The 142,867-nt window shown below is 33.0% G+C and overlaps 5 protein-coding genes and 3 long non-coding RNA genes across 10 annotated transcripts; 2 read left to right on the top strand and 6 right to left on the bottom strand.

The window, feature by feature from the left end:
- Window positions 1-13,028: 13,028 nt before the first annotated feature.
- Window positions 13,029-19,299, top strand: LOC143076319 (DNA oxidative demethylase ALKBH2-like). Its single transcript, XM_076252042.1, has 3 exons — window positions 13,029-13,388; window positions 18,121-18,263; window positions 18,747-19,299. Exons 1-3 carry the CDS (start codon window positions 13,125-13,127, stop codon window positions 19,066-19,068), a joined length of 729 nt encoding a protein of 242 aa, XP_076108157.1. The 5' UTR covers window positions 13,029-13,124; the 3' UTR covers window positions 19,069-19,299.
- Window positions 19,300-26,058: 6,759 nt separating this feature from the next.
- LOC143076308 (uncharacterized) lies at window positions 26,059-30,338 on the bottom strand. 2 transcript variants are annotated; one of them, XR_012978612.1, is made up of 3 exons: window positions 30,218-30,338; window positions 27,840-27,990; window positions 26,059-26,238 (listed from the first exon to the last, which is right to left on the bottom strand). It is a non-coding gene; the product is annotated as an uncharacterized LOC143076308 (long non-coding RNA). The 2 variants fall into 2 exon arrangements; XR_012978609.1 differs by having other exon boundaries at window positions 26,059-26,475; window positions 30,218-30,335.
- Window positions 30,339-33,841: 3,503 nt separating this feature from the next.
- LOC143076296 (uncharacterized) lies at window positions 33,842-38,129 on the bottom strand. The gene has a single exon (XM_076252028.1). It carries the CDS (start codon window positions 37,143-37,145, stop codon window positions 34,809-34,811), a length of 2,337 nt encoding a protein of 778 aa, XP_076108143.1. The 5' UTR covers window positions 37,146-38,129; the 3' UTR covers window positions 33,842-34,808.
- An 8,746-nt stretch (window positions 38,130-46,875) lies between these two features.
- On the bottom strand, window positions 46,876-54,028 carry LOC143076286 (uncharacterized). The gene is made up of 3 exons (XM_076252020.1): window positions 53,734-54,028; window positions 52,369-52,590; window positions 46,876-51,432 (listed from the first exon to the last, which is right to left on the bottom strand). The coding sequence occupies exons 1-3, from the start codon at window positions 53,998-54,000 to the stop codon at window positions 50,791-50,793; spliced, it is 1,131 nt and encodes a 376-aa protein (XP_076108135.1). The 5' UTR covers window positions 54,001-54,028; the 3' UTR covers window positions 46,876-50,790.
- Window positions 54,029-62,957: 8,929 nt separating this feature from the next.
- On the bottom strand, window positions 62,958-96,044 carry LOC143076249 (phosphatidylinositol-3,5-bisphosphate 3-phosphatase MTMR14-like). Of its 2 annotated transcripts, XM_076251984.1 has the most exons (18): window positions 95,833-96,043; window positions 86,941-86,997; window positions 85,783-85,889; window positions 84,676-84,784; window positions 83,770-83,845; window positions 79,404-79,569; window positions 78,057-78,130; window positions 76,302-76,372; window positions 73,944-74,021; window positions 73,107-73,170; window positions 72,410-72,572; window positions 71,534-71,570; window positions 68,707-68,774; window positions 68,180-68,250; window positions 67,748-67,880; window positions 66,380-66,553; window positions 64,199-64,309; window positions 62,958-63,225 (listed from the first exon to the last, which is right to left on the bottom strand). In XM_076251984.1, the coding sequence occupies exons 1-18, from the start codon at window positions 95,944-95,946 to the stop codon at window positions 63,039-63,041; spliced, it is 1,860 nt and encodes a 619-aa protein (XP_076108099.1). In that variant the 5' UTR covers window positions 95,947-96,043; the 3' UTR covers window positions 62,958-63,038. The 2 variants fall into 2 exon arrangements, with proteins under 2 accessions (XP_076108099.1, XP_076108106.1); XM_076251991.1 differs by lacking the exon at window positions 66,380-66,553 and having other exon boundaries at window positions 95,833-96,044.
- Window positions 87,410-87,785, bottom strand: LOC143076277 (uncharacterized). Its single transcript, XR_012978596.1, has 2 exons — window positions 87,695-87,785; window positions 87,410-87,476 (listed from the first exon to the last, which is right to left on the bottom strand). It is a non-coding gene; the product is annotated as an uncharacterized LOC143076277 (long non-coding RNA).
- LOC143076273 (uncharacterized) lies at window positions 94,718-95,093 on the bottom strand. Its single transcript, XR_012978589.1, has 2 exons — window positions 95,003-95,093; window positions 94,718-94,784 (listed from the first exon to the last, which is right to left on the bottom strand). It is a non-coding gene; the product is annotated as an uncharacterized LOC143076273 (long non-coding RNA).
- Window positions 96,045-96,123: 79 nt separating the features above from the next.
- On the top strand, window positions 96,124-110,321 carry LOC143076262 (mitochondrial tRNA-specific 2-thiouridylase 1-like). Its single transcript, XM_076251999.1, has 8 exons — window positions 96,124-96,290; window positions 101,592-101,757; window positions 105,093-105,277; window positions 106,842-107,014; window positions 108,239-108,292; window positions 108,837-108,903; window positions 109,368-109,468; window positions 109,968-110,321. The coding sequence occupies exons 1-8, from the start codon at window positions 96,206-96,208 to the stop codon at window positions 110,310-110,312; spliced, it is 1,176 nt and encodes a 391-aa protein (XP_076108114.1). The 5' UTR covers window positions 96,124-96,205; the 3' UTR covers window positions 110,313-110,321.
- The last annotated feature ends 32,546 nt before the right edge of the window (window positions 110,322-142,867 follow it).

The raw sequence follows: 142,867 nt of genomic DNA, 5'->3' as shown, positions 1-142,867 counted from the left end.
ATCATCATACTTTCAGTATTAAATCTCATGTTAAGTGCAATACACAATAAAAATTGAAGATAGAATTTACTACAATTACTCAAACGTTATGCCAGAGAGTAGACATATAATAATATATGTCTCTCTGGTTATGCTCAAACACGTTTTTCTCAATCGAAAAAATAATCTAAATATTAAACAATGTTAAATTTCATACCACTCGTCATTACCTAATCCCAATCCCTGCTAACTGAAACGACGCAGGCTATCGCATTTAAAACATAATAATTGTAAAATAACAAAAAATATTTTAAAAAACTTCAGGAGAAGAAGAAGAAGAAAAAAAAACAGAAATAAAACCCACACCTTTAGTTTCTTAAATTTATAGTTCCACAACCAAATATGAACGCTGGATACACAATAGCATGAGTTCGCATCCAGTCGCGGGAAGAACAAAACTTTGATTCCGCAAATTTGCAGATTTAAATATTGTTGTGCTGTTATTTAAAGTAATTATTAAAAAAATATGTGTTTTCAGTAGTGTATCACCTTCACTGGTCAAATGGATCGATTGATCTGTCGTAGAGGCTAGAGCTGTACCTTGTTTAAAGTAACGTATTAATCGCAATACATATATTGTAACTATTTCTGTGACTGCATCTTACGATCCTTTGCAATAGATAATTTAGCTGATGTGCATTAGATTCCATCTTTATGCCTTATAACTCGATGTACTGTGTTACAACTCTAGATTGTTCTGACGAGAAAGGTATCAATGGGCCACCAACAGATCAATTTTAAGTTCAGTCTAGGTGTCCGAGTGGTCTTAAGCGCTGTGAACAGTGCAGACGATGTCGTCTCGGTCGATATACCAATAGCACGAGTTCGAATCCCGGCGAGGGGAGAACAACATTTTGTTTTCACAAATTTGCAGAATTAACATTGTTATACTGTAATTTAGAGTATATATGCTCTATCTGTGTTTTTTAACAATGCCCTTTGTGGAAACTGTGCTTAATTTTCTTATCCAAAATTCTTCTCGAGCAAGTCTTTCGGCCCTTGACCAACCCTCGTTGTGGTCTATGATAGTGATGGTAAGGTTTTTGAGATCACCATTGGCGTGCCCAAATGTTTTTGAATGACGACTAACAGATAGGCCGGGCTTGCATTACCATTGATGCATTTGTTGAATGGTTGTCCTGTCTCGTCAACAAACTGCATTCCACATCGACACTGAAGAAGGTAAATCACGTTCTCAGTTTTGCAAGTTAAATTGCAATACAGTGAAACCTGTTTAAACCGAACCTCTTCAGGACTTAAAATATTGTTCGGTTTTGGACAATGTTCGGTTTTATCAGGTTTACAACGCATACAATTTGATATGACGGTGCTTAAGAACATGTTTGGTTTATACAGATTTTCGGTTTAGACAGGTTTCACTGTATATGGTATAAACAGACCAAGTGGAGTGGTAAGTAAATATTTGAGTATTCAGTATTTGTTGGCAAGTCAGACATCATCTGTTACCACACAACTTGCACCATCCTGCAGTTGGGGAACTTTTGTTAGAGGAAACATCAGCACTCAGAAATAAGTCTTTTAGACTTGCTGGTCTCCGAAAAGCTAGAACAGTCAGGGAAAGATCTTGGATAATTTTGGGTGTTTGACAATAATCTGCCAATTGGCCCGGATCAAACGGGAAAGGTTAGTAAAGGCAAGATTGTATGTTAAAACTATGTTTAATCTAATTCCCAAGCAGGCATGTACATTAAATAAAAGCAACAGTAGCATACCACTTTTCAAAAGTCATAAATCGATAGCCAAATCAACTATCATCAGTCTTGATCTCAGTTTGATCTCGACCAGACCCGATCGACCTGATAGTATATTGGTCTTATTTAAAGTCGAGCATTGGTCGGCTATGTACAATTTTAGTATAATTATAAGAAAACGTCAGTGTTATATACCCTTGTCTGTCCGTACATGCATACGTCCCAACAACGTTTGAAAAGTACTATGAATTGTTTTAAAATACAAACAAATCATATCATTACTCTTATAGTTAAATAAGAGATGGCACTTTTAAATAATGAATATTTCAGATAATCGTTTAAAAGATTTCTTTAATTCTTTTGAAGGGTTTGAGAAGAGTTTACTCGACTTGTAAGGCAAGTGATCGTTCAAATTAACTGTCTAGTGCGCTTACGCAGAACAGTTACGTAAAAAGTTTTACCCGAGCAATCCGATTTAATCAAATCGAAGTCGACCCGGAGGGTTCTGCTCGTGTGATCCATGAATGTTTATCAACATCAGAAATAACTGCATATACTCTAACTTTTCCTTAACAGTAAATTTAGACTCCCACCCCTGTTTCAATTTTTTAAGAATTTGAAAACAAGACTTAAATTATTGTCAGCTTACTCTATGTGCATGTTTTCTGAAACGTTTTAAATATATGCAATTCATATAAATGTTTGAATATATATTTAGACAGCCATATAGTCATTAACATTTTAGCTTGTTTTTAAAACAGAAAAAAGAGTTTATAAGTGTAACACGCGGTATTTTGGGACAAGAAATCAATTGTTTTCTTATCCCTTTTTTTTTTTAAATTCAAATGAGGTAACAAATTATGTAGGAGAAATCAATATTGTTGACTTAGCAATAAAAATCTGTTTCACAGAATAGTATATATGTAATTGGTTGACTCAATAGTTGTATAAACATATTTTATTTGCAAAAGTAGCAACAGGGATTGGACACACGTTACAGTAACACTAGAGACGTACTCTTCCGATAGTGGTGCATTTCTTTCTAGTGGGTCTCAATCAACATATACAGAAGTTTTGGTAAGAATTTAGTCTTAGATGCATGATTTATTTATTAGTTGTTAGTGGCTTTGAACCAGCTATCAGTACTCTCAGATCTATACTTAGTGCCTTTTGTTGTTAGGATGTACAAGTATGCGGCCACGTCCACTCTGTGTTCTTGTTAGATATGTTTCTTTTTGTATTCATCTGATGAGTTCAGCCTTTTCAACTGATTTGTATAGTTTGTTCTTATGTTCTACTGCTACACTATTGTTCCATATTATGTGAGGGTTGGGATCCTATCTAACATTTTTAACCCCGGCACATTCTTTATGTATGTGCATGTCCCAAGTCAGGAGCCTTTAATTCAGTGGTTGTTAATTGTCGTTTGTTGATGTGTTACATATTTGTTTTTCGTTCATTTTTTTACATAAATTAGGCCTTTATTTTTCTCGTTTGAATTGTTTTATATTTGTCATTTCGGGACTTTTTAAGGCTGACTATGTGGTATGGGATTTTCTCATTGTTGAAGGCCGTAAGGTGACCTATAGTAGTTAATGTCTGTGTCATTTGGTCTGATGTGGAGAGATGACTCATTGGCAACCATACCACATCTTTATTTATATACCAGTAGTTTTAATCAAATAAAGTTTTTTCAGAAAAGCATTTCCCCAAAGATTCACACAGCAATTTCTTGAAATTTCTTGAAATTTCCACTTTTTTATGTCAGAGACAACAAGCTGACCAAAGATCAGAAAAATATGTTAAATCCCGCGGTATTTTTGCGACTGTCCCAAGTCAGGAGCCTCTGACCTTTGTTAGTCTTGTATGTTTTTAATTTTCATTCATTTATATGTTTCGGAGTTTGAACTAGTTAATATTTTGTTTAGGGGCCAGCTAAAGACCGCCTCCAGGTGCGGAATTTTCTCGCTGTGTTGAAGACGAAGTTGAACGGTAGTATTTCAAGTCCATGTAAGCTAAACTTTGACATAGGTTAGGTATTTTTAAATCAGATTTTCTATGAGTTTTAATAATCATTCCTTCCAATTCCATTATATAATTCCTGCAATAAGTTGTCCGTGAATATGACAATACTAAATGTTGCAGACACATATTGTTTTCAAAATATACATGTTTCTTCCTTGAATGAACAAAATATACTTACTTACTTACTTAGTCCTTGCTATGCCTTATGGCACATAAGGCAAGGACAAGCTTCCTCCGCTCTTCTCTGTTGTTTACTTTCCTTTCCACTGTGCCCCAGGTATATCCTCTTTCCTTTAGCTCATTTTCTATGCTGCGTCTTCATGTTGTTTTAGGTCGGCCTCCTTTTCTTTTCCCCTCTGGTGTCCATCCATGGATACCTTGGTCATGTCATCAGATGGTTTGCTTATAACATGACCAAACCACCTCTATCTTTTTTTTTATCAGCAAGTCTCCATGTCCTTGGTGCTGGTCATCTCATGTATGTCTTTGTTGGAGATTTTGTTTGGCCAGAATATTTTCATTATCTTCCTCAGACATGTGTTATGGAAGCTGGATAGTCTGTTGATATCTTTCTCGGTCATTCTCCAGCACTCTGAGCCATATAGGAGTACAGAAAGTACACAGCTGTTATAGAGTCTGAACTTGGACTTTTTTGAAAGGCTGTTGTTTTCCAGATGTTGCCTTATCTAATGAATGCGGATCTAGCTTTTCCTATTCTGATCTTAATATCCCTTTCAGTACCACCTTCTGTTGTTATACAACTGCCTAAATAATTAAATGGTATACTCTTTCCAGTTGTTTCCCTTCTATAAATATGACAGAATGTCTCTCTGTATTGAGGTACATTAACTTTGTCGTTTTGGCATTGATTTTAAGTCCAATCATTTTAGCTGTTTCTTCCAGTTTTTTGGTCTTCTCCTGTATATATATGGTTTTCGGTATGGGATAAAAGTGCTAAATCCTCAGCATAGTCTGTGGTCCATCTCAGTCCGGTGTTACTTTCTGCTAGGGTTGTTTTCATTACCCAATCAATAGCAATTATGATCAGTACATATGACATAACATATCCTTGTCTTACTCCTGATTTTACATGGAGACTAATGATAGCTTCAGATTTGATGGTACATGAGAAATTTGCATAGAACTGCTTGATGAGTTGCACTATCTTACTTGGTATTCCCTAGTTTCTCAGAATTTCCCAAAGACTTTATCGGTGTAAGATGTCAAACGCTTTTTCGAAGTCCACAAAATGTACTAGAAGTTTTCTCTGCCACTCATGACACTGTTCTAAGATGTTACGTAGGAAAAATATGTTGGTCTATGCAGCCTCTACCTTTTCTGAAACCAGCTTGTTCTTGTCTTAGTTTCCTTCCTACAGCCTGTATAATTCTTGATATAAAATTATGCAGAAGACCTTACTTGGAATAGATAGTAAGAAGATTCCTTTCCAGTTGTTGCAGTTAGTTAAGTCTAGTTAAGATCATTCAAACAAAATGTTATTTTTGTCTCTTGTGGAGAGTTGTCTCATTGACAATCAATAAATCAATCATAAAAATGAACAATCCTGTATTCGTTATTAACTACATGGCTATTTACCCACAACTATCTATTGCAATTCAAAATTATAATTTCTTTTTGTATATTTTCAGACTATTATCATATCAACTAACATTTGAAGCCACAGGATTTCCGGGAAATACTGAAATCTGTCATGTTTACACTTTCAAAGGTGAAAAGTATCTGCATGGCAGGCCTTATCATTTATTCGTGTATCTAAATTTTGATTTCAATATTAACAAAACTACAACTTTCGTGATGCAAAAAAATCAAAGTCATAGCTACATGACCTGCCATGGAATATAAACAAAAGATACAGATTTAACTGTTTAAATATGAATGAAATACAGATATTAAAGTATAATGGAGGTAGAGGAGGTCGGTCAAAAAATGTCGACATTGGTACATTTGAAGGTCAAAAGGTGGTCATTCAAAGGTTGAGACCTATACCAAGATCAGGAGATCAACACGTTAGATTGGTCAAGTTTTTGAAAAATCTACTGATGAGTGATCAATTGGACCATCCTTCACTGGTTAAAATGTTAGGATACTGCTTTTGACATACTAAAGGTGAAGCCGGTTACGAACACACTCCCTATTTCGGAGATGTCTCTGTTGTTTACGAATATGGTGGTATTGGTCTAGACCTAAATGCATTGAATCGTACAATTGCAGAGAGGCTGAATCATGCTGCTGACCTTGCTAGTTTGTTGTCCTACCTGCATTATTCACCTTTAGGATCTTTGGCAGATTTTGACATCAAGCCCGCACATTTTAAAATGTTGAATGGTAAAATAAAACTGATAGATTTCGATCATATGAACAATGTTGAACCAACATGCTCTTTGACATTGTCTACCTCACATAAAAATTTCAAGCCGTGTCCTTTCAACATAAGTTGTCAAGAATTAACTGAAATTGAAATGCGGTATACCAAGTGTCAAACAGTGAAGTGTGATGTTGGGGTTTGTAGAGGTACAAATGTGAAACATAATCTACAAAAAATAAACAATTTCTTCTGCCAGGTTTTGTTAAATCCGATTTTTTTCCCAGATGCATTGAAATATTCGTTATCCAGGTTATTGACACAATTAAATAAGACTGATATTGGTGTTGATGATTTAGAAAAAGAAATTAGGAACATATAACACAACTATTTAATAGATCTTCCATGACAATAAATCGTACGATCTGTTGTGATCGGGGCTTTAATTATAAAAAATGACAGTAATGTCTATTCGAATTAACATTAATAAATGTGCTAGCTGTACACTTTTCAAAACTAGTATACAGTTATTCCTTGAATACACATAGCAATACGTTCACAGTGACACAAAACTCTTATATAGCTGTGCAGTAAATACCAAAAATAAAGCATTTAATAATCAAAATTATATTATTATGAAATGCGAATATATATCATATATATATTTGTGTCATCTAAATGATGATGTGCAATCTACCTTTTAAAGGTTTGTTCAACATTTTATTTTATATATGGTGATTTTTAAATAGGAAACTGAGAGTCAACTTTCTTAATTATTTGGAGTCCTACATTAAAAAGTCATAGAAGACAGTGGACTGTACTCCTTACTTTATCAAGTAATAATACATAACGTAACATGAGATTTCTACATAAGACAGTGGTGTTTTATAAAAACCACAGTAAGGCTTCTTCCTAAGTTGTTACATTACTTCGATTCTGATTAAGACAATTAAGGTTATTTCTATGTCCGATGTATAGGCTTTTCCATGAACCTCCCTTTTTTGTTTGTAAACAAGCAAACGACTGGCAATGTGATTTTTTAAGAAGGAGGAGTTTTTAACAGCCAGCATGAACGGTTATCGTATCTAGGTCAAATATGTCAATCTCCAATTGCAACACATTATGGTCATAATAAATGAATTAGTTACAAAATGTGCAACATTTAAGAGTTTGGAAGTGTTTTAAGTTGATGAAATATATTAAATGCATGCAAATTTAATAAAATTCATTATTCTGTAGTAGTCAATATACGCATGTGCAAACAATTTTATTGAATTTAGAGCATGGGTTTATTCTCTTTCCAAACTTTTACTCCCCCAGACCACAAAATAAATTCAATCCCCAAATAGTCAAATTATAGGAATAAATTTGCAAAAAATAGAAATGAATTCCACTGAGTCTAAAACTTATTCAAATCAGCTTTCATTTATTTGAATATTCTTAGATACATGATTTCTTTTTTTGGCAGAAACTACAAAAAATCGTTATTATCTGTTCTGACTTTAAAACAGAAAAAGGGATTTGGACAAAAGTTATAGTAACACTAGTGACGTCCTCTCCCAATAGTGGTGCAATTTTTTCTAGTGGGTCTCAATCAACACATAAAAAAGTCTTGGTAAGAATTTAGTATTAGATGCATGATGATCTTTTTATTAGTTGTTAGTAGCTTTGAATTAGCTGTTAGTACTGTCAGATCTAAACTTAGTGCCTTTTGTTCTTAGGATGTACCAGTATCCTACCACGTCCACTCTGTGTTTTTGTTAGATGTGTTTCTTTTTGTATTCATCTGATGAGTTAAGCCTTTTTCAACTGATTTGTATTGTTCGTTCTAATGTTCTAATGTTACAATACTGTTCCTGTTTAGGGGAGGGCTGGGATCCCATCTAACATGTTGAATACCGCCACATACTTTATGTATGTGCCTGTCCTAAGTCAGGAGCCTGTAATTCAGTGGTTGTACGTTAATTGTCGTTTTTTGATGTGTACATATTTGTTTTTCGTTTATTTTTTTTAACATAAATTAGACCTTTATTTTTCTCGTTTAAATTGTGTTACATTTGTCATTTCGGGACCTGTTATAGCTGAATATGCGGTATGGGCTTTGCTCATTGCTGAAGGCTGTACGGTGACCTATAATAGTTAATTTCTGTGTCATTTGGTTTCTTGTGGAGAGTTGTCTCATTGCCAATCATACTTAATCTTCTTTATATATACCAGTAGTGGTTTATATTTACTCGTTTTATATTAATCAAATAAAGTATTTTCAGAAAAGCATTTCCCCAAAGATTCACACAACAATTTCTTGAAATTTCTTGAAATTTCCACTTTTTTTTTTTTTATGTCAGAGACAACAAGCCGACCATATAGCAGATAAAGATGTTAAATCCCGCAGTATTTTTGCAGCTGTCAGGAGCCTCTTGCCTTTGTTAGTTTTGTATGTTTTTAATTCTAGTTCATTTATATGTTTCGGAGTTTGAACTAGTTCACATTTTGTTTACGAGCCAACTAAAGACCGCCTCCAGGTGCGGAATTTTCTCGCTGTGTTGAAGACGAAGTTGAACGGTAGTATTTCAAGTCCATGTAAGCTAAACTTTGACACAGGTTAGGTATTTTTTTATCAGATTTTCTATGAGTTTAAATAATTATTTCGTATAATTCCATTACATAATTCCTGCAATAAGTTGTCCGCGAATATCACTATACTGAATGTTACAGACATATTGTTTTTGAAATAAACATACTTCTTCCTTGAACAAAAATATGTTTACTAGTTTCTTCATTGGCCTATACTTTTTTTTTTTTTTTTATTAAAAATCATCAAGTAATTGAATGGTATCATCCAAACAAAATGTGCAAGTAATATTGAGTGCGCTGAATAGGCAGTTGCAAGCTGTGTTTTTATTCTGCCTGAAGTATTAAAACGCTGTCAGTTAAAATATTAAATTTCCTCTCACTAGCATCCTAACACAGGATTACTTGTTTATTATATATTTATTACTGATGAGTGATCAATTGGACCATCCCTCGCTAGTTAAAGTGTTAGGAAACTGCTTTCGACATACTAAAGGTGAAGCCGGTTACAAACAATCTTCCTATTTTGGAGATGTCTCTATTGTTTACGAATATGGAATGGGTCTTATCCTAAATGCATTGAATCTTACAATTGCAGAGAGGCTGCTGACCCTGCTAGTTTGTTGTCCTACCTGCATTATTCACCCTTGGGATCTTTAGCAGATTTCGACATCAAGCCCGAACATTTTAAAATGGTGAATGGTAAAATAAAACTGATAGATTTGGATCATATGAACAATGTTGAACCAACATGCTCTTTGACATTGTCTACCTCACATAAATTTCAAGCCGTGTCCTTTCAACATTAGTTGTCAAGAACTAACTGAAATTGAAATGCGGTATACCAAGTGTCAAACAGTCAAGTGTGATGTAGGGGTTTGTAGAGGTACAAATGTAAAATATAATCTACAAAAATAAACAATATCTTCTTCCAGGTTTTGTTAAAACCGATTTTTTTTCCCAGATGCATTGAAATATTCGTTATCCAGGTTATTGACACAATTTAACAAGACTGATATTGGTGTTGATGATTTAGAAAAACAAATTAGGAACATAACACTCGCTTATACAAATTTGAAGACGTAGGAGAAGAGACTCTGTTGAATTCCGTAATCATAGATACCAGGACTAAATTTTGTATTTACGCCAGACGCGCGTTTCGTCTACAAAAGACTCATCAGTAAACTATATATAGCCTATGTTTCCTTATTGTTACGTTTGTAACCTCCGAAAACGATAACTGGCTTACGAAAGCACAAATATAAGGTTCGTGAATTTATTGTATATTCATATTATATTTGTAGGACTCAAATCTATGGCGGGTTCCAAATCTATGGCAGATTCCTAATCTATGTTAAATATGATGTTACAAACGTCAAACAAATCAAATCTATGGTAAATATGATGTTACAAACGTCAAACAAATCAAATCTATGGTAAATATGATGTTACAAACGTCAAACAAATCAAATCTATGGTAAATATGATGTTACAAACGTCAAACAAATCAAATCTATGGTAAATATGATGTTACAAACGTCAAACAAATCAAATCTATGGCAGATTTTTGTTTTCTCCAAATCTATGGCAGATTTTTGTTTTCTCCAAATCTATGGCAGATTTTTGTTTTCTCCAAATCTATGGCAGATTTAGGAAATACCTAATTTTTCCGGGAAAAAGAGTAGAATATAACGTCACAGTAATAATAATGCCATGTAAGTCGTCGCCGACTTCGGCAAAGTTGTTGGCTCTCTTGAACATTCCTGAAGTCCCGTGTTTACAATATTCAGAAAATCACTTTCCGTTTTCCCTCTGGAACCATTTGCTGATGGTTTTAAGGAAGGTGTGATCTTTTATCCATAGGAGGGGCAATAGTTATGTGATGTACCTTCCGAATCCCGCGATGTTTATAGTAGTTGATATTTTTGGAAAGGATTTGTAGTAAATATTTTAGATTCTACGACTAGCAAAGTATTCAAAGTGAGAAAATGAAATTACAGGATACTACCTTGAATGAAATCGTCACCCGTTAAAAAAGATTGATTAACGCTAAAATAAATATTATGTGAAAAGTCAAACTGTTTAATTTTTTTTTTATAAATAGCTGCTTTCTTGTTTGTTAATGGACTCCCATTTTTCTAGTTGTTTTAATACATTGATTAAACAGGTTCCATGCACAGGTATTAAGAAATGCTTTTTTACGGGAAAGGTCATTTTAATCCGGATTTCTGTATTACGGTATATCACTTCTACACTTCATATGATTGAAATCACAATTTGGTTGTCCATTGTAGAATTTTTATTTCACAAATGTTTATAGACATGCTCCCGTTGCCGTACATTTCAACTTATCTAAGACAAGTCATTCATTGTATATCTACCTTGTTCTACATTTGCAATAGATTTGGAAACAACAAAAATACGCAATAGATTAGGACATTACAAAACTTGCCATAGATAAAGGTTTAAAAAAAATCTGCCATATATTTGGGATGACATGACGTCATATTTACCATAGATTTGAATCCTACATATATAAATAAAAAATAATCACATTAATTTGCAACGCTGAATAGTTCAATATTTGTGGAAAAATAGAAACCGTTTTTTTCACAAGATAATACATAAGAATCACCATTGTCAAAGGTCAAAACATGAACATTTAAAAACAAAGTATTTAAGGTCAATGTCAAAAAATTATATTTATTTTTTGTTTAGCTCACCTGACACAAAGGGTCACATGAGCAATTCTGTTCAATTGGTGTCCGTCGTCTGTCGTCGTCGTTGTCGTCGTATGTCGTTCGTTCCCTTTTAAAAAAAATTCTTCTCCTCTGAAACTACTGGTCACATTGGAATTAAACTTGGCTACAATCATCATTTGGTTGCTTTAAAACGGCCATTCATAGATAAAATATGACAGGGGCACCCATTATGTTTGATCCTTATTCTGTATTAAAACTGTAACTTTTTATTTTCCAAAAGGAAAATCAACGGTCTAATCTATGTTAAAACGAAATAAGAGAAATTTTCATTTACAAATAGCATTTATCATTATCATTAATAAATGTGCTGCAAACTTTTCAATATACAGTTATTCCTTAGATATGCAATGCAATACGTCCACACAAAACTATGTTATAGCTGTGCAGTAAATAACAAAATATAAAGTAATAATAAACAAAATTATTAAAGGAATGACTGTAATATTTTTTTCTGTCTATTCGAAATAACATAAAAAATGTGGTGCACACTGAGTCTATTCGAAATAACATAAAAAATGTGGTACACACTGAATAACCCCCGTAGCGGGTTATTCAACAGTGTGCACCACATTTTATTTATGTTATTTCGAAAAGACAGAAAAAATATTACAGTTATTTCTTATAATTTAATTCTAAATTCCATTTTAAACCGGAGTAAACCATGAAAAACGTTGTTGACGTCACGGTCACATGACTAAATTATGTCTATGGGCTGATAAACAAAACAACGTCAGTCAATCACAAGACGCGTTGCATCCAAAATTAAATTGTAGTGAAATGCGAATATATATGAGTCGTATATATTTGTGTCATCTAAATGTTGATGTAAAATCTACCTTTTAAAGGTTTGTTCAACATTTTATTTAATATACAGTATTGGTGAATTTTTGAATAGGAAATTGAGAAACAATTTGCTTAATAATTTGGAGTCTTATATTAAAGAGGTTCGCTACTCAGTTTCAAAATAACAAGCTTTTCATAACACTTGTATATATTGATTGGGGATTTTCAAAGGAACCAAACAGAGCAAAAAAAATATAGGTAAATGTACTTGTTTTCGAGATATTAGCCATTGAAATTTTGGCAAGAAAATGTTCTCTCTTGATTTTTCTTGCTTTATCATTCACAAGTTTGAGTGCTCAAAGACTATTAAAAAATAATAAGGATTGTATAAGACTTTTACATATGGCGTATAATTATACACGTAAAATATTTATAAAAAAAAAAATGGGGGTCAATGGGCAAAATTTTTAAGGCATTCAAATGGATAAAACCAGGGAATTCCGAAAATCTGACAAAAATTTCGAAAAAATACAAGCAAACATCCAAGTTCTTAAAAGTCAATCATTAGAACTGAAGACCGTGTACTGCACTTCTTACTTTATCAAGTAATACTAATAATAAAACAACATAACGTAACATCAGAGTGTTACATAAGACAGCTGTGGTGTTCCATAAATACCACAGTGAAGACTTTTAAATTTGTTGCGAAAAAAATCTAGACTTAAAAGGCTAGAAACCTTCGAGACCTATACTTTCAAAATCAAATTTTCGCGCTAAGAAAACATTTAAAGGGAAACAACCGTGTTTCTACTTTCGATTTCCACCTTTTCATGCTTTTGTAGCTTATGACAGTTATGTAAGGTGTTTTTATCGTTTAAATATTGTTCATAAATTCCCAACTTTATATTTATGGATGCATTCGTTCTGCGGACAAAACGTAAGAGGGACGAAAGTGAAAGAGAAAGCGAAGATAAAAACAAACTCGCGAAACTAAACAAATTGAAGTGGCGAAAGCTTTCTGGTGAGAATTTGGATTGTGATTATATTGTATTGTATAGCAAGAAAGAGGCAGATGAACTTCTAATCAAATGTGCTGAACTATTAGAATACAACACAGGCCAGTTAGCAAAGGTGAAAGTGTTTGGTAAATGGCATGATATTCCGCGAAAACAGGTATGTCACTGATATGGGAGATAATTCAATAATAATTTCTTCACTCATTGTTCAAGTAGTAGTTTACTGGTATAATTCTTTAGTGTTGATTCACAGGCACTCGTCTCAGAATTTGTTTCCACTATATACCTTTATGTGTTATATAAAGGTATATAGGGGGGAAAAATCTGAGACGCCGGGCGTGCCTGTGTATTGATTCTAGATAGGCCTATTTTGTTTCTCCTTTTTTAGCTCACCTGACCTGAAAGGTCAAGTGAGCTTTTCTCATCACTTGGCGTCCGTCGTTGTCGTCCGTAAACTTTTACAAAAATCTTCTCCTCCGAAACTACTGGGCCAAATCATCCTTGGGGTATCTAGTTTAAAAAATGTGTCCGATGACCTGGCCATCCAATCAAGATGGCCGCCATGGCTAAAAATAGAACACAGGGGTAAAATGTATATTTTGGCTTATATCTTTGAAACCAAAGCATTTAGATCAAATCTGACATGGGGGTAAAATTGTTGATCAGGTCAAGATCCAGCTGCCCTGAAATTTTCAGACTAATCGGACAACCTATTGTTGGGTTGCTGCCCCTGCATTGCTTATTTTACCATGTTTACGGAAATTTTGCAGTTTTTGTTTATTATCTTGAATACTATTATAGATAGAGATAAACTGTAAACAGCAATAATGTTCAGCAAAGTAAGACCTACAAATAAGTCAACATGACCAAAATTGTCAGTCAACCCCTTAAGGAGTTATTGTCCTTTATAGTCAATTTTTAACAACTTTTCGTCATTTTTTGTAACTTGTACAACAATCTTCTTCTCTGAAACTACTCGGCCAAATTTAACCAAACTTGGCCACAATTATCATTGTGGTATATAGTTTAAAAAATGTGTCCGATGACCCCGCCTACACAAAAAAATTAGAACATAGTGGTAAAATGCAGTTTTTGCTTTATATCTTTGAAACTAAGACATTTAGGGCAAATCTTTCAAGATTTAAATGTCCATCAAAATAAGATCTATCCCCTCTCAAAATTTCAAATGAATCTGACAACCCGTTGTTGGGTTGCTGCCCTAAAATTGGTAATTTTTAGGAAGTTTTGCAGTTTTTGGTTATTATCTTGAATACTATTATAGATAGAGATAAACTGTAAACAGCAATAATGTTCAGCAAAGTAAGATCTACAAATCAGTCAACATGATCAAAATTATTAGAGGACCCCTTAAGGAGTTATTGTCCTTTATAGTCAATATTGAACAACTTTTGTCATTTTTATACGACCGCAAAATTTGAAAAAATTTTCGTCGTATATTGCTATCACGTTGGCGTCGTCGTCGTCGTCGTCGTCGTCGTCGTCTGCGTCGTCGTCCGGCGTCCGAATACTTTTAGTTTTCGCACTCTAACTTTAGTAAAAGTGAATGGAAATCTATGAAATTTTAACACAAGGTTTATGACCACAAAAGGAAGGTTGGTATTGATTTTGGGAGTTTTGGTCCCAACATTTTAGGAATTAGGGGCCAAAAAGGGCCCAAATAAGCATTTTCTTGGTTTTCGCACTATAACTTTAGTTTAAGTTAATAGAAATCTATGAAATTTTGACACAAGGTTTATGACCACAAAAGAACGGTTGGGATTGATTTTGGGAGTTTAGGTTTCAACAGTTTAGGAATTAGGGGCCAAAAAAGGGCCCAAATAAGCATTATTCTTGGTTTTCGCACAATAACTTTAGTTTAAGTAAATAGAAATCAATGAAATTTAAACACAATGTTAATGACTACAAAAGGAAGGTTGGTATTGATTTTGGGAGTTTAGGTCCCAACAGTTTAGGAATTAGGGGCCAAAAAGGGACCCAAATAAGCATTTTTCTTGGTTTTCGCACCATAACGTTAGTATAAGTAAATAGAAATCTATGAAATTTAAACACAAGGTTTATGACCATAAAAGGAAGGTTGGTATTGATTTTGGGAGTTTTGGTCCCAACAGAATAAGGGGCCCAAAGGGTCCAAAATTAAACTTTGTTTGATTTCATCAAAATTGAATAATTGGGGTTCTTTGATATGCCGAATCTAACTGTCATGACTGTGTATGTAGATTCTTAACTTTTGGTCCCGTTTTCAAATTGGTCTACATTAAGGTCCAAAGGGTCCAAAATTAAACTTAGTTTGATTTTGACAAAAAATGAATCAGTTAGGTTCTTTGATATGCTGAATCTAAAAATGTACTTAGATTCTTGATTATTGGCCCAGTTTTCAAGTTGGTCCAAATCGGGGTCCAAAATTAAACTTTGTTTGATTTCATCAAAAATTGAATAAATGGGGTTCTTTGATATACCAAATCTAACTGTGTATGTAGATTCTTCATTTTTGGTCCTGTTTTCAAATTGGTCTACACTAAAGTCCAAAGGGTCCAAAATTAAACTTAGTCTGATTTCAACAAAAATTGAAATCTTGGGGTTCTTTGATATGCTGAATCCAAAAATGTACTTAGATTTTTTTATTATGGGCCCAGTTTTCAAGTTGGTCCAAATCAGGATCTAAAATTATTATATTAAGTATTGTGCAATAGCAAGTCTTTTCAATTGCACAGTATTGTGCAATGGCAAGAAATATCTAATTGCACAATATTGTGAAATAGCAATTTTTTTTTTAATTAGAGTTATCTTTCTTTGTCCAGAATAGTAAGCAGGAAATATCTAATTGCAAAATATTGTGCAATAGCAAGATTTTTTTTAATTGGAGTTATCTTTCTTTGTCCAGAATCAACTTAAATCTTTGTTATATACAATATACAATGTATATTCACTTTTTACTACCAACTGATAAATTATGATAAATAACATTCAGTGATAACAAGCAGTTTTTTTTACATCTTAATATTTTATGATGTATTTAAATGAGTAGTTATTGTTGCAAACTCCATTAGAAATTTTAATTGAGATTAGTTTTGGAATAAGGGAAAGGGGGATGTGATTAAAAAAATTGGGTTCAATTTTTCTCATTTGAAATTTCATAAATAAAAAAGAAAATTTCTTCAAACATTTTTATGCCCCACCTACCATAGTAGAGGGGCATTATGTTTTCTGGTCTGTGCGTCCGTCCGTCCGTCTGTCCGTTCGTTCGTCCGTCCGTTCGTCCGTCCGTCTGTCCCGCTTCAGGTTAAAGTTTTTGGTCAAGGTAGTTTTTGATGAAGTTTAAGTCCAATCGACTTCAAACTTAGTACACATGTCCCCTATGATATGATCTTTCTAATTTTAATGCCAAATTAGAGTTTTTACCCCAATTTCACGGTCCACTGAACATGGAAAATGATAGTGCGAGTGGGGCATTCGTGTACTGAGGACACATTCTTGTTTTGAGAGGATTAATATTCAACAGCATAGTGAATTGCTCTAAGAGAAAACAAAAATTTTAAGTTCATTAGAACACATTCATTCTGTGTCAGAAACCTATGCTGTGTCAACTATTTATTGTAACTTGTACAAAAATCTTCTTTTCTATGACTATGGGCCAAATTTAACCAAACTTGGCCACAATCATTACTAGGGTATCTATTTAAAAAAAAGTGTCCAATGACCCCGCCTACCACCCAAGATGGCCGACATCAGTAAATACAGTAACAGGTGAGCGACACAGGCTCTTGAGAGCCGGCTCTTGAGAGCCTCTAGTTTTTATTGTTCTCTATCCTGTAAAATAAAACGGTGCATATAAGATAAAAAAAAATCACACAATATGTTCAATGCATTACTCTCTTAATTTCACTTGAACGAATGTGACTGTATATATACTGAACGCATAAAGAAACGAAACGTCTCATATGTAAGGCCACTATAGCCTTTTGCAAGCTGTGACCCCTTTCTAGTCAGTTCAGAAACTTCCAACATTAGTCCACTATCAGTCAAAATACAAACTCACAAACTTCTATTCAATTAACAACGGAAAATTATTATTACATTTTAATCCTGTATATATAGTGCATAAAAGGTCCATTATGGAAAACGTGTAAATTTTAACCTTTAAAATCTGAAAATGGAAAAAAATATTCTGAAAAAGTTATGTGTTCCATATTATTACGATTTGTCATCTTGCAAAGAAGACCCAACATTTTAGAAAAAGGGTGATGTTTCTTTATACATTGGTATTTATAAAGAGGTATGTTGTTTTTTAGAAATTCGAAATTTCGAAACGTTTAACATCCTAACGTCAGTTCTAATTCGAATTACAATGCGTGTCAAATTCGCTTAACTGTCCAAATGACGTTAACTTTTAATTCGTATTAACAAAAGCGTATAATTGCTAATGCGAATTGGATAATTCGAATTAGCCAATTCGAATCAATTCGAATTAAAAAAAAAAGAGTGTGTGAACGTGATTAGCGAATTCGATTCGCATTCGATTCGAATAACGTACGTGTGAACGAGGCATAAATTCAGATATCCCATGCCTTTGTTGTAGACAGAACTGATGATTCATCCACGATTTTGTTGGGTTCCTGTTGCTCTAAGTTTTTGTTTTCTGTGTAATGATTTGAAAACTGCAGCATTATTTCTTTCGATTTGATTTGTCTTTTTCTCCATGATGTTGGCTGGTTTTTTTTTCATTGTACTTATGTTTTATATGCCCTATTTGTATTTTCCTTTCTTTTCTTCACTTTAATTAGAAAAAAAATCTTTCACGATCGAAAAAATCTGTATTTAAATTTTTGATATGTTTTTTGTTGTTTTGTTTTTGTTTTATATAATTTAAGGTTGCTTATGGAGATGCTGGTTTATCGTACAAGTTTTCCAGCACAATTGTTCCTGCACGACCATGGATACCATTTCTAAAAGATATCCGAGATAAAATAAGTGAAGTAACAAAACATGAATTCAACTTCGTTCTCATCAACAGGTACATATTCCTAACATTGCTCTTAAGTTTAGCAAAGTGCCAAAGCGTACAGTATGCCGTTCCGCCCCGCACTATCAAAAAACGGCGCTATAAATTATCGTCGAATAAAAAAATAAAAATACAAACCGGAAAGTATACAGTAACCTTCGTAAGCGGGGCATAAAAATGGGAAATAAAACAAGCGAGCGTTTGGCTTAATCGATGAATAAATATAAATCCGATAGCAATTAAACAAGTGTTAAAAGATTAAAATAGATACATGATACGTATTTTAATCGCATGACACGTTTCTGAAATAATCAAATTCAAATAAATGTTCCCAGACATCAAACAGATCTAAACAGAAAAATACTTGATTAAGAGATCAACCTATGGTCGACTTTCTTGATTGAGTCAGTCAAATTTAGTTTTAATATTATTTAGGATATTTTCAAAACAAAGTTGAGTTTATTTCTAAAATATGTTTATTTTATTGAATCTCAGATACAAAGATGGTCATGATCATATGGGAGAACACAGGGACGATGAAGAGGACTTGGTACCAGGACATCCTATAGCCTCACTGTCACTCGGACAGCCACGTGACTTTGTTTTTAGACACGCAGACTCCAGGGGCAAACATGCAAAACGAAAAATTGATTCAATTTCAGTAGAGTTACAACACGGAAGTTTACTTATGATGAACAATCCTACCAATAAGTTTTGGTATCACTCATTACCACAAAGAAAAAGATTAATGAACGTTAGGATAAATATGACGTTTAGGAAAATGACACAACTAGCTAAACGGGACATTTCTTGCTAAGTTGATGATGAAAGACACTCTTCCGATACTCAAAAGTGAAAATTCAGTAGAGAATTCAATTACATTGGAATTTTTTCTAGTGAACCTTGTAATTTTACTAACATTTCTTAAATACATGTTTTTATTATTATTATATGGGCGCTTGAAGAAACCAATAAGGACTTCAAAACTTCACGATTTCGATGTGGTTGTTTTTTCCATTCAACACAATTTTATGAATTTATGTCTTTAGTTTTTGTTTAATGTTTGGCGTTTGGCGTTTGGGGTTGATTAATACTTTTGAAGTCTGAATCAGGGGACTTTTCAAAATTATAAGTCAAAACAATAACCGACAACACCATGACCAAAACGAAAGTCGAGAAAAAAGTCTTCTAACCATGATCCGGATGAGATATATTTTGCCTAAGAAAAGACGGCAAATTGTTTAACTAGGGTCTGACAATTATTCAATACTTTCCTTCCTTTTTTCATTAACAGAGTTGTGATGCATAGATTACTCCGATTAATTGGATATGTTGGACTACTTACAGCACAATACACATGATACAGTACTAAAGGATGAGTTCATTGTATTATTTCATTTTGATATATATTTGATTAACGTCAATATATTCTGATTCTAGATTGAAATTGCATGGGTTCTTGTTAACTTCAGGACTGGGTTGCTCAAAACGTTGGATAGTGTTAACCAGTGGTTAAACGTCTTATCCACAGGCTAACTTTTAACCAATGGATAACTTCTATTGCTTAAAAGTTATCCAGTGGCTAAAACGTTTTATCCGCTGGATAAATATAGCCGGTCCTTTTTGACTGGTTAAGTTTTAGCCATTGGATAAAAATGGCTTTGCGATTGATTTACAATGTTGGCAGACGACATGAAAAAGAGCGAGTGTATCGACATATGGAACCAGAATATGATGATAAAGAGTTTAAGGACAGATTTAGATTTTCTAAGAATAGTTTGCAGTTTATTACTGATTTAATTGAACCAAACTTATGCAGACCAACTTTGAGGTCACATGCTATACCAGCTTTCACTCAAGTACAACTAGCACTTCGATATTTTTCTAGTGGAAGCCCAATGAGGGTAATAGGGGACACAATGGGGTACCACATATCCAGTGTATCAAGAGCTGTAAGGGACGTATCCAGTGCATTATGTAATGTATCACAAGATTTCATTCAGTGGCCAGAAACGCAACAACAAAAGAACAAAATTAGAGATGGTTTCTACGATGTATCACACTTCCCCGGTGTTGTTGGGACAATTGACGGAACACATGTCAGGATACAGTCCCCTTCTGGAGATAATGAGTACGCGTTTGTGAATAGAAAAGGTTTCCACTCTATCAACGTGCAAGGAGTGTGCGATCACACAGGTAATTTAAGTATTCACATTATATACATGATATAGGGGGTGGGAATATATTATCAGGACAAACTATCAATACAAATCTTTAAAAACAAAATCCACTAAAACAGTAATTTTAATCTATTTTTTCATTATCATTCTTTATTTATCATGGAATTTTAATCTATCCTTTATATATTTTGATTCAATAATTTCTATATGTAAATATATTCTTTATATTTTAGCACCCATTATTTTCTTTTTTTTTCTTTTTTGGGTCCATCTGGTTCTCTTTTCTCTAAACCCTCAAATAATGTTTTATCCCAAACTTTACACCCAGCTTTTAGAATAATGGTCTTTTAAATTCAAATTACTGTCTCTGTTTTTTTCACAAGAAATCTACAGAATTTAAAAGTAGGAAAAAGGAACTGTAACCTGAAAAGAAATATTCTAATTAACGTCAGCTGGATATGGTATCGGAGTAACATGCAACTTGATATGTAAAAGCACAAATTAAGCAAAAATATATACGTGCACATGTTAATTGAACCCTGATTACAGGACAAACCAACATGTGAATAAGCCAGTTTTTAGTACAGCGTTAATTTATGTACGAATTTGGGTATATTTTCAAAATACCAGAGACCTCTGTATCTAAAAAAAGTTTCAGCGCCAACGGAGCAAGGAAAGAAACTAGTCCAGTTTGGATGTTCTTTAGTCTTCTTTATATTTTTTTAAGGAAGAACTATTTTAGCGGGATACATTGCAGTTTTTGATTCAGTCCCATGATAACTCTCAAATAATATCCGGAAATATATATATCCTTCCGTGTTAATTACTTACATAAGTGATCAACCCATCTTCACCCCTTCCCGACCCTTTAACTATAAATCTGCAATTGAGAAAAAGTTGTCTTCATCAAGTACTTATCATTAGTATTAGATTAAAACATAGCCATGACCATAATAATATATTGCTTTGGAACTTCAATACATTCCAATTGCTTTATTTATTGATATTTTCTTTTTGCATATACAGGAAAATTTCTAACGTTGTCGCCAACTGGCTAGGTTCTTGTCATGACAGTTTCATTTTCAAGACATCCAATCTTGGTAGATACATGGAAACAAGACATAGAGGTTACGATATGGATGGCGTTCTACTAGGTGACAGTGGTTACCCGTGCAAGAGATATATTGTAACACCTTACTTACGTCCAAATTCTGAGTAAGTAATTGTGTATATTTTATTTCCCCGAGGGTATCACAAGCCCAGTAGTCAGCACTTTTGTGCTGACATGAATTATCATTGATATGGTTATATTTATAAATTAACTGTTAACCAAATTTTTGGTTTTATTTTTTAATACTAAGGCTTTTCTACCTCAGGCATAGATTACCTTAGCTTATGGCAAAAGCAACAAAAAAATAGATTAAAGCATAAGCCCAATTTGGTAGTCCAAAGTCTTCCTCAATAGAATCTAACTGGTTTAATTGGTAAATTAAGTTATCCATTGGTATATTATCGATATTTTTTAGTTCTTTTGGCAGCTTTGTTAAATTGAATTTTGGAAACGTTTTATGAAATGGCTTCCATATCAATATGTTAGTAAAGTTATATGCCTTGATTAATTCTGCAAATTGATCTTGAACTTGAAACTTACTTTTCGAGTGAAGAAAAGGCAAAAGCGCCATATAATCATTATTAGCAGTACATGATTCATTTAATCGTAAAATATCTATAGGTGGAAAAATTTCTATACTAGAAGTTATTTTCTGATCCGCATATCTACAAGCTATTGCAAATTTTAAAGGAATCCTTGTAGTAATTAACCATGAACCGGATGAGATATACTTTGCCATAGGCAGAACGGCAAAAGGTTGAACTAAAGTCTAACAATCAACCAATACTTTCCTTCCCTTTTTCATAAACAAAGTTGTGATGCATAGATTACTGAGATTGATTGGGTATGTTGGACTACTGACAGCACAATACGGGACCAAAGGATGTGTGCATTGTATTACTTCATTTTGATCAAATAGAATATATTTTGATCTTTCAGCATTAACGGCAATATAATCTGATTCTAGATTTAACTTAGCAACCATATTAACATTTGTTTTGTTCGATTGCATAGGTATTGGTAAATTGAAGACTTTAAATACTTCAAATTTATTATTGTAGTCTAAAAGTGGGACAGAAATGACAACAAAAATCTTCCTCTCATAGATCAAAGTAGTACATGTTAAAAATTGATAATAAGCCCAAAGATCTTTAATTGGATCTTTTGGAAGTTTCAGGTATGCTGGTATAATTGAGACTGTATTTCTGTAAGAAGAAACCTAAACGATGTTGGATTGATGGTACTAGGCGACAGATGACCCAATGATAACATGTTCAACTGTGAATTTAGGTGAACAAAATAAAATGTCGCTCTCTGAACCATTAATTTCATTTCACTTGTAATAACATCTAATTTTGCGTATATGTCAACAAAAGTTTCTAAATCCGCTATTTCTTTTTTTAAAAGTGTGGTGATATTTCTTAACTTGAGATCAACATCATGTAAACCTGTTGTTAAACTATTAATGGTCTTCCGATTTTGTGCAACTTCAGCCCTCGTAACATTTACTATTGTGAGACTTTCACTTAAGACATGTGAAATGCGTTTTTGGTTGTTAGCTAAAACTCTTATATTGCTATTTATAGTACGCAAATCTTCATCCGAAACTGTTCCGAAAAGAAAGCTCATAATACGACCTACGAATGGAAGAACTGAACGTTTAGTTCGGTGTTGCAATTTATCGTATTCTTGAAGGCCACTTAGAATGGTTTCATACATTCCAGTAAGCCATCGGTATTCCTCTTTTAAATTATTTAAAGTTCTAAAATACATCTCATAACCTGGTTTGCTATAAAATAAAGTTGCCCTCTGAGCCAGTATAAAGGATTGTGCTATATCTTTCGATAATTGATTAACAAAATTCTCAAAAGGAGCAAGATCAATGACATTTAAGTAACTAACCAATTAGACCTCGTAGTAGTAATTTCATTAACTTTATGGAAAACAACTTTTCTTGAATGTAAGTAGAACCACTTAAACCAAAGAAGATAGTAACAAAGAGAATCATAGTCATTCTTTTCATTCTTGGCCTGCAAGGAAAGAAAATAATAACAGGGAATTTTCTTAGATTATTTTTCGATTGGTTAGTTATATATAATTTGATTTATTTTGTTATTATTTGTTTTTAGTAAACGAAACACAAACTACAGTTAGTAAATTTATTTATATATTGATATGATTCATAACAAGCAGTTAAAATGAAAAGTCAATGTCACAATTGGTAATGATGATCCGGTAAACCTGTTACTAAATGGTTTACAATTTTTTTTATTCGACTGGGCTTCAAGTTTGCAAGGCCGTAGTGCATGTTTATTTAAAGTGAGGCAAATCGCCGAGCGGAGCGAGGCTAAAAAATTTTGAGCCTTTTTTTCTAGGGGGTTCGGCTGCCTGAAACAGGAGAAGCTTATTTCAGCATTACTATTTATAATAATAAAACAAAAAAAATATAACAGAAATGTGTTTTTTTTATTAGCTAGCTAGCCTAGTAAGTAACAAAACAAGTTTCAATATAAAGTTAATCTCTATTGGTCATCCAAAACTTTCCTGTGACCTGTACTATCGAAAAGCTTTAACACACGTTCTTATGTACATATATATTTATTCATGTCCAACAGCAAGGTATAAGCTTCTAAAATACGAGAACATGTTATGAGCATCAATTAGGATATATTTATTATACATAATCATTAACCATAAGAATAGGTATAGAGAAGACTAGACCAACATTGTTACTTAACCGAATTTTCGACGTTCTAATGTCGCAAGTGATCACAAGTTATCTGTAAACATTCCGCTGGAAGACATGTCAACCTGCCTGGACACATTATTCTACCAATTTTTAAGTCATTGGTTTGACCTACCGGGGTTCGAACCCACGACCTACCGCACTAGAATCAATGGAACACGCTAGCATATATATATACAACCAGACAATGCTGATCATAATCAGAAAAAGAAACACGAAAAAAATATTTTCAAGCAATACCAAAAATATATTTCATACTTTTATCAAAGATAAATAAAAATCATGAATTGCCTAATACATTAAAGACTTCCATAGAAAAGGCGCTTCATGATTTTGTTTAAATTAATTAGGTCTTTCCACTTTTCTGTGGAAAGACCTATTGTTTTTCTTCTGATTATTTTTTTTTTTTTTTTTTCTTCCGCCAAATTTTGTTCTTGCGATAAACATTTGTTTCGCAATATGTCGCTTAGATATTTGGTATATGATATCGAACAGTTTATGCGCTTTTGAAATTTACCCTGCGTAACCGAATACTTTTCTTTGTAGGAGTTATCTCCCCAAACACTGTTTTCCTTGTGCTCACAACTCCTTCGCAACCGTAAAAGATTACGACAAATTTATTTTATAAAATTGCTCGTTATATCCTTCGCATGATTTGTTCAATTTCGACCGAAGCAATATGAACGCTCCATATGAGAGTTATTTCCCTTTTTGTATTTGAAATTTTAAAATGTATTTTAAACTGGAACACCATAAGTGATAGAGACCTAGGATCTTTTGATTTGAGGTCCTTGGTCCAAAAAAATGAAAATTAGGTCAAGGTCAAGGTCATATTCTAATTTTTGAATTTGTCTTATTTTCACTCATTTTCATTAACCTTATCGACATTAAGATATCGACAAATTATTTTGTATAAATTGTTAGTTGCGACATGTGGTAACTAAATAATTTTAGTTGAAAGGGTGCGTAAACAATGAATGGGAGTTTTAGCACCTATCATATCTAGAATTATGTGTAAAGTGATATAACTTATTAACCATACATATTAGAGACCTAGGGTCTTTTGATTTGAGCTCCTCAGTTTGTGACCTTGAAATTGAGGTCAAGGTCATAGGTCAATATGACGTTCTAGATTTTGACCTTTGCTTTAAATTCATATCTATACATCATAAAGCCATATGAACTGACATTTAGACTGATTTTTAATATTTCAATATCAAAATAGATATTAACTGGTGGAAAGACCTTCAATTGTTCTCTGAACAATTGGTTTTTAATTATAAATAATTATTATATTTTTGGTCAATGAATTATTTTATCGATTAGCATTTGTTGTTCAGTGAGTTGATAGTGTAAACATTGGTAACTATAGCGTTATCGATTCAATAATAAACCAAGGAAAGTAATAAGCCAGCATACTTATAGGGGGTGTTTATACTCATGAGTTACCTTTTTCATCTTTTTTCCTCTTTAAAGAACCCGTCGTCAACCAGTTTTGTAACGACATTTAGATTTGTTTCAATTTTTTTATTTTAATTTGTATTCGGAACACTTATTTTTTTTTTACCGTCAACGCTATGGGAAAAGTTGCAATCGCTGCTGCAGATTGGACACACTGTATGTAGTGTGCCGGTAGATAGTTTGAAACTCGAATATTGATAAGTTAAAATACATAATTAAAAAAAAAATGACACTTCTAAAGTTTGGTCGTCGTTTCAAAAGTGAGGCATTTGCCTCATTTGCCTCCATTACGCTACGGCCCTGGTTTGTATCGTGTCCTTGAAGATCCCAGTCATTGTTTATAGAAAATTTAATAATATCGGACGACTCCTCCTTCATGGCCAACTTGTCCACAATTCTTTCCATCCGGAAATCCGCAGGACCCCATCTTCTATGGATGGACATGAACCTAAACATGGCAGAGAGTATGTTGAGGAGTTGTATAACCATCTAAAAATAGATTAATCAAAAATAAAATTAAATTCTAAAAAGTTGTCTTGTCATATTTTTTTGTGATGCATCATTGTTGCATTCTTCGAACATGGTACTAAGTAGATGTTCGAACTTATTCATGGGTCGTTTTAGGTATGCCATTCGTTCTCGATGGTTCCTACGCACTATACGTCTCAATTCCCAAGGCAAGGAAGCAACAAATTCTAATCGAAGTTCAGCATTTAGGCAATCCATCTGAAGTGATATGATACAATTATTGATTACATAATTACAGGTTATACACTAATTTCCTATATACTTATATACATAATAATTAATATTACTCTTATGAAGCCTAGCTGTGACTATGTTTGTTAGTCGTGCATTTTATTAAGATAACAAGAAACGGTTGAGAGAAAACTTAAAATTAATTCGTCTTTCTTTTCAGACCTATTAACAGTTTGCTTATTGTCTTTTGGCATTATAACTTCATCAACAGACATTTTTTGACTGCGGTCTGAATTATACTCATCAGAACTATTATTATCCGACATTTCGCTTGAACCGGAAGTGACGGAAGATTTGTCTTCTTCGTTTTCACGTCGGTTTCTATTTGCTATTTTTTGTTTAAGTTCAGCGAGCGGAATATCATCTTTGTCGGTAACGATTTATGAGTCTTTCTCGAGGATTAGCGACCGGAAGTTCACTATCACTTTCGTCACTATCTTCGGGAGGTACAACATAATTTGTTTTCCTTAATTGCCTACCTTCTAGATTGGTTGGAATAACCCATTCATCAATCTTAGCTTTTTTAAGGTGTTCTAAATGGACTTTCTTAGCGACAGACCCATCTAATTGTTTTTTAAGGACAAATTAAGGTTACCGGAGAAGTTTTTTCAATTATTCGCTAATAAGGTTTCCACTTAGTGTCTAATTTACTTTTTCTTAAATGATTTTTGGAATAAACCGGATCCCCAATTTCTAAATTAATTTCTTGTCTATTTTTATCTGCGTTTTGTTTTTGTTTTTCTTTAGACTTTTTCAAATTTCTGTGAACCAAAATGAACGATTTGTGCTGTTGTTCTAACAAAATCTTGTGCAGATCTTCACCTACATATTTCCTTCTAGGTTTCAATAGGTTATCAATTGGAAGAACAAATTCTCCAAACATGGGAACTTTTTCGCCAATTTTTTGATTAACCTTGTTCAAAAGTTCAAATGCATATGATGCATCAGGAATATGCCCATAACGAAAATTCAATTGAGTTTTTAGATTATCCCAATTATTATTCACCTGATCAGTTTCTCTTAACCACCTAGCAATGAAATCGCTTACTGGCCCTACAGATGTTTGATAACATATCATTTTACAATCATTCGGACCTAAATTTGTTATCATTGCATATTTTTCTATAGATCGAATCCATTGAGAATATTTTTCTGAATTTGAACCGTCAAAGCCTTCAACTATCGAATTGACACCGTTTGCAGTTAATTTTTGAGTAAGACCTTGAACTTGTGTTGCTAAATTTTGAAAAACTAACCCTACATTAAATTCTTGTTCAGCCATTTTTTTGAGAATATAATAATTAAGATTATCAAATAAATATCACACGTACCTTAGTCTTTTTCAGACTTCACCCTGGTCACGGCACCAAAAAGAGAGAACTTATAACAAGATGGAATTTGCTATAATTGCTAGCTCAAACAGATGTTGATCCCTTCGATAAATTCGATTGGCACTGCAAGGATAGCTTCTGTGTCTTCCATCTGTAGTTAAAAGAAAAGAAAAAATAGAAATATGTAATAATTAGTTAATGTTAAAACTGTTCAACGATAGCAATTTTCTAACAAGTTCCTTTTATTCAGGATGTTGCCTACAGTATGCAAATTCACTGATTACACTTGTCCCAAATTCTATCAAAGCGGTAATATTGGAATGTTCTTCAACTTTACTTATGACTTTACTGGTATTCATCCAGCCATTAATTATCGACGGTTGAAGATTATTAATATGGCCAACTTCAGATGGAGACTTATGAAATTTACTTATAATGAATGGCAATAATTTATTTTGAATTTTTTTAACCATAAAATTATTTTTTGACTCTTCACATTTTACATAATCCACTTTCGCGGATTATTCAATGAAGAGTCAAATATTAATGTTATGGTTCAATAAATTCAAAATGAATAGCCATTCATTAAATGAAGCCTATGTCATGACTATGTTTATTAATCGTGCATTTTATTACATGTTGTGTCATGTGTTCTATTGTTTGTCTGTTTGTCTTCTTTTATTTTTAGCCAGGTGTTGTCAGATTATTTTCAATTTATTAGTCTGTCTGTCCCTCTGGTATCTTTCGTCCCTGTTAAAGTCAAATGAAACGAGTGACTGGTGAAAATGAATGTTTATCCAATTCTTAAACCAATGCAACACTTAGTCTGTGCACGATTTTTTCATTTCGTACTCAAAAATATCGTATAACCGTCAATTTGTTTTTAAATCTCTGTCTGTTATGATTTAACAAATATGGCAGCTCCTTAATTGCCGTGTTTTAAAGCCGTAGTTTACCGATTGTCACCTTATAGTAAACAATCAACAAAGAAGCATGGATATTGAGCACGTGTGTAACATGTACACTCAGAAAATAGGTTATTTAAATGACATATCCATGCGCATTGCGATCACCGGATTTTTACGAGAAGGGTCACGCTAAGTTCACTTGCATGCGGAAAATATTTCGGCGAATTGCTTCCTGGAAGCAGCAATTAAAAAAAAAGGAAAACTTCTTCTAAATGTGGACAAATTAAAGAATATTCTACAAAACAAAAGTATACGTTTCAGTAAATAATTTTTATAATGAAAACTATCCATTTAGTTATAAAAAAAAAAACTACATGCCTCATTTTTTTTGTTAATTTGGGTTTCATATGACTTTAATTAAAAAAAAACTGACAGGTATAATATGTTTATTTTTGGCAAGCCAAAACTTAATATCAATTTTTTTTTACAGCAGACACGCACTTGCCTATGTGAATTATGATTTTTGATGTATCCGTATTCAATCCGTATTTACTCTGTATTATTGGGAGGGGGGGTTGGTCTCACAATACATGTTTTGTGTTTGTTTCAAGTCCGGAGCCTCTGGTCTTTGTTAGTGATGTATGTTTTTTTTTTAAATTTTAGTTCATTTATATGATTTGGAGTTTAGTGTGACGTCCATTTTCACTGAACTAGTACATAATTTTATTTAGGGGCCGTCTGAGGACCACCTTCGGGTGCGTGATTTTCTCGCTGCGTTTAAGACACATTGCATGGTGGCATTCGGCTGTCGTCTGCTCTTTGGTCGGGTTGTTGTCTCTTTGACATATTTCCAATTTCCATTTTCATTTTTTTTTATAAATTTGTGACAAATAAATGAAAATATATGAATTAAAAAATAAAAAAAATATAACTTAATAAAATTCTCGAACTGAATTGTGACACTGAACTTATAGCATATATATACGATCGTACATGTCTGATTATATTAAAGCAAAATGATTCCCTTTAGTAATTTTACTAAATCAAATGTATTCCTATCTTTTAGTTACTGGTATTTCGATAGACCTATCCGCCAAAGTTTATATAAAGTGGACGTAAGCAACAGTACAGCTTTCAATCACGAGAAACCCCTATACAGTATAGTTGACCATTAACAGGTCTCGACATAAAATTGTGAAATAATTCAATTGAGAAAACGAACTCATTTAAATAATGATTTAAACGTTCCTTGATTTTAAGGAAATCGTTTACCATTTTATCATAGAGACGAACGTTACCCTAGCAAAAATGGTATCTAATACTCCAATTTATGAATTAGAAACCAATTTCAGTTGACAAATAAGGTATATAGCAATTCGTCCAACTCCTGCTTTCTGATGAATATAAAAAAGAGAAGAATCGAACAGAAAAAAAAAGAAAATCGTTAAAAGGTACTTTAAAAATACTTACATACTTGATATTCATGTAGCTTTATGGTGATGCATAAACTCACATAGTGGTGCTGCTCCAAACATCTCTGATCATACATGTACTTATGAATATTGTAAAGCCTTATATACATCAAGAATTATATCTTATTAAGACCAAACAATACTACAGTACGCTTTAAGACATACACGATTGTTCATTTTTTCTCTGGGCACAAGATAACAAGTGAAATATAGTTAATTACATTAATTATCACTAAGATACTACATATGAACCTACGGCAATATGTTCATTTTTAGACGTATCATTCAAGGGGGCATAGAAGCAATTATTCTCTACTCTTTAATCGGTATTGTCATAATTATATTCATTAATTACATATACTTATGACAATTAATAAAAAGATATGAATAAAAAGATAACTAGACCCGTGTCCTCGTGACACTTAAAGTAGAAATAATTGATTGTAGTAGTAAGATTTGAAAAATATAGGATTCTCTTAAGTTATATTATCAAAACTGAATATTTTAGTTATTTTGACAGTATAGCAGATAGTGTGTTACATCTTCTATGGTTTCACAGGTTAGGCACGGTCTTTGATTTAGAGATAAATGCTATACATTTTAGCATAAAAAGTAAGGTTGTCCGATATCTTCTACTACAATTGGATATTATTCAGCTGTCTCATGTAAGGTATACAAACTCGTCAGTCCAATATGAATGAAAGGGGGAAATGAGTAAGGTATACATGAATTTGACGCCACCCCCCCCCCCCACTCCCCCTCCCCCTCCCCCAAAACCACACAATGTTAAATCATAAAACATATCTATAAGGTCAATTCACGGTCCTGATTTCAGATACGTGCCATTAGATATCGCAGGTCTATCTTGAAATCAAACGTAGACAAGATGTCTTTTGGTTTTGAATAGCTGTATCAGATGATGAAAGAGTTATAACTAACACACAATCACTTTAGATTTGACAAAAACATTTAAAGCCTTGAGCATCACTGATGTGGCATTTATTGCCGAAATTCCAAAGGATGTTTAAAATTCATCATTCGGAGGAAACGCAATGATGAAGGTATGGCTAAATTCGAATAATTAAAAAGACAAAAATAAGTCTACAAAACACTAGATGCTGGGGGTCTCGTTCGCTGATTCAGATTTTTTTCTTTCTAAATTATATTTTGAAAATCCGTCGTGAGTATAATGAACATTAAACTACATGGATTTATATGTTAAATTCAATATAGGACAAACACTTTGCTATAATAACGAGTTCTTAGTTCTTCGTTAAAACCGTAAAAAATGAGGACCAGCTCCTGATATGGTACGTTGGGAACATATAATAAGTTTGATATGTTACATATATCAAAATGGAACCAGTATCTTTTTTAAATCAATTTTTGGAGTAATGTCATGATCTCCATGAAACGATGATTTGTAGTCATACTCTGAAGAACTAATGGCACCACGGATGTCAGAATGGGAACCAGAACTTATTGTATTGTTAGTTGTGCTTTTTTTTCTTTCTCAAACTTGTGTTTTTAGTCGTCAACTTCTTTCTTTTTTATGAGAGCCTGATGGGTTATTTTCGTTCTTCGTGATCGGCGCATATTCGCTATATTGATCCGTTTTTCTACATTTTTTTTTATTTTCGTGTTCCGTTTTTCTACATTTTTTTTTATATTTTCGTGATCCGTTTTTCTACAGATTTTTTTTTAATTATTGTGATCCGTGATCATGGAAATTTATTTTCTGTGAATCGTGATGAGAACCCCACCCCTCCCCATCAGGCCCCTCTTTTATAATATATGCGCAGAGTTGTCTCTTTGACAAAATGAAAACGTAGTAAAAACTAGAACATTTTTTTTCTTTCTATAACAAAACTGTGCTGACTATTTTGTTCTAGTCAAAATTTATTGGTGGGTATAAGAGGGCCAACAAAACGGAAACCAGTGATGACGTATAATAGACCAACACAAGACGCCTACTTGAATGTAACATTTTGATCGTTTTTGAAGAAGAAATACATCAGAAAACTATTTTATTTAAAATCTGTCTGTGCAATATGCTTTCTTTTTAAAATCTGTATTTGTATCATTTAACCAGAAAGGTGCGGAAAAGGGTGAACCCATACCTGTATATGTATGTGGAAAAAATATGCCAAAAATGGATTTCAGATAAAAAAAATTACAGAAAGATGAGTGGACGGCAAAAATAATCCTTATAAATTGTGTTTTATCAAATTTAAGTAATCATTAAAGTAAATGTGTGCAAGCACATAATCCTTACAAAAAACTCCTTAGATATCAAAGAAGTTGACAGTTCTTGCCATGAACACAATGAAATTCATAAAAAGTGTTATTTAATTGGTGATAATTGAAAGATAATTTCTATGCTTTATTTATGTGTTTTGTGTCGATTCAGTTTGAAACACTTGATATTCATGATTTTAATGGCCAATCTTGAGGAGGGCCGAAGAATCGTTAAACTCATCAGTCAAAGACAAGCTGCCGGATAACATCAAACAAAAACGACGAAAAGAAAAAACTACAGCCTACAACACACAACACAACAAACTAATGACTCAGCAACAAAAGACCTGGATGCTTCATACTTTGTATATAGATGCCTCATGTTACGAAGTTTCCGTCAGTCACATGTCCAATGTCCTTGACCTCATTTTCATGGTTCAGTGACCACTTGAAAAAAAGTTCAGATTTTTTGTAATGTTGAATTCTCTCTTATTATAAGTAATAAGATAATTATATTTGGTATGTGCGTACCTTGCAAGGTCCTCACTTGACCTCGACCTCATTTCATGGATCAGTGAACAAGGTTAAGTTTTGGTGGTCAGGTCCATATCTCAGATACTATAAGCAATAGGGCTGGTATATTCGGTGTATGGAAGGACTGTAAGGACTGGCAGGTGTCATCTGACCTTGACCCCATTTTCATGGTTCAGTGGTTATAGTTAAGTTTTTGTGTTTTGGTCTGTTTTTCTCATACTTTATGCAATAGATCTACTGTATTTGTTGTATGGAATGATTGTAAGGTGTACATGTCTAGCGGGCAGATGTCATCTGACCTTGACCTCATTTTCATGGTTCAGTGGTCAAAGTAAAGTTTTGAGTTTTGGTCTCTTTATCTAATACTATAAGCCATAGGTCAACTATATTTGGTGTATAGAAATATTTTATGATCTATATGTCAGAGGCGCAGGTTTTATTTGACCTTGACCTCCTTTTCACGGTTCATTGATCAGTGTTCAGTTTTTGTGTTTTGGTCTATTTTTCTTAAACTATAAGTAATAGGTCAACTATAATTGTTGTATGGAAGCATTGTTAGCTGTATATGTCTGCCTGGCATGGTTCATCTGACCTTGACCTCATTCTCATGGTTCATTGGTCTTTATTTAGTTATCTTGGTTAATGTTTAGTTTATGTGACAGTTGTAATAAAGCTTTATACTTAGGACTATCAACATAATATCAATGATTAATAAAGAAGGCGAGACAGTTCAGCGTGTGAACTCTTGTTTTATTCTTCATTGTTGCACATTATTCTCTATTCCCATCCATATCCCCCCTTTCCAGTTATTAGCATTACAGATGGCTAATATATTATAAGAAAAAAATGGTAAGCTACATAAATATTTATTACAAAATATAAGTACCTTTTAATGCAAAATATCATTCTCAGGTACAATAACTATGATCAAATTATATACGCTTAAAGCTATCGGTTAAATAAATATTTAGGGTTGACTGCAAAATTAAATATTGATAATTAGTCATCATAAAAAAACTTAAAATTAATTTTTTTTTTCAAATAAATTTGCCATTTCCATAAGTATTCGAAATCTTGTTAGTCACATATATAGTTATGATCATTCAAAATTTTAAACAAATATAACATTCTTTGAATCTTGAATCATTTAAGGCGTGATTTTTGTTTTGTTTGTATTTAAATGCTTGGTGTTATGCCAATTTAAGCCATAAAACCACAAAATATGTGTATGTATCAATTAAACACATTAGCACAGTAATAGGCAAGACTTTTAAAATCGTTAAAATAAATGGGGAAAAGTGTACTAGCCATAGATCATATCCAGAAAATGTATTGTGTATATCTACAGTAAACTGTTACATTAAGTACATTACATGATATTTCAAAGTATCATAAATAGGAACCAGTTTAGAGGCACTAGCATACAAATATTTGACAAATGATGTTTCTCATTTCGAGGCAACTTAACTTTATAAATGTTTTGTTTCTCTGAAAATGTAGATATATCATGCCTATATGAATAATAACATATACATGTACTAGTATTAATCTGAAATAATTTACGACTATAGGTGAAGAAGCATTTACCAACATTCATAAATTATGAGGCTTTTTGCGGTGAATCAATCCAAGTAGAAAAACTGGAGATCCTAACTTTTGAAAATATTTTGCAGTCTTGACAAACGATACAAACAACCACTGATGAAATGTTAACTATAAAATCTGATTAAAGATTAAAATTAGATAATATTATCCATTATAACTTCATTTGAACACATTGACTATAAGTTCTTAATATTGCGTTATATCCATAATATTCATAGGTAATTCCATGTGTCAACTGTTCGGTATAAAGACGAGCCTGTCCTTGCAGAAGCTGGTACCGTCAGATCCAATTTAGCAGCCGAGAAAGTCGACCTCGACCAAACAGACCTCGGTGTATCGTCCATTTTCAATTCTCGCAGACTAACATTGCCATTTTTGTCGATTCTAGGAGCATCATACGATTCGGAGTTATCATTTGGTCCACATATTAAATCTAGCCTAGGAGTGCTGACGGCACGCCCTATACTTAATGGGTGAAGATTTCGACTTTTACGTTTATCATCTAATGTCCCTCCCCTTATATTTGTATTTATACTATCCAGTTTCGGATGATGCATCATCACATTTAAATTTTTCGCCTCCAAGTCGATGTGAGGTGATTCTAGGGTCGGGACGTGTTTCTTGCAGTAAACTTGCACGTCCGACTTGTCATTCACATTTTGTTTGTAAGTATTCAGTGAAAGCATCGTATTGCATGTGACACATCGAAAGCACTGTTTATGATACTGCACTTTTCTGATTGGTCCAACTTTATCCAATGAATAAACCGTCTTCCAGCATCTGTGACACGGATCGACAACACTGTGGTAAGATATTGCAGGTATGTCAGAAGAAGAAGACGCAGACGAACTTAAACTACTCGATAATGGGTTGCGGTCATATCTCGGTGATAGTGGCGAAGAAACATTCATCACAGACTGTGACCGCATCATTGTTGAAGAGGAAGGTTCGTACCCTTCTATGTTTCCAAGACTAGGTCTCGTTGCCATTCTCGTTTGTGCCGTTAGATTGTTTAATTTCTTCATAAGATCTGACGCAGGCTCTTCACTTTTTTGCCTTGTTGAATTTATTTTAGAATTGTGTTCATCGCGATAATTCCTTGGAGTGCTAGCACCACTGATATTTCCGTCAAAATTTGCAGGAAGCGTCTTGGAAAATTGACTATCCCGCAAAGAGTCGCTAAGTCTGTGTGTGTGATTATTGCGCATTTCGGTAGAACGAGTATTGTTCGCCCTATTGCCTGGTAAAGTATTAGAGTATCCTCTGACTGGATCACTTGATCTATTTGCCTTGTAATTATTTTTTTCCGATCTGCGACTGTCATCAGATCTGTTTCTGCGTAGACTATTTGTATGAGAGCTATCCGAAGTATATGACCCTGTAAAAGACTGATCAAGGCTGTTACTTCCGAAAGATTCGTCATGATGGTAGCAATCTTCGGTTACGTCCTCGCTGCGTTGCTGGAGTTCTTTCACTACACTCCGGAATTGAACCGGGGATTCTATTTTATAATCGTCGTTTGCTTTTTCTATTTCGGACATTGTTAAAGATTTCGACATTTTCTGATTTGAAATAGTGTCTTGATTGTTACTATCTTCATTTCTGTGCCTACTTTCATTGTAATTTTGACCTCTAAGTTTTAACTCGGCCACAATATTTTTCATACTTCCTGGCTTTTCATTCTTTAATTCATCACACGCATTTTCTATTTCGCTAGTGGTCAAAGATTTTGATAATGTTTTGGGAGCTCTGTGAGGAATATAATCATCTGTTTCCTCTGAAAAGGCCTCTCGAAATTGTTTTGTCGTTCTACTTTTCTTGATCAATTTTTCACCGTAAATTTTTGTTCCGTGGTCAACGTCTTCAGATTTGTCTAAAATTGGAATAGACATTCGTCGAGCCATTGCGGTTATGCTTTTAAAATCGAACTTTTCTGGCTTATTAGGGGATCTTGCAACAGACGATTCGGACGTGTTTACATGAAAATCATCGGCAGTTTGGTCTTTCGGAATACTTAAACCAAATGATAAACCGGCTTTTTTACTTACGTCCGAACAACTTTTCCGGCGAGCAAATATCTGTCTTTTCTCGTCATGAGTCTGACTACTTGTCTCTGATGGTCTAATATATTCCTCTGAGTTGTTTTCCTCCTCTTCTTCCTCCTTAGATGAAATAATTTGAGCATATTCGGCAAGATAGTCATCAATCGGATCGTCCTGTTCAAAGCTTCGTTCTGTTTCATGAAGAGAATGTCTATCCCCATCATTTCGGTAAGGTTCAGGGGATAACCGATAGATTTCATTCACATTGTGTAAATCTGCATGCGTTAGCATCCTCGGCATAACATGTTCACTTTCACTGTCAACATATTCAAGACGATGAAGCTCATCGGAGATGTCATCCCAAGTTCCTATATTCCGACATTGTACAGACGGTGGGATGACAAAACAGCTAGCCATCCACACCAAGGAACATTTCGAACCAGTTTTAGTTGCATGATATCCATAAATTCCACTTACAGCCATTACATAAAGTTCATCCCTCGCCATTAAATTAACACTGAGAAGATCCAATATCGATCTGTATACCTGTTATTTTCAGGTACATATTAAAGATCGATTTGTTGACAATTGTGTATTTCTCGGGTATATAAGTAGGCAATACACTTTTATAACGGTTGCATAATAAACTGCAGATAACAGGTGATTTTTCACTTAAAATTTATAGATCCCATAAATAAAATTCCTTATTCCATATCCTGCTTGATATTTGAACATACACAAAGCACACTATCAATTCAAATACAAGTCCAGTCCATTTACTTTTTAATTTGATTTGGTTTAAAATAAATAAATAATATCTCCAACCTGTATGAACAAGTTATACATTTAATATTAAAAGCTGCAAATCGTGGTTATGTATAATTATAATATCGCTTGCCATTTAATTTTTGTATATGCGTAAGCCTAAAATATTTTCCGTTTTAAAGATCCAAATAGTAGTCGTTCAGGTGAGATGAATGGTTTCTCTGTCATATACATAAAGTAAAGTTGAATGATTGATTCTTCTTTGTCATTTAATTCTTAAGATACTGAAATAATTGTGTATCCATGTAGAGCGACATATTAAGTGAAATTCCATCTTCATGTTATATATTTGCACGTTGTTAAAAGTTCAAATGACGTTTATAGGCGGTGTCTGTAGATTTTAAAATATCCGTAACAGATAAAGAGAATAAGCTGCTATAATAATGTTGTTCGTATAAGTTGTATCTCCTTAAACATCTAAAGAACTTTCTTATAAGTAACGATATAGATCCAAGTCGTGATCCCCGAAAATTAAAGTCAAACACTCAAATCCTTACGTAATTTTTTGAACGTGCCAAAAACGGAGATTTATAACAGCGCGTGGGCTGTATTCAGAACTCTTGGCATAAAATGCTGGATTATTGCGGGAAATTCCTCATACCAGAGCGGGTTAAGTTATGACATAAATCACATTGTTCTCGCCCAAGATTTTCGATAACTATCCATAAAGCAGTTCAGATCAGTTGTGACTTAAAGTTCGATTAAAAAACAGATTAAACATTAAAAGGTCAGATTTTGTTATTATATAAGGGATATATTTTATATATACAGTAAAGAATAACATATTAGTTCATGAAATGTCCGGGTCATTTGAGTTTAAATACATTTTTGATTGGCATTGCGTGTTTCTGTGTAACCCTACCTATGGTCTACCTGTTCTTGTCAATTGATTGGATCATTAAAAGATGTTTAATCAGCAACGTTTGATATGACACCTCAAATCTTTCAACGATTAAATATTTTTATGAATGAATGAAGAGAACAAATAAGGGGATCAAACTTCTAATGGACATTATTATTCCAAATCGACCTTTAATCCAGTTCACGTGATCAAATTCTTACCCTTTTTACCTACGATTTTTGGATTCATTATACCAAATACATAAAATTTGTACAAAATACGTATGGTTAAAACTGGTCCAGATACCATTATCTTCTACCATTATCTTCTGCTTCTAAAAAATGGTTTGGGGGAGGGGGCTGATAGAGGCCAGTTTACTTATTTTTATCAATCCCTGTTGCCTTATATATATAGTTGTATTCGAAATATTTGTTATCCAATGTATAATCATCTCTTATTTCAGGTTGGTATATCTGCCATACTTTTAAATAGAAATGTCGTATGCTGTTGAATAGTGCAGTTGTAATATTGTTGGGCTGGTTTGTTTAAAATTAAATGATACCCCGCTCCTAATTAAAGAAGGTGTTTGCTGGTTTAAGTCTATCCTTTTTAGGTAAATATCCAATGTCTTACAACTATTCCTGGCAATGTCTTCCATCGCCGAATAGGAGGAAAGAATGCGTGTTTATATACATTTAAGTATTCTGGTATATGTAGAAGAAAGCGTAAGTTATGACCCCGAGTCGACACGTCGATCTGTGGAAGGAACACGACAAAATGTGGCTAGATTAACAGCTATTTGATGTTGTAATTTGTACAGCGTGACAAATTGGCCCTCCGACGATCTTGTGTCCCATTTCATCTTACTGATCATTTCAGCTAGATCGCTTTGTAATGGAAATCAGTTTTTGAACTTGTTCTAACTTGATGATAGTTGCAGTTGTTTACGGGTTCCAGATGGTTGATGTCTCAGAGTTTTTATTCTTTTTAATTACAGTGTTGTCTTTCTTCTTGTTTAGTTATTTTTTACAAAGAATGATTTCTCCTTCATTTAAACAATATTTTTGATTCAAATGTGAACCGAAAAATTCAAAGTATAGTAAACACTATATTTCTGGTTTTCTTTATAATGGTAACAGTCTTGTCTATCTTTTGTCATAAAAAAAAAACAGTTTTCAATATTAAAATTTCCCTTTCGGTCATCTTTCAGGATTCAAAAATTCACATGACCGGTGGTCTTAAAATGTGTGATATCTTTGACGAGAATCAATTACCGGTAGATCAATTACCTGTAGGTCAATTACCGATAAGCTATTGTATTGTGTGCTACCTAATCACTTGATTTAACCAGTCAACATTTGCTTAGGAATAACACGACGGGGGTCAGAGGTGGAGCGGAATCTGCTTACTCTTCCGGAGCACATGAGATCATCCATGGTTTTAAAGAATTTAATAGAATTTAAAAAGATTAGCTGCTGGAATTATTTTGCAGAAATCTTAATAACACCTTTTTCATTCAATACTTTGTTTTTATGAAAACTTGTACTTGGGACTGCATAGCCCTTAATGTCTAGGCATAAATGAAAATATTTGAACACTTGATTTCAAAATGTAATATTGACAAGGTCAATCTTTTGTGCTAACTAAATTAATAAAATAATATTGCAAGTAGACTTCAAGATGATTAAAAACCATTATTTATTCTATTGGTAGGTAAATAATGTAAATATGAAAGGAATGTATTAGTTTAACTATAAGTTTTATCCTATATATATTCAGACAAGAATCTGGACTGTGGGCTTATTTCCCCATATTTTTAAATCAATGCAGAGACTCTTATTAAACAATTTAGTGAATCATTTTGAACAACATCCAAGTGCAGCATTCGTAATGAATTTTATCTAGTACTTATATTTATATTTTTCAAATAACAAGTTGATGTGCAAATAAGGTTTTTGCCAATATCAATTAATTTTAGTGAATTTCTATAGATAAAATTCAATGTTTTTTCTATACAGAGACACGTATCCGTATGTCTCTGTCATATATCAATACACTTTGGTGTGTGTATACTAATAAAATTCTACTTAGTTATGTCTGTCATTCAACCCAATGACTGTTTACTTATTTATTATGTAATTTTTAAATGTTTTACAGTCTTTAAAATCTACATGGAAAGTACTAAAGATCAAACATGTATGCATAAGATAGAAAATTTAATACTTTACTGCAAAGAGTATATATAAGCAATAGAAAATTTAATACTTCACTGCAAGGAGTATATATAAGCGATAGAAAATTTAATACTTCACTGCAAATAGTCCGCTATATAAGCATGCAAATGCATATATTTGTTGACCGTCAAAATAATCAAATATAAAAATGTGAAATGATTGCCAATGAGACAATTCTTGTATAAATGTATATATTAAAAGCTTTGAAAACGCCAAAAGTATTGATAAATTATTCATTTAACCATCTAAATTTAAAATGTTTTGATAAACAGATATCTTTCAGTATTCATTCAAAAATACTTAATATAAAATTCATGTAAACATGAAATTAAAATTCGATTGTATATTGATGTGTTTAGAATTTATGTACATTCTTTGCAATGAAAGGAAGTAGTTCAGAGATGATACATGATGGAACCTATTGAAAGTAGACACGTGTCAGCTTTTCTCTCTGTGAACACGCATAATGTCATGTGTCAGCTATTGTGGGAGTCTCCATATATGTCCAAAACTAAACTCCATACACGTAAATTGTCCCAGTCAATGGATGAATTTAATGTGTCAATCAATGGCCACAGCCACACTGTTTTGAATTTCATTCTATATGGATCAGAAACACTCACATGCCATGTATTCAAATTCCCCCAAAATTATGATAATAGTTTTTATAAAAAAATACCATGAAGTAATTAAATCATAGACAACTTAGTCTGATCAAATCGAAATTTAGTGCAAATAGCATTAAACTGTACCAGTTGTATTGCAACAGATTTTCATTCTGCAATGAATGTCTCTTCAGTGATGCTCGACATCGAGGCCGAACTACGTTATTGATTGCTGGTTCCTTATCTTCCCGTGGCAAATATTTCATGCATGTTCAAGACGATAAAACTATTTGGAAATTCATAACCAAATAGACATTGAATTACAGAAGTTGACATTAAGATGTTTTACGCCCTTTATATCTTTTATTGTTGGGTTGTCGTCTCTGCAATGTTTACCCCATGTGTGCTTTTGTTAATATTGAACTAAAGAGTTATTCAATGCTCAAGTAGATGCAATAAAATACATGTAGTCACAATGCATAAAATTTACATCATCTATAATTGATACCTTACACCAATGGAAACCATCACGTGTCTATATATTAATCACGTGTCTGTATATTACTAACTGAACTTGACAAAGAAAATTTCAATTAACACCTTCCCTTTAAATTGAAATCAATATCTGAAACTTCCTGACAAGGAAACTGTCACGTTATATAATGGAGTAATTATGCATTTAAAACATATGAGAGGCTACTGGAAAGGGGAATGTATCTGCTTTTTTCATGATTATTATTATTTCACTTGGGCAAGTATGGACACAACATTCAAGCTTGATACAGCTCTGAATTTGGATTGTGATTAAATAGTTGACACAGTATAGGTTTCTGACACAGAATCAATGTGGTCTAATTCACTTTTATTTTTGCTTTTGAGCAATTCACTATGCTGTTGAATATTAATCCCCTAAAAAAAATCCCTCTTTCCCATATTCCAAACATAATCTCAATTCAAATTTCTGATGGAGTTAGCAACAATAACTACTCATTTAGATACATCATAAAATATTAGAATATAAAATGACATAGTCATGGTTAAAATTAATATTAATTAAAATAGAAACTTCTAAATTTTTTTCAAATCTTATCATCTCAAGACAATCATCATTTCTTAATACATAATTTTCAAGCAGTGTAAGGGAGGTAATCAAACATATATATAACAGTATTTTTCAATGGAATTGGATTTCCTCCCTTACACTGCTTTTAAATTGTCTAAATTGTCCTTTAACCAGAAAAATCCTTGTTTTTCACCCTTTTTTGCCCCCAATTGCTAAATGAATTGAGACATAACCACCCATAACCATCCCTTTGTAGTATGGAAACTTGTGGTATAATTTCAGAGAGATTTATAAACTTAAACATAAGTTATTGACTGGAAACTACAACCAAATACTCCGCAGGGCACATCTTTATACGACCGCAGAGGTCGAACCCTGAACAGTTGGGGCAAGTATGGACACAACATTCAAGCTTGATACAGCTCTGAATTTGGATTGCGATTAAATAGTTAACACAGCAAAGGTTTCTGATACAGAATGAATGTGGTTTAATGAACTTTAAAAAAAAATGTTTTTGCTTTTGAGCAATACACTATGCTATTTAATATAACCCCCCTCATAGAAAAATATTGGAAGAACAATTCTTTTTACTTTCTGAAATCTGAAATGAGAAAAATTTACCCCCACCCCTCCCCATTTATTTTCACCCCTATCCCTTTTTCCTAAAATAATCTCGATTCAAATTTCTAATTAACTTACAGTCATGGTTAAAATTAATACTAATTAACAGTAACTTCTAAAAATAAATTTACAGCTACCAAGGATTTGTATAGTCTTACTATACAAATCCTTGCAGCTACACATCTCAAGACAATTATCACTTCCTATAACATAGTTTTCAAGCAGTGTAAGGGAGGTAATGAAGTAATCAAACATATATATAACAGCATTCTTAAAATTTTAATTGGAATTGGATTACCTCCCTTACACTGCTTTTAAATTGTCTAAATTGTCCTTTAACCAGAAAAACCCTAGTTTCCCCCTTTTTTGCCCCTACTTGCTTAATGATTTGATCCATTACCCCCTATAACCATCCCTTTGTAGTATGGAAACTTGTGGTATAATTTCAGAGAGATTAAAATACAAGTTATTGACTGAAAACTACAAAAATGCTTATTTGGGCCCCTTTTTTGGCCCCTCACTTATTGAAACCCCCCTTGAAGCAAGAATCCCCAAAACTCAACTCCAGCCTTTCCTTTGTAGTAAGAAACCTTGTAGTATAATTTCAGAGAGATCCATACACTTAAACTTAAAGTTATTGTCTGTAAACTAGAAAAATGCTTCTTTTTGGCCCCTTTTTCGCCTCTTATTCCTAAATGTTCAGGGATATTAACCCCAAACTGACACCCAGCCTTCCCTTCATCATATGGAACCTTGTGGTACAATGTCAGAGAGATACATACAGTTGAACATAAGTTATTGTTCCAAAACTTAAAAAAATGCTTGTTTTTTTGGCCCTTAATTCCGAGACTGTTTGCCCCATAACCAATAAAAATAACCCATAAATCCCAACCTTGATGGTATGAACATTGTGGTACAATTTCAGAGTAATTGAAATACTTATACAGTAACACAACTTATTGTCCTGAAACTAGAAAAATGTATGTTTTGGGCCCCTTTGGGCCCCCAATTCCTAAACCAATGGGACCTTACCCCCAAAATCAATCCCAACCTTCCTTTTGTGGTAATAAACATTGTATTAAAATATAATTGATTTCTATTAACTTATACTAAAGTTATTATCCGGAAACCATTCGTCTCGGACGACGACGACGACGCCGACAACGCCGACGACGTGATACCAATATACGACTGCAAATTTTTTTGCGGTCGTATAAAAAGGTGTTTTTGGCCCCTTTTTGGCCTTTAATTCCTAGACTGTTAGCCCCATAACCCTTAAAATAAATCCCAACCTTCTACTTATGGTATTTAACATTGTGGTACAATTTCAGAGCAATTTAAATACTTATACACAAGTAATTGTCCTGAAACTAGATAAATGGTTGTTTTGGGACCCTCTGGGCCCCTAATTCCTAAACCTGTGGGACCATAACCCCCAAAATCAATCCCAACCTTCCTTTTGTGGTTATAAACATTGTGCTAAAATTTTATTGATTTGTATTAACTTATACAAAAGTTATTATCTGGAAACCATCTGTCTTCTGAAGACCCTGACGTGATACCAATATACAACCAAAATGTTTGCGGTTGTATAAAAAGTCATTTAAGAAACATACAGGAGACATGTAAGAACCAGATGCTCCGCAGGGCGCAGCTTTATATGACGGCAGAGGTCGAACCCTGAACGGTTGGGGCAAGTATGGACACAACATTCAAGCTGGATACAGCTCTGTATTAGGATTGTGATCTGACACAGAATGAATGTGGTTTAATGAACTTAAAATTTTTTTTTTTGCTTTTGATCAAATCACTATGCTGTTGAATATTAATCCTCTAAAAAAATATTTGAAGAAATTTTATTTTTAATCTCTGAAATCTGAAATGAGAAAAAATGACCTCCCCACCCCCAATTTTTTTTTCACCTCCCCTTTCCCTTATTCCAAAAATGATCTCAATTCAAATTTCTAATGGAGTTTGCAACAATAACTACTCATTTAAATACATAACAAAATATTAAAATATAAAATGTCATACAGTCATGATTAAAATTAATATTAATTGATAGCAACTTCTAAAAAGTAAATGGGGAACATGTCCAAAGAGACACAGATGATGCCCCCGCTAGCATATAATGTTATAAAGGGACATAACTCAAGAACTGTGAAAGTGAAGCTGCCTAAAATTGAACTTAAACTGAGTTTAGAGGTAATAAGCATTATATAAACATTTCATTAAATTTAGTTGAGGCAAACCTAAGTTAAGAGAACAAAAACTAAATTTTTTTTCAATTTTTCCACTTGTAAAGGGGCATAACCCTAGAATGGTAATCAAAGTGCTTGTAATCACTGAATGGTAAAGATTGCTTTAATTTATCAGTTGGTAGTAAAGTGAATATTGCATTGTATATTGTATATACCATTGATTTAAGTTGATTCAACTACTATTCTGGACAAAGAAAGATAACTCCAATTTTCAAATAAGATTTCATAAAGCATTGATTTTAGATGATTCAACAATTTCTGGACAAAGAAAGATAACTCGAATTTAATTTCTTGAAACTACAAAAATGCTTGTTTTTGGTCCCTTTATTCCTAGACTGTTTGTCCCATAACCCTTAAAATATATCCCAACCTTCTATTTATAGTATTAAACATTGTGGTACAATTTCAGAACAATTGAAATACTTGTACACAACTTATTGTCCTGACACTAGATAAATGCTTGTTTTGGGCCCCTTTGGGCCCCTAATTCCTAAACCATAGGGACCATAACCCCCAAAATCAATCCCAAGCTTCTTTTTGAGGTTATAAACATTGTGTTAAAATTTTATTTATTTCTATTTACTTATACTAAAGTTATTATCCGGAAACCATCTGTCTTCGGACGACGACGATAACGTTAATGCCAATGGATACCAATATACGATCAGAAAAATTTTTGCGGTCGTATAAAAAGAGTATAGACTGAATTGAGCCCGAATAAAACATACATTTTACAAACATGCAGTGTTGGTATTAAGCCAAATTTTCAGATCCTCAACAATGAGTCCAAGATTAAATAAATTTTGTCAAACAGACATGTACAACTTACAATTTACGCATGAACTCTGTCTGACAATATGCTGACATTGCAAGGAACCAATATACCAAACAAAGAAATAATAAGCTTTTCTAGCAGTTGCCAAACCATGAAAAAAGGTAAAGGACAATGAAAATATGACAGACTGTAACTTCTTAACATAAGGTATTACGAGATATCAGGCATCAAGGTCTTCTACCATCTGAAATATAAAGCTTTATACATATAGTTTACATTGGCACCAGATAGTACTGGGTAATACCTCGCATACTACAACTATCATCGCAGGCGAGCAAAAATGCATTTATGCAGAAACTAGGTACATAATTATAAACCCAGCTTTACTACACATTTAACAAGTGTTGTTTGCTCAATGCAATGATTTTGCAAAACTAACCATCTTTGAATGAAATATCATCTAACCTTAACATGCCCTGTATGTTTTAAATAGCTTCTGATGGGAGCTATTATTGGTTCATCTTATATATGTGTTCTGGTGCTGTATCAAACTAAACTTGATTCATTCTTAAAGAACATACACTAGCTCTCAACAAAAAGCAAATGTTAGCATATCCGTAAATACACCTTAAAAAAAATTCTAAACTGTTGACACATGATTTAAGTCATCTGCAGTTAATTTTGATAATAAAATGCAACTGTTGAAATTAAAATGGCAATTCTTTAACATGTAAACTATGTAAAACATTCAAAGTCAAGGAATCATAATTAAGGTGCTGGGCCGAATTCTCTCCATCAGAATAGGATGTGCCGATATTAATAAAACTGCATTACGAATAACATTAACCTTATCATAAGTGGTTCTGACATAATCAAATTTAAACAAATCTTTGAAGCCACCTAGGATTGTTAAGTAAGATGCCACTTGCTTCCATGCCTTTTTTTATATAACATTCCTAATAGGCCTTTTCACATAAGAGTACACCTTAAATCTTGGCAAAATAAGAATACATTAATTTTAATAATTTTATTCAAAAATTAAATAATTAAGTAACAATTGGTATATATATTATAATGAACTCAAAATGGTAACTAATTATCATCAGATCAATTTGTAATTATTATTAATTTTGATTTAAAGTAAATCCTAAAAGCAATGCTTTTGACTAGTTTAAAATAAAATCTCTGAAGTAAAGAAGCACCTTATATAATTGGTAGAAACCTGTAGAAAATGATACACTTGTGAAAGTAGGATGTGTTCCTTATATACAGGTTTTCAATTTACACAAGAATTCAATATAAACAGGTTTCCAGTTTTCATATGGTTTCAATTTAAACTGGTTACCAATTTACTCAAGCCAAAGTATTTTCTGTGTATGATTTCAGAAACTATTGAAACAGTATTTAAATTTACATTTTCAAAAAATTTACATTTTCAAATAATGCAATACATTATAATTTGATGCTCTTTCACTTTTGAATTCAGAAAAACTTGGAAGAAGATCAATTTTCGTACTTTGAATTCTTACTACTGATCAATTTGCTACTTTGGAATACAAGGATTACAAAATAGCCCTATTCTTGAGGCTTGTGCTCCTTAAAATTCAAACAAACTGATTTTTAAATGAACTCAAGTTTGTTACTTTTAATTTTTTTTTAATGAAGACCGTAAAAACTAGAGGAAAGTGTGATTACAATTATTTTCTGTAACCAAACTGTCCATTTTTCTAAATAAAGAAAGAAAATGTTTTTAAAATTTACTATTTTGCAAGATAAAATGTGTAAAGCTTCTAGCTATCCAAAAACACACATTTTCCCACATAAACATAAGAGTTACTGCATAATATGTTATCACATTTTTCAATCTTTAGAAATTCAGTCATTTACAAATTCATATTTTGAATTCAAAAACCTTACTAAATTGTCAATTAACATTTCCTAGATCTGGACATGGCAGCATGTTTGAAAAATGCTGAAAAATAAACGTAGACACTGAGATATGCTTGTCTGTATGTAATTTTGATATCAAAATAGCAATACTCATGATAGTTTAACATGTAAAACAAATATGCAAAATATTCAAAGTTTGAGAAAATTTTAGAACAATATTTTTATTCCAAAATTTCCAGTATTTATCAAACATATCTATTTGGAACATTTATAGCAATACAATTAAGGTGAATTTCCAGAATTCTTTTATACATAATATATTCACAAAAATAGGATAAAGGCTATAATAACAAATTATTGGTGAGGATAAATGTCAATACATCTATAATAAAACATGTAAACCCATATGAAAAATAATCCACATACCAAGTTCTATAAATGCTAGACATATAAATATAGAACACAATCTTATATATATATATATAACATCTAAATAATTCAGTGAAAAATAAAAGCAATTAATGATACTGATAGTGCTTCAAAGTGCTTATAAGTGCCCAGGAAGAAAAGACGTCTTTCATCCTTCACTGTGAATCTATGATAAAACAATATATAGTACCAAGCAAAGAAACATACAAAGCTGAAATTTTAAATTGGGTGATCTCCCTTTGTCTATAAATAAGATAGAACAGATAAACTCATGCTTCAACTTTTGCAACTTGTGTAATTCTGAATAACATGGTCTTCTTGACAAGTATGAGGATAAAAATACGCAAAATACTGTCTTTAGTAAGAGTATGAATAGGATCTGAAGAATGTTCACCTAAATACACTGTGTCTCACATACACAATTACAGGTAGAAAGATGTCTGAACTTAAGCTAACCAGACAGTAAATTCAGGGATTATATTGCAGTTTGGGATGGAAAGGGGAAAAGGATTACATATTTTGTCTTTAAACCAAGAGAAAACAATGTTTGTATCCCCTGTCCACTTAAAAGAAACACAACAAATGTGAACAAAATTCAGTGTCAGAAATGTCAGAATGCTATTTGTCTTTTGTACTTCTTGCAGCCAACTGTTTTGTAAGATTACTTTTTTCACAAAAACACTTAATAAATACTACATGGGACTTTAACTTATCATTGGTGTGTTACTAATAGATATGTCTGTAAACCACATAGGGGAGGTAATCTGATATATCATTTTTTCCAAGACCATAAACTAAACACAAATGCATAAATAACACCTTCTCACTTTCTAGGATAGAAAGGCAAATTAGGGTAGAAAACAATTGTTAATTTAGCATACAAAAGAGCATTTTTTGAGGCCACCATCTTTGATAATTTGCTTATTTTATTATTCAGTATAAATCATGTATCAAATCTGGAAATATTAGAGATATTATCTAATGTAAGTATTCAAATATAAATAAAAGAAGATGTGGCAATGGGGCCCACATAAATAAGACAACAAGTGAACAAAACAAATAATTAGATAAACATCTAGAGGTCACATTTTATAACAATAAACAGACGTCTATACAATAAGACTCTTAATTATATATCCAGCCTAGAACAAAAAAATCTAGCAGACTATTAACAATCTACCAAAAACATGATAAACACAAAATTACCCAAAAGTCACAAAAATCACATCACAATATGACAAAGACAACCAATAACAAGGTTTCTAACTTCTGGACAGGCATGTCATAAAATAATTTAGAAATATAAAAGATCAATTTATGATTCACTGAATCTCTGTGATTTGATCAAGGTAGGTTACTTAAGCACATAAATGTACATGTATTCATCTAGCAGGGGTATAATTTGTACTTGTGTTACTTTGATATTATTGCAAATCAACCTTTTTTACTTTAATGTAGAATATGAAAGAAAAAAAAAGTATTCTCATTTTTCTTTTTATAATTTCAAAAAGTACATTATCTCTCAAAAATCTTGCCCTATATATTTATTCCGACTACAACCTCCAAATAACATATGTTACATCTCCATTATAATTTACAAATCATGAAGGTACTTTTCTGAAACAGGAAGACACAGCACTCTGAATTTAATAATTTTATTTTATTTTTGAATGCTCTGTATTTTTACTATGAATGCACTTTATTTTAACTATGAATGCACATTATTTTAACTATGAATGGAATAATGAGAAAATCCCAACACTTTTGGTCTAAATGTCTGCAATGTACATATGTAAGGACTTTGATGGGACCAATGCCATCATACTTAAAAAAGACTAGTTCTTTTCAATTCCTTCAACAAGCTGCTTTTAAATGTACTCAAGTTTCTGCCCAAATCACATTTTTGATACCCTGACTTTTGTATAATGTTGTTGTACATAAAAGTTAATAGAAAAAGAGTATAAACAAAGGAAAAGAATACATTTGATACAAACTCTGGCAAAATTAACCACAATAGTTCTTCGATTATTTTTTTTTATATATCAGATAATAAGAAATCATACCTGCCTGCACAAAAAGTCATTAAACTTTAATTTCTTAAATGCAAAAATGAAAATAAATCAACTAAATCTGTAAATATATATCTGTATATGTATTTGTACAATATAGATCAGGTAAAAAAAAATCACCAATAAAAATGAAAAGTCATTGCTGGTGGGCAGGTATGCTTATTAAAAGGGAGTATTTATAAAATACAGTCATGACAGTATTGTGCATCTTTTCAAAATTCATTGCTTAAAAATGTGTAATTTTTACAAAAAGTTTAAATACAAATTTTACAAATATTTTTTTTTAACTGATAACTTAAAGCATCTGAGTGAAGTATTCAGTCTATGTTATTTTTGTATGGATACTACAAAAGATCTTGCAACAAATATGTTCCTTAATAATTGTTTACAACTTTAATCCTATACATTTCAAGTTGCCAAAAAGAAAAAAAATGAATACATAAAAATGTGTAAACAAAGTGAAATGAATGCATACAAAAATTAACCAGTACTTAAACAATGTTCCCAAATCAACAAAATAAACAATTAATAAACATTAATCACAACTCAGTTTTATCATCTATAACTTCAAATGAGGACGAGGAATCATTTCCATCAACAGATTCTTGACTAGCCTCCTTTTTCATGGCATCTATTTTCATGGCATTTAAGTTTTGAACATCATCAATCTTAGCATCAGCGACTTCCTCCTTTTTCATGGGACTAATTTCAGGGGATATAACTTGCTCAGAGCTAAAACCAGAATCCGGAAAGCTTGCCATGCTTGTTGTGATATCTTCAGGTAAAGACAACTCTGGCAAGACAACTTTCTGAATATCATCAAGAGTAACCTCCCTTTCAGCAGAATCAGCGGAATCATTTACATCTATTTCTTTAATAGGTGTCTCTGATGGTTCTTCCTTAACTTCATCCAATCTCAAAAGATCCTCATCTTCATCATCTGAATCCTCAATTATACTCCCCATATAACTGGTTGCCACGGAGAATTCACTGCGAGATACACTTCCTCCGTATGAGCTGTTGTCTGCTGACATAGAATCATCCAGATCCTCTCCATCTTCCATTGTAATCTCTGCTGCTTCTTCCACATAAAACTCATTCTGTTTGGCTAATGGTGCCATAAAGTGGATTTTTGAATCTTCATATATTTCTAGAAATGGATGGGCACATAATTTCTTTTCCTGAAATGATTAAAAAAAATATACCTACATGAGCAAATATCTTAAACAGTGAATAACCAATGGATATGATGGAATAAGGTAAAAACAATGTTTAAAAATTTCATAGAATTAATTTGCCAGTATATTCAGAAAGTTGAATGTGTGCAGTATATGGAGGAAGAATTCTGAGTTTGGACATTCCAAAATTGAAATTTGAATTACACTTGAATGTAAATTAAAATTAAAATGTACTTCCTCTCCTGCTACATCATGAACATAAACATCGGTAAAATTACAGTATCTACCTTATGCTTCATGTATTACCAATGTTATTTCAACTGATCGGGCGGTCCCCGGGAGCTTACTTTTTAATTTGCGTAAAGACAGTCTATTTGAAGATGTGTGTGATAAGGACGATGGCCGTTATAATTATAATTTACTTCTAATCACCTATCAGTGTCACCAACTGGATATACTAATGAACTGAGTGTATGATATGGGACGAATAACTGGACACTTCATTGATGAGTAAGAGTTTACCCTGACACACCTGTCTATAGATGGACTGGTCTTATATAAGCGAACCAGTTAAACCTCAACCAGTCAAGTGAAATAAATTAAGTAATATATATAATATATAACCTTTGGTCAGTTAATACCAGTTTGTCAGTAAAATGTTTGTTGCACATGTACAAGCATAACTACTTGTAGTGAAATTTTAATTACACAGAAAGTCTGACAAAAGTTTGGGAGTTGTAGTATTATAATTGTTTTCCAGACAAGTAAATAATAATTGTTCACTCAGACACTTGATAAGAGTGACGAGTCAACAGCCCATCAAGGAATAGGGTTATGTAACATTTATCAGTATAGAATCTGAACCAACAGAATATAAAGAATAATAAATCTAAAATTATTCCATAAAATTAAGCATGTATATGCACATGTATATCATACCTTTACATATTTTGAAAGTTTAGGATAAACTCTAAACACTGCAAGAATAATTGACATGTAGCTTATGTATGGAAAATCTGTTTTAACAGCATAGGAGACTGTTGGCAATTTAAATATTTTGTATCCTTCACTAATAAGGTATTTCTTCTGTTCTTCATCTGGAGTATCATCGTTCTTAGCTATCATCCCACCAACTGCATAGCGACATTCATCTTTTGGTACCTGAAAAGAACACAAGCATTCAAGAATAAACTCACATGCTATAGAATTATAAATGTTAATAAGTACACTTGGGACACACTTAAAATTATTTTGGTTTGCCCAAACCCTACCGAAAGGTAGAGACAATAGGTAGGTAGGTAGGCATTTTCTTTTTTTATTTTGACAAAGAGAAATTGAAGTGTCAGATGTTTTTTAGTCTGAGTGAATGATGCTGATCTGATTAAAAAAATAACTTTTTCAAATCAAGCCAATAAAAGATTTTGAGTAGGCACCTATTTTCTGGGTAGGTAGGGTTAGGGCAAACATTCATATTCTTTTTAATGGCCTTGTTGTATCATCATGATCATAGCAAATGTTATCTCCCATAATATGTGTTGTTGTCTACCTCCATTTAATAAACTTTCTAATTTCACCTTGCTATTTCCAAGATTCAAGAGCTAAACTGATAATTAAGCTATATAAATGGCTCACTACAATAGAAGAAAAGTCCCATTTTTAATGATTTTAATTATACAATCTTAATTATAACAAAAACTCTGACAAAAGGGTGTACATGTACATTCTATTCCTTTAGAACCTTTTTAACTTTTATATAAAACAGAATGCAAATATCATGAATATTTCTATTCCACGGGTCACTGTTAAAGATGTCCAAACATGAGCAGGTAAAGGGTGGCAGGTAGATGAAACTTACATAAATGAACATGATAAACTAATGATGAAGAGATAAATGAAAAATTAACAAATTAGAGTCTGATATATACATTGTATATGGATCCAATGCAGTCAGTCTGCTCTAAAAGCAACAAAATATACCATTTATTTTAGAGGGCAAATATCCACTCTTTGATATGGGATGAGTTCTGACGACCCACTGCCCCAGCTTGTCTTTGAGTAATCCCAGACTAGGGACAACTCTTAGTCTTACTAAAGAGATAAGCTAATTGACCAGGTGTTTTTTCTTCAATTTAATGAGATTGCCGACAAATAATTTATACATGTTATTGTTTTTTTATTGCTTAGTCCATTTTGTTTTTTATAAATATAATGCCACTGCATCACTTCAGTTAAAATTATACTATAATCTCAGCTTAGGTGACAATTGCAGTGTCTTTCTTTTGACGTTAGTTTTTTCCTGCTTACCACTTTCGGGTCGTCATAGAAAATGCCTAAACAGTGTTGTTCTGGTTTCAAATGACTTGAAAGTTCTGTAAAAAATTGTCCAGAATCTTTGTAAGGTCCCCGAACAAACTTGTATGCTATAGTGACTTGTCCTATTGGTGGCTTTCCTGTGCCTATTTCAATAGTGTGGAAAAGTCCAGATACATAAAGCAATGCAATAATTGTTAGAAGTAATAGAAATACAACAAAAATTATCAAAACACCAATTATCAAGTCAACTTCCGCCATTTTCCCACAAAAACAATGTTTACTTGGTCCTTTGTTCTACTTGAACGATGTACCTAGATGCATTCGAAAAGCAAAGGGGAGCTAATCCTATTTTCCCGCCATTACGTCACAAAAAGTGATAACTGGCATATACGGCATATTGATTGTGTAGTTAAAGTGAGGCTTGTATAGGGTATATTGGGATACGGGATATTTGCCATTTTAATTTTAGGGATATGGGATATTTGTCCTAAAAGTAAATGGAATATGGAATATTGATGCATTTAAAAGGATATTGAATTTTTAACATGAAAAAAAAATAAGTGGAATTTAAAAGTTAAGTACAGAAATATTTACATCTCACTTGATAAAGTTGCCCCAAAAAGTTTAATTTGAAGGTCATTTTAGTGCTTTGTTGATTTTAATTGAGTTTATGGTCGTTTTATTTAAAAGTCATCCAAACCCAGCGAAAAGTATTGATCTATTTTCGATATTTATATGCTCATATGTACTGATAATTTTAAAAGTATTTGTTTTGCTTTCCATACTTCGTTCCTTATTGTTAATTTTCCTTTTTTTGGATGGTGATGTTCCTTTGGCATTATCTTACGGTGTTTGTATATCACAACACCTCCGCTATGCCCGTGTCTGTTGTAACGTTTTGGATTTTAATGAACGAAATCTATGTATTACTGGTAAATTATTAAGTCAGGGATTTCGTTACCACAAATCACTTAAAATCTTTACTAAAATCTAGATTTGGTTTTGAAGTTTGGTTCTACCTGTAGAAAACTTATTTCAAACGGGATAGCACATCCTCATTTTTACGGAGATGTTGTTTACCGTGACATTGGATGCAGGATGTGTAATAATTGATAATTTAGTCTCAGATGCATGACTTTTTATTAGTTGAAATTGGCTTTGAACTAGCTGCCAGTAACTGCGAGTACTCTCAGATCTGTACTTAGTGTCTTTTTGTTTCGGTCACGTCCACTCTCTGTTTTTGTTAGATGTATTTCTACTTGTATCCATCTGATGAGTTAAGCCTTTTTCAACTGATTTGTATAGTTCGTTCTTATGTTGTACTGTTACACCACTGTCCCAGGTTAAGGGGAGGGTTGGGATCCCGCTAACATGTTTAACCTCGCCACATTCTGTATGCATGTGCCTGTCCAAAGTCAGGAGTCTTTAATTCAGTGGTTGTCGTTTGTTGCTGTGTTACATATTTGTTTTTTGTTCATTTTTTTATACATAAATTAGGCCGTTAGTTTTCTCGTTTGAATTTGTCATTTCAGGACCTTTTATAGCTACATTTTGTGTAACTATGCGGTATGAGCTTTGCACATTGTTGAAGGTCATACGGTGACCTATAGTTGTTAATTTCTGTGTCACATGGTCTCTTGTGAAGAGTTGTCTCATTGGCAATCATACCACATCTTTTTTTATATTATATGCTCATATGCATTGATAATTTGCTTGAAATAGTCATAGATTTTTGTTAGATGTATTCATCTGATGAGTTAAGCCTTATTGTTGTCAATGTTTTTATTTGTTTTGATTCTTTATATGATTACAGGATATTTTCTAGTGTTTGACCTCTTACGTTTTACGTGCCGTGGCGAGGATCTTCATGTCTCCATGTTTCACAGATTGCTCTGATGTCCATCGGCTGTTTTGCCAGACAAGCTGGGGCCGAGGGACATCAGAGCACGTCCCATGTCAAAAAGTAGATATTTTGCTGTATAAACTATGTTAAGAACGAATAATTACTAAATAATCAATGTAAATTAATATATTTTCTTTCTATTACTGGTGTTGTGAGGAAGGAAATTAAAAAAAAGTAACAAAAATATTGTGATCTATGTAATTCATAAAGTACAAGATCACAGAGTCAAATGTTGTGTTATTTCTTTGCAAAACAAGGGCTGTGCAAATTTTGCCTGCTGTAAAAATATTGCAACAGTTAAGTATAATGTAGGTACATTAGCAGAAAGCTTTCTTGTGTTAAATTTTGAGTTATTGAACTTGCATGCTAAATATCCAATTTTTGATATGGACGTGCTCTGACGTCCCACAGTCTCAGCTTGTCTGGCAAAACAGCCGTTGGATATTAGAGCAATCTTGGACAAGAGACAGGGTTGAGTCATTCTGGTCTTTCCAACATAGGTTAACGTGTAGGGTGAAGTGTATTATCAATGAAAGAAGAATGCTATCAAAATGAAATTTTGCAGTCGTGCATTACGGTTTGAACAATTAAAAAAAAAGTCTGAAATTAGACCCCTTCACTAAATTTATCGTTTAAGATCACATAAAAAGAGAATGTTATACAATGGAGCACTTCATCTTTTGGACACATATATTCTTACTTAACACTGAAAGTATGCACTGTAAATTTCCTGTAATACAGTGTGTTTTACCAGTCAAAACTGTTGACGTTGTGATGATGAGGGAAAAATAGGCATGGGAATGAATTTATGATGATTTTTTGGGATATTTCAAAATAGTTTTAGGGATATGGGATATTTGTAAAAAATATTTATTGGGATATTAGGGGTAAACATTATAGGGATACGGGATATTGGGATAAAAACTTAATGGGATATGGGATATTGATACCCCCCCTAAACAAGCCTCTAAAGTAAATAGAATAAAATAAAAAAAAATATAGTTTATATGCAGAATACACAGAAAAATATAGAACTTAGACAATAGAAAAAAATCCGTTGTTTTTCTAATAAACGAGACCATTGGTGTTATATTTTATGTTTGTAAAAATAAAAAGGGGAAACTATAAAAATTCATCTGGAAACCATCTGTTTTCGGAACCCATGGAAGGACAAAGCAAAGACTATATATATACCCCTCAATATTTATCTCTGAGATTAAAATATGCAAATAATTTAAATGTTACACAGAAACCAAGGATTTCAATAGTATTTCCCATTCCCGGGCTATTCTCAATTGTATACAAATCCTTACAGCAAATGACATCTTATATGAAATGCACGAACTATATATCATAAAGTTTTGCTAATTTTCTTATGTGGAAATAAGTTCAAAGTTTCAATTTTTCAGTATGATTCAAATCTGTAAAAATTTCCTCTATTAAAAGTTCACCGAAAATGTTATTAATTCGACATTCAATATACGAAGGTCCATCAAACATAAAATGAAACTCAGTTTCTTGATTTTTACAAAATATGCATAGTCTTTCTTCTACAGTTTCGTTCAAGAATCTTCCAGTTTCAACTCCGCTTAATGGTAAAATTCCACTTCTAAATTGGGCTTAGTGCGACCTCTTAATTTAACCTAAGTTCAAATTTGCCGTAATCAGGCCTGATCAGTTTCAAAGACTGTTTTTAAGTTCCTATATCTTCGTAGTTTTGAATCGTTTTGGACGGAATTCCTCCAGATATCTGGACACAGACGTAAAATGCTAGTTTCAACCAATAACAAATCGACCTCTGATTTCAGTTCGTAAAAATGTCCTAATTCAAGCTGGTATAATATGTCCTTAACTTCACTACACCAATTACTTTTACAACAATCATAGTCAATACTGAATGCTAATTTGGGGATGCGATAATTTGGTGATGCGACTGCTCACGGTCAAATTGAATAAGTCTATTCCAGTAGTTCACCATATTTATCCAACGCCCGAACTGATTCGGGATCTAACCGATATCTCCGTGTATAACAAGGATAGGTGAAAATCTGTGTACTCCCTAAATAATAACGAATAGCTCGGTTCTGATTATTGTGAATGTCTAATGAATGAATTGATTTTTTTGGTATCCCCATACATAAGACGAATAATCAAGTATAGGAACAATACAAGAGTTCAACATTTTTTCGTATGAATTAAATCCAAAGTCTTTGATATTATGGATTTATAGCAATTATATTCCCAAGTGCTCGTCCATCACTTTCCGCAAGAAGATCCACATGCATTCGACAAAAAACTGCCGTTGAAGCTAAATATTACTCCTTAGTACTTTTACTGGTTAACTTATCTGCCCACGGTGAAATTAAACTCAGTTTGTTTGGATTTCTCTTTTCTAAAATGAATACATTTAGACTTTTCAGTGTTAATCGATACTCGCCACCGCTTGGTAAAGTTTATTCAGCATACCTTGAAGGTTCAATTCCGATTTCGCTAATATAGCTATGTCATCCACATACAATAAAACTGTCAATCAAATGTCCTATTATCTAAACCTATTCCTATGTTTATATTGTTCAATTCCTTTACTAGATCATTGATAAATATTGAGTAAAGTGTCGGGGATAAATTGTCCCCTTTTTTCACTCCGGATTTACAATTAAAGCAGCTTTAAAATTTCAGACACAGGATTCAGAATTCTGATAAATGCTTTTCACAGTGTTTACAGTTTGCCATCAATATTGTGTATCATATGAGTAGTTTATACAGCATTATGTATATCCCTGTCTATGATGAAGTCAAAACATTTTCTTAAGATCAATAAATACTACAAAGAGAGACTTATTATTACGGACAATATTATTCAGCGTGTATATGTGATCCTCACAAAAGTTAAACCATATTTTCTGAAGACTGATTTTCTAAGTAATACGTAATTCGCTTCTTACAGCTAAAATAATAAAGCATGCAAACCAAGAGTTTAAATGCCTTGCTTGCAAACTTTGTTTGGGTGTTTGCTCAGGCATTGTAATTAAGATTGACAACTAAATTCAATGGGTAGGTGGAGCATAACTATACATAAAGGTTTGATTGGTCAATGAATATCAAAATTGTTTCCAATATGATATCCATTGTCCAATCATCTCTTTTTTTTATATAGTAAACAAACGGTTACTCCGCCTCTCCATTGAATTTAGGTGTCATTCTTAATTACAATGCCTGAGCAAACACACAAACAAAGTTTGCAAGCAAGGCATTTAAACTCTTGGTTTGCATGCTTTATTATTTTAAATGTAAGAAGCGAATAACGTATTACTTAGAAAATCAGGCTTCAGAAAATATCGATTTTGTGAGGATCACATATACACGCTGAATAATATTGTCCGTAATAATAAGTCTCTTAACTGTAATGGAAACACTATACATATTGCTTATACGAGATGCAACTAACACCTCCGTAGTTCTTTGGCAGTCGTGCATCTGAAGAAGTATACTTTAGTATAGGACAAATGACAGCTTTCCTCCAAATTGTTGGTATAAGGCTAGTGTCCAAAATGAGCTAAAACAGCTGTAATTACATGTTCTTTATAAGTTGACACGTGAATTGGAAAAAGGAAAAAAACTTATCCACATGCACACAATTTTTTGATATCTTTTTATAGCATACATTTTTTAAAACAGCTATAGGTTTATAGTTCGTTTGTTGAATGGATATCATTAGACAGAAATGAGCTGAGTTATATTCAATGATCATGCAGGTAAGGTATCATGGTATATCAGGGACTTTGTATACTAGTTAGTATAGACTATCCCATGGTATACTTATCGGAAGACTTAGATGATGGCAGATGCACACTTAGTTCTCGTGCTGTCAAAATGCTGTCACGTGGGTACACTAATATTGAGTGTAGTGTTGGTCCTTATGTCCTGATAAAAGTTTGTGATTAAACCCTTTTAATCTTTTCTTATCTCTTGGCCTCCGTTGTCATCGTTGATGTTTTGTATTTTGAACTTCTTCTAGAGATACTAGTACACTTAATAGAATGAAAACAAACATGACATGAATGTTTTTAATGAGGTGCTGACCAAGTGTTGCTAGCGGGTAACTTCGTATCACATAGAACCCAATGGACAATACATACAAATGTCTTCTTTCAGAAAACCACCGAATGGAATGGAACCAAAAATAGCTTTAATGTTTCTTATGAGGTGCTGACCAAGTGTTGTTACTTTGAAGCCAATCAATCATCCAATATGGCCGACAGTGGTAGACTTCGTTTAACATAGGACCATATATAGTACACATGTCTTCTGATAGAGAACCACTGAATGGAATGAAACAAAACAAATTATGCATGTTTCTAATGAGGTGCTGACCAAGTGTTGTTACTTGAAGCAGATTCATCATCCAAGATGGCCGCCAGCGGGGGACTTTGTCTCACATTGGACAATATGGAAAATACATGCAAATGTCGCCTTTCAGAGAACCACTGAAATGAATTAAACTAAACATGGCATGAATGTTCCATACGAGTTGCTGAACAAATACTGTTACTTTGAAGCTGATCCATCATCTAAGATGGCGGCCCATTGTAGGGGACTTAGTTTAACATAGGACCTTATGGATAATACATACAAATGTCTTCTTTTAGAGAACCACTGAGTGGAATGGAACCAAATACGACATAAATGTTCCTTGTGAGATGCTGACCAAGTGTTGTTACTTTGAAGCAAATCTATCAACCAAGATGGCTGTCATCGTGGGACTTTGTTTAAAAAAGGACTCTTTGGGAAATATATACTAATGTCTTCTTTTAGAAAACCACATAATGGATTGAATTTTTCTTTTGGGGTGGTGACTAAGTGTTGTTACTTTGTAGCCGATGTGTCATCTCAGATGGCTGCTAACAGGAGGAGTAATTTTAAAAGAGAAGTCTATGGGAAATACATACAATTTTTTTTCTTCTAGAGAACCACTAAATAGATTTAAACCAAACATGGCATGAATGTCCCTAATAAGGTGCTGCCAAGGATGGCTGCCAGCAGGGGACTACGCTTAAGACCATATGGAATACATATGATAGATGCTTCTTCTAGAGATGTATTGAATGGAGTGACACCAAACATGGCAAAATGTTCCTTATGAGGTGCTGATGAAATGTTGGCAATTTACTGTTCAAGATGGCTACCAGGATTTTTTAAATTAAAAATTACATGGCCAATATTCAACCTAGTTTGGCCTCAATCCTTATAAGGGAGGGGGGCAAAAGGGGTCCATTAACATGTTAACAACACCTTGATTTTTGGCAAAAACAGTGAACAACAAATACAAAAATGCTGATAACAGTTAACACAGAAGGTTGAAAATAGTTAACAGTTTAAATTTATCTCGGATAACAGTTAACAATACCTTGAAAAAGGCCAAAACAGGTTAACATGTCCCCCCCTCCCACCTTCATAAGGGTATCTGTTATGACTTATATCTATTTTTACATGATTTCAAAAACCAAAGTAGAATCAGGTGAGCGACACAGGCTCTAGTTTAGGTTATCGTATAATTAGTATAGCTCCTGATGACATCTACATTTGGTATCATATAATTATTGTGAACAGTAAGGGCAAGTTTTGACACAATATTCAAACTTGATACTGTCTGAATTTAGATTGGGATCAAATTTTTGACATAATATAGGTTTCTGACACAAAATATATGTGGTCAAAGATCTTGAAATTTTTAATTGGGACATTAAATTTACCTAGAATGGTTAGATTCAACATATATATATAAAAAAAAAAAAAAAAAAATTAAGTTGCATAGCCAATTCAATTTTTTAGCTTCTTTCCCCATCATTGATTTGTAAATAAAGTAAATTGATAAAGAAAACTAGATGTGTCAAAGCGACACGAATGGCCCCGTCCCAAAAAGTTGAAAAATCTGCAATTTCAATATAAACACATGTGGACACAAACATGATGGCAGTCTCACATATCAAAAATCAGCTCAAAATCTGGAGGCGTATAGAAAAAAAATCTGTATAACTGTGATTTTCAACAATTTCTCAAAAGTCCAAAGCCTGTAATTTTGGCAAAAATTAGTGGAGCGGAAGGAAATATAAACATGATCTGTAACTCATCCTTGTTAACTCACATACCAAAATTCAGCCAAATATCTGTAGGCGTTTAGAAAAAAAAATCTGTATAACTGTGATTTTCAAAAATTTATCAAAGTCCAAAGCCCGTAATTTCAGCAAAAATTAGTGGAGCAGAACGAAACTAAAACTTTATCTGTAACTCTTCATGGTTAACTCACATACCAAAAATCAGCCCAATATCTGAAGGCGTTTATGAAAAAAGGCTGTATAACTGTGATTTTCAACAATTTCTCAAAGTCCAAAGCCCGTAATTTCAGCAAAAATTAGTGGAGCGGAACTAAACTAAAACTTTATCTGTAACTCTTCATGGTTAACTCACATACCAAAAATCAGCCCAATATCTGAAGGCGTTTATGATAAAAGGCTGTATAACTGTGATTTTGAACAATTTCTCAAAGTCCAAAGCCCGTAATTTCAGCAAAAATTAGTGGAGCAGAACCAAACTTGATCTGTAACTCATCATGGTTAACTTACATACCAAAAATCAGCCCAATATCTGAAGGAGTTTAGAAAAAAACCTTGTATAATGGTTTGTTGCAGAATGACAGAATGACGGAATTACGGAATTTCGGAATTTCGAACAGCAGTAAAACTATATGGCACTGACAACTTTGTTGCAGGGCCATAAAAATCATTATCTCATAACATTAGTATTTAATTTCTGCCTCATATTTTTAAGCCCCCATCTTGGCAGAGGTGGCATTAAGTTTTACTCTTGTACGTCTGTACATATGTCTGTCCGTACATCCCAAAGTTGGTTTCTGTTCTCTAACTTTAGATTGCATCAACCAAATGTTATGAAACTTAAACACAATGCTTATTACCACAAAATACAGATTAAGTTTAAATTTTGGTGGCATCACATTAACAGTTCTAGAGTTATGGCCCTTTACAAATTGAAAAATTGCTGAATTTTTCTTTTCTGTTCTCTATTTTTTAACTTAAGTTTGCATCTACTAAATACTACGAAACTTGTACACAATGCTAATTCAACAAAATACAGATCATGTTTGAATTTTGGTGGTGTAACTTTAACCGTTCAAAAGTTATGCCCCTTCACAAATGAAAATTGCAGAATTTTTTGTTTCCATTCTCTAACTTCAGTTAGCCTCTTCCAGCTGCTCTTATTTTATATGTGAAGTAAATAAAGGCAACACACAATACTCCCTTTAAAATGTAATATATTATTTTCATTTTTATCACAATTGGTTTTGTTGTTTATTGTCTTTTCATTGTCTATGGTTTCAAGTTTTCCCAGACTTAAATCCAACTTTTTCAGCAAACTGGTCCAACAAATTTGATATGCCTCCTTTTCTGCCGTTGGAAGCAATGATTTTGTTTGTATATGCATTATGAAATATTCTTCTAACAGAGTCAAGTTTGTTCCACCTTTGGCTTTCTGGGATTACAGTCTCTGTGGCTTCTTGACACCTAAAATTTAAAAAAAATGTTACTGTTTATAGAAAGGACAAAATGTTAGAAATGTTAGGAATACTAAACAGTATACATTTTCCCCAAGCAGTTTCTTATTTTTTGCTAGGAGCAATCCTCTCTTAAGGATAACTTGACAGTAAAAATTTACTTGAATATGTATCAACTGAGAAAGGCAGCTTTCTGGTGAAGTCAGTGTTGCTCAGTCTTTATTGTTTGCCTTTTATGCTTTTCCTTTTTTTGCCCATGGCATTGTCATTTTATTTTCAACTTATGAGTTTGAATGTCCCTTTGGTAAACTTGGCCTCTCTTTTGCACAATTAAAGGAAAATTAACAATGGCAAAAATGGTCATGTTTTCTGTTATTTTTTGTGGGGAGCTCAGTCTGAACTTTTCTAAGTTATGTTTTGTATGTCATTTAGTTTTTTTTTTTAATTACAAAGACATGATCAGTTTGTGTGTTTTGGTGTACGAGTTTGAACATCCTTTTAGTATCTTTTGCCTTTCTTTAAAAAAAAAGGACTCTTATAGTCCCACCATCAACGACAATAATTTCATACTATAAACTGTTAAACATAGTTCATATTATTAAATTCTATTTCAAAAGTGTAAGTTTTCAAATCAAATATATTTCTTTGTTATTTTCTCAATTTTAACATCTCAAAATAATACAAATTTCCTAATGATAATTACTTCCAATATGCAATTACAATTATAACTCTGATAAGGTTACACCTTGAAAATACTTTTGATACAATTGGTAACATATAGAAAATATGTCTTTCAAGTAAAATATAATTTCATACCAAAGTTAGGAAAATTTGTACGCCTGTAGTCTTGGAATAGCTTGTGTTAAATCATGACTACCCTTTAATGGAGTCTTATATTTATATCAAACCTTGATGGTTAGTTCACTGGAATCAGCGCCATAACTATTGCTTATCTGATAATGGTAGTCATGTGACAAACTTACGAGCTCGGCCGACTTGACCCATGTCCACCACTACTATTACTGTCTGACAATGGAGAATCATGTGATGATACAAGTCCCCTCAGACTGCCTGTACTCGATACTACTTGCCAACTGTAACAGTTATAAGTCATGTTATAAATATAAAAAAAAAAAACATGACGAGATTAACACACTTTTAAATAATATTATAGACACTTTGCTCCATAAGGAACAAATTCTGTAATATTTATTCCAGTGGAAATAATATTGCAGAATATTTTTCCATTTGGAGCTTATATTACTAGTATGAATGAACTTATATTTCACGGATATAACTGGGGAGAATAATACATTTTGAATCTCTATCACCCCAAAGGTTGAATGCAGTAAACAAAGGTTGGATGAATATTATTTAATATTTGATATATTGAAAGAAATAAAGCATATGATAATATTTGAGCAGAACCAATAGATAAAGACACAAGCATAGTCATAAAAACTTTTTAAAATTTGTTACAAATAAAGACCTTAAGCAAAGTATATACATAATAAATTAAATACGATCTGTTTGCTACAGAAGGGAACCAAGAAAATACTATTTATCTTTCTATAAAAGCTTGCCTTGTTATTTTTTTCATAAATAAGCTTGGCTGGCGAAAACCTGACTATGCTCAGCTGCAAAAGAACCAAACTTTGCTACATGTAAGGATATTAAGATATTTCAATTCTAGAACATCTTACCACAGGGTCAGCTTTATACAACCGCAGAAAACAATCCTAGAACAGTTGGGGCAAGTATGGACACAACATTTAAGCTTGATACAGCTCTGAATTTGGATATTGCGATCAATTTATTGACAACATATGAGTTTCTGACACAAAACAAATGTCAAGATCTTACAAATCTATTGCACAACATTGTGCAATTAAAGATTTCTTCTTTTGACTTTTCAAAAATTTGGAATTTGAGAAATTTGAAGAAAAATAAATTGAAAACAACTACCACCCCCTTTTTTTTTGCAATTAGTCCAAAACCTGACATTTCTTAATACATAATATACAAGTAGTGTAAGGGAGGTAAATCAGAACATATTCAACATTGTAGGTTAAATGTTTTAGAATTACCTCCCTTTGACTGCTTTTAAATTGTCTTTTACAATTGTCCATTGAACAGAAATACATAGTTTTTTCCCCTTTGTCCCTAAATCAGAAACATTTTCAGCCATAACCCCCAAAGTCAATACTAACTAACCCTTCATGGTATGGAAACTTGTAGTTTAATTTCAGAGAGATTCATACACTTAAACATAAGTTATTGTTTGAAAACTACAAAAATGATTATTTTGGGCCCTATTTTTGGCCCCTAATTCCTAAACTATTGGGACCATAACCCCCAAAATCAATCACAACCTTCCTTTAGTGGTATTCAATCTTCTTGTAAAAAATTATAGAGATCCATACACTTAAACACAAGTTATTGTCTGTAAACTAGAAAAATGCTTCTTTTTGTCCCTTTTTGTCCCCTTATTCCTACATATTCGGGAAAATTAACCTCAAACTGAATCTCAGCCTTCCCTCTGTTATATGGAAACTTTAGGTACAATGTCAGGGAGATCCATACAGTTACACACAAGTTATTGTCTTGAAACTAGAAAAATGCTTGTTTTTGGCCCTTAATTCCTAGACTGTTTGCCCAATAACCCCTTAAAATAAATCCAACCTTCTACTTATGGTATTAAACATTGTGGTACAATTTCAGAACAATTGAAATACTAATACACAACTTTTTGTCCTGAAACTAGAAAAATGCTGTTTTTGGCTCCTTTTGGCCCCTAAATCCTAAACCTTTGGGACCATAACCCCCAAAATTGTGGTTATAAACATTGTGTTAAAATTTTTTGATTTCTTTTTACTTATCCAAAAGTTATTATCCGGAAACAATCCGTCTTTGGACGACGCTGAAGACGATGACGACAATCACGATGACGACGATTTGATGCCAATAAACGACCAAATTTTTAAAAATTTTTGTGGATGTATAAAAATTCAATCAAATTTTAATGAGACTCTTTGCTTGCTACTTTTTTATGCTTGGTTGCTGCAGTCACGCTATGCCTGATGATTTTTTTTTTTTTCGATTAATGTAGAATAACCAACTTCAATATTAGACTAAAACTCAAGTCTGTCTGACAGTAAACACACCTTCCACATGCAGGAGAGCCTGTTGACATGGTTGAGTATTTTCTGAGATTATTTGGTACTGCCATTGGACTAGATGATGATGGTGTATTGTTGTAATGACTGATGTTAAAATGGATGGGACTTTCTACAGGCATTTTATGTCTTGATTGTTGACCAATCATCACGCTAGGATTCCTAGAAAAATAGGCTATACATTAGTACAAAGTGGAGATTTTGTTAGGAAAAAATAATGTAGTACTAGTTTAGTTTATAGTTGGGACTAATAAATTAGTACATGTATTAACTCATGTTGAATTTTATGATTAAGAATAAATAATTTAGTACTATTTTAGTTATTTTGGGACTAATAAATTAGTACATGTATTGACTCATGTTGAATTTTAATATATTCATTTTTGCTAGGAACAATTTTGTTTCCATTATTGTGATATCTTTGCAAAAATTAAATACAGACAACATTTATAGAACAAATAATGAAAATCTTTAACAATTAACAAATTGAAAATCTCTTAATTGACTTTCACAAGTGATTTTTGAAGATCTTTCTTGTATTATGATTGAAAAATTTCTCAGTATTCTACAAAATGTCCACTTATCACAAGCAAAAGCATAAACAAGCATGTTATATCAACTATAAAAAAAGAAAAATTATGATCCAACATATGAATTATACAAACCATGCTAATAATTTTAATGAACGCACATCCCACTGAACACAAATGCGCATTATATATTTTTCACCAAAATATTGTGTTCGAAAAAGTTTGTTTAAAAGAATGAATAAAGAACAAAGATTATAAAATAACATGCATGAGATATGTCTACATGTAACTATGATCCTACCAGGAAGTAAATTGGTTTAGTTTATGGGGCCTTTGAGACTCAGTGGTGTTAGTTGTGAAACTACTGTATAAATAGTCAGTCAACACTGAGTTTGTGAGTTCAAATCCCGCACAGGACAGGTGAACTCAAATCCAATCTTAATGATTAGGATTGTCTGTTTTCTTACTGAAGGTCGGAGGTTATCTCCAGGCACTTAGGTTACCACCACCAATAAAAAATGACTGCCAAGAAATAGCACTATAGTGTTGAAAGTGCCGTTAAATACCAATTAATCAATCAATTAATGTTAAAGTAAAGTTGTTCCATTAGCTTGGAGATTTCAATGGCAAATACTTTTGTCTCCATTTTTAAAAATCTTTCTGTGTCAGTGGAATGGTAGCATATTTGTTTTCATGTTTTTGCTTTGGCTAAGATATTCTCCAATAAATTACATTTGTTTAGAAACGTCGATACTATCATGACTATTAACAAAGTATTCAAACAAAAAACAGATTATACACATCAGAATAAACTCTTTGTACCAACCCATTTGTTTTGACAGAATCGTCATCAGATTCATTAGTTGAGAAAAATGTAGGAGCGCCCTCTACACTACTGCTTCCTATACTACTTATACTTGTATTACTACCTCGATAACTTAGTCTTCGAGGATCATTATCTGAAATTATAAATACAACTCTTAAATATTCTCAACTTTATTTAGTGATCAGCAAAATTTTATTTTTACTGTAGAAATTGAAATTACTTTTTTAAATGATACAATAAAAATTCTGTTAATTTGAATTTTGAACTTTTTGTCCAGATTTCTAAAAAAATCAATGTGAGAGATATTTTCGGTATTATATGCCTTTTAAAAGCATAAGTGGTTCCTGTTCAAATAACCTAATCATAAACATAACAATGGTTAAATTTTTAGATTTTCTGTTATCATTTTTTTTTCTTTAATTCTAATCTTACCTAATAATACCCCCTCTATATTGCACTCTGAATTGTGTCTGGAAACATTCCTAGAAACATGTTTTGGTTCTCTGAAAGTCAAAAAGAATTTGATTAAGTCGATATCCATAAAAAAATTCACAATACATGTTGAACTGAGGAGACAGATAACGCACATGTCCCCTGCAAGTTCAATTAGGACCCTTTGATGTAAGGTGTGCCTTTAACTTGCAGTATATAAATTTAGATGGAATATGATTTATTTACATTGAATTGGTAACAACCTTTCCTAGATATTTTTAGTACCAACTCAGATTATACTTAATCTAAATAGTGGGTGTACTTTATGAGACTTACATAAAGAAGTAGAGGTCAAGGGATATCTTTTTTTATTTATTGAGTTTTGCAAATCTTTCACAGAAAACGTTCATATGAGAAATGTTTATTCATCAATTTATTTTGACAACAGAAGGGAAATAAAAATGTATAAAAGAAAATACATAAATAAAATCATATTCATTTCACACATTTCTATTACATGTAATTACCTTTTCTTGATAGCAGAAAAATCATCTGATGCTATGTGGGTCAGAAAATTAAAACAGAAAAATAAAATCTGAAATAGAGAAAAAGTGTGTTATATGGTTATATTTTTAAATATAACTATAAACAGATTAAATGTCAGTCTTAAAAAGTCTTGAGGAGAAATTTTTAGTCCAATTTAACAGACAGAAAATAATATCTCATCTACTTACATTTTGATATTTATACTATCTGAAGTTTGTTTTGAAATAAACACAGTTTTTTAGTTGAAATAATCTGAAGATTGTTTTGAAATTAACACGATTTAAACAAAATTCAGACTTTTTAATCAGTTCTATAATAAATCACATTACTCTATGTATAACAATGTATAAATGAGCTTAAATGAGGTACATGTAGTGAAAAATTATATTTCAACATTTTATACAAGTCTTAGAGGCACATTGATATCAAAAATGAAATTGACAAAGATTGATATATATATTTATTTACTATTGTTTTGTGTTTCAGATGTTTTTGGGCAACAAACATGAAGTTTTGGAATGATGTCTTCAACTTGAACATATATATACAGTCAGGATTCTACTTCGTCAAAATTATCTCCCCATTACGCCAGTTCATTTTCACAATCGTAGAAATGGAAGCCATTGTAGGGATGACGTGCTGCCAATTTTGCTTTCGGAAACCGATAAATTTATCCACATTGCACCATTACGATCCTTATATGTCAGTTGTATTTTAAAAGACAAATGTATCAACTAGCTAATGAGCATCAGTTAATAATATTATCTGCATTGATTCAACTTAAAACTATTGTCTGATCGGTTGTCAGGTAGAATTTTCGAAAATTCATAAACATTTAAAAAAAATATAATTGAATATTTCGTAGAAGGGCAGACTAGATTTTGTTAGTGGTTGAAGACTATAAACCCTAGTTTTTACACACAAAAAATTATAATTTTTCGAAGATATGTATTTTCATCATCCAACTTGAAAGACTGTCGTCAAGTACTTTCAGTAAAAAAATAGCTATTCGAACACACCTACTGTTTTTGTGATTCATTAGATAGGTATTTCACATGACCCATATATTTCATCTCTTAGTACTGTGATTTTTTTATGTTATAAAGTCAACCTGTAGCTTTGATATATAAAAAGGATAGAATCTGAAGCGAGACGATGTATGAAATATTCTTGCTTTGTACGATATCAAGACAAAATATTCAACTCAAACACGCCCTAACATAAAAAGGTGCACTCAATTTTCTCTTTTCGATACAATTGTTACCCATTTTTTGGAATTTTTTCTTGAGTCACATAATGGAAGGGCAGACACGAAAATTACTGAACTAATAGATTGATATGTTTTCCGTCCGTTGTAAATTTTTAAAAACAAGTGAAACTGCGAGCTACTGCTCACTGATGATACCCCCGCCGCAAGTGGATAATATTAATAGTGTAAAAATATGCAAGTGTTCGGTAAACAGGAAGTTGTCGAGTGATGAATCTGAAAACGCATCACACGGTATAGCTGACTTATATAAATCCTGAAACCAAATTTCAGAAATCCTTGTATTGTAGTTTCTGAGAAAAATGTGACGAAAATTTTCAACTTGGCTATCATGTGTAAAATCAGACAAGTGTTCGGTAAACAGGAAGTTGTCAAGTGATGAATCTGAAAACGCATCACACGGTATGGCTGACATATATAAATGTTGATACCAAATTACAGAAAGGGTGGATGTGTAGTTCCTGAGAAAAATGTGACGAAAGTTTCATGGGACGGACTGACTGACGGACGGACTGATGGACTGACAGACAGAGGTAAAACAGTATACCCCCCCTTTTTTAAAGCGGGGGTATAAAAATCGGAGGTTATGCATTTTCTACATCCAACTTGAAAGATACCCATGTCGTTGACTTGATATCTAATTGTTCTGCTTAATTATATACTAAATACATTGAAAACTTATGCAAATGGTGTTTTTAAAATTAAACACTTCGTAATTGAGAAAAAAATTGCAATTTTGTTTGTTTCTATTAACTTTTAAAATGTTTGTCACTATAGTAAACATTGCAGTAAGCGTTTATCGCCTTCTCTAACAAAGAGCTTCGATTCTTTTGTTCTATTTCAACCGGGTTTCCGACTGTATATATTTGGTTAATTGTATTATTAAACAAGAACATGAGTACATATGACTCTATGTTTGACATGTTTATCAAAAGATCTGCATTCCTTACTACATAATAATTTCAGAGTAATCTCACCATTATTTTTTGGTAGACATTGCAAATTTTCATTTTTCTACTTTCATTTTTTTTTTTAACTTAAAGTTACCATTTATAGACACATGGAATATAAATGACAAGAATGTGTTCATAGTATATGGATATCCCACTCACATTATCATTTCTATGTTCAGTTGACTGTGAAATTGGGGTGAAAACTCTATAATTAGGCATTAAAATTAGAAAGATCATATCAAAGAGAACATGGTACTAAGTTTCAAGATAATTGGACTTCAAGTACATCAATAACAACCTTGACCAAAAACTTTAACTTGAAGGACCGACAGACAAATGGACGAACGAACAAACAAACAGATGCACAGTAGGATATTTGTCTATAAATTTGCAATCATACCAATACTTCTTACTTTAAACCTATAAATGATAAGATGCAGCATTATTGCCAATGAGACAACTATCCATCAGATACAAAAGAGCTAAACTACTATAGGTCACCATACTCCCCAAGATACTCAAAGTGTCAGCTTGTTTAAATAACATTTCCAATATATATATATTTAAAGGGCAATATATCATGCCTACCTCTTCTCCTTTATGGACCCTGTCTGGAAGATTGTGTCTGCAAATAAAAGAACTCTTTAAAGTGACTTGGCATAACAGAAATTTTGAAAATCTGAATACACAACTTGGAGTAAATAGAATTGATGCCAAAAAACAATGATGGAATTTCACTACATGTATGTAAATTGTTTATGTTCTCTTCAATTTTTTCCCAGTCAAGAATTTTACACCTAAAGTTAATTCTGCTTTTCTTTTTCAATTGAAAGCTACATGAAAAAATATGTCTTGTGACATAATTCCCTTCTTTTTATAACTAAAGATTTTTTTAACAAAAATGTTATGATTTTGAATTAAAGACATGCACATCTTTAACCTTCACTCAGATAATTAAGACTAATAGAAAAGTTTTAAATGATAAAAATAAGAATCCTTTGCTAATAATACATTTCTCATCCTTTAACTAACCCAAACAAGTACCAGTCATAGGCAAGTGAGGTATACTACATTTCTCATCCTCTAACTTACCCAAACAAGTAAAAGTCATAGGCAAGTGTGAGGTATTATACATTTCTCATCCTCTAACTTACCTGAACAAGTACCAGTCATAGGCAAGAGTGAGGTATAATACATTTCTCATCCTCTAACTTACCTGAACAAGTACCAGTCATAGGCAAGAGTGAGGTATAATACATTTCTCATCCTCTAACTTACCCAAACAAGTACCAGTCATAGGCAAGTGTGAGGTATTATACATTTCTCATCCTCTAACTTACCTGAACAAGTACCAGTCATAGGCAAGAGTGAGGTATAATACATTTCTCATCCTCTAACTTACCCAAACAAGTACCAGTCATAGGCAAGTGTGAGGTATTATACATTTCTCACCCTTTAACTTACCCAAACAAGTACCAGTCATAGGCAAGTGTGAGGTATAATATTTCTGTGGGCGTTAAGGAGGCATGAATAATCCCATCAGCCCATAATGAAAGACGCAGTAGTGATATGAACATTGGAGTTCTGTCCCAGCCAGATATGCAATGTACTAATAAACCACTGTCTCCTAAAAAAAATAAAAACATAAAGATTATGGAGTGTTTTCATTTAAAAGTCTAAATTAGTAAATCACATACTGTATATTCAAAAATTTTGCGATGTTTTTATTTTTGCAAATAAAGTGACAGGGTTATATAGCAATAATTTAAACTCACGTTTTAAATAATTTTTTTATTTGAATTAAATAGGATTTTCCTCAATATTTCAAATTATTTAAATCTAAAATGACAAAATTGCAATAATAAATGCATGGAATAATTTCTGAATTTATAGTATTGTAGTTGAAGTGAATTCGAATGAACTGAACATGCCTCAATGATAGGTTTGATGATATATTTTTAATAAATTCAATCCTTAAAGAAGAAGAATTAATGATGAGAATTTTGGTAAAATAACATAAGAAATCAATGAATTTACCAAGTATTGTTTTGAAAAATGATAAAAAAACATATGTAATTTTTGAAATTTTAGTCAAAATAATAATAAAAAAAGTTACTAGTTATTATTGTAAGGTTAAAAATAACAAACGACAATACACTACCTTCTTTTAAAATATGTAATTGTAATAACAAATAATTCTGTGTTAATTGCATAATATCCCACTTCTGCAAAAAAGAAAAGAAAATGTCAGTATATTTGTCCAGATTTTGTAATTTAATTACTTACATGTATACTATCAAACATTTAAACCAGCTGATTTAAACATTCTTATGTTAAAGTTGATGACATTAACCTAGAATTCATAAATTGTTATTTCTATAGTATTATGCAAATGAATTTTAAATAGCAACTTTTTAACACATAAACTATTCTTTGGACCATGACTGAAAGAGCAGATTCAAACAATCTTCCCTAAAATGTGATGTGCCAATGCTGATACAACAGCTTTCCAAATATCAATGACTTACCATAACCTAATTTATATAAATCACTATGTAACTGTTTCCAATTCAGTGGACTATGATTGTCTCATAAAGGCAAATTCTGAAAATTCTATACAATTTTTGAATTTTAATCAGAGGCGGATCCAGCCATTTTAAAAAGGGGGGTTCCCAACCCAGGATAAAGAGGGGTTCCAAACATATGTCCCCATTCAAATGCATTGATCGGCCAAAAAAGGGGGTTCCAACCCCGGAACCCTCCCCCTGGATCCGCCACTGTTAACCAATGAAAAACCATGTTGATTATAAAAAATAATCATCTAATAGGAGAGAGGTAATATATATGAGCTAAGAAATGGAGAAACACCCTAATTCATTAATCATAAGTAAGAATATAAATACACACATGAATTCTTAAAGTATTAAACTAAATTCGATGTATGTAGATCATTACGATTGTTCATCATACTATTTCACTCTACATGAAAAATATTTACTCTGTACTTTGTCCAATCTAACCCTAACTGTGCAAACAATGGATCATCTGGCACATCTAACACTGCATCAACAAAATCCTGTAAATAAATAAAATACATCAGATTAGAGCATACATTGATTTTGGTAGAATACTGTGGATTTTGTATTATTAGCAGGATACCCATTTTCATAAATTTCATGAGTACATGGGAACCATGATTTAAGGTGGTACCTAACACTACAGGGAGATAACTCTGTAAAGTCAGCTTAACGTTTAATTACGTTGTGTTGTAAAGGGAATATTAACTCTTTAACATTCGGCAAAATTGCACTATTTTTGCCGCTGAGGAACGATCAAATTTCAATCAATCATAACTTTCTTATTACTGTTAGTAGGCTTATCAACTAAGACTTTTTATAGAAAATAGTTTTTCAGTAATATTAATGACAGGTTTGTAAAAAAAATATATCATCTTTGATCACGTGATAATCAGTCCAATGTCACGTGACAACAACAAAAAACTCAGAAAATTGTAAAATTTCAATACAAAATGTCCTTTTTTGAAGTTTATTTATGGAAATAGTATCAACAGAGCATTCAAATACAATGTTAGAAATAACATCTCTAAGAAAAAGAACCCTGCATGGTCTATTTATGTGAGAAACAGCAATTTTTATAGCCAAACATGCTATGTGGGTGATTTGGGTCAAAATTGCTATTTTCAAGCTTTCTGGGTAAAAAAACGTAGCTAAACTGTGCAACTGAAGTGCATCCACACTCTTATGCCTACAATCATTTAAAAGACAGAAAAACAAAAGTCTTGCCGCTTCAGAATCCCATAGTTATCGATTTGTAATAGATTATCTTAACATGTATGTCTCTATTATGCTAAAAATGACTATAAACAAAAGACAAGACAATTAACTTTGTCACAAGGAAAAAAGCATTTTCAAATTGAATTAAATTAAAGTCAAGTCAAGTTATTTAATATTGGTATTGGTTTTTTTAAACCACACATTCATCCTTGCGGGATGCGAACCCGGTTCCCTTGATTACTAGCCTCAAATGCATCCCCTCAGCTACGGAACCAGACGGTTAAAATTGATTAAATTCATACTTATTTTCAATGTTATTTGTAATATTTATTTTTATGTTGACCTTTCACATTCAAATATTAGATTATAACAAGATATTCAGAAAGACGTAAAAACTTTATTTCTTTTACATCTTTAAAAGAACACACAATGTGGGATGGTCTGTAAACCAGGGGGGATGAGAGGGGGAACAGGGGGGGGATAACTCTGTAAAATCAGCACAACGTTTTAATGATGTTGTGTTCATAAGGGAATATTAAGCTTCTCAATGATCAAAATAAGTGTTTGTCAAACTGCTATATAACCAGTGTAATTTTTCTGACAAAACGGTTGGTTCAAAATTTTTGAAGTTTTTATATTTTTATTAAAGGGTTAAAGTAAATACTTTGACAAAATTTTATGAAAATTAAACGAGCCAAATTAATTTTAGTGAAAGTGTTGGGTACCACCTTAATTGTTTGAAAGAGTATGAATATATGCTTTCTAATTGTTGAAGACCATAAGTTGACATATAATTATTCAAACCTTTGTCCATTAATATTTATTGATAGTTGTCTCATTGGCAATCATACCACATCTACCTATATTTGTATCAATGGACATTTTCCTATACTTTATATAACCTCATGTTCAGTTGTAAGCAACATTCCATCAGCGCCTGCATAAAAGAGTATATATCACTCAATTGATACAATATTCCCGAGCTTGTATTTCCTATCATGATTTCCTTGATAGAGGATTGCTATTCACAAGGAAGCTATTAAACCAAGAATTCCAAATGGTGAAGTTGAAATCATCCCTTCGTAAATTTTAGTTTTGGTTGATCGTTATGGAATAACCGTTTCACAGTTGATATCAGATATGTTCCTTACGTCGTAACTACAATACCCTTTCCCTTTTCACAAATGTGATCTACCGAATTAGACAGGATTTGTAATAACATAAGCAACAGGACGGGTGCCACATGTGGAGCAGGATCTGCTTACCCTTCCGGAGCACCTTAGATCACCCCAAGTTCTTGGTGGGGTTCGTGTTAATTAGTCTTTAGTTTACTATGTTGTGTCTTCTGTACTATTATTTGTCTGTTTGTCTTTTTATTTTTAGCCATGGTGTTGTCAGTTTATTATCTATCTATGAGTTCGACTCTCCCTCTGGCATCTTTCGTCCCTCTTTTGTAGTAATTTGCAATGCATTCATAAAGATCCCCACACCCGCCCTTTTAAAAATGACTGGATCCACCACTGCAGGTATACATTTTTTAAAGATTGATTTTTAATACTAACCTGACTCCAATCAAACATCATTGTCTCCCCTGTATAGCTGTTATCCTTCCATTCTTTGAAGAATTCACAACCTGAAATGTACTTTCATATTAGATAAAATTGAGAATGGAAATGGGGAATGTGTCAAAGAGACAACAACTTGACCACAGATAAACAACAGCAGAAGGTCACCAACAGGTCTTCAATGTAGCGAGAAATTCCCGCACCCGGAGGTGTCCTTCAGCTGGCCCCTAAACAATTATATACTGGTTCAGTGATAATGAACGCCATACTAATTTTCAAATTGTACACAAGAAACTAAATTAAAATTATACAAGACTAACAAAGGCCAGAGACTCCTGACTTGGGACAGGCGCAAAAATGCAGCGGGGTTAAACATGTTTATGAGATCTCAACCCTTCCCCTATACCTCTAGCCAATGTAGAAAAGTAAACGCATAACAATACAAACATTTAAAATTCAGTTCAAGAGAAGTCTGAGGTCAGAAGATGAAACCAAAGAAAATAAACAAAATGACAATAATACATAAATTATGAGATCTCAACCCTCCCCCTATACCTCTAGCCAATGTAAAAAAGTAAACGCATAACAATATGCACATTTAAAATTCAGTTCAAGAGATAGAATACTTGTAAAAAGGTCATCATTTTATTGAAAGAAAGACACACAGATTTACATGATTACTGTGGTTTCATTTATTTTTTGTTGGTACCAATTTTCATGGATTAAGATACATTTATATTTTCTTGATCATTGATTTCATTGTCTTGCACAAGTATGCTGTTTAAGACATTTTAATATGTGTTAAATAACTCATACTCAAGAAATCCATGACAATTTGTATTCCACTAATAATTAGGAATCCATAGTATTAGAAAAGAACAAGAATGTATCCATAGTACACGGATGCCCCACTTGCACCATAATTTTCCATGTTCAGTGGACCGTGAAAATGGGGTCAAAACTTTAATTTGGAATTAAAATTAGAAAGATCATATCATGGGGGAACATGTGTACAAAGTTTCAAGTTGATTGGACTTCAACTTCATCAAAAACTACCTCGACTAAAAACTTTAACACGAAGCGGGACGAATGGACGCACGGACGGACAATCGAACAAACAGAGGCACAGACCAGAAAACATAATGCCCCTCTACTATCATAGGTGGGGCATAAAAAGTCCTAATAAAGCTAACAAAAGGAGATGTCAGGAGTTAATAATTTTTTATCTTTAAACCACTTAGTTAAGATTATGGTAGGACTCCAATATATACAAATTCTAGCAATGAAATTTGAATTATGTAAAATTGAGAATGGAAATGGGGAATGTGTCAAAGAGACAACAAACCGACCATATAACAGACAACAGCAGAAGGTCACCAATAGGTCTTCAATGCAGCAAGAAATTCCCACAACTGGAGGAATGTGCATGCATGAATGTGCATGTATTGATATAAAAACTGTCCAACAAAACACTATAAACCATTCTAAATTACACACTTAAATTAGGAAATGTTTATGGGGCAGTTAAGACGACTTTCACTATACTTAACTTAACAGGTTTTAACTATCACAGAGAGATGAATGGCATTTTATACTGATATAACGACTGTATTTACTTTGAATAACAAAAATATACTTGCGACTAAAATGTTGGTTATTTTTTCTTGTGAAATGTGAAAGGAAATTCATAGAAAAAAAAAACCAACAAACTCATCAGACTATTTGGTAAGTGTGAATTCAGCTATCAATTACCTGGATATGGTGTAGTTAAAATATGGAAATCTGCATATCTGTTTTCTTTGTCCACTTTTTCTGAAGATGTTATGCTGAAATTACAAATTTTTGCATTATCTTGATTTGTAACTTATAAAAATGTACACTATGATATATCTCTTTTGGAATAATTAATTTATTGAAAGTAACTTTTTGATATCACACTGATCACAATAAAATAGTATATTAATAAAGTCAGGATAGTTCACTCTTATAGTACAATTAATAGAAAGATTTGAAAAAAAAATCCTATGGTAGAAATTTAAATCTCTTATCACAGGTAACAATTCATACTGAATTGAAAAATTGGATGGGTTTCAAATCAGAAATAGAAACGTCCTGTGTAATGGGAAAAAGAAATCTTTTTATATTCATTTTATATTATCTGCAAAAATACACTTAATTGCTTTATAGAGATATATTCCTCACAATGATCACAGCACTTACAGAATATAACCACACACATTCCTGTACTGTATTCAATTGTTTTGAAATTGATTAGTGCACTTAAAATTTCACAAAGAGGAATTTAACAAGAATGTGTCCTCAGTACACGAATGCCCCACTCGCACTTTCACTTTCTATGTTCAGTGGACCGTGACATTGGGATAAAAACTCTAATTTGGCATTAAAATTAGAAAGATCATATCATAAGGAACATGTGTACTAAGTTTGAAGTTGATTGGACTTCAACTTCATCAAAAACTACCTTGACCAAAAACTTTAACCTGAAGCGGGACAGATGGACAGACGAATAGACGCACAGACCAGAAAACATAATGCCCCTCTACTATCGTAGGTGGGGCATAAAAATATAAACCTGTTACTTGCTGAAATTGTAACTGCATGAGCTATCTTCACAATACATTAACATATTTTTCTGCATGAACTAATCTGTTTTCAGTAAAAATAAACAGCCCCCTATAATTGAAATTGAGTTGATAATCTAGGTTCGGTTATTTCAATGTACTCAGTTTGGCTGTCTATTGTATGTGGTCCTTTACTCCTTACTCCAAATTAAATTGCCGGACAGGGGTTCGGATTTGAGAGTGCTATAAGCAAATTATCAGAGAAAGATGTTAATTAACCTTCTGTCATGTTTGTTCTTGAAATTGGATAGGACACCTTTATCTCATTTTAAATACTCAAATAATTAACCTAATCAATTGTAATATGCAATTTTATCAAAATCCAAAATTCATTACAAATTATTATACATGTACTACATGTAATTCAGATAATACACTCCTGATAACAGTATTTTGTGTGCTCTCATTATTTGCTTTGACTTCACATTAACCAAATTAATTGATCACAAAATCTTACTTCATTCCAAATTTGACCTTTTTCTTTTCGACCATTAAATCACAGATGTATTTTACAGAGAGATTTCGTAATAATTTTTTATCTTGTCCACGTAATCGGTCAAACATCTGGAGCTCTGGTTCTTCTTCCTCTGGACTAGACATGGGCCCTAAGCTTGCTTCAGGACCTACAATATTCATAATACTAATAAAGTTTTATTTTATATACTTATGTCATGTTATGTATCTTAACTCGTTTAATTTTGTGTAAAATTCCATTTTAAAAATAACACCTATAATTACATTTTTTTATTGCAAAAATGTAACTTGCAATCAATTGTACCAGAATGTTTCTTTAAAATAAGAAAATTTCCCATAAATCTTATAATTTCTGGCACAAACCTGAAATTAAAATTCTGGAGGACCATATCAGTACGTAGTGGTCTTTTGACTGAACGTTTTTGTTTATGTGAGAGTTTGATGTTTCTGGCAGATAGATAAAGACTTGTGGTGATTTAGAGTGAGACATAATGTATTGACACCTATATTTGCTGAAGACTGAAATTTCAGCCTCTAGATTTCTTTTAGTATTATTGCATTGGTGCCTTTGAGATGCTGTCTCATTGACATAAATTCCACACATCTTTTTAGGGGTCATCCATAATTATCAATGAAAAAGTGTATGTTATGTACACTTTGGAAAATGGTTGACAATTATGGAGACCCCTTAATTTACACTGGAATAAAAGTCCTGCTTTTTTTCTTTTTTACAAAGGATAAATTAGTCAACAAACTGTTCATGTTAATGCATCCTTAAAATAAGAATGTCTTCCTCAATCATGAGCTTCAGGTGATATATGTAACAGTTATTTATTATGTATATTTTGTCCACGCATCGTTGTAAATATAACGGAATCTATTGAGACTGTTGTACAAGTGAGAGGTTTAGAGCTATAAAACCAGGCTCAATCCACCATTTTTTACATTTGAAAACGCCTGTACGGCAGGGCTTCCAAAAAATATTTGAGCCAGCCGGACATTTCATATCTGATCCTGATTTTAATCCCTTAAGACTTAGTCACAAAAGGCAATTATGGTAAGCAGATGGCCATTCCAATGATTGACATTACATTAAAAAAAAACCAGGTGCTCCGCAGGGCGCAGCTTTATACGACCGCAGAGGTCGAACCCTGAACAGTTGGGGCAAGTATGGACAAAACATTCAAGCGTGATACAGCTCTGAATTTTGATTGTGATCAAATTTTTGACATTACATGGGTTTTTTTTTACACAAAATAAATGTCAAGATTTTACAAATCATTTAAAGATTTCTTCTTCAAACTTTTTAAATCTAAAATTAAATAGTTGACACAGCATAGGTTTCTGACACAGAATGAATGTGGTCTATTGAACTTAAAAGTTTTTTTTTGCCTTTGAGCAATTCACTATGCTGTTGAATATTAATCCTCTCAAAAAAATGTTTGAAGAAATTTTCTTTTTATTTATGAAATCTGAAATGAGAAAAATTTAACCCCCCCCTTTTTTTTCACATCCCCGTTTCCCTTTTTCCAAAACTGATATCAATTCAAATTTCTAATGGAGTTTGCAACAATAACTACTCTTTTAAATACATCATAAAATATTAAAATGTAAAATAAAGTGCTTGTTATCACTGAATGGTAAAGATTGGTTGGTAGTAAAAGTGAATATACATTGTTTATTGTATAAAACAATAAAAAAAACTTCATCAGCAACATTTTATATTGGCGAATTTCCAATGAAGTTATTTACATAAAGTTATTGGCAAATAAAAATAGAAAATGACATCATAGTCATGTCTGGCAAATGTCCAACATACATTATCTAAAAACATTTTAGATAAGATAAGGAAAAAAAGCTTCATCAGCAACATTTTATATTGGCAAATTTCCAATGAAGTTATTTACATAAAGTTATTGGCAAATAAAAATAGAAAATGACATCATAGTCATGTCTGGCAAATTTCCAACATATATTATCAACTACTATTCTATACAAAGAAAGATAACTCCAATTGAAAATTAATTGCTATTGCACAATATGGTGAAATTAGATATTTCTTGCTATTGTGCAATACTGTGCAATTGAAAATTTCTTGCTATTGCACAATACTTGATATGGAATCCTGATTTGGACCAACTTGAAAACTGGGCCCATAATCAAAAATCAAAGTACATATTTAGATAACGCATATCAAATAAGCCCAAGAATTTATTTTTTGTTTAAAATCAAACTTAGTTTAATTTTGGACCCTTTGGACCTTAATGTAGACTAATTTGAAAACTGGACCAAAAATTAAGAATCTACATACACAGTTAGATTTGGCATATCAAAGAACCCATTTATTCAATTTTTGATGAAATCAAATAAAGTTTAATTTTGGACCCCCATTTGGACCAACTTGAAAACTAGGCCAATAATTAAAAATCTAAGTACATTTTTAAATTCAGCATATCAAAGAACCCCAAGGATTCAATTTTTGTTAAAATCAAACTAAGTTTAATTTTGGACCCTTTGGACCTTAATGTATACCAATTTGAAAACAGGACCAAAAATTAAGAATCTACATACATAGTTAGATTCGGCATATCAAAGAACCCCAATTATTCAATTTTTGATGAAATCACACAAAGTTCAATTTTGGACCCTTTGGGCCCCTTATTCCTAAACTGTTAGGACCAAAACTCCCAAAATCAAACCCAACCTTCCTTTTATGGTCATAAACCTTGTGTTTAAATTTCATAGATTTCTATTTACTTATACTAAAGTTATGGTGCAAAAACCAAAAATAATGCTTATTTGGGCCCCTTTTTGGCCCCTAATTCATAAACTGTTGTGACCTCAACTCCAAAAATCAATCCCAACCTTCCTTTTGTGGTCATAAACCTTGTGTTAAAATTTCATTGATTTCTATTTACTTATACTAAAGTTATTGTGCGAAAACCAAGAATAATGCTTATTTGGGCCCTTTTTTGGCCCTTAATTCCTAAACTGTTGGAACCAAAACTCCCAAAATCAATCCCAACCTTCCTTTTGTGGTCATAAACCTTGTGTCAAAAATTCAAAATTTCATAGATTTCTTTTCACTTAAACTAAAGTTATAGTGCGAAAACCAAGAAAATGCTTATTTGGGCCCTTTTTGGCCCCTAATTCCTAAAATGTTGGGACCAAAACTCCCAAAATCAATCCCAACCTTCCTTTTGTGGTCATAAACCTTGTGTTAAAATTTCATTGATTTCTATTCACTTTTACTAAAGTTAGAGTGCGAAAACTAAAAGTATTCGGACGACGACGACGACGACGCAGACGACGACGCCAACGTGATAGTAATATACGACCAAAAAATTAAAATTTTTGCGGTCGTATAAAAAACGATTTTAAACTTTACTTTGATATGTTATGAATTTGATGTTCAGATGTTACTGTTAAATTTGCAGTGCATCATTCAAAGTGTGCACATCAGCGTGCTCCTATCTGCCTTAGACTTTTAATTTATGCAAAATGACATTGTCAAAAACTTTACTTTCGTTTTCAACCGGATGTTGACTTGACAATGGTAAAACATGGACCATAAACGGATACGTAAAATCCGTGTACGTTTTACAAAGCAAGACTGAGAGAAGAAGCTCTTTCCATGTTATTTCTTCAACAAAATACTTGAATTGAATGTTAGATACAGGTATCAATGATAAGTTTAGCATTTTTAAAGAACTGTATGATGCATTATTAAATTTCCCACCTGTGCACATGCGCACACGTGTTCCAGTTCATACGATGTAGTTCTGACGATTTTTTATTTAAAACCTTTTTAAATTTTTCATCAAATCATGTTGATAAACTAATTTCTAATAATTTTAATCTTTTGGACTAAATCAATTAGATACAAACCGCTGAAATGTAAGAAAATAATTGTGAATAAACCGACCAATTTATACGATGTCCGGTACTGAACATAGATCACCTGTCACCTGAACAGGTAGATTTCAGCTGTCCAACTACTAATTAGCCTTGATTAAAATTAGAAAGTATTGAAGTAGGTGTTGTTTTGATAGTAATTAATCATCATGTCACATTTATGACAGGAAATGTGTTGATGTTAAAGGCAAAAGGTTGGGTCAAAAAGATCGTGAATTATGTAAAAATGACCGAAAAAGCCTTGAAAACTAAAAAGTATATGACCGTTTCATACTTTGCCCAGCCGGACTTTTACCGGACATTATACAAATGACCGGAATATATGACTGTTTTGGAAGCCCTGCCCTGTACCAAGTCAGGACTATGACAGTTGTTCGTCCATTTGTTTGATGGAGTTCAGTATTTTTGTGATTTTACTTTTTACATACACGTACCTGAGAAGAGGAAATCTAAACCAGATCTACCATACATCTCTGCACCACTGGCCAATGTAGCTGATCTACAAACATGCTGAAAAAAACGCAAACAAACTTATTTAAAGTACGGTACTTTGTATGAAGTGCTATCCTTTAATGCTTAGATAAGAGGGAACTAAATTGATGTACATTAAGGTCATCACATATATTTGCTAATGCCTATACATTTTTTTTTATCTTAATAATGTTCCTTGCCATTTTGTTTGAACCTTGATTCACTATTGAGCAAAATTAAAATGGAATCTGCAAGCCTAATCATCATCTTAAGGTGGTACCTTTACTTTCACTAAAATTATTTTGGCTCGTTTAATTTTCATAAAATTTTGTCAAAGTATTTTCTTTTACCCTTTAACAAAAATATTAAAATTTCAAAAATTTTGAACCAACCGTTTTGACAGAAAAATTACACTGGTTAAATAGCAGTTTGACAAACACCAATTTTGATCATTGAGAAGCTTAATATTTCTTTGACAACACAGTGTAATTAAAACGTTTACCTGACTTTACAGAGTTATCTCCCTGTAGTGTTAGGTACCACCTTAAGAAATTCTTGATAAATCAAAATTTGTTTTTATGAATATGGCTGATTTCTCTGTGTGTTATCTTGAGCCTGTACTAATAGTATTCAAATTCTAGGAAATTGCAGGTAACCACCATGAAGCAAATTAGCAGGATTTAAATGTATAAATATCATTAATTATTTTTAATGGCTATAATCATGTTTATCAATACATTTCAAGCAGTTTATTATATAAGATAATTATCTGACCTAATTGTAACTTCAATTCAAAATTAAAGTGATATAAAGTATATATTAAGAAACAAATGTATTTGGACATTTTTTAAAGTTCTTAGATGACATACCTTTCCTTCATACATAATAACAGGCACAGCAAATCTAGATCTACATCTAGCATATCTTGCTTGTTTAATTAATTCTCTCATCTGAGTGGTATCATATACACTCTCAACTCTGAAAAATATAAATTGCAAAACATAATTATATTTTTTTTATATCAAATGTCTGAAAATGACACAACTTACAGGTAACAACGATTTTTTTTTATCAATTTTAAACACAATTTTGAGTTATATTGTAAAAGAGAAAAAAATAGCAATGCAAAAAGAATAGAAGCAAGCAATTATTCATTTAATAATGAATGATGATTTTTTGATGACTTTTTGGTTAACCAGAGTTGTTTCCATTTCAGGACTTTTTTTTAAATTTGATTTTTCATGCTCATGATGTTCATGTTGGTTATAATTCAACTTATTTAAGACATATAACATGCCTTCAAACCCTCTCCCCTCCCCCAAACAGTTATTTCTAGAAAATCCCTCAGAGATGTTTTCCATACATGTAGTAAGATTTCTAAGAAAAAGATGCAGATATTAACCAAAGTGTTATTGATTGATTCCTAACCAAGGTTGACAAAAAAGTGGTCAAAACTAGTACTGACCATGCCAGCAGTTAATTCCGGGAAATACTGGCAAATACTGGTCGATTGATAAAACATAAATTAGTGTTTCAAAATATTATTGTCCTATCACATTTTTATCTGTATCTGAGATAATATACTTACAACACAGAACTTCACCAGATATAAATAGATAGATTAGGATAAATCCATATTCATGTTTACATAAAATTGAGAATGGAAATTGGGAATGTGTCAAAGAGACAAAGACCCGACTGAAGAGCAGAAAACAGCCAAAGACTACCAATGGGTTTTCAACACAGCATATGTATGTATACAAGCAGGTAGCCACAATTCCAGTTGGGTCTATCAATCAAGAATGTTAACATTAAACAGTTATCAATTTCTAAAGCTGAAAAACCCCAAATACAAACTCTTTATTTTTAGACTAACTGACTGTAACTTTATATTAAAAACTGCTGTGTTGCAACTGTGAGCATATATGATGTTTTAACCTGTTTGTATATGTTGTCTGCATATTCAAGATTCTTACCCATGAAAATTATCTTTTTTCTGGTCACCTTCAGTTAATTGGTATTCTAATAATATAATTTTGGAAGGATAATGTCCACAGAGTTCTCCGTTGAAATTAGTTATCACCTGAAACATAGATAGAATTAAAATTCAAGTACATGTAGGTGTAAGCATACTTCATACTAGTTTACCAATTGGTTAAAGAAAATTTCTTGTTACTGTATAAACTAGATCTTTTCTTTAAAGTGAAAAATTGATGACATTCAGCCTATTTCTAGAGAAAATGTGTACCACTATAGCAAGTGCAATGACAGACTTCCTGTGTCTTTCTATTTTGTGATGTTACAATATTGTTTCAGATAAGGTGTAAACTTTTGAAAAACAACAAGAGTCATTTCTGGTGTTGTTCTACATTTTCTAACCAAGAATTTATATAATACATGTACTTACAGAATAACATGAATAAGTGTAATATGTGGAAAACAACAACAGACATTTCTTGTGTTGTTTTAACCACGAATATGTTTATAATAGAATACTTGCAGAATATGTGTTATCTTTTGAAAACAACAAGTTAACAGCAGACATTTCTGGTGTTGTTCTAACCATGAATATGTTTATAATAGAATACTTGAATATGTGTTATCTTTTGAAAACAACAAGTTAACAACTGACATTTCTGGTGTTGTTCTAACCATGACATGTGTTTATAATAGAATACTTGAATATGTGTTATCTTTTGAAAACAACAACAGACATTTCTGGTGTTGTTCTAACCATGACATGCATTTATAATAGAATACTTGCAATATATATATATACATGTATGTAATCTTTTGAAAACAACATCAGACATTTCTGGTGTTGTTCTTACCATGAATTTATAATAGAACACATTTATACTTACTGAATATGTGTTATCTTTTAAAAACAACAACAGACATTTCTCATGTTGTTCTATCCATGAGTTTATAATTCATTTTGTAATAGAATACATTTGTACTTGTAGAATATATTTTATCTCTTAGAATCAACAACAGACATTTCTAGTGTTGTTCTAACCATGACATGAGTTTATAATAGAATACATGTACATTACTTACAGAATGTGTGTTATCTTTTGGAAACAACAGACATTTCTCATGTTGTTCTAACCATGAGTCCATAGAATACTTACAGAATATTTGTAATCTTTCGAAAACAACAACAGACATTTTTCCATGATGAAATCTCCCTACAGAAAAAGAATAAAACGTTTTAACGAGTGATTGATTGAAGTAATTTAGAGAAATAATGGATGGAGGATCATTCAACACACACAGCTTTTGGGATAGTTTTTTGGTAATGTTTCATATCCAATGACATTGAATGACCATAGATTTTTGTTCGACTTATAGTCGGGAAATAATAGCATATTCAGTAAGGCACTACATTTGTAAATGTACAAAGAACATTTTGCATGGTAGAAACCAAAATTTATACCACATGTCAAATAATTGTTGCCATTGAACATTGTCAAAAATATCATGTTTAATACGCAACTTTTGCAATAATCTTCGATACATACATGTTATGCTGAGCCGGACTCAACTAGTTTAACCAGGTGACTGCAATCGCAATCTCGATGAATATATAACGAACACAACTTGTTTTGATAAATTGTAATTAATATATTCCACCAGAAAGGTTACAAGTAGTCAGTAGATTGGTAAACTGAAAGAAATAAAAATACAATATTTTACAATGTGTACGAATTAAATATGAAAGTTAAATACAAGATTATTAATCGTGTCAAAAACGAAAGTAGAATTTACAGTTCATTTCTCGGAAATAAATAACTTACAGTTCGTATGTATTTATAAATCACTTATCTAAAAATATCGGAGTTAAACAGAATAATTTATCACAGTTTATGAATGAATCAAACGTACTTGACAGTGGTATGTCTCGATTTCCTCAGAAAGTAGAAAAGTCGTCCATTTTCCATGCGTTGAAATATTGAAGCGGACGGTGTCACATAAATTAAAGGTGGTCGATAAATGCGGTGATTTAAGGAAACGGTCCAGTTCAATTTGTTCCGGATAAAAATGAAAACATGTAATACACATTAAATGTGGAACAGAATACTCCCCGTCTGATGTCTAACGGATATCACTATTTCAAATATATCACACACTTGAATATCTGATTATATGAGTCCAAAGTATCACTATAAATTAATTATACACAGTCATTCTCGATGAGAAGAATCATGTCCACAATCGGTCGTGTGTAGACGGATGCTTTTCCATTTACGATTATTCGTACTTCTGCTTTCCGGACATGTTCATCGGAACCTTTAAACGATTTTAGTATAACTCCTATTGGCCATTGAGTACGGCAAAGGTTTTTGTCCTTTAGGAGAATAACGTCTCCCTTGATAAGATCACGGCGATCTTCGGTCCATTTTCGTCGTGGTTGTAGTAACGGCAGGTACTCTTTCCTCCAACGGGACCAGAAAACACTGGGCAGAGCCTGTACACGTCTCCATTCGGCTAGACATAGATCCCGTTTGTCGAATTCTCCAAGCTGATCTGAAGTGAAGATGTAATCGGTCTTTTGTGTCAATAACATAGCTGGTGTTAAGATTAGCGGATTCTCTGGATCTGTTGATACTGGTACCAGAGGTCTTGAATTGATTATTGCTGAAACTTCTGCCATGAATGTATTTAGAACGTCATGCGTAAGACTCCTTCCAGCTGCGTTGATAAGCATAGAATCAAGTATTCTCCTTGCGATACCAATCATTCTTTCCCAGGCTCCACCCATGTGGGATGAATGTGGCGGATTGAAGATCCAAGTTGTACCAGAATTGTACAGAAAGTTCTTGAAGGGTCCATCTTCGACGTTGATTGAGTCAATCTTTAGATCGTCGATTGCGCCAATAAAGTTTGTTCCACGGTCGGATCGGAAAATCTTAACTTGACCTCTGATAGCGGCGAATCTTCTGACGGCGTTTATGAAGGCTGAAGAGCTCATTTCCTCGATTAGTTCGATGTGAACAGCTCTAGTCACTAAGCATGTGAAAAGAATTGCCCAACGTTTTGAGTTTGCGTATCCACCACGTGTTTTACGTGAAACAATTGTCCAAGGTCCAAATGTGTCTATTCCAACGTTGGTAAACGGAGGTGACGGTTCAAGACGGTCCTCTGGCAAATCAGACATGATTTGACACTCAGTTTTTCCTCTTAGTTTGCGGCAAGTCACACATTTGTGAATGAGAGAAGAGATCAAGCGTTTAGCTCCGACGATCCAGAATCCTGCGGAACGAATCGCTCCATCTGTGAAGTGGCGACCTTGATGTTTTATCTTTTCATGGTAGTGTCGGACTAATAATATCGCTATATGATGGCGTCCAGGGACGATTAATGGTTTCTTTTCACGGAGGTTTAAGTCAGATTTGGCAATACGGCCTCCTACTCGTAACAGTCCTCGTTCGTCCAAAAACGGATTAAGGTTAGCTATCGGGCTCCGCTTATGAATTTGTTCCTGACGTTTAATGCAATCTATTTCATCTCCATAAACTTCATATTGAGCGGATATTAAGATGAAATTTTCGGCATTCAAAAAGCCTTCCGGAGAAGTCACTGGTGCTGCCTGTTTTGACCCGTGTAAACGAGAGAAACGTTCTAAAAAGGCTATCGCTCGCACAAGTGATGTCCAGTTGGAGAATCTGTTGAATCTATCAGTTCCTATACCTTTACGCTCAGGTGTGGCAAAGGTTTTTGCAACATTAACAATTGCACGTATTTCTCCATCTTCTTCTGGGTCTATTAGCTGATATATGTTCTCAGAATTCTTCTGTTCTGAGAAAAGAAGTTGTTTTGGTCCTAATAACCATTCACTGCTATGAATTTCGTGAGCAGGTACGGACCTCGTTCCCGAATCTGCGGGATTACGGCTAGTTGGTACATAATTCCATTGATTTGGAGAGCTAAATTTTCTTATTTTCTCTACTCGATTGGCGACATATATGAAGAACCTTCTTGTCTCGTTACTGATGTAGCCTAGGACTACTTTACTGTCTGTGTAGAATTTTACGGTGTCTATGTGTAAATCTAAATTATCCATGATGGTCTGTGTTATCTCGACTGCTAATACTGCAGCAGATAGTTCAAGGCGTGGGATAGTATGACCACTTGTTGGTGCCACTTTAGCTTTCCCAAGAATGAATCCTATGTTTGGTTCACCACTACTATCGGTCGTGCGTAGATATGCAACAGCTGCTATGGCTTTTTCTGATGCATCAGAGAAGACATGTAACTCCTTTGTGGCGGTTTTGCTGAGATACGGCACGTAGGTACGTGGAATGCGCAGTGTTTCGATAGCAATTAGAGTATCTCTCCAAGATTTCCACTCATCTGCTGTCTCATCAGTGAGAGGTTGGTCCCAATCGACGGTTTCTGATACTATTTTCCTTAATAGGAGTTTCCCTTGTATAATCACCGGAGCCAAAAATCCCAGAGGATCGTAGAGACTGTTTATCGTTGATAAAATTCCTCTCCGAGTGATCGGTTTGTTTTCTGATGATAATTGAAATAAGAAGTTATCAGTGTTTACGTCCCAGCTGAGACCAAGACTACGTTGTAGGGGTTTGCTGTCGCATTCTAAATCTAGATCTTTAAGATTTGAAGCCAAATCACTGGCATGAAATGCAGACATAACTTCCGCACAATTAGAGGCAAACTTGTGAAGACGTAAGTTTCCATATTTTGCTAATGCTTGCTGTGTGTCCTTCATGAGCTTAACAGCTTCCTCTTTAGAAGGACATGATGTAAGACCGTCGTCGACATAGAAGTCTCTTGTGACAAAGCTAGTCACGTGACTGCCAAACTCTTGTTCTGATGCTTGAGCTGCTTTTCTGAGTCCAAGTGTAGCAACGGCAGGTGACGGACTATTTCCAAAAACATGAACTCTCATGCGGTATTCGACAAGGTTCTCTTGTAGGTCGTTGTTTTTATGCCACAAAAATCTCAGATAATTTCGGTGGTCTTTCCTCACTACAAAGCAGTGAAACATGTGTTGAACGTCTGCAGTTACAGCGACCATTTCTTTCCTGAAACGCAGCAGTACTCCCAAAAGATCATTGGTCAAGTCTGGACCTGTAAGCAGGACGCTGTTAAGTGAAACTCCGTTACATTTGGCTGAAGAATCAAACACACCTCTTATCTGATCAGGTTTCTTCGGATGATAAACACCAAACAATGGCAAATACCAGCACTCCTCATGTTCGTGCAATGGTGGAGCAAGCTCTGCATGATTGTTGTCTAGGATCTTACTCATAAATGTAAGAAAATGTTCCCGCTTAACTGGGTTTCTATTCAGACTGGTGTCTAACATATTCGCACGATGTAGAGCTTTTTGTCTGTTGCTTGGCAACGGCTGTCTTGGCACTCGGAACGGTAACGGTGCTACCCAACTTCCTTCAGAGTCTCTCACAAATTCGTTGTCCATCTGCTTCATGAACATTTTGTCTTCATATGACATTCCAGGCTTATCATCGTCCTTTGTTTTTTCAAAGAGTGGAGATTGTAAATCTTTCTTAACGGGGTCTGTGTAGTTTTCCCGAATGTCAAATTTGCTTGTACATGGTTGAAACGTTGAAGGTTGTCCTGTAGGTAAAATGTTGGTTATTTTGACATTTAACTCGAGAGGCACATGCTGCTTGTTAATGCAAGTCTCTCCTATCACTACCCAACCCAGTTTCAATTGTTGTGCATATGGAGTTCTGGATGGTCCTATACGCTGGTCAAGCACATGGTGTGCTTCTATAAGGTCTCTGCCAATTAAGAGAAGAATTTGGCAATTTTCATCTATTGGTGGAATGCTACCCCTAAGTTCTTTTAAATGAGGGTGATGCATTGTTACTTCAGGAGTAGGTATTTCGTCCCTATTATTGGGAATATGATCACATTCAATCAGTACAGGAAGGTCAAACTTGTCATCACCATTGATTGATACCATGACGAAACCTCTTCCTCTTTTGCCGGAAGTGACTACTTTGCCGGAGCATGTTGATAAAGTATAGTTCTCCGGTTTATCTTTGACGTCGAAAAGATTAAAGAATTCGGGCGATGCTAGCGACCGATTGCTTTGGTCATCAATGATGGCGTACATGCGAATAACTTTGTATTGGTTATCTTTTTGATAAACATTCACAGGAAGTATTTTAGCACAAGATTTCCCGCCATATGTATCTTTGCAGATCTCAGTACAGGTAGAGTTAACTGAGGTTGCCTTAGTTTCAGCCGATTCTATAGGCTCCCCGCCGTAGGCTTGCTTAGGCGAGCTAGACTGAGAACTTGCAGGTTGCTGTGGTCTAGTGATGTGAAGTGCGGTAGTGTGTTGTTTACTTCCACATTCTTTACAACTTATGCGTGCATTGCATTCACGACTTCTGTGTTTGGTAGAATCACAACACTTGTAACAGACATTGTTTTCTTTCAAAAGACCTTTGCGTTCCTCTATTGATTTTGCTCGGAACGCTCGACATTCATTTAAGGAATGCTTTGTATTGTGCAGAATACAAAGACCTTGTTTGCTGGCGTCTCCAGATTGCTGCTCAACCGCTGTTTTATGAGTGCCAACTTTAGTCTTGGGGTAAGACGTGAACCTTGGCGCAGCACCTTTTGTATTTGGTGTGGCTTTTGACCCAAAGATGAACCCAGGATCGTTCTTTGTTTTGCTTATCTCTCTGACGAAGGCAGAGAATTCTGTGAAAAGGTGGAAAGGCAACTTCATATTTGGACTTGTATCTTGTAGCCCTTGTGGTCCACTTTTCTTGGAGTCCGTACGGTAATTTTTCAACAATAGGATTTATCCCGGACGAGGAGTCAAAATATGCTAGCAAACATCCCAGCTTGGGATTTTCCTTGTGATATTCTATTTCTGATAGAATGTCAGACAGTTCGTAGAGACGTGCATTGTCCTTATTCGTCAAGGTTGGGAATTTGGCAAGTTTACTCATGAGAGAGGCTTCCAACATTTCTGGAGCACCATACCGCTCGTCAAGCCTCTTCCATAATCTCTGTATACCTATGTTAGGATTATTGGCGTTCGACGCTCTTATGCTAATTGCGTGTTTAGCAGACTCTGGACCGAGCCACTTGATCAGTAAATCGATCTGTTCCGAGTCAGAGACTTGTAACTCATCAGTCACATTCTTGAAGCTTGCTTTCCAAGTATGGAAGGATTCTGCCCGATCGTTAAAGCTTGTTAACCGGGAGAAAAGCAGGTCCTTACGTAAGAGGAATCTAGTTATCTCCGATGTGAGGTTGATTTGTTGCTGGTGTGCAACAGGGATCTCTTCTATAAAGTCTTGTTTTGTGCGTAAGACAGGGATCGCTTCTTTAACACCCTGTTTTTGATGTTCAGTAGGGCTCTCATCTAAAAGGCCTAGTTTTTGTATGCCGGTTACTAATCCCAGATCTGGGATAAAGGTAACTTCCGGTGACTTATTATTTGAAGGCAAGACAGCAGATGTCTGTGACAGCAAGTTCGGTGCCACGGATGGCACGAACGCTGGTGCGTCGTGACTCAGCTCGATCTTAACAGGAATTTGTTTTTTCCTTTGAGGTTCTGTTACTTCCTTTACAACAGTTGATACAGGAAGTTTATTGACGAAATCTTGCACGCGCTGGAGCGGGTCTTCCGTTTCGTCAGGGAGATCGCTAACTGCTTGGCTGCCGTCGTCTTCCAAGATACGAGCCTCGGCTTCTGCGGCTGCAGCTTCTCTTTTTGCTTCGAGAATGTTCATAGCGGCCTTAAGTTCGGCTTTTTCTCGGACCGCACGTGCGGCTTCCTGTTCCATTTGAGTTTTCATGCGAACGGCCTCCTGTTCTTTTTTAGCTTTTATGTGCTCTTCCTCCTGTTCAATTCGAGCTTTCAAGTGAGCAGCCTCAAGTTCCATTTGAGCTCTTCTACGTGTGGCCTCTTGTTCCGCTTCAGCTTTTCTATGTGCGGCCTCTTGTTTTGCACGGATAGCTTCTTGTTCCATTTCGGCCTTGATTTCTGTTTGTCTATATAGGGTCTCTTCCTGTAAAACGGCCTCCTGCTTAAGGAGGGCAGCTTCTTGCTCGGCAAAGGCTATCTTTGATCTAGCGGACTCTGCCTTGGCACGCTTTCTCCTAGCTAGGCTCGACATGTCGGAGGCGTGTGAGCTCCCACTGTGCGAGCTTTTCTTGCCCTTAGATGTCCTCGTTTTTGTTGATTTAGCCTTTGTCAAGGTAAGGCGATGTTCGTGCAAAGTTTCAATTGCCAGGTCAACTTTTGACATTCGGATATCCGTTGATAATTTGCAGGTATCAATGTCTTGAAGGCTGTCTAATGTTTTTGTACTTTTGAGAAATTGCAAGTACTCGTCTGTGAGCCTGCGATAATTAGTACAGGCTTGTACAATTTTATCTTGTGCTGTTAACAATTGCTGGAGGTCGTTAGGAGGCTTGGTTGTTTCTAATAATCTAGATTCTAGGTTTGACCATAGGGCCTCTAAGTTGTTATAGAACTTGTCGCGTTTTTCTATAAAGGCTCCCTGTCCCCTTTCGGTAAGTTCACGCACTCGCCTAGTCTCGGCGCTTTCATCTAAATTTGTTGTTTTAGACGGATTTCCTTCTGGTTCTTCAGTGACATCTCCCTCGGGGGGCTGAACTTCTTCTTGTTGTTCCTCGTGACTGAGATCCATGATGTAAATCAACTATTTGTAGGCAATGTTAGTTCAACGTTGTTGGTTTGCTGCCTAGGACGCACAATCTGTGTTGCGTAGTGTCAAGGTAACAGCTACGAACGATGCTCCGTTGTATTTCCTGTTCAGGAGATGTGTAGACAAGTTGTTGTCAATTTACTATGCTGAGCCGGACTCAACTAGTTTAACCAGGTGACTGCAATCGCAATCTCGATGAATATATAACGAACACAACTTGTTTTGATAAATTGTAATTAATATATTCCACCAGAAAGGTTACAAGTAGTCAGTAGATTGGTAAACTGAAAGAAATAAAAATACAATATTTTACAATGTGTACGAATTAAATATGAAAGTTAAATACAAGATTATTAATCGTGTCAAAAACGAAAGTAGAATTTACAGTTCATTTCTCGGAAATAAATAACTTACAGTTCGTATGTATTTATAAATCACTTATCTAAAAATATCGGAGTTAAACAGAATAATTTATCACAGTTTATGAATGAATCAAACGTACTTGACAGTGGTATGTCTCGATTTCCTCAGAAAGTAGAAAAGTCGTCCATTTTCCATGCGTTGAAATATTGAAGCGGACGGTGTCACATAAATTAAAGGTGGTCGATAAATGCGGTGATTTAAGGAAACGGTCCAGTTCAATTTGTTCCGGATAAAAATGAAAACATGTAATACACATTAAATGTGGAACAGAATACATGTACAAAATTCGTATAATGTCATCAATGTACATTTGTAGACGTGTGTGTAAAATGGTATTTTTATTTTTTAGACAAAAAAATTCAACTAAAAAATAACTTTTGAAGAATAAGAAACTTTTGAAAATTTGATGAATTCCTGCATACATTATAGATCATCTGCAATTTCCAATGTTGTGACAACCTTGTTATTATGATTTGGTCAACATTATTATAAACTTGACCAAATAAGTCAGCATTCATACAAGATGTACATGTACAAGTACAATGTACATGTACAATGATCTGACAGCACTCTGTTACTTCTGTTCTAGTAATTACATCGACAAATGAAATCCATGCCTACAAATTTTTGCAAATGCTCACAACAAAACCAGAGGATCCCAAAAGGTCTATTAAACAGAAAGTAGAACTGAGCATTGTCAGTTGGCAGATCCTTGTAAGCGAAACCTGGACACATGATTTGTAAAATAAAGCTTGTTTGGGGGCTTAAATAAATTATAATCAGGAATGGCACTCTGCAAATATAATTGAACACTACACATTTAATGAAAAAAAATCCCTGTTTGAAATCAAAATGAAATAATATTTCCTGTATATCAAAAATGTAAACATCCTGGAAAAAGATTCAAACCTTGATGTCTCCATCTTTCACTTTGTGCGTGTTTTTGACACTATGTTCTAATAATTCGTGAATGTCTTCTTTTGAAACTGCTTCGGTTGATGACGAAGTCATAGTCAATAACATTAAACTTTGATCATAAAATCACACATAACACATTTGTTTTGGTCTGTTGTTTTCGTGGACATCCATTATTTACTTTTCCAGGTTCAAGAGGTTAGCATTTTGAAACAACAATTTTGACTGGCTAATTTCAAGGCTGGAAAATAAGGTATCCAATGAAATTGATCGTACCATTTTCGATCAAACGTCAAACAATCACCTTCCATGTGACTGTGAGGTTAAACACATGTTAATCACCAAACGTGCCAAAAATTAGCCAAAGATGAGAACAGGGTTAAAAAAAATTGTGTGTGGAATGTCAGGAGGGGTTGATAGTTCAGTAGCAGCATATATGCTTAAAAAAAGAGGTGTGTCATCTTATTTTGGCTTGCCCAGTTAAGAATCTATGACAACTTGCCCCCGACCAATTCGACCCAACATTCTAACAAATCGCCCCATTTTCATTAAAGCCGTCTCGGTCCTTTTTCTTCTCCCAACAGGTTTCCCATGAGAGTATTATCCATTATTATACCTCAATTATCATTTTCTATAATATGAGGCAGGCATTACCTGTAAATGTGGACGAAGTCTGTATGAATTATTTTTTTGTAACTTAAATATTTGTTAAAAAAACAAAAAAAACCGGATATACTGTAACGTTTCCGATTTTGGTTCTGTTGTTAGGGATTTTAGTTGTGACGTTATTTAAGTTATGACGTCATATGCAATGTAGACAAAGAAACGCTATCATCAGGTAACTTTTTTTTTCATATCAAGGAATTATTAGAAATGAAATTGGAATTGTGTTCCTTCCTATTTTATACTAGACTGAAAAAAATATATTTTACTCAAAGTTTCATACAAACGAGACCGGAAAAAGGAAGTACATTGTAGATTTCTGCGCAGATCCGGAAATTCAAAAACGTGACAAAAATAATTGAACGATTTTGAGTTCATTAGTACAATGAAAATATCGGGAAAATTTTCCCGATTTTTTTTTTTTTTTTTTTTTTTTATATTGAATTTTCTACTGTTATTGGGGACTTCGTCCCCATATACAATAAATACACAATATTTTGACCATTTTTTCAAATTACAAGTGTTGAACTACAATGTATTGGACCTCAATGAAACTATTTGACCGCAAATGGCATTATAATTTGCGGATTTCCAATGCAGCCACGGGATTGGAGGATTTTGAAAATACCGCGGGAGTTATGACGTCACCTTTTACCTTTTATATCTAGGGTTGACGTCTGTGCAAGATGTAGCCTTAGTCTCTCAGAATATTTATGAAGAAAACGATTTGGTTGGATTTTTTATATTACAATAGTTGATTTATAGAATGCTAAAACACATATCCAAACGTTATAATAAGTAATAAACAGATAACAATGCACTACACTAGATAATTATATATATATATATAGGAATTGAGTGTTTATTTAAGTGTAGAGGCCATCTAATTTACTATTAAGATGACCTCCAAAAACTACTAACAACTTAAGCATTGTCCGTCCTCATTCTCGTCATTGTCGTTGTCTGTTAAATTTTACAAAAATCTTCTCCTCTGAAACTACTGGGCCAAATTTAACCAAACTTGGCCATGATCATCACTTAAGAGTATCTAGTTTTAAAAATGTGTCCAATGACCCTGCCTGCCAACCAACATGGCTAAAAATAGAACAGGGGGGGGGGGAGGGAGTTCAGTTTTTGGCTTATATCTCTGAAACTAAAGCATTTAGAGCAAATCTGACGGTATGAAAATATTCATCAGACAAATCCGACAAGCAGTAGTTGGGTTGCTGCCCCTAAATTGGTGATTTTCAGGAAATTTTGCAGTTTTTGGTTATTATCTTGAATATTATTATAGATAAAGATAAACTGTAAACAGCAATAATGTTCTGCAAAGTAAAATCTACCAAATAAGTTGAACATGACCAAAATTGTCAGGCGACCCTGTAGGTTGCATTTCTGTAAATATTGACAATGCAATTTCCCATAGGAACTCCTTTTACAGCTAAAACTGTACCACTTTTACTATGAAGTTTTGAAAAAAATCTTATCCTAGAATTGAAAGTTCATTTGCACCACAATTTTTTTCAAAGGTCAAAATATAGGGCTGTGCGGCATATTTTCAACGTTTATATGCCCCGAACTTCTCAGAGTTGAAACTTACACTAATTTTCTTAACTACCCCTACCTCGAATGAAAGGTTACCACAGATTTCAATGTAAACAATATGCACGTGTTTATTTACTGGTAACATTCCCCAGTTCTGTCTCTGCGATATGGAACACAGAGAGCATAACTGGGAACCAGTATGTAAACAAAATTAATTTTCTATGAATATTCTATTTCTCCCCAAAAGAGGCGTGTTGTCAGAAACAGCTGTATTTACAAAGTGCAACCTATACAGACATTTATTCAAATAGAAAACTCTCTAAAATCAGTTTTTCTCACATTATGACTCATTTATCAGAATTATAGTCTTAAAGAAATCACTGTGTATACTCTAAGTTTTTCTTTACTATACATTTTATACCCCCTCCCCTGTTGCATTTTTTTAAAGAATTTGAAAACAAGACTTTAATTATTGCCAGCTTACCCTATTTACATATTTTCTGATAAAAAATGCCTAAAACCTGTTAAAAACTGTTTTGATAACATATTGAAAGCATATCAGAATATTATAAATGTAATGTTTAGCAGTCAATCATCACAACATTCAAGATTATATAAAGTATCCAATCCAGCCTCTGTCTCCAGTCCACATCTTACTGTATGCCTATTTGTCAATTAAAGAACACATTTTCTGCCTCAAATGGTCAATTTAGAATTCTTGTCACAACAGTATCATCTGTAACCATATATCTGACACAATTTAGCTACTATATATACTAGAAGTGTTCAAACAAAGCCATATTTGCAATAGTTGTATGTATGCAGATACCAGTCTGAGATATAAATTCACTTAAAATGTTGTAGAGATGACTGCTAACATCTGATTTTTGCATAACTTCCAAACATAGTTATTGTTTCTATATCAAGAACTTTAAAATCAGAAAATCATAGCATTTACAAGTTAAATTATTTGTTTTATGACCCAGGGGGTAGGCAATTTTCTATGTTTTTTGCCCCTTGGGCCTCAAATTTCCTAAATCAATCTGCTGTTTCTAGCAATTTGAAATATTTAGTACATATTCAGGATAGAACACACTATTGTAAGTTTTCTTGAGATATTTTTGTTTTTCTAGCTTGTATTTGTTATGCCGTGGTGACAAAAAAGAAGAATTAGGTGTTGCGGCTTAATTTTGGGTTATCAAAAGGACACAAATACTCCATAAATAATATTCAGGAAGGATCTATGAGTTTCAATGACTGCGAAGAGTAAATATAAGCACTTTTTAACAATTTAACTTACAAATATGCAAATGTTATGAATTAATTTTGTATCCAGGACTTTAAGTAAACTATGCATACTGTAAACTGTGAATTTATGCTGAGTCATCATATCTAAGGCCCAGGATTCTATCAATCTTCATTAAATATTTATAAAACTTCATATTTGAGTTAATTTCTTTAAAATCTGTGAAATAAAGCAAATTTGGTTAAATTCTGAATGTTCCCCTTTTTCACCCTATATAGGTTGCATTTCTGTAAATATTGACAATGCAATTTCCCATAGGAACTCCTTTTACAGCTAAAACTGTACCACTTTTACTATGAAGTTTTGAAAAAAATCTTATCCTAGAATTGAAAGTTCATTTGCACCACAATTTTTTTCAAAGGTCAAAATATAGGGCTGTGCGGCATATTTTCAACGTTTATATGCCCCGAACTTCTCAGAGTTGAAACTTACACTAATTTTCTTAACTACCCCTACCTCGAATGAAAGGTTACCACAGATTTCAATGTAAACAATATGCATGTGTTTATTTACTGGTAACATTCCCCAGTTCTGTCTCTGCGATATGGAACACAGAGAGCATAACTGGGAACCAGTATGTAAACAAAATTAATTTTCTATGAATATTCTATTTCTCCCCAAAAGAGGCGTGTTGTCAGAAACAGCTGTATTTACAAAGTGCAACCTGTAAGGAGTTATTGCCCTTAATAGTCAATTTTTAACAATTTTTCGTAAATTTTTGTTATCTTTTGTAAAAATTTCTTTTTCTGAAACTACTGAGACAAATTTAACCAAACTTGGCCACAATCATCACTAGAGTTTCTTGTTTAATAAATGTGTCTGATGACCTTGCCTGCAACATGGCCAAAATGGCTAAAATTCTAATATGACGTGCTTATTTCGCTTTGTAAATAAACCCATGCTCTAAATCAAATAAGATTTGTTTGCACATGTGTATATTGACTACTGCAGAATAATGAATTTAATCAAATTATCATGCATTTAATATATTTCCTTAATTTAAAACACTTCTAAACTCTTAAATGATGCACATGTTGTTACCAATTCATTTATTATTGACTGTAATGTGTTGCATTTGGAAATTGACATATTTGACCTAGATACAACAACCGTGGCGTTCATGTTGGCTGATCAAACTCCTCCCTCTGAAAAATCCCATTGCCAGTAGTTTGCTTGTTTATCAATGAAAAAGGGAGGTTCATGGTAGAGCCTATACAAATGGGCTAAACCTATACACATCGGACATAGAAATTACCTTAATTGTTTTTATCAGTATCGAAATATTTGATGCAAGCTACTACTTTATTGTAGTTTTTAACATGATTTCCAAAGCATCAGTAAATACAGGTGAGCGACACAGGCTCTTGAGAGCCTCAAGTGAGCCTCTAGTTTATAATACTAAAACTGAGAAAGATGAGACAAATTTATTATAATGATCTAAATGTATAAGAAGAAGTCAACGTAATGTTTTGAAGAATAAAAGAAAAATGGTAAAATATTGATAATATATTTAAGAAATAGAGCTCAAAGAAGATGTATTATATAAATACTGTATTATCAACCTAGTATTCTATAATTTGTAAGAGTTATGGTTAACCATATATTTATGAGTTATTACAAAGTTATTATTTTGTACATCTTTATTTGTAGATGAGATTTGAGAATGATATGAAAATAAAAAAATATGTATATTGCAAAAAAAATAATACAAAAATGAACTACGTAAAAAAAAAAGTTGTTATTTTATGAAAGAAAATGACTGTATGCCATATATCTGAAAATCACCTGAGTCCCCAGTTTGAGTAATGTTACTCAACATATTACATGTGTAATAAACAAGTAATAAAGTACATTATACTGTATACATGTATATATCAATTCATTTCTATACAACTCGTCTAAGCATCAACCCAACAATGTTAGATCTTTAAATTTGCTTTCACAAATTTTTGTTCTTCCCTCGCCAGGATTCGAACCCATGCTACTGAGATATCGTGACACCTAATCGCCTTCATTTCTAAATACACAAACAGAGTATTAAGAAGCCAAAAATTTGGATAGACCATAAAAGATGGACATGTACAAGAGAAGGTACAGATAGACAAAATCCATTGCATTGTACCATGTACTCTTTTGTGTGGAGGTATATGGGGAATAACATTATTTCAGTTAAACAGATATTTCTTTTTTTCTTTCTTAGTAATTTAATTATTATTTACATGCTTTTATTAAATTGCAGGACATGAGGTGATTGGGTTATTTATGAAGAATTGGGACATTGCCGATGAAAAGGGGAAGTGTTCCTCTGATGCTGATAGAGAAGATGCACAATATGTCTGTGACCGTCTGCAGATACCATTACAGGATGTTAACTTTGTTAAAGAATATTGGAATGAAGTTTTTAGGTACTTGAGAGATAAAATGTCAATTAGAATTAGCATACAATAAGATAGAAGGGATGGTAAAGAGTTATTTTTGATGTGCAAATTGTTTGCAATTTTTATTTCACATTCTTTTGTGCTTGAAGTTCATTATTCATCATGGTTGGTGCAAATTGATGAAAAAGTCATGTGTATTTTATATTAAAAGCTATTTTTGATATTTTGGTCATTATGGAATGCCTGTTTTCCTTTGCACACCAAGGCTCTCTTTAACTTTCAGTAGAATATATAACATAGAACATTTATATATAAACGAGTCTAAATTGAAAACTACGTTCAAACCTACGATTGCGTTGGATAAAAACCGCAATTTTCATACGTGTGCATGTAAAACAAATTTCGTTGTAGAAGGGTCTAAAAACAGCACAAACAACATTTTCCAAAAGACCAAAAAAGTGCAAAAGTATATTTTAACAAAACGCATTTGACTAACAGGTCGAACAACTAATGTTCTTTAACCCTGCTGACTGCCATTAGTGATTGCCAAATAAAATTGATCACAAGATGTAACAAAATGGATCTTAATATAAATTTAATACTAAACAGAAAAAAATTAACTTGTGGCCACGATGTTATGCCACAAACATACGGTGTCAATATTTTCTTAGTACACCAGATCCGGATTTCAACAATAAATGTCTTTTCAGTGATGTTAGGGATCGAAACGGTATTTGGAAGGCCATATAAAAAGTACCCTCATTTTTAGAATAAGTACCCTCATTTTTAGATAGACTCTTGAATTTTAAGAGTCAATATAGGATGAACGGATCATATAAACCGGAGGGAAAATATAATACAAGCCCAAACGAAAAAATATAAACGAGTCTAAATTGAAAACTACGTTCAAACCTACGATTGCATTGGATAAAAATGGCAATTTTTATAGGTGTGGATGTAAAACAAATTTCGTTGTAGAAGGGTCTAAAAACAGCACAAACAACATTTTCCAAAAGACCAAAAAAGTGCAAAAGTATATATTTGTACCTGATATTCATATGATGAAGACATAATCTTTCAATCAGTTTAATTAAGGTCTGGAGCTGGCATGTCAGTTAACTGCTAGTAGTCTGTTGTTATTTATGTATTATTGTCATTTTATTTATTTTCTTTTGTTACATCTTTTGACATCAGACTCGGACTTCTCTTGAACTGAATTTTAATGTGCGTATTGTTATTCTTTTACTTTTCTACATTGGCTAGAGGTATAGGGGGAGGGTTGAGATCTCATAAACATGTTTAACCCCGCCGCAATTTTGCGCCTGTCCCAAGTCAGGAGCCTCTGGCCTTTGTTAGTCTTGTATGATTTTAATTTTTAGTTTCTTGTGTATAATTCGGAGTTTAGTATGACGTCCATTATCACTGTACTATTATGCATATTTTAGGGGCCAGCTGAAGGACACCTACGGGTGCGGGAATTCTCGCTACATTGAAGACCCATTGGTTGCCTTCGGCTGTTGTTTGCTCTATGGTCGGGTGGTTGTCGCTTTGACATATTCACCATTTCCTTTCTCAATTTTATTAACAAAACGCATTTGACTAACAGGTCGAACAACCGATGTTCTTTAACCCTGCTGACTGCCATTGGCGATTGCCAAAAAAAAATTTATCACAAGATGTAACAAAATGGATCTTAATATAAATTTAATACTAAACAGAAAAAAATAAACTTGTGGCCACGATGATATGACTATATATAACTCGTCTAAACATCAACCCAACAATGTTATATCTGTAAATTTGCTCTTGCAAATTTTTGTTCTTCCCTCGCCGGGATTTGAACCCATTCTACTGAGATATCGTGACACTAAATCACTTGCACTGTAGCCGTCCCGCTAGACCACACGACCACCTGGGCTTCACTATAATAAAGCTTTCAGTGGCTGTGTGTTACCTTTCCTATATATATATATATATATATCAATTTATCTGGCCAAATAAGAAGATTGTACAGGTAATTCCTTGTACAATTATACTTGTACAAAGATTTTGTACAAGTAATAACCTACACAAAATAATAGAATGTACACAACATTAAATATAGAAAATTATGGATAATAAAATGATAAACAGTAAAATACAAACAAGTCCATAAAAAACAACAAAACACTTTTACAATTTTATGAATATATTTTACCAAGCATGCCAAAGGCAGTAATAGAATAAATAAATTTAAACTCTCTAAACTTTACAGAGTTCTGAGTTCAATAAAATGTAAAAACAGTTTATGATAACTATACATTTTCTTGTAAATTAAAAAAAAAATCTGTTGTTATTGAAATCAGTGTTCATGGTAATAGAAAATAGACACATCATATAGTTAGTTGTTTAATGTCTGAGTCATTTGGTCCCTTGTGGGGAGTTATCTCATGTGCAATCATGCTAAATTTTCTTTTTTTATACATTATGCTTAAATGGATTTGACAATGTCAGTTGTTATGCAAAAAATGTTGGATTTTTTTTATGACTATGATTATGATTATTTAGATTTATCCTGCAATTGGGTGTTCTACTATACAGATACAGCCCTACAGATATTGCTATGCTGTATCTGCATACTATACAGATGTCGCTTTAAAGCTCCGCCCACTGCCGGACTGAGTGTTGTTTGAACCTGTGTGACCTCAGAATGTGTATTCCAGTTGCATTCCAATGACGATGACAATTGTTGATTTCAAAACTTGAATGTGTATGATTGTGTTACAAAATCAACCATGTCAATTTCAGCATGCATGTTTAGTGAATTTCAAGTCTGAAGCGTAGGACAACTCGTACACTTCTGTTTCAAATTTCACAATGTTTTTTTATTTGTTTTTACTGTTGAAATTAGTTGTTATGTTTTAGATAATTATTCACCTTGGGCGATGTGTTATTGTTGACCATTCGAGATTCTTTTTTTGCGAATCCATCTTCAGCGTAATGTGTGATTTTGATATTACTACGCGGGCTTCAAGGGATTAAAAATCGAAAAAATAAATACTAAATATGTTAGTTTTTGTGTCTTTCAAAACACAAACAATATAGCAAATTAATTGCAGGATAAAGACAATAACTGTTTAGTGTCTTTAAATATCAGCTGTATTTGTACTTGGCTCGAAACAGGTGTAGTAGCTCGCTAAAAGCTCGCATACACCTTGTTTCCAAGCCTCGTACAAATACAGCTGATATTTAAAGACACTAAACAGTTATTGTCTATGAAACTATACAAGTGTCCATACATGAAATCTGATCATTTCTCAAAATATCTGGTAGATTTCAGTTATACCATTTACATGTAATTTATCTTGTTCTTGTTTTTTCAGTACTTTGATAAAAGGTTATGAGAATGGTTACACACCCAATCCAGATGTACTCTGCAACCAGCACATAAAGTTTAAACACTTCTTTGACCATGCTATAGATAACATTGGAGCTGATGCCATAGCAACAGGACATTATGTCAAAACAAGTGTGTTTGAAAACTTAGAACAACCTGATACAAGTGAAGGTATATTTTTATAGTCAAATTGAAGTGGTTAAAAGCATTTTGTAATATTTTATCCTTTCCATATTGATTTATCTAACAAACATGACAAAGATATATAACATTTGTATAAGAGATATTTTTGATAAACATATTCAATTCCTTTTTGATTGTAAATATTTTATAATTGTATCAATAAACCGAATTTTTGAGACGTTTCGGCCATTGTCCTTCTTCAGTTCTTTATTTCAATGATTAAAAAATGAAATACAAATGTAATGTCAGCCATGTATAGTTGTGAGGAAAAATAAAAAACTGAAGAAGGCCAATGGCCGAAACGTCTCAAAAAATTGGTTTATTGATACAATTTGGGTCAATATCTTTAATTGTTTTTACATAGGCGGTAATGGTAACAGTGTTTCCTGTTGCTCAGTCCATATCGTAAACTTTGATATGTATGATAGCTCGTTTCGAAGCTGTGACATTTTCACATATGTGGTTAAATTTTCAGGGTATAAAGTGAGATTGCTTTTTCCGTAAATTAGCATACCCCGAACATCCTTTCGTGATGCGGCTCCTTGTGGAAAATATCCCCTTTTTAACACAATAAGTTCTTTGAAAATTTAATACTTTGAACACATTTAATAGCTCCATAGTTTTTACACATTTTTTCTATGTTCCTCTACTTTCCTAATCACCACAAATGGTTAAGGTCAGTCATTTGTAAAAAATAGAAACATGTCCAATATCACTACACAGAGATTTTTTCCTTACACATGACTTTTGAGTTCCTCATTTCGAGGTGCATTAGGGATGTTGTCCCATATTATAGAAAGTATGTTACCTACTGGAAGTTTGAAAACAAGGTTGTTAGTGTTTTGGTTTATCTCATTGACCAACAGAACCCCCCCCCCCCCCCAAAACAAAAAAAAAAGAAAATGATATTCTTATTGTAAAATAACAGAAACCAAGGTTGGTTATAGCAAATACAGACACATTCTCAGTACATATCTTTAATAATACATATGAGAATCCTCGTTTAACCCCAGTAAGTCAGTATATAAAAAATATTGGATGAGAAGCAAAAAGAAGCTTAAAACATATTGACCTGGTTTCATGAATAAGATTGAAGTCCTGTCGGTCCTGATCCTGAAATCCCTGTCTTAAAAACATGAAATCCTGAGGTCCAGAATTAAAAAAAATTTAAATCCCGAAATTCAAAACAAGAATTCCCAGATCCTAAGAGGATCAATCATCAAATCCGAGCTTAAAAACACCAGTTTTCAACGTCCCGAAATAGGTCCTGCCCCCCGCCCCCCGACCTCTCTCATGGTAAATAAATTTGCAGGTTGCAATGTGTTAAGTGTATACCCCACTAATCCTTTAATTTACACTTTACTCAATAGCTAAAGATAAAAGTCCAACTTAACTGAACAGTAGCAAGACTTTTTTTAACACTTATTCAATGTTGTTTTTTTCGAATTTGTGGTTTTAAGTTCGAACACCAAAAATGTATGCAATTTTTTTTCTAGTAAATCAAAGATTTGTAAATTTAATAGAACTCTTTTTTTCTCTCTCTTACAACTAGGTATAAAATTAATGTTACCATTAGACCAGTGGAAAGACCAAACACTTTTCCTCTCTCAGATACCACAAAGAGCTTTACAGAAATCTGTTTTTCCACTTGGTGATATACTTAAAAAAGACGTAAAAAAGATCGCAGAGTCAATTGGATTGGATAGAATTGCCAAGAAGAAAGAAGTAAGTAATGAAAAACAAGTGGCTATGGCCTATGAAATAAAATGATCTTATGTAAGAAAATTACAAATTATGTTAGATTTACAGTAGAGAAATTAAAGTGTTTTAACTTGACACCATTTTCATGAAGGACTGGTTATATTAAATGTTTTTTGCTACTTCTAGTAAAATCTTGATCATAAAGACTCATTAATTCATTTATATATAATAACTGTTGATTCATTTATTTTCACTGATTGATGGAGAATTGTAGTCTAGTAATTTACTGTAAATATTTTGATTTTAAGATTTTGGCAAAATTTGCATATAAACCTATTGTAACTTTGTACTTCTGGAACATTTAATTAAATTTGTGGTTTATCTATTGCTATTTGTCCAAATTCATAAGAAAAGTCTTATAAGATTTGTCTTTTGTTTGATATTTTTGTAACTACATACCTTATAATAGGGAAAGTAAAAGTACAAATTATGAAAACAATATAAAAATACATATGAAATATGATTGAATTTATAATATAGATGGAATAGCAAGGTTATATAAGTTAAAGCAATTTTAAGGACGCCATCACGAGTTGGTTGACCGTTATGGAATAACCGTTTCACAAATGATATCGGATATGTTCCTTGCGTCGTAACTACAATCCCCTTCCCTTTCATGAATGTGACCTACGGAATAAGACTATTTACCGGATTTGTTATCACATAAGGAACACAACGGGTACCACATGTGGAGCAGGATCTGCTTACCCTTCCAGAGCACCTGAGATCACCCCTAGTTTTTTGGTGGGGTGCATGTTGTTTATTCTTTAGTTTTCTATGTTGTGTCATGTGTGCTGTTGTTTGTTTGTCTTTTTCATTTTTAGCCATGGCGTTGTCAGTTTGTTTTAGATTTATGAGTTTTACTGTCCCTTTGGTATCTTTCGTCCCTCTTTTTTAAAGCAATTTTCAAAAATTATATAAAGTACTTAGAAAATCAATAGGTACCTACAACTGCTTAGTGATGGGCAATACTAAGAATACTGATAACCAATTAGTATGATCAAACATAGTACCTGACTTTTACTTATTGCAAGTTGCTAGAACACTAAACTCAACTTTCAATATGTTGTTCTCTTCATGAGCTTCTTGTTCAGTTTATACAATTATGAATGAAGGTAACACAAATAAGAATGTTTATTAATTTCCTTTTTAAAGACAATACTAAACATTTACTGCTTTTCATTACAGAGTATGGGTATATGTTTCATAGGCAAGAGAAATTTTCAGTCTTTTGTAGAACAGGTAAGCTTAAAAGGTTCCTTCAAGCTGGTGACTGTGTCTGATTGCTTAATTTCATTGTATATGAGTTGGAAATACTACCACATCTCCTTGTATATTGTTATGCATTTGTAATTCTGTGACTGATGATATGCCTTTTATTCTTTAAAGTACAGAGTAGGGGGATTTAGCAACTTCCAATTAAAAAATTAGGTCACTATTGACCTATATTTCATGCTTCATTGACTCATATTAAGTTTGTATGTCAAAGTTCACAATTCAGATATCAAATGACCTACAATCATATAACTTAATGTTAAGTATCATCATAGCCATGTCATTCTGATCTTTATTTTGCACTTTGTAAACTGTTTAGATTGTCACAGAAAAACGTAAAATCAAAAATTTAGATTATCTTCCAAGATGTCCTTGTTATTTGGACTAGAACTTTCAAAGAAAATGCATAAACTATTCTTCTTGAAAATCAGATCCAATCGTTGATTTTATTCATTTATGTTGAAAATTGTAATATATATTTGAAAGAACAAATTATTGCCTTATTTTACAGTATATAGAACAAAAGCCAGGAAATTTTGTAGATGTTGAAACTGGTGAAATTGTTGGCACCCATAAAGGTTGGTATTTAGCTTCTGTTATAAAATGTAGTTATTCATTATTTTGCAAAAACTTCTACTTTTATATATCTGAGGCTAAGAATAATCAAAAAACGGTTAGACTCATGTGTGATTATTTAATTGAAAACTAAACAACAAAAACATGGGAGGAAACACTGTTGCCAACCAGTGCCTCAAGAGGTTGTTTGGCACTGTTTTTTATTATTTTGGTGTCATTAAGTTTTTTGGTGTCATTAAGTTGGGTTGAATCTAACAATATCATTTCAAAGAACATATGGAATATGATAGTTTTTTGTGTTTTTATTTAATTTAATGGGTGTAATTTCCTCTGTCTGGCTGTGAGAGTTTTCCTCAAGCAGTTGACTAAACAAAAACATTAAAATGTTGTATGGAACTACAACCTTTGCCGGACATACTGAGCAGTTGCACAGTTACATGTATCTTTTTTAACTTTATATTTCCAGGAGCACATTATTGGACAATAGGACAAAGAACACATCTATCTGGACTTGATAAAGCATATTTTGTCTCCTCTTTTGATATAACTTCAAAGACTGTTTATGTGGTAAGATATTTTAACAAATATTGTCCTAGTTATCAGTCATAATTCCTATCTATTTTCTGAAACATGGACATTAACAGTGGAGGGTGTTTGTCTTTAAATCAACTTTTTGACTAAAGTTAGATAACGTTTACTACTAAAAATCTAACTGAAGTCACTGGAACAATAAAAATCAAACTTGATGTAGTTTTAATATTATTTCCTATATTCTTGTTCAACAACCAATTTGGCTACTTTAAATTGGATTGAGAAAAAAGAAATAAAAAAATTAGCAATGTCTTGTGAAGGGAGAATGGCTGCCAAATGTTTAGGTATTGTTGACGCCGCTTATGAATTATGATCTTTCTTGACTCCGACTTCTATTAAAAGTGACTGCGCCCATGAATTAATTTCTTTAATAATACCAAACATTTGGTAATGACTCATTTCTTCTACATTAACATATATTGATCAGTACATGTATATAAGGAAACATGAAATAAAAAAATCCTTCTCTTTTCAGGCAAAAGGAACAGATCATCCAGCATTATTTTTTGAGACTTTATTTACTGAACCAGTTCATTGGATTCATAGACCTCCTCGTGATCTTATTCAAAACCAGATGTGTGATGTTGGTTTTAGATATCAACATGTCCATCCAATTAGTCCATGTACATTAACATTGAGTGGTGGGAACAGTTTAATAGTATCCCTTGCTCAGCCAATGAGATCTATTGCAGCTGGGCAGTATGCAGTGTTTTATAAAGACAATGAGTGTTTAGGAAGTGCACGGATACTACGTACTGGTCCTTCATTATATGTTTTAAATTACAAAGATAGAGTTAAAATTGCTAAAGGATTTTCATGATATATATAATTTGTTATGTTTTATTTATATAAAATTAAGAATGGAAATGGGGAATGTGCCAAAGAGACAACAACCCGACCATAGAGCAGACAACAGCAGAAGGTCACCAACAGGTCTTCAATGCAACTAGAAATTCCCGCACCCGGAGGCGTCCTTCAGCTGGCCCCTAAACAAATATATACTAATTATATGAATATGTTTTCACTAGCAATGTCAATGTAAATGTAGGAATTGGGATATGCTTGCCATTTAGACAACTATTCATCAGGGTCAATATGTTGTGGTAAATGGTTATAAGAGGTCATAGAAGGGAATTCAAAATAAAAAAAACAAAACAACCATAAAGTAAGCTTTCAAAGGCCTCAAATAACAAAATAGAAAAATATTTAAAAAAAAAAAACAGCCTGACATATGACACAACTATGAACAAGAAACAAACATTACAAAAAAAATCAATGACAACCACTCAATAAGACTCATAAGACTCATACACTTCATTTCATTTAAATTTATTTTTAGTAACTTGTCACACTTGATAATTCAGAGTAGTTCCAAAATAATAAAACCAATAAGAAACTAAGAACTCATCTCATTGGAAGTACAACTTGCTCTCTGAAATTTACTTGATGTTCATCTCCATCATAGCTATTGCTCCTCTGGCAAAACATTGACATATTCAACATGTTCGAAGTATTATCTAAATGACTCAAAACAGAAAATTATTTAGAGTAAGAGTTTATTTAGAATTCTTGAAAATGAAAAGGTTTAGATCATGTGTTACTCCAGTGCATTCATTAGTTTTATTCGTATATAAAAGGCTTTCATTTGGCCACATAATCTTCTGTGACCATGTATGTATGGTAACACTATTGTGATCATACATGTATGATAACACCACATGCATGTGTGTATAATTACACAGCTTTGACTGTGTGTGTATTGGAATACCACTGTGATCATATACATGTATGCATGTTTGATCATACTGCTGTTATCATTTATTTATGGCTACATCACTAAGTGTTTTCCCTATAACACAAAAAGGGCATGGTAACTTAATTGAAAAAGGGCATCTAAAGTGCGCACACATTTATAATAAGAGCACATAGAGTGTATGGAAAATTAACAAAAGCACCTACAGTGTGCTGCAGCAAACAAAAAAAGTTACAGGTAACAAGTTCAATAATCAATATGTGGGGCAGAAATTGTATTTTAACCTTATTTAGAAATTATCTTACATGTTCTTTATGTTGGTTGGAAGTTATTAAGTCTCATTTAAATTTTCACAAAAATTACAAATTTACAAATTTAGCTGCTACACCACTGTGATCATGTATTATTGGCAAGTGATTTAAACCATGACAAAGGTGCTCAGTTAGTTGTGCCATTATTTTTATTGATTAATTCCGTTTGGCACCACTAATGAAAGTAAGATGAAGGGATAGTCTGATAAGAAATAATAATACAAAATCTGGAATATTCTTTAACAAGCTTGAAAAGTTTAAGAATTTGTTGATGAAAAAACTGTTGCTAGACAGGCTTTTTTCAATTGTACACCATTATTTCTTGTAGTTTTTGTGGGCAGAATCTTTATGTCTTGGGCAACATTTTTATTTTCAGTTCTTACAAGGTTAAATAAAATAACGTAAAAAGATTGAGAAACTAATACAAACAGTGTATTCATTTACTGTTTATAGACAGGCTTTATATATTACTAATACTATACTTTCCTGCATTTTGTTTATTCAATTTAAATATTATTTTCTGAAAAATGATATTTTTTTAAAATGCTCAGAATATCACTACATTCTGTATCCAGTTTATCAGACAACTCTTTAATACCACTTTTGGCTAGTTTTCATGTTTTGCCTTTCAACTCTGCAAACGACGCTTATGCATAAAATTATTAATATGATATTATTACGTAAGTATTTCTGTATTGGCCTTGTTATTGGTCCGAGGCTTGCTGTATTGGCCTGAGGCGAAGCCGAAGGCCAATACAGCTGGCCGAGGACCAATAACAAGGCCAATACAGAAATACACGTAATAATATCTTTATTAATTAACTACAGTGTTACAATATTTTTTTAATATCATTTCAAGAGATAAATATTTTTACCTTGAAGTGCAACTATCCAAATCTCAGTTTGTTTCTTTGTATTAGATGCAATACGTAATGATCTGGTGCTGTTTCCAGGTGTCTTCAGCATTTTCTCATCTGATGAATTTTTCTACCCTTTTCAGTCACTATAAAGTGTTACAACTTAAATTTAGACGCAACACATAAATAGTAATTGGAAAGGTACTGCCATTGCATGTGTTATGCAGAAACTAATTTAAAATCGATGTGTACAATCGTGAAATTATGAGGTCGTCAAGAAATGAACTTTTGTGATAATCTACTCGTTCCCCAAACCTGAAATAGTTCTATCGTCTGCTTTCAAAATACCTTTTAAATGAATGTAACCGTCTTTAGCCTGAAATGTATGCCATTCTGACATTTTCAGCATGTTTAAGATCACTAAATGACAACTGCGTCTTCAAAACAACTGTTTACTTTCAGTTTGTGTTTATCGTGACTTTCGATGTAAAATCTAGAGACGTTCCGAATTCCTGCACTTGTGTCAACTCGGCCAATATAGAATAACACGGCCAATACAGAAAAAAATCTGTATTGGCCGAGTTATTCTGTATTGGCCTAGTTTACACATTATATTGCATAGGCAGTTTTCATCATATTAAGTCCAATAACAGTGTAGTTAATTAATATAATATGTGTGTTTTTGCAAATTAACTAAATAGCAATTATCAATATTTATAACCTATTAACAGCAAAATAAATCATTAATACAAAAAATGGATGATCCCTAAAAATTATTAAACCCATATAATGATATTTGTATATACTTATTTTCATCACTGTTTAGCACCACCATTGGATATATGTTCCTCTAAAGCAAAGAAACATTGATAGCAAAAAGGATTTATTCGCTATTCCCTGTATACATTAAAAACTATTAGCTGTGCAATTTCTGACAATTGTTAGACAAATAAAGACATTTAAGGATCATAATCAGCCCTAAATACTTGACTTAATCCACTTCGTCCCAAAGGGGACATAGGGCGACTCTTCTGTAGTCGTTTCTGTAACGTAATATTTTTTACAAGTTAGGGGTTGTTGGCCCTAAGCTAAACCTTCTACGTGAAGGGTCGGGTTCTGTAGGGGTTTTCCATCCCGTAGACGATTGCTGTTGCTAACGAGTTCCATCTACCCGGATTTTCTGTTTGGATTAACTTCCATAGCCTTTGACTATTCTCAAGTTACCCACAAGGCAGTGGGGCATTTAACCCATAGCTGGGGCAAGGTTGATGAGAGCCAGGGTGTGTCCACTCGCCGGTGGGCCTGCACTCTGCATCTCTAAGGCCCTTGCTGCTCTGAGATCCCTTGCAAATTAGCCTGAGATACTAGACCCCAGTATCCATGTATTACTGCGAGGAGGCATTGTAAGAGCCTTGATGGTGTAGAGGCTTTGTACCAGCAGGAGAGGCTGACGCACTCGGCTCTCTTTTCGTCCACAAAGTGGACTAGCTGATGGTGGATGTTAAGTCTATGACCACACCACACTAGACGCATATCACCATCCTGTGTGCAAACACACCAATACACATGCCAATCTTAACTTTCTTTGCACTTGTGTAATTACTATATCCTATAGTATCTTTAAGGAGATTTTTTAAAACATATGATATGGCTCATTTATCATACGTTTCAATTATGATTCTAGCTATAAAAACTGGATAGTTTTGAAATATTTAAACCCCTTGAAAGCTTCAACACAGTGTACCAATGTTTGGAGGTACTCATTAGTTCCTCTTTAAACAAATACGAACAATTATTTAGTATTTTTTATGCACTTACCACACAGGCACTTGTCTTAGAAATAGACAATAATGTGTCCCTTAGTACATGGATGGCCCACTCGCACTATCATTTTCTATGTTCAGTGGACCGTGTAATTGGAATAAAAACTATAATTTAGCATTAAAATTAGAAGGATCATATCATAGGGAACAGGTGTACTAACTTTCAAGTTGATTGGACTTCAACTTCATCAAAACTACCTTGACAAAAAAAAAAAAATAAAATAACATGAAGCGGGACAGACGAACAGACGCACAGATCAGAAAACGTAATGCCCCTCTACTATCGTAGGTGGGGCAGAAAAATCATATATATTGTAAAACTACGGAATGAATTCGGAATTACGCTACAAAACTTCTTTAGATATCAAGTTACAGTAAATATTCATGTATTTGTTTTTTTAAAACTTGTAAAAATATTAAATATTATCGATAATTGCTGTGTTCCTGTTATAAGGCATGAATAATGTTCAGTTTAACCCCCATTTTGTACTCGTACTTTTGTGTAAAAAATGTTAGCTGAAAAATAATTATGATTTTTGACGAGCACTTACAGAAAATAAACGGGTTAGAAATGTGCTCAAAACCCAATCCCTGGGCTGACGCATATCTGCATTGGGTATATTTAGAATTTTTATGCCCCACCTACGATAGTAGAGGGGCATTATGTTTTCTGGTCTGTGGCTCCGTTCGTGCGTCCGTCCGTTCGTCTGTGCGTCTGTTCAGGTTAAAGTTTTTGGTCAAGGTAGTTTTTGATGAAGCTGAAGTCCAATCAACTTGAAACTTAGTACACTTGTTGCTTATGATCTTTCTAATTTTAAAGCCAAATTAGACTTGTGACCCCAATTTCACGGTTCACTAAACACAGAAAATGAAAGTGGGAGTTTCAGGTTAAAGTTTTTGGTCAAGGTAGTTTTTGATGAAATTGAGGTCCAATCAACTTGAAACTTAGTACATATGTTCCCTATAGTATAATCTTTCTAATTTTAATGCCAAATTAGATTATTACCCAATTTTTACAGTCCATGGAACATGGAAAAGGATAGTGCAAGTGGGGCATCCGTGTACTTTGGACACATTATTGTTCAACATATGTTGACCATGCTGAGACGAATGCAAGGAATTTAGTTATAGAAAATTTAATTTGAATCAACAGTTTTTGCAGATTTTATCTTTAGTATAGTGAAATTTGGTTGACTTATGAGTATTATAAAAGATTATTATTTTTGGAAGAAGGAAAAAATGTCGAAAGCAATAATGGGACAGAGCAGACTGGGTTGATGGGGCTGCTTTTGTTGAAATCAAGCTACCTTTCATGCATCTTCTCCCACCTCAGAGCAGTCAGCTCTTTGATTTTAAAGTTTGATTTCGATTCCTTAGAATTGAATTTCACTTCCACACAAAAATCTTGCGAACCTTTAATAGGCTCATGTGAAGTTATCACGCACAGGTGTCGTCTTGTTTATTCATTTGATACAGTAAATGTATTTCAATAATGCATGAATTATTAAACGTTCAATGATCATGGAGTTTTGTATTTTAAAAACTCTTGTTTAATATCTTCATTTCAATTTAGTCTCGATTCGCCCACTGCGTCGGACACATTTAATCACTCTATTCATACCAGGTAAGTTATTTTTATATTAAGAAATGCTGTCATTGTCATATTAGTATTCTGTTTCATAATGTGACAATTCTCCTACTGCTTAAGACGTTTGGCGAATAATTAATAATAAATAAACTCATCATAGATACCAGGATCGAACCGTTCTTAATCTTAATTGTTAGTGTCATTAAAGATTTATTTTTTAAAATGAATATTGATTCACTCATAGTTAGGGTCTTCGCATCGGAAACACATTTCCTCTAAAACAAGGTTTTGGCAAGACATTGATTTTCTTCTTCGAATTCGTAATTTATGCCGACATGACACTAAATTCATTAAAGGGAGGGAGTGTTCCTAATTTTCACATGATGAAGATATCAAGCAGGTTCATCTAAGCCGGGCTGGTATTTAGGTAATTGCTAGTAGTCCTTTGTTTAAGTATGTCGATCATTAACATTTTGTATTGTTTCTTGTGTCACTTATTCCAATATTAGACTCGATTTTTTACTTTGTGTTTTGCTTTGTGATAATTTATTCCACATTGTCTAGAGGTTTAATTGTCACAATAAAGATGTTTTAAATATAATTTTGACAAAGCTAGATCTAGCAAACACTCCACACAAATGTTGAAATATGTATAGGATTTTTATTCTAATAATTTTTTTCGAAAGAAACAAAAGTTTGGAACATCGCTCTTTTACTGTCCATTTACCTTTATTAAGTTTTCGTGTGAGGCGTTTTATTCAAGGGAAGTAACAGATTATCGGCATCATACCGTTTTCGTTATCAGTAAAATATTTCATTTTTCCAGCAATTATAACAATCCATAATTTCAACAAAGACTGAAAACAAACAATATCAGTACCTTCATCAAAAAAATGATTTCAGAATTCTAATGCAATTTGCTTTGCGTTAAAAAAAAGATTTGAGTAGCCATGTCAGACCAATATGAAAAGGCCATGAAGTATTATTCCTGGTGTTTGAGCTGTCCCAGTACTCACAGCGAGAATCAGCAAATGTATGATGAATGGGCTGAAACATATGACAAGGTAAATAGTTTTAAATATCGAGGCGAAGGTTGTGATCTAAAAGGCAAGTTGAACCGGAATTTGATGAATCACACCTAATGTACGAAATCATAGGAATCAATAGCTGACCAAAAGGAACCTTCAGATGACAGGGAGTCAGTTTAATTAGTTTAAACAGTATTTTATTCGAATAAATTGAATTGGAAAGCCTATGTTAGCCCTCTTCATAAAAGACTAAAAGTTAATGTCAAGTAACAGAAAAATTATAAACGGATGGCAGATACCATACTGAACTGAATTCAAGTGTAACTTTTTCGCTTGCGTGAATAAACATTTCATATTTTAAAAAACTTTTATCATTTGAGAATATTATAATTTTTTCGGATTATTATAATTTTTTATTTTCATTTTATCTATTAGGAAAATCTATCGGTTTTGTTATAAGATTATTAAATATCTGATAAAATTTTACGATTAGTTGTTAAAGTATATATTTAGTTTCCCCTTTTATGAATAAAAGACATTTTTAATGAATATTTTCGGTTTTAATATATTCATTATACTGTTCGCTTTAATGATTGTTTATATTAAATGCCTAAATGCCATTTTAAAATCATTTGAATAAAAAGCATTCACCTTTTTTGTAATTTAATTTTTTGTTTTGGTTGGTGATAAAAAAACAAAGTTTTTTTTAAACATATTTTATGTTCTGTCAGTTTACGACTACGCACTGCTGATAACGTTATACATAAGAAACAAATAAAAAGATAGAAACTATTTACTCCCGTTGAGTTATTTATGTTTCGATAGACATTATTAACACGGTTAACTGTAATCGGAGAGTATCAGTATATGTCCCTTTTATAAAGCACAGGGTCTGAATATATAAAGACATATATGGCATCAGTTTTAGTGACAAATTATAGAAAGGAATTAAGGCAAATGAGTGGATGTCAATTCAAGTTTTTCACGCTACAGAGCAAAAAAAAAAAAAAAAAACAAAACAAACAAAAAAAAAACACCTAACCGTTTTAATCAGGCAATATTTTAGTATCTTCAAGAGCAAAGAAAATAAATTTAACATATTTATTGATGGTCTATATAAAACATAGTGCATAAATTAATTTACACGATATATTTGGTTTACATTTTGATTCAGAAGAAACACCGACATAACTAGATAATACAATTAATTATCTACTACAATATGATATTAATTCAGACAAATCTAATCTTGAATTCCTTCCAAATTCTATCTTAATTGTGATCCTCAGTGCTCTTAAGCTTTGTACTTGTTTTGGCTTTCAAACTTTTTTCATCTGAACGTCACAGGTTAGTCTTGTGTGGACGTAACGCACGTATGGCTTTTTAAATTAATTGTTAACCTGGTACCTTTTGTTGGCTACTATTCGTTTGTTTTTCTCCTCTTTATTTTCTCCCCTTTATTTGTTTTGTAGTCTTGTCATTTAATGCTGTCATTTTAATGTTATAATTAACATTGCAATTAAAGCAGAGGTTTGGCATGCCACGAAACCAGGTTTAACCCACCATTTTTTCTTAAAATGCCCTGTACCAAGTCAGGAAAATGGCCAGTGTTATATTATAGTTCGTTTCTGTGTGTGTTACATTTCAATGTTGTGTTTCTGTTGTGTCGTAATTCTCTTATATGTGACCAGCCACGACATATCCAGGCTTATGGAGGTAGAACGTCACTGTGAGAAAAACGCCGTTAACTATATGTGACTAGCCACTTCCAGGCTTAGGGTGGTACATTGTCTAAAATTTGCTTTTTGTATATTTATCTAGAATATTCCGAAACAGAACTCTCTGTCATGTTACTATGACATATTTGTTGTAATAGCAATGAAACGAGTCATTTCGAATACCGATATGAAAATGAGACTGTTCTATGACGACTTTTATTTATCGAAGGCACTAATTTATAAAATACAAAATTATTGTATTTATTGGCTCTTAGTAATGTTCAATAGCGTATTTGAATAAAACTTCAAAGACTTAAAGTCATATGAAACCAGTGAGTGGTGATAAATAATGTTTATCCAATTCTTGAACCAATGCATGTATATATCATAAACTTAGAACTCTGTGCACAATTTTGTCATTTTTTACGCAAATATATCGTATAATCGTCAATTTTTTTTCTCTCTGTCTGTTATGATTTAACAAATATGGCTGCTCATTAAATGCCGTGTTTTAAAGCCGAAGTTTACCGATTGTCACCTTATGGTAAATAAATAACAAAAAGCATGGGTATTGAGCACGTGTTTAACATGTACAATCAAATAATTGTTTATTCTAATGACAGATCCATGCGTATTGCGATCGCCGGATTTTTACGAGGAGGGTTACGCTCAGGTCACTATGCATACGGAAAATATGTCGGCGAATTGCTTCTTGGAAGCAAGCAATTAAAAACAAATAAACTTCTTCTAAATGTGGACAAATTAAAGAATTTTGCTCAGAAAAAAGTATATGTACATAAGTTGTATAATGAAAACTATCCATTTAGTTGTAAAAAACATATGTATGATTTTTTTTTAAATTTGAGGTTTCTTATGACTTTAAATTTACTACAATACAAACAATTCTTAGCTCTATTTTAGAACATGTAATTTAAACTTGTTGAAATGAAGTTGGTTTAAAATTTGTCAAAGTAAGCTTTAAGAATTTCTTTTTTTTTTAAATTCGTTTTTTAATTTAGATTTATCATGTATGTCTCTTAACATAGTATGCGACGCGTAAATAGTTATCAATCAAAGGTACCAGGATTATAATTTAGTACGCCAGACGCGCGTTTATTCTACATAAGACTCATCAGTGACGCTCATATCGAAATATTTAATAAGCCAAACTAGTACAAAATTGAAGGGCATTGAGGATCCAAAATTCAAAAAAGTTGTGCCAAATACGGCTAAGGTAATCTATGCCTGGGATAAGAAAATCCCTAGTTTTTCGAAAGATTCAAAGTTTTGTAAACAGGAAATTTATATGAAAATGACCACATTATTGATATTCATGTCAACACTGAAATGTTGACTACTGGGCTGGTGATACCCTCGGGGACAAAAACGTCCACCAGCAGTGGCATCGACCCAGTGGTATAACAGTTTATAAGTAGGTGTTCTCATATATGCATTTGATACGGTGCATTTATTATGGATATATTTCAGACTCCATTTATGAAAGAAAATTTATAAAGCAGAGTATTTTTTGTAGCTCTATTTTAGAACATGTAATTTAAGCTTGTTGAAATGAAGTTAGTTTAAAATTAGTCAAAGTAAGCTTTAAGAATTCCTTTTTTTAATTTAGATTTTTTATGCATGTCTCAGTTTATACTTAGTATGCGACGCGTAACAGTTTATAAGTAGGTGTTCTCTTATGCATTTTATACGGTGCATTTGTTAGGGATATATTTCAGAATTCATTTATGAAAGGAAATCTATAGAGCAGAAATTTGATTTTTTTTTGTATCAATTTAAAATGTAGATTTAAATATTTCCACTTCAAATGACAAAGTAAAACATCTTCCAAACTTATATATGATGTATAGTTCGGCGTCCGCAAAAAAGAAGCCAAGGAAAGTGTTTATCTCTTCTTCACAAATACGTATTTCATTGAATATCGATATTTATCATGTTTATAATTTTTCTAATAATGACGTTCTACCTGCATAAGCCTGCAAATGTCATGGCGGGTCACATATTTGATGCGTTTCTCTCAGTTTTAGTTTGTTACCCGGATTTGTTCGAACAGCGGTATACTACTGTTGCATTGATTTGACAGAACTTCAGAATTTCTTACAACCAAAAGATAGTATCAAGAGGAATTATTTTTGTTGATTTTTTCCCTCATTTTTGTTGATCTTCCATGGAACCCTTACAAATTGTTATTTTAAGAGTTATCTCTCAAAACACTGTTTTTCTTGTGTACAAATCTCCTTCGCAGCCATTAAAGATTACGACAAAACTTTTTCACCAATTTGCTCGTTATATCTTAAGGATCTTGAAAATAATTTTGACCGAAGCGGTCTGGAAACTCCATATGAGTTATTTCCCCTTTTGTATTTGAAATAAGTAAAATGTAATTGTAATTGGTAAACCATAAGTGTTAGAGACCTAGGATCTTTTGATTTGAGGTCATTGGTCCAAATGAAAGAAAATAGGGCCAAGGTCAAAGATCAAAGTCATTTTAAAATTTGGATTTTGGCTTAATGTCAATACTTTTATAACACGATATATGATATCGACAACTCATTTTTACTTAATTGTTAGTTGCGACATGTCGTAACCCATACACATTGGTCTAAATTTCGAGTCAGAGTCTTCTCTCCTTTTTTATTTAAAAATATAACTCATGAACCAAATATAGTTAAGACCTATGGTCTTTTGATTTGAGGTCCTTGGTTGTTGACCTTAAAATTGAGCTCAATGTCATATGTTTAATTGATGATCTACATTTTGAACTTTACTTCATAATAAAATGAGAATGGAAATGGGGAAAATGTCAAAGCGACAACAACTCGAGCACCGAATTTTGCCAATATACATGATAAAGCCATGGGACTTTTGTATTAGGTTTCAAGCCACTTAAGCTTGGAAAAGCCAACCAGAAGTGACCTTGTGTAAACCGGAATTAGAGCTATTTTTTTGTACTTTATAAAAATAAAAGTATATAAAACGAGATATTTTTGGAATCAGTGTCAAGTAAACATTAAAAAGATACCGGAAGTAACCTTTTTTCAAACTGGAAGTAACAAATTATCTGTAGTAAAAATATAATATGAAAATATTTCATATCAACCATATATTTTTGGAAAAAACGTTCAATAAGCTATCATTTGAAGTGGAAATCACATTTTAAACCAATTTCAATACCTTCATATCAAAATACATGGATTTGCGTGAATAGACCTTCAATTGGTTTTTAATTTTGTATTATTGTCTTTCAGTTTTGCTTATATGCCTTTTCTGTATGCCTTGTGTTTCTTGTTTCTATATGACGTGGCTCTGTACTTATAATCCCGTAATTGTGTTATTTTGTCGTGGAAAATGTTAATTTATATATCTGTTTGTTTTTGTAGTGATAAAGATAATAACACAACGTTGACTGATGAATCCTAATTTTTGTACATTTTTACCTATTGTGTTAGTTTGTTTTGTTCACACATCGTTGTCAATATGATAGAATTGTATACGAATGTAATACAATTGAGAGGTTAAGCTAGCTATAAAACCACGTTAAATTCACCGTTTTCTACATAACAAAATGCCTGTACCAAGTAGCACTGGGGTAAAGCTGATGACCGCAATTGCATTCACAGTAATCCCAAGATTTGGGATAAAAAAAAAGGTCCGTATCTGAATTGTCTGTTAAAGGGTTTCTATATCATTTTCATCACAAAGCATACATTAGTACGATGTAAATTTTAAAAGATTCACACGGAAATCACAAATTACTACCGAAAAATGCGTATGGAACAGGAAACTAGATTTGAAAAAATCGGTGAGATGATCGTAAATTATCATTAAAATATTTTCAAGATGACTGTAACATATAACAAGGATGACCGTGATTGCTAAAAAGATGACCATAATTTGTAAAGGATAATAGTAATTTTTAAAGGATGACCATCAATTCTAAGAAATATCCGTATTTATATTACCTTGTTTGTATCAAATAATTAATCCTGTTGGTATGAAACGTATATATGAGATAGCATTATCATAAAGGTAGAAGAAAATAAGACGTGCTTCAAATACAAAGTTCACCATATGTAGCCTCCAACTTCAAGCCATTTTTTAAATTTTTATTTCAAGGATTCCTATTAATGTCATTTAATGAATGCACCTTTTTAAAAATGCAAATGTTGATTGGTTTTCCATTTTGTCTTGTAAGTAAAATAACAGAAAATGTTTTTAAAATACTACGACCAAACTTGAAGGTGAGCTCCAGAAAAATAGATCCTTAAAATAGTCTTGTACAAATAGTGTTTTACAAGGGGGAACCTTGTCAAATTGTATGAACAGAAATGTTATTCATATATCAAGGCAAAGTAAGATTTTAATCTACTTCCTCTGAAACCACACGAATGGGCTCTATTGCCGGATATTCATAGGTTTATTCAATATTTTTTCTTCAACTTTCTGTCGTATCGCTGTCAATTTGTCTTAAAATTTAGACATCGTTATCAATAAAAATTTGATTATTTACGAGAAATGTGCAATTAACTATTATTGCCTGAACTCAAAATACGGCAAATTGTAAAACATAAATTGATTAAGGATTTTGTACCCTTATGTGGATTTAAGGCTAAACGGAAAGTTTATAGAAAATCCACAGCCTTTCTCCTTGAACTCTCATATTTTGAAATTTGGAACTTGATTGATAGAAGATTATTGCATGCAGGACTAATAATGATTTCATTTAAGCAATTATAGTTTCAGATATTGGTTTAAACAGTTAATAATATGGACCAAATAAAGGACATCTTCTAGGGTGCTCTCTTCTATAGTGACTCAGCACGAGGTTTATATGATTATAATGGTTATTTAAGACTTTTTTTTAAACATGATAGCACATCATAAAAACACAATTGAGTAATATATGTTTAATCTCTGTATTAAGGTCTGTGGATTTTCTATAAAAATCTTGGTTGATTTTCACCAAATTCCTAATTTCTACTAAATGCAATGGAAAAATAAGTAATAATGTTTTGCACGAAGTTTCCCCTTGGTATGTGTACAAAATGGGCCATCTATATTTTTCACTATCTTTACTGTTTTGATACCATTGAAGTTCGAAAATTTCGTAATTTATAGGCCAAAGAAGGGGTCATAAATCTTAAAAATATTTATATCCGCTAACCGAGTCCCTATTGAGACAACCTCGACAAAAAGCTATAAATACATATATGGATATTTCTTATAATTGATGGTGATCCTTTCAAAGTTACGGTCATCCTTCACAAATTACGGTAATTTTTTAGCCAATTACGGTCATCTTTTAACCAATTACAGTCGTCGTCTTTTAACCAATTACGGTCACCCTTGTTACTAATCGCTGAGCCTGTTACGGTCATCTCAATTACGAATAACGGTCATTTTACCGATTTTTTCAAATCTAATTTCCTGTTTCATACACATTTCTCGGTAGTCATTTGTGATTTCCGTGTTGATATTTTATAAATTTACATCGTTCCAATGTATGCTTTGTAAGGAAAATGGTATAGAAACCCTTAAACATATAAAAAAGATACTGACCTAATTTTTCATCCGACATCTTGGGATGACCATGAATGCAGTTATGGTCATCAGCTTTACCCCAATGAAGTAGGGAATACTGTTGTTGTCCATTCGTTTGATCTGGTTGAGGTTTTGATTTTGCCATTTGAATAAGACTTCTCGTTTAAAATTTTACACGGAGTATGGTATTTTTTTTATTTGACTTTTTTTCCATAGCACCACAAGGTATATTTTATTCCTCAGTAAAAGGTTTGATATAGTTTGTACTTTACGAAGAACTTGTAGGTATTCAAATAAAAATATGTGTTCTTTCTCTTATAATTTTCACCTTCTAATTAAGGATCACAAACTATTAGAATGCAATGGACCACAATATCTTGCAAATGCAGTGGCAGATTTCTTTCCAAAACACCGACAAGATATTTGTATACTAGATGTCGCTGCTGGCACTGGTCTTGTAGGGGAAGAAGTAAGTACTAATGATTGAAATCGGGGAGTATTTGTAAATTTTTAAAATATTTATCTGATTCGTACACTACAAATAACTGATTTAAAAAATCTACCAAAATATAACACTAAGGAATAGAAGTATGCTACGAACATTTTGACAAAATGTGTGAAATTTCATGCATCTGAAAAGATAAGATTGATGCAACCACACCGCAAAGACGTAAAAAATGTTACATAAAAAACAACAGTCTCACTGAGACTTTGAGATGACGAGCAGCTATTTTAAAAAGCGTTATTCCTTTCTTTTTTGTTCAATTTGTGCTGTGCATGCATTGATGTTGTGTCCTTGATGGATGCCCCATATCATGTGTTTTCTATTAATAGTCTACAAAGTCTAAAAACAAAACAATATTTGGAAAATATAAAAATATTGAATAACGAGAACCGATACAAAATGAGAGTCACAGGATTGCATCAAGTTCCTGTCAAATTAATTGTATTGCTAGTTACAAGCTGAAAGAGGGACAAAAGATACCAGAGGGACAGTCAAACTCATAAATCGAAAAAAAAAAAAAAAAACTGACAACGCCATGGCTAAAAATAAAAAAGACAAACAGACAAACAATAGTACACACGACACAACATAGAAAACTAAAGAATAAGCAACACGAACCCCACCAAAAACTAGGTGTGATCTCAGTTGCTCCGGAAGGGTAAGCAGATGCTGCTCCACATGTGGCACCCGTCGTGTTGCTTATGTGATAACAAAGCCGTTAACAACATATACAAGCATTATACAGTTTTGTAGACAGATAATGAAATCATATAAAAAACGAGTATTAAGATTATCAATATAAAAATTACATTAAGTTCAGTTTGAATCATCATTTCTTTTAATGATCCATCTGACAAAAAAAAAAAAAAAAAAAAAAAAAAAAAAACGACCCCAAGTAAAGCCATAAGAAGTTACCTTATTACCAACACTTTAGCGAGGACTTGTATTTCATATATCGCTGTGACCTTTAGTAGCAATATGATTAGTTATAAAGGTACCAGGCTTATAATTTAAATCCACCAGATATTCTTTATTAATGACATTTACCTTAGTGTGGAATCGCATGGCGTATAATACATGCACATTTGTAGCAGGAGACTCAAAGCAAGTCGATCTATTCAATGCCGCACTTTTTGCTGAGATCACGTGATGTTTTATTTCTCTCCCTTGATTTGTTCTTCATTAATTTCTCAATTATGACAAAACAGCTGTTACTTGTAATTTTACTACCTTTGGTAATTACTTTTAATTTTTAAAAATCTTTGTTCGTAATTTAAATTTCTTAAGCTTGACATACGCTTATGTACAGATATTGTTCTTTTGTCGAAGAAAATGCTTGTGCTGATTTCATCTCTGTAAAAGAGAGGCGTCCAGAAGGACACTCAAACACATCAGTTGAAAATAAACTGACAAAGCCATGGCTTAAAAAAAAAAGAACACAAACAAAAGTTCACAAAATACAAAAAAAAAAAAAAAATGAGCAAAACATACCCCAACAAAAACTTAAGGTTGTCTCATGTGCTCTCAAACGTGGCACACATCGTGTCGTTCATTTTAGTACACATCATGTAAATCTAATTTGGTAGGTAACATTCGGAGAAAAGGAGACGGGATTTTAGTAACGACAAAAGGAACATGTATGTTGTCATCTGTGTAACTTTTCTTTATTTTTTTATGTCTAGTTGCAGAAATTAGGGTTTTGCAATATAGAATCCCTGGAACCCAATAAGAACATGATTGCAATTGCTAAAAGGAAGGATGTTTACAGAAAATATTTTGAAGAGAATATACCGGAAACAGGCAGCACAAATATTGGCAAAGGTTGGTATAGAAAGTTTTTATGCAGGATGAAATACAATAGAAATAAATCAACAAATGTACATATAATACATATATGATAAAAAAAGTAAGTTGTAACAAAATAAAGATAATACAAATGTAATGATAAAAGTGAGAATGGAAATGGGAATGTGTCAAAGAAACAACAAACCAATCAAAGAGCAGATAACAGCCGAATGCCACCAATGGGTCTTCAACGCAGCGCGAAATCCCGCATCTATATATTATAGATTTTAACCAAATTCCAGCTTCTTAGTTCAAATGTTTTGGTTTTAAAGTTAATTTTTCATGCTGGAAAAAAACATGATTCGGTTCCTTCCGTGCAATACATTACTTGGTGCTGAAAATGCTCAAAAAAGGCATCTTGATTCTAATGATTAACCTGATTCGCCTTTCTCCGCTTCAAACATAGCCAAAACCCCTCATGTAATGTTCTACATGGTGATTCAATATTCAAATGTATATCTAGAGTATTAAATTTTTCAGTTGTGTGCGTTCTGACAAGCATTCGCCTTCAAAAGAAAAACATATATGTTAACACGAAATCTCTCATAACTTTTAGATGTGTATGATGTAGTTGTATGCCGGGAGGCTGTTTACCAATAAATTCACTATCTGAAATGTTGCGAGTGACAAAGCCAGGTACGATATTAAAACTAATATCATATTTACTATGCTACATTTTTTATTAAATATTTGTTATTATTGTTTTATGCCTTCTGTGAATTCATGCGATGTCATTTGGGTTTTGAAAAATGCGATCTATTTCAAGATGAGGCAAACCACCAGAATGCAAATGAACAAGAAATTCATCTATCAAATAAGTCTTTTAGACTGACAATACATGATTTGTTAGTTAGTTGTGAATGATGTTAATTATCATTCTCCTGAGTACTCCCTGATCGGTACTTTGTCTTTTCGCTGGTTGCTCAATGTTTTGTGACAAGTCAAACACTTTCAATTTCCAAGTGAAAAGTAGAATAGCAAAAGTACAAAACTCAAAGGAAAGTCCTTTATTAAATGACAAATTTAAAAGCACAAACACATCAAACAAAATTAAAATAACTGTTATATTCCTGCCTTGGTACAAGCATTTCGTTAAGTAACAAATGGTAGGCGAAACTTTGTTGTACAGCTAGCAAAACATCTCACTTATATATGACAGTCGCATATTTTTTCATTTATAAATAACAAAGTAATAGCTTTGCTCTTCCACTTTGTATTTCCACTTTGTACTTGTTTGGCTTTATAACTTTTTTTTCTGAGCGTCACCGATGAGTCTTATGTAAACGAAACGCGCGTCTGGCGTTTCATCCCCGAGGGTATCGCCAGCCTTGTAGTCAGCACTTTGGTATTGACATGAATATCAATTATATGGTTTTTATAAATTTCCTGTTAACAAAAATATGATTTGTTCGAAAAACTAAGGATTTTCTTATCCCAGTAATATATTACCTTTGCCGTATTTGGCACAACTTTTTGGAATTTTAGGTCCTCAATGCTCTTCAACTATGTACTGGTTTGGCTTAATCAAAAATCAAAATCAAAAATCAAATGTCTTATTGTCGTATGTATACGTAGGTAGGGTGCGGTAATGGTTCATCATGATAAAAGAAAGTCCTTAACGCAATATTCGTTTTGTCGTAGCTCATTCTGCATTTTATAATTTTCGAGTTTACTTATATCAGTGTTAATAACATTAACGGTACCAATTTTCCTGCACCAGATGCGCAGTTAATCTTTTTATGTTATCGTTCAGCAGATATTATGCCTTAACCCAGACGCATATACTGCATTTGAAAACCCGGGGTATTTTCAATTGGTTATTTAGTATATATTGATTACTATTTTGCAGGAGGATATGTTGCACTGAATACAAATCCAAAAACCTTTGATGTTGTTCCAATGTATGTTAATACATTTGTACCACTTATGAAAAGTCTCGAAGAATTAGGCCAATGGAAAAAAGTGAAGGAAGAAAATCATAACAATTACATTGCTGGGACAACTGGAATAATACTTGTATTTCAAAAGACACCCCAACATATTTGATACGGAATTGCTAAAGATTAGTTTTAAAAGGAAATATTTACAGACGTAATCGCAACACATTTGTTCTTTTTTGTAATTAAAGTATATATTATTGTATTAACTGTAGAACTGATTAAATAACTGTCAACTACTGTATATTGTCTCTGATTAATGTTGGAGGTTTGATATATAAAAAGTAAGGTTACCTCCTGCCCTATGTTTATAAAACTTTCTATCCCGATATCCGTCAGAGATTCGGGTCAGTTATTATTTGGTTTACCCTGTTACAGCTGTATTAATTGTAGGTGTTTGGTAGTATATGTTCAGTTTTTACAACGTTTTATAACTTTATGACGTCTTTTCATAAAAACGAGAGCAGTGCCTTTTAATGCCAGTAATGAAAATTTATAATTGAGCTCTTAATTTGAATATATTACAACACACCAAAAGCTTTGAATGTACTGAATTTTGAAAGCAATTAAAATACCTTTAAAGATTTAAAGACTTTTCAAAGACCAAGCGACAAATATTGTTCATCTGGTTTCTAAGCATTGGAAGGGTACCAAAGACTTCATATTTGATAAATCTGACGGGCGTTTCTTCCATATAAGAAAGAGGATTTGTCTTATAACAAAGCAGTTGGTACTTCGAATCAATAACAAAGATGAAACTTAAAAAATTAGCAATCAATTAACCTTGATAGATATGATTTTTAAAAACAAACTAGAACGGTTACGGAAAAGTTGGTAATACCTGGGAACAGTATAAGTAATATATATGTTTCTGGTAATACCAACCAAAATGTGAAATACGTTCAAATCGGAAATGTTTATGTACATTTCAAATGACAATTTTTGACATGCGATTCAGTAATATTCTGATTTTTATCTTGATTTGTCTTTTCCTTATCTATTAACGAGATTTGAACATCGATACAGAAGTATAACAAAAATGCCAAAGTCCAAGACATAAAAACCCCTAACAAAATCAAAAGCTATCAATCAACGGAACAAGTAAAAAATAACTACGTTACTCTTGACTCGTTACAAAAAACCTAGTGTAAAAGCTAGCCACTTCCGTTTTAGACAAAACCGTCTTAAAATTAGCACAAATGCTCAAATTGTGAAGATTTCAGTAATAATGCATGAATTTATGAGGCGAATATCTAATGCATGTGCATTGTATTGTCAAATACAGCCCATATTCATGAAACTCAAATATTCTACTTTCCAATAAATAGCTGAAAGTTTACATTTTATTAAATTTGTAAAATACTATATTTTTGGACGAAAGATGTGTCTTACCAGGCCTTCTACTTTCATCTATTTTTAAGCCTACCCATTATTGCAAATGCAAATTGAACATTGATGTTACAGCACAAAGTGAAAACACAACGAAGCGGCATAACTCCGATCAATTATGGTGATTTTTTTCTGACGCTGTCGGAATAGTTTTTAAATTTTTTAACCTATAACACTAAAATGCTAAACTTTGGTCAAATCCTGAACGTTGTCGTATATCTGTTTTATGATTCAACGAAAATGTCATATTCATACGTTTTTTTTTGTATTTTGTGTTGCACATCAGGTGAACGTTTTAAGATATAGATATCTGTGATAAAAAAATCTTGTCACAGTTTGAGGGTGTCTTCCTCCTATTCCCACTTTTTAAAAATACTATTCCTTCTATTCCCACTTGCAATTAACAATAGATGTTTTGATAAATAATTTGTTTTGATAACAATCAAGGTTAATTAGAATTTCACCTAAGATTTACCTGTGTTTTTTCCAAAGCATAACATATTTAGTACACTGTTTGGGTATAGTACCTTGTTTATTTGGAACATGTTTTTTTTTTATCAAAGAAATACTTAAAAATATAGAAAAAATATGATAAATAGTTTGGAGTTAGATTTATTTAAAAAAAAAATTGAATTTGTAACCTTAAAAAATTTGTGCGTTATTTTTCATCAACGAAAAAATTAATAATAAAGATGATAAATAGATTGGAGTTAGATTTTTTTTTTAATTTTTTAATTTGTAACCTTAAATTATTAGTCTGTTGTACTAATAAATCATGATATGAATAATATTATAACCAAGCATAATCTTAAGATGTGGAATAAAAGTATACTCTAAAAATATAACCAATTCCAACCATCTACTAGGAAGAACTAGTTAAACTCAGAACCAATGACTGGAACGACGACACACCAGAACTTGTAGAGAAGTTTCAACTTTTACATCTTGCAAAAACACAATGTACAACAAACGCATGAAGAACCTTCCAGTTTTACCAAAAAACTGTTGATCAAATCGACATATATGGTATTTGGACACGTACAACCAAAGGTGATCCATTCCTGCTAACAGACGACAACACAGTTGGGTGTATGCTAATCTTTAGTACGCAAAAGAATCTAACACATTAATCAGCTGCAGATATCATATATGGTGATGGTACAACCAAGGACAACAAATCATCTAGAGGGATGGCACAGCAAGCTGAAGAAACATGTAACGCATCCACATCCTAACATCTTTCAACTAATTAAACTTCTGAAACATGAGAAAGCCTTCAACACCCTGACCATGATCCAGTATGCAGCCGGTGGGAAGAGAGTGGCCACAAAAAGAAGTATGTACAAATCAACAATGCAGGAAGTTACAACAGTAGAGTTTAGTGATGCAGCCTCCCACCTTCTTCACGTGGAATAGATTGATAAACTTTAATAGACTTTTTAACAGTGATTGTCTTATGTTTGTGCTACAATGTGTGATTTGATTTAGAAATGTTGTATAACTTGTGTTATATTATGCTTGCTTGGATCTACAGTTGAATTTGTGTTATAAAAGTATTAAAATAATTTACTTATATTTGTTTTAATTTCTTTAATATTTATTTTGTTAAAAAAAAACCCCAACAGAATTCATACAGATGCAAAATAGGGTCAAATGCAGTTTTTGACTTATATCTCAAAAACTAAAGTTTTTAGGGCAAATCTGACATGGGGGTAAACTTGTTCAATTGGTCTAGATCTATCAGCTCTGAAATTTTCAGACGAATCGAACAACCCATTGTTGGGTTGATGCCACTAAATTGGTAGTTTTAAGGAAATTTTGCAGTTTTTTGTTATTATCTTGAATATTATTATAGATAGATATAAACTGTAAACAGCAATATTGTTCAGTAAAGTAAGATCTACAAAAACATTATTTGACCATAACTGTTAACTGATATGGCTAATATCTGTAAAAATAAATATTTTAGAGCAAATCTGGCTTGGGATAAGATTGTTCAATTGGTCAATCGACCCTGAAATTATCAGACGAATCGAAAAACCCATTGTTTGGTTGCTGCCACCGAATTTGTAGTTTTAACAAAATTTGCCAGTTTTTTGTTCTTATCTTGAATATTATTATAGATAGATATAAACTGTAAGCAGCAATAATATTCAACAAAGTAAGATCTACAAAAAAGTTGATATGATCCTGAAGTTGCTCAAATTAAAAAATCTTCCCCTCTGAAATACAGGTGAGCGATTAAGGCTCTTGAAAGCCTCTTTTTTTATGCGAATTGTCTATATACCTTCTGTGTCTCTCTGCTGCATATTTATTTGTTTTTGTATTGATTAGGGTTATAACACCATGTTAACTGTTGTACTACAATTTTTGACATGTTTACCTAATATTTCTGTTTGTTTCGTTCACGCATCGTTGTCAATACAATAGAATCTTATGCGACTGTCATACAAGTTAGAGGTTTAGCTAGCTATTACATCAGGTTTAATGATCTACCATTTTCTACATAAAAAATTACTGTACTAAGTCATAAAAATGACAGTTGTTATTCATTTATTTGATGTGTTTGAGGTATTGATTTTGTCATTTGATTAGGGACTTTCCGTTGTGGATTTTCCCCGGAGCTCAGTATTTTTGTGATTTTACTGTTTGGTATAGTTCTTGGCATACTAATACTATGAGACAAAGAATATGCGATTTTGCCAAAGGAAATAACTTTGACATAATTCATCCATGAGCATTCACTTTGATAACTGATCTTGTTACACTTTCTTGGTGAATAGCAAAGAAAGAAAACCTGTCCTCAAAAAGCAATTGTACTATAATTAACAAAACCCGTTTTTTAAAAAAGCTATAAATTTCAATCGATATTTTTGTTTGTTTTATTCGTTTAATTATAGTCCAATTCTAATTCGTTTTACTGTGTAAAATTCCAAATGTTGAGGAAATGTTTGGATCGTCAAAGTTACAGCAAACGTAAAACCCCATGTTTCCGAAAAAAACAACAACACCCAATTCTGTTGACATATATTTGGTAAATAGTTATCAAACGTAACAGGATTATAATTTAATACGCCAGACGTGCGTTTCGTCTATATAAGACACATTAGTGACGCTCAAATGAAAATAGTTATAAAACCAAACAAGTACAAAGTTGAAGAGCATTGAGGACCCAAAATTCCAAATATTTGTGCCAAATACGGCTAAGGTAATCTTACTGGGATAAGAAAATTCTTATTTTTTTCGTAAAAATTCAAAGTTTTGTAAGAGAAAATTTATGAAAATGACCATTTAATTGATATTCATGTCAACACCGGAGTGCTGACTTCTGGGCTGATGATACCCTTGGAGACGAACGTCCACCAGCAGTGGCATCGACCCAGTAGTATAAAGTTATCAAAGGTACCAGGATTATAATTTAGTACGCCAGACGCGCATTTCGTCTATGTAAGACTCATCAGTGACGCTCAAATCAAAATAGTTATAAAACCAAACAAGTACAAAGTTGAAGAGCATTGAGGACCCAAAATTCCAAAACGTTGTGCCAACTACATTATTAAAAAATCTGGTTTAGAAATGTTTTGAAAAACTCAAAGTGTATAAATAATAATGACTCTTTATATTTCATTGAAAATTGCAAGAGTAGCCAATAAATTGAAAATGCAGCACTTAACAATATTTTTTTTACTTCACTACGTGCACTCTTGTAACACCTCCACACTCGTTACCGGCGATATTAATTCTTTGCACGTTTTTACAAATCACTTAAATAATATAATTCTGCATTTGAAATTTGTCTCAAAAAGCTTCTTCTAGATAACTGGATTTATATTTGTATGTAAATCCAATTTAGAAAAGAGAAACAAATGTCAACGATGGAATGAATTCAAAATTAAAAAAAATAATGATTTTACAACATTAACAAAATGCTGATTATTTAACAAACTGTCACATGAACTTTACAGCTTTTTATATGAACTAAATTTCAAGAAATGAAAATATATAAAAGGATAAAAAAATATGAAAGAAAAATAAATAGATAAAATAATTAGAAAGGATATTTCATATAACCATTATTGATTACAAAATATGTATCCATATATTCTTTATCTCGGGATCCCCGGGGTATAAGAGTGCGTTCATAAACAAGAAAGCAACAGCGTAATTCATTTCATCAAGTTTGATCACACCATTGTGCACTTTATCGATAGACATGAATGAACGATGGTTAAGGTAGTGTGATTGCAGCTACACACGCGATGATGTCAATCGAATGTAAACTCATTTACATATTTTGAATATGATGTGTAATGTGTAACGAAAAGGCCCATGGGAAACACAATTGAGTTTAAATTTCTTCTCTGAAAAGGTAAGTTGATAACATTTGATCAACCCCCATCGTCAGGTAAGCCGATAACATATTTGCAAACTCCTGTAGTCAGGTAAGCTGAGAACATATTTGTCAACTCCCGTTGTCAGATAAGTCGATTACATATATTTGTCAACTTCCGCTATCAGGTAAGTCAATAACATAATTTGTCAACTCCTGTGGTCAGGTTAGCCGATAACATATTTGTTAACTCCCGTTGTCAGGCAATCTGAGAATGTATTTGTCAACTCCCGTGGTCAGATAAGCCGATAACATATGTGTCAACTCCTGTGGTCAGGTAAGCTGAGAACATATCTGTCAACTCCCTTGGACAGGTAAGCCGATAACATATGTGTCAACTCCCGTGGTCAGGTAAGCTGAGAACATATTTGTCAACTCCCGTGGTCAGCTAAGCCGATAACATATTTTTTAACTCCCGTTGTCAGGTAATCTGAGAATATATTTGTTAACTCCTGTGATCAGATAAGCCAATAACATATTTGTGAACTCCCGTGGTCAGGTAAGCTGAGAACATATTTGTCAACTCCCGTGTAGAGGTAAACCGATAACATATTTGTTAACTCCCGTGGTCAGGTAAGCCGATAACATATTTATTAACTCCCGTTGTCAGGTAATCTGAGAATATATTTGTTAACTCCTGTGATCAGATAAGCCAATAAAATATTTGTGAACTCCCGTGGTCAGGTAAGCTGAGAACATATTTGTCAACTCCCGTGTAGAGGTAAACCGATAACATATTTGTTAACTCCCGTGGTCAGGTAAGCCGATAACATATTTATTAACTCCCGTTGTCAGGTAATCTGAGAATATATTTGTTAACTCCTGTGATCAGATAGGCCAATAACATATTTGTGAACTCCCGTGGTCAGGTAAACTGAGAAAATATTTGTCAACTCCCGTGGTCAGATAAGCCGATAACATATTTGTCAACTCCCGTGGTCAGATAAGCCGATAACATATTTGTCAACTATCGCTATCAAGAAAGCCGATAACATATTTGTCAACTCTCCTGGTCAGATAAGCCGATAACATATTTGTCAACTTCCGTGGTCAGGTAAGCTTACAACATATTTGTCAAGTCCCGTGGTCAGGGAAGGCGATTACACATTTGTCAACTTCCGTGGTCAGGTAAACTGAGAACATATTTGTCAACTTCCGTAGTCAGATAAGCCGATAACATATCTGTCAACTCCCGTGGTTAGATAAGTCGATAACATATTTGTCAACTCCCGTGGTCAGATAAGCCGATAACATATTTGTCAACTCCCGAGGTCAGATAAGCCGATCACATATTTTCAACTCCCGTGGTCAGATAAGCAGGTAACATATTTGTCACTTCCAATGGCCAGGTAAGCCGATAACATATTTGTCGACTCCCGTGGTCAGGTAAGCAGAGAACATATTTGTCAACTTCCGTAGTCAGATAAGCCGATAACATATCTGTCAACTCCCGTGGTCAGGTAAGCCGATAACATATTTATTAACTCCCGTTGTCAGGTAATCTGAGAATATATTTGTTAACTCCTGTGATCAGATAGGCCAATAACATATTTGTGAACTCCCGTGGTCAGGTAAGCTGAGAAAATATTTGTCAACTCCCGTGGTCAGATAAGCCGATAACATATTTGTCAACTATCGCTATCAAGAAAGCCGATAACATATTTGTCAACTCTCCTGGTCAGATAAGCCGATAACATATTTGTCAACTTCCGTGGTCAGGTAAGCTTACAACATATTTGTCAAGTCCCGTGGTCAGGGAAGGCGATTACACATTTGTCAACTTCCGTGGTCAGGTAAGCTGAGAACATATTTGTCAACTTCCGTAGTCAGATAAGCCGATAACATATCTGTCAACTCCCGTGGTTAGATAAGTCGATAACATATTTGTCAACTCCCGTGGTCAGATAAGCCGATAACATATTTGTCAACTCCCGAGGTCAGATAAGCCGATCACATATTTTCAACTCCCGTGGTCAGATAAGCAGGTAACATATTTGTCACTTCCAATGGCCAGGTAAGCCGATAACATATTTGTCGACTCCCGTGGTCAGGTAAGCAGAGAACATATTTGTCAACTTCCGTAGTCAGATAAGCCGATAACATATCTGTCAACTCCCGTGGTCAGGTAAGCCGATAACATATTTATTAACTCCCGTTGTCAGGTAATCTGAGAATATATTTGTTAACTCCTGTGATCAGATAGGCCAATAACATATTTGTGAACTCCCGTGGTCAGGTAAGCTGAGAAAATATTTGTCAACTCCCGTGGTCAGATAAGCCGATAACATATTTGTCAACTCCCGTGGTCAGATAAGCCGATAACATATTTGTCAACTATCGCTATCAAGAAAGCCGATAACATATTTGTCAACTCTCCTGGTCAGATAAGCCGATAACATATTTGTCAACTTCCGTGGTCAGGTAAGCTTACAACATATTTGTCAAGTCCCGTGGTCAGGGAAGGCGATTACACATTTGTCAACTTCCGTGGTCAGGTAAGCTGAGAACATATTTGTCAACTTCCGTAGTCAGATAAGCCGATAACATATCTGTCAACTCCCGTGGTTAGATAAGTCGATAACATATTTGTCAACTCCCGTGGTCAGATAAGCCGATAACATATTTGTCAACTCCCGAGGTCAGATAAGCCGATCACATATTTTCAACTCCCGTGGTCAGATAAGCAGGTAACATATTTGTCACTTCCAATGGCCAGGTAAGCCGATAACATATTTGTCGACTCCCGTGGTCAGGTAACCTAGGAACCTATTCGTCAACTCCCGTGGTCAGATAAGCAGGTAACATAGTTGTCACTTCCAACGGCCAGGTAAGCCGATAACATATTTGTCAACACCAGTGGTCAGATAAGCCGATAACATATTTGTATACTCCCGTGGTCAGGTAAGCCGATAACATATTTGTCAACTCTCGTGGTCAGATAAGCCGATAACATATTTGTCAACTCCCGTGGACAGGTAAGCCGATGACATATTTGTCAACTCCGGTGGACAGGTAAGCTGATAACATATGTGTCAACTCCCGTGGTCAGGGAGGCCGATAACATTTTTGTCAACTCCCGTGGTCAGATAAGCTGACACTATATAAGCTCCCGTTATCGTGTAAGCTGATACCGTATTTCCCAGCTCCCGTCATCAGTTGAGCTTATATATATGCATACTTAATATCTGAAACTATTTATAGAAATTGAAATCAAAACTTTTGATCCCTTATGCATTTCAATGGTATAATCTTCGACAATAAAATTAATCAATGTAGTCATTTCAAAGTTAAGTTTAGTTTGTTTTTTTTTTGCAATAACGAATTATTGATTTCAAGGGGGGGGGGGGGAAGCGAAAACGTTAATTTCATACTTGCAATTTTCACCGAGTGCATTAACTTGTCTTTGCTGTTTTGTGTTTCTGTTTTCCTATGATCACTTTCAAGATGATATATGAATCATATATAATAAGTTAAAACTCTACTAACGGTTAAAATCATAGTTTAAGGACAAAACTAGTAACTTAAATATTGTAGATTCCACAGAGATATGGAAGAATTTAGCTTATTCAGACATTCAGAGGAACAGATTTTTGAGAAAGTTTACATAGAAGACATCCAGTAATGCCGATAACATTGTTCAAACCAGGTGACCCACAAACAATCACTGAACCAAATCCTCCACATGATTACAGATCACATGACTTAATGCTTTGCATATTATGGAAATTTTAAAAACAGATACCACCTTAAACTTACAATTATAAGTACAAACTTATTTAAGTTTACTGCAAATGAATACAAAAATTAAAATATTTCGACAATAGAGGGATGTGATAGTTTTTAGATATTAATCCAAAATTCTGGCTTTTCCTTAATCACCTGATTACTTGTTAAAAAGGTCAGTCATGTTTTAGTTCTTCACTTTTCAACATTCAACAGATATTGTGAAGATATTATCAATTGCGTATGTCACTAAAACACGATATTTTCTTTGCGAAATGTCATAAAAATGCTTTAACAAACTGAGAAAGAAATAGATGTCTAATGTCAGTCGAGCAAACTCTTGTGAGTACATATATAAGAAAAGAATATGTTATCTATTAAACCAACACTCTTATTATTTTTTTTATTGAAGTTAAAAGGAAAGAAAATTTTTGAGCTAGATTAATTGCTCTGATATATAAATTTCGTTGATTTATACAAAAAGTAACTTTGTTTTCGCTGGAAATAAGTTATATTTTTTAAAGATTAAACAATTAACAAAACCTATCAAAATATAAAAGAATATTTAATAATCTGAAGTAGAAAACTCTTTATTTTTTTCTTTAAAAAATATTCATTCAAAACAGTTACGATTGAATTTGTTTGATTCTTACAACTAATGTACTGTAAAGTTTCATAGAATATTGCTGGCATTACCTGAAAAATCAATGTTTGGCTTTAATTTATTTTAATTAAAAACTAATTGAACATATTGTACTAATATTTTTTGTTCTGGAGAAATCAAAATCAAGATCAGCATATACTTCCAAACTATAAATATATCGATCTTCGATACACATCTGGATAGAAAATAATAACGAAGGACACACTCATCGCAGGTCTAAAACAGGTATGGAACTTATTTGTAATATTTCATTTTGTCTAATGCACATTTTACGTCAAGCGACTGCATGGTATACATCTGAAATGTTATTCGACCTTCTTGTCAAATTATAGATAATGAATATAGGCTTTTAATCTGATTTTAAAACATTATTTATCTGTTTCAGTTGGATTTTTAAATAATAGGTTCTCTTTTATTCTTTATTGACAAAGCATATCGATTTTAACATTAATATCGATAAATGTCAGTTTCTGAAAGTGATTATTCTTCGCGAGATCGTTGTCAAGGGAAATAAACGTTTTATACAGATTGGAAGTTTTTATTGTAGAATTATTAGTAAATAAACATTAAATATGACAAGCGATAGAATGCAGTCGAATTGTTTAGATCGTCTTGCCATTTACAAGTCTCTTTAGGTGCTAACTTAATTGATTGATCACAGAATTGTCCGTTTATATCACACAAATATAATAATTTATTAGATCAAAACTCCAGAATTGGTTTGAAATGTTTGGGCATTATGCATGATACACTCTGTATAGATTAATTGTTAGACGAAGTCTTATTTTCGTTCCGAACGTTATTGGAATATCTGCAACTGTATCCAAAGAAAAAACCAAACCTGATTTTTTGTTTGTTTGTTAATTACTGTCTATAGTAAAAAAATAATAATGGACGCACTAACTGAAATAAACCAAACTGTTCCTTATAAAAGAGGGACGAAAGCTATCAGAGGAACAGTCAAACTCATAAATAGAAAATAGACTGACAACGCCATGGTTAAAAATGAAAAGGACAAACTGACAAACAATAGAACACATGACACAACATAGAAAACTAAAGAATAAACAACACGAACCCAACCAAAAACTAGGGGTGATCTCAGGTGCTCTGGAAGGGTAAGCAGATCCTGCTCCACATGTGGCACCCGCCGTTATAAATTGACTTATGTAACACGCAACAGATTATTTTCAAAGTTAACCTGGATGAAAATATTCCTATATAACAGTTGGTATTCCTTTTTCAACTGATTTGGTTATGTTAATAGTAAACGAATAGAGCTAGATTGATCATAGATAGTCCCACCCGAAGCATAACTCTAGAATTAAAAATTTCAAAATGAATTCTAAAACCTAACTCGACCAGTACATTACATTATGGTCTTCGACATTGCATTTAAATTGAAGTTATCATATATTTTTTTTCATTGGAGAGGGGATATATTCTAACGTTCATTCTCGTTAAACAAAATAATCTGTTTTCAAAATGAAAGATCAGTGAACAACTGTGTTTGAAAGACCAGAACTGTGCAATACTTGAGCAGTTTAGCAAAGTGTAACCTCCAACAAGTATTAAAGTTATCGAATAAGTTCTCTGTAACTTGTTATTTATATGTACGAAAACTTTTGAAATATTTAAGTAAAAGGTCTTCGTAAGTTTGTAAGTTCTCTCAAAATGTCCTGTACCATGTCAGGAATATGACAGTAGTTATCTAATAGTTCGTTTATATGCATGTTTGTTTTTTGTTGCACTTCAGTTTTTCTGTTGTTCTTTGTTTTCCTCTTATAGTTGATGTGTTTCTTCGGTTTTAGTTTGTAACCCAGATTTGATTTCTCTAAATCGATTTACTACTTTTGAACAGTTTACTACTGTTTCCTTTATTGTTTTGGTGTAGTATGTGTTTTTCCGTTGTATATTCCCTGGTCTTACTCTTGTCCCTACCTTGGATAGTGAGGGTCCATCGTCTGTGTTATGGATACCTCTTGTGTAAATGTGCACTTGTACATTACAAAAACGCATACTATACCCCCAACCCCTGGTCCTACTCTTGTCTCCCCTTTTGATAATGAGATTCCATCGCCTGTGTTATGGATACTGCCAGCGTAAATGTGCACTTGTACTTTAAAATAATGCGTACTATACACCCCCTGGTCTTACTCAGGTCCCCCCTTTGATAATGAGATTCCATCGTCTGTGTTATGGATACCTCTAGTGTAAATGGGCAACTGTGCTTTACAATAATACATACTTTACTCCCATCCCCCACCCCTGGTCTTACTCTTGTCTCCCCTTTTGATAATGAGATTCCATCGCCTGTGTTATGGATACTGCCAGCGTAAATGTGCACTTGTACTTTAAAATAATGCGTACTATACACCCCCTGGTCTTACTCAGGTCCCCCCTTTGATAATGAGATTCCATCGTCTGTGTTATGGATACCTCTAGTGTAAATGGGCAACTGTGCTTTACAATAATACATACTTTACTCCCATCCCCCACCCCTGGTCTTACTCTTGTCTCCCCTTTTGATAATGAGATTCCATCGCCTGTGTTATGGATACTGCCAGCGTAAATGTGCACTTGTACTTTAAAATAATGCGTACTATACACCCCCTGGTCTTACTCAGGTCCCCCCTTTGATAATGAGATTCCATCGTCTGTGTTATGGATACCTCTAGTGTAAATGGGCAACTGTGCTTTACAATAATACATACTTTACCCCCATCCCCCACCCCTGGTCTTACTCTTGTCTCACAGTTTTGATAATGAGATTCCATCGTCTGTGTTATGGATACTGCCAGCGTAAATGTGCACTTGTACTTTAAAATAATGCGTACTATACACCCCCTGGTCTTACTCAGGTCCCCCCCTTTGATAATGAGATTCAATCGTCTGTGCTACGGATACCTCTAGTTATAAATAGGCACTTGTACTTTGAAATAATGCCTACTATTGAACATTGTAATCTTTAACGACAGACAGTAATAAAACGTGATTTGTTGGTTAGCAAATGTGGTTATTGGTGTCTAGAACAGATAAATTATAGAAAGATACAATACCATTAGGAGTTAATGGCTTATCAATGTTATATGTTACTGCAATGAAAACTGTACATAATTAGTGAAAACGCTGTCGAAGTAGATCAAGAAACGCCACATTTGTGTCCACTGTTTATTTTTCTTGCTAAGGGGTCTCACGTTTTCGCTTCAATCTTTTTTATATTGTTTCAGAGAAAAAAAGCCATTTCGAGCTATTCGAAGTTTAACGTTTATGGGCTACGGCTTTATTTTGTCTATTATGGAAACACATTTTGGGACATTTTCGTAACTGGAATATATTTTGTGGACTGTGCTTTCAATAATTGATAAATTGGTTAAAAAAGCAAACGATGTGTCTTACGTACTTTTGCTGAGAACCTAGACCATTATATCTCACCTTAACCTCAAATTCAAATGATTGATTTCAGTATCAATTAATTTCCTGTCGACTCAAAAATCATTGTTTTGTTCCTGTTTACCACGAAAAGACCTTTTCATTGCAACGAAGGGTGTTGAACCTGTTCTTTGTTCCCTTGATAAGATCTTTTTACCGATTAAGTTACCATAGAAGTGTCAATTGCCTTTGTGTTATATCATTTATATTTTTTTAGAATATGTTGGCAACAGTTAATTTCTACTTCTTCTTGAGATGTTCAAGCAATATATCAAAATTAAAAACTTTCTACAAACACAATTTCATTGTAATGTAGTATTATACGTATGGGTCTGTGTGTTTTATTTCTTCTTTAGATATACTACGTTAGATATTCGACAAGTGTATGTAGTGAGATAGGTACGAGGACATGTGTTATATGTTCAAGTAGCAAAGTGCAAACTTTGCATTTATTGTTGTACGTTTCATTGAAATCTATCGATCATCTTCCAGCCAGCAGACAAAACGTCAGACGCCTATTACATACATCTAAACAAAATTGAGACCTCTTATTAAGCAATATAATTCGACTGTCTTGAATATAACCCACGCAAATCACGTAACATCATATACATGTATGTATATACGATTGCATATTGGCTGCTAATGACAAGACTTCAATAAATGCCCAAATATGTTATGGTATAACGATCTGATTGCCTGTGGGTGTTTGACAAACGATCGAATAGTCTTTAATGATTGTTTGAAAAATGAGAAGAGAGGATAAAATTTGAGATCAATTGTGTTAATTGTTCCATTTAAACCTACGTCCATAAATACAGCTCTGTGACGCAAAGAGAATTGATGTTTTAAC

The sequence above is a fragment of the Mytilus galloprovincialis genome, chromosome 1 (genome assembly GCF_965363235.1).
Source record: "Mytilus galloprovincialis chromosome 1, xbMytGall1.hap1.1, whole genome shotgun sequence".
In the NCBI taxonomy this organism is placed as follows: Eukaryota; Metazoa; Mollusca; class Bivalvia; order Mytilida; family Mytilidae; genus Mytilus; species Mytilus galloprovincialis.
The sequence above is the reverse complement of the archived record's forward strand: the minus strand, read 5'-3'. Positions and strand labels throughout refer to the sequence as shown.

What these genes read in the sequence shown, in the direction of transcription:
- LOC143076319 (XM_076252042.1), top strand. Translation starts at nt 13,125, where the DNA reads ATGGATGCATTCGTTCTGCGGACAAAACGTAAGAGGGACGAAAGTGAA. An exon ending in ATGATATTCCGCGAAAACAG is followed by an intron (nt 13,389 to 18,120) that starts GTATGTCACTGA and finishes ATATAATTTAAG; the next exon opens with GTTGCTTATGGAGATGCTGG. An exon ending in AACTTCGTTCTCATCAACAG is followed by an intron (nt 18,264 to 18,746) that starts GTACATATTCCT and finishes ATTGAATCTCAG; the next exon opens with ATACAAAGATGGTCATGATC.
- LOC143076296 (XM_076252028.1), bottom strand. Translation starts at nt 37,145, where the DNA reads ATGGCGAGGGATGAACTTTATGTAATGGCTGTAAGTGGAATTTATGGA.
- LOC143076286 (XM_076252020.1), bottom strand. Translation starts at nt 54,000, where the DNA reads ATGGCGGAAGTTGACTTGATAATTGGTGTTTTGATAATTTTTGTTGTA. An exon ending in TCTATGACGACCCGAAAGTG is followed by an intron (nt 52,591 to 53,733) that starts GTAAGCAGGAAA and finishes TGTTCTTTTCAG; the next exon opens with GTACCAAAAGATGAATGTCG. An exon ending in AACTTTCAAAATATGTAAAG is followed by an intron (nt 51,433 to 52,368) that starts GTATGATATACA and finishes TAATCATTTCAG; the next exon opens with GAAAAGAAATTATGTGCCCA.
- LOC143076249 (XM_076251984.1), bottom strand. Translation starts at nt 95,946, where the DNA reads ATGTTATTGACTATGACTTCGTCATCAACCGAAGCAGTTTCAAAAGAA. An exon ending in TTTAGATTTCCTCTTCTCAG is followed by an intron (nt 79,570 to 83,769) that starts GTACGTGTATGT and finishes TGAATATTGTAG; the next exon opens with GTCCTGAAGCAAGCTTAGGG. An exon ending in GGGTCCATAAAGGAGAAGAG is followed by an intron (nt 68,775 to 71,533) that starts GTAGGCATGATA and finishes TCTCTATTTCAG; the next exon opens with ATTTTATTTTTCTGTTTTAA.
- LOC143076262 (XM_076251999.1), top strand. Translation starts at nt 96,206, where the DNA reads ATGAGAACAGGGTTAAAAAAAATTGTGTGTGGAATGTCAGGAGGGGTT. An exon ending in TATTGGAATGAAGTTTTTAG is followed by an intron (nt 101,758 to 105,092) that starts GTACTTGAGAGA and finishes TTGTTTTTTCAG; the next exon opens with TACTTTGATAAAAGGTTATG. An exon ending in AATTGTTGGCACCCATAAAG is followed by an intron (nt 108,904 to 109,367) that starts GTTGGTATTTAG and finishes TTATATTTCCAG; the next exon opens with GAGCACATTATTGGACAATA.